General features: G+C 37.1%; 1 long non-coding RNA gene across 1 annotated transcript; it reads left to right on the top strand.

Annotated features, from left to right (window-relative positions):
- Nucleotides 1-28,418: 28,418 nt before the first annotated feature.
- Nucleotides 28,419-88,126, top strand: LOC121485122. Its single transcript, XR_005986208.1, has 3 exons — nucleotides 28,419-28,582; nucleotides 85,624-85,818; nucleotides 87,906-88,126. It is a non-coding gene; the product is annotated as an uncharacterized LOC121485122 (long non-coding RNA).
- The last annotated feature ends 56,053 nt before the right edge of the window (nucleotides 88,127-144,179 follow it).

The following is a 144,179-nucleotide window of genomic DNA, read 5'->3' as shown; positions in this document are numbered from 1 at the left end:
GGGGACAGTGCCTAAAAGTGGGTTTCAGAGGATAGTTCTTGAAAGGAAGAGGGAGCTCTTGAATGATAATCAAATCCAAATTTTGTGACAGAGAAAAGTAATTTGTAGTGAATCTATTAGACTTCAGAACCTGTATTTATTTGTGATTTCTTGTTATTGTCCTTTAAGCAGTAGTTCTTATCTAGCTAGCTGAAAGCTAACCTCAAATGGAAGATACTGAGAAAACTCTCTCCGTTTATTCTTGGCAATAAACAAATACACTCCACAGAATTACACCTTCAGGTAATCTCCAAGCCTTATATGACATAGGTAATCTTAACATCTAGCCAAGAAGCTAACAAAAAATGAAGTGGATGGAGCTGGCTTGACGTTTATGACTTCTTTTCTCCTACCATTAGACAGAAATTATACTGAGAATAAGATTTTTTTAAAGAATAAGAAGAAAAAGGTAGTATGCAGAGGAAGAAACAGTAAAAATAATAGACTTTTCAAAAATGGAATGCTTACTTATCCCCTGAGCATATGAATTGGGTTTGCACATTTAAAAGTAGAATTCTCAAGTAGAAATTTAAATGAGAGAAACTTAAGATGATTGCTATGACAATGTTCAGTGTTTCCAGTTGTACACTTACATTATAAACTCAGAACAAGTTCTTCTCTAATAAAATTTATATTAAAAAATCGAGTACAATTCACATTCAAAACATTCTTTGGTTGAATAATTAGTTATTTTTTCTCATGTAAGGTCATTCAGAGTGTGGTAAAAATGTCTTTGTATATTTCCTATCATTGACCTTGTACTGAGAAGCTCTTTTATCACCTTTTAAAGATACTCTCTTAATCATTTTTGTTTGTTTATCTTTGGTTTCTCAGCATTAATTTAGTGTTGACATGAAATATGTGGTTAAAATACATTATAGTAGGAATGGAATAGTTAAGCATTGGGCTCCTGTAGCTAGAGGATATGATAGGATTTCCAAGAATCTGTCCATGTGGAAAAGACTTTAAGCTTAGTACAATCTGAAGTTCTCATTAGACTAAGGATGAATTGTAGACAGCTGAAAGAGTAGTCAGAAGCAGACAGGATATGTGGGATGAGACAGGATGAATTCCTGTACTTTAATTGTGTCAGGGATTGTGCCAATATTACTACAGTAAATAATGCTTAGCATTCAGTGAATAGGTTTGCTCTCATTTAAAACCTGAACTGTAAACAATTAGTATTAAATGGTCTGGCATAGGGTCAGAATGTATGGATTACAAAGGAGAAATTCAGAAGGAAATGGATGGTGAAAGAATAGATAACTGGACCTAGAATAGAACAGAATAGATAATTGCCATTGTCACACCTATCAAGGCTTTCATGAGTTCTTAGTGAAAATTCAGAATTCACTGAATGCAATTTAGTTTGCTTTATATGGCTGTTGAAGAAAATGAAATATATTTTCATTCAATAGAAATTCTGTTGTTGTCTTCTTAAAGTTAAATGACAAGTCCAAAAGTGGTTTTATGGTCTAGACAATTTCAGTGAAGATTTTGTACCCATTGTGGACAAACAAGGTAAGCATCCTCTATTTCTTACAGAGTGGTATTCAAGCAAAGCTTATATCTGCCCAGCACCTCACAAGTTCCAAGTACTTAAGCCTTTTCTGTTTATTGTGATTACTGATGTAATCAGTGTTGACATTGACTTATATTCACTGGTCTTTACCTTCCTTCATGCTGACATTATTATAATGATAATTATGAGATGCTTTTGATATACTTTCCCTTTTCTGTTCTTAGCTTTTAAGAAAAAAATCTATTAGAGATTGCAAAGAAAATGTTTGTGAGGACATAGTCTTCACTGCCAGACTAACAATGACTACTCCATCCACTTTTGATTTCTTATGTCTCCCAACTTTTATTATAATTGAGAACTTTAAGCCCAGTCACTCTGAGCATATTATTATCCACTTCCCCTGGGGTTCTGCATCTCCTCATTAGCCACAGCTTTCTTTCCTTTAGTTAGTTCATTGATCAGCACACTTCCAAAAGCATTCTTTCATGCTGAAATATCTTATCTGCTGGGTAATCCTTTTTACCTTTCTCTTCATTGTTGCAGGAGGATTTCTATCTTCAAATTTTAGGTTGTGATTTCCATTCATATGTCAGGAGGAATAGTGTATTTGCCATTTTAAATCAGAATTTTCTCAATCATCATCTAAACTAATGACACCCAAAGCTCAATCTCAATTCTAAAGCTGTCTTGAGGGCTAGGGCTATGTATCAAAATTTTTCCTGCACATTTTTATTTGGACATCTTCCAGTCAATATACCACAAACTGAAGTTTTCTTTCTTTTGCCAAATCTCTCATGTTATTGTTTTTGTGTTTGTTGGGCAGACTGTGGCAGCACCTTCTCTCCAGTTGCTCACATCAGAAAACAGAATGTCATTTTTGCCACCTCCCTCCCATTTTTCACCCTCTTCTAATCACTCAACAAGTTCTTTCAAATACACCTCCTACATACTTCTTAAGTGTGTCCACTCCCAACTATCAGCTCTGACAGTTTATTTTTTTTTTTTAATTTTTATTTATTTATGATAGGCACACAGTGAGAGAGAGAGAGAGAGAGAGGCAGAGACACAGGCAGAGGGAGAAGCAGGCTCCACGCACTGGGAGCCCAACGTGGGACTGGATCCTGGGTCTCCAGGATCGCGCCCTGGGCCAAAGGCAGGCGCTAAAACGCTGCGCCACCCAAGGATCCCAGCTCTGACAGTATTAAAGGGATTCTGACTTATCTTTCTACCTTACCCCTCTCTGGATTATTTTTTACATTGCTATCAGAGAAATGATTCTAAAACTCAACTATGATACTGTCTCTTCCTTGTTCAATACTTCTCAATGGCTGCTTATTATTGTTCTTGAGAAAAAGTAAAGGAGTTCTTATTGTGGCATATAAGGCACTTTACAATCTAGACCACACCTTTCCTTCCAGTCTCTCTTGTCTTTCCTAAATCCCCCAAGAGTACTCTTTAGGATGGCAAATTACTTAAATGCTCTATGACCTTTGTACTCTCTGGTTTTTGCGCATACTGTTTCCTCTGCCTGCAGTCCTCTTTCCTCCCATCTATGGCTGACCAGCATTCAATTCAACCTATGGGTCTCCAAGGTGATCTTCTCTGAGATATCTTCATGAGTCTTCAAGTTTGCTCCTCCCAGGCATTTTCATGGGACCCCATGTTGGTTGCTCTTGAAGCACTTAACACAGTACACTATAGGACTTATAAATAGTGGTAGGACTTATAAATAGTGTTTAGCAACATGGGCTTTGGTACACTCTCATATTCTTTAAGTCAAATACTTCTTTGGATCCTGTGCCCAGATCTAATTTATACTTTAAGAGAAATATGAGGAATACATTTCATGAAAACTTTTAAAATGTAAGTTAATGATTGGGGTAATTTATAATGAAAATACTATCAAAGACTTGCTTTTGTTCTTTTTTTTTATTTTGAGCGTTTTAATAACTATTTCTCTACATACTACTAGTATTTAATGATATTTAATCGCAACAAATATCATATATCAACCTCAGAAAGCCACGATCCTATAAAATACTGAATTGCATTTTCAACCCAATCTGTTGCTGATAGTTGCTATATTCAATTCCTCTTTGGTTTCCCATCATTCACTAATACAGATGGCCTTCCAAAAGGAACATTCTTATGAAATGCCTTACTATGTGCACCAAGAGTATTGATTGTATTACGTTGCACGGTATTTTCGCAGTGAGTGATCTCATGGAAGAAATTTCCTTATAACCAAGGAATTAAGCACAGTTGTTATTTTCCTGAGCAATAAAAAACAATACTTTAGGCAACTGTGAAGGTTACTAATAATTATATTTTCCTTTTCTCAGTAACAATTGAGATCATGTAGTATAAGTTTTTGAACTATACTCCTTGACCTGCCTTGTATTTCTATCCATTTTTACCCCATTGCATCATTTTCTTATTTCAAATTTTATTTTCATTTTGCTACATTGTTTGATCCGTTATAAAATATCATACTTAATTCCTTTTGGAGAAAGAGAGGTACAAATAAATACACAAAATACTTGCCATGCAGTCTATAGATTCAAAGCAATTTCTCTCAAAATAGCAATAGTATTTTTCACAGAATTAGAACAAATAATCCTAAGATTTGTATGGAACCACCATAAAAGACTCCAAATAGCCAAAGCAATTTTAAGAAAGAAGAACAGAGCCAGAAGCATCGCAATCCCAATTATTAAGATATCTGCAAAGCTGTTGTAATGAAAATAGTGTGATATTAGCACAGAAAATAAGCAAATAGATCAATGAATAGTATAGAGACCCCCAAAACAAACCCATGTTTATATGGTCAATTAATCTATGACAAAGGAGGAAAGAATATACAAGGGGGAAAACAGCCTTTAACAATAAATGGTATTGGGAAAATTCGACAGCTATGTGCAAAGAATGAAATCAAACCTCTTCCTAGCACCATACAAAATAATAAACTCCAAATGGATTAAAGACCTAAATGTGAGACCTGAAGCCATAAAACTCCTAAAGGAAAGCATAGGCAGTAATTTCTTTGACATCCGCCATAGCAGCATTTTTCTAGATATCTCCTTGGGCAAGAGAAAAACAAAAATAAACTGTTGGGACTACAAAAAAAATAAAAAGCTTTTTCACAGCAAAGGAAACCACCAACAAAATGAAAAACCTACTGATTGAGACAAGATATTTGCAAATGATATATCTGATAAAGGGTTAATATCCCAAATATATAAAGAGCTCAATACCAAAAAATGGAACAATCCAATTTAAAAAGTGGGCAGATGACCTGAATAGACATTCTTTCAAAGAAGACATACAGATGGCCAAAAGACACATGAAAGGTTGTTTAACATCACAAATCATCAAGGAAATGCAAAGCAAAACTACAATGAGATACTGCTTCACACCAGTCAGAATGGCTAAACTCAAAATGACAAGAAATAACAAGTGTTGGCAAGGATGTGAAGAAAGGGGAACACTTGTGTACTCTTGGTAGGAATATAAATTGGTGCAGCCACTGTGGATAATAGTAAGGAGATTCTTCAAAAAACTAAAAGTAGAAAAAAAAAAACAAAAAAAAACTAAAAGTAGAAATACCATATGGTCCAGTAATGCCACCACTGGGTATTTACCCACAGAAACTAAAAACAATAATTCTGAAAGATATGCACCTTGTGGCTATTGTAGCATTATGTACCATAGCTAAGCTATTAAAGTGACCTAAGTGTCCATCCATAGATGTATGGATGAAGAAGATGTGGTATACATATATATAGAATGGAATATTACTCAACCACAAAAAAAGAATGAGATCTTGTCATTTATGAAAATATGGTTGGAACCCAGAGGGTATTATGTTAAGTGAAATAAGTGAAAGAAAGACACACACCGTATGATTTCACTTATATGTGGAATTTAAAAAAACAAAACAAATGAACAAACAAAAAAATGGAAACAGAATCATAAATAGAACAAAGTGATGGTTGCCAGAAGGGAGGGGAATCTCTGAAACTAATATTACACTGTATGTTAACTAACTGGAATTTAAATAAAAATGAAGAAGGAGGGATGGGCAATGGGTAAAATGGGTGAAGAGGATTAAGAGGTACAAACTTCTGGTCATACAATAAATAAGTCACGAGGATGGAAAGTATGAAAAGTACAACCTAAGCAATATAGTCAATAATATTGTGATAATTTTGTATGGTGACAGATGGTGACTACGTTCATTGTGGTGAGTGTTGCATGATGTAGAGAACTGTCAAATCACTATGTTGTGCACCTGAAACTAATATAACATTGTACATCAACTATATTTCAATATTAAAAATTAAAAAAATAAAAGAAACGAAAAAGGAATAACCAAGAGACAAACACTATTAACATTTTGTCATATTCAGTCCAACCCTTGTTTCTATCTGTAGGGGTGGATATATGTATATTTTACAATATCAAAATCATATTTTATATAAGAAATAGTGCCATATTGAAGCACCTGCACCACAGAGAGGCTTACATTATGAATACTATTGGTGCAAATGTAAAAAAAAACAGGTGAAATGTCATAAATTTTTCAGGGTAAAATTCTAACTTTTGGAAACAAAGATACTCTGAAAATAGTATTGTCCTTTATCCTTCACTTCATGGACACAAATATCAGAGCAGTGTCTCAAACTTATAGAATGTCTCCATACTTATGTGTTAATTTGATTGATAGATGCATTCTCATGACTGAGCAAGATGATGAGCTAGAATTTAGGTCATCATCATAAGTTTCCTGCACATCTAGAATTTTACAGATGAAGGAATGTATTTTCCAACTAATCCAAAAATTTGCCTAGTTTCTATAATTTCTTTTATAATCCAGGGAGTAAATAATCTGTTGTGACCACCTGTTCTTCCTTCATATATATTGTTGAGCATATAAACAGCTGTAGGCCTCAGAAAGTCATAAATAAAGCCCACAGCTAAAAGGTTAGGCAAACCTAGTGACCTATTACATTTTTGGTGTCTGAGTAGTGGAATGCTCTCTTCCAGAGAAAACTGCAGACTCTATAGTGAGTGTCATTACATCGTCGGTATTTTCTTTTAAAGTTAGCACCAAGTTTTGATTTTTTCCCTACTTATATTATTTCCTCCAAGGATAATAAAAAATTAACTCATTCCTTGAAAAGATTTATATTTCTGTACACAGAAAAAATTTAAGTCTTTTTGTTTATTTAGTTTCAAGTTATTTATTTATTTATTTTTCAAGTTTTTATTTAAATTCCAATTAATTAATATATAGTGTAATATTAGATTGAGGAGTAGAATTTAGTGATTCATCACTTACATATAATACCTAGTGAGTTTTTGTTTTTCAAGTAGGCTCCATGCCCAGTGAGGAGCCCAATGTGGGGCTTAAACTCATGACCCTGAGATCAAGACCTGAGCTGAGATCAAGAGTCAAACACACTCAACTGACTGAGCCACACAGGCACCCTGAGTATTTTCAATGTATGAAGCTGATGATGAGAAAATGGAAGTGACACTCTTTGGGAGATACTGGATCATTACATACACAAACCAGATTGATAAAGGAACCCTACCTACAGTCACTGGCAAGCAGGGGTAGGAGTTGTGTACAAAGAAAATTTATTTATTTTATTATTTATATATCTAAGTGGTCCTAGATATGCATAAGGAATAACAAATGATATAAAACATATTTCTTCTGCAAGATGATTTTGAAATGTCCTAAGCAAATGTCCTAGTTTAGTTTGAAGCATTTGCCAATTTTCTTTCGCCAAGCATTACTTTCACAAAAATAGCTGTGGTTTGTACAGAATATATCTTCTCTCTCAGTGGTCTCTTTTTCAGATCACAAAAAAGGACTTTTGACCTATGATATATAATTTTGATCATCATTTTTAGTGACAGAAATAAAGGACACATAAACTAAATCCACATTTTAGTCCAGAGTCAGTCTTCCCGTGGCTCATGGTAGAAATGTTATCAATAAAGTATTTTGCAAAAATACAGAAGGGAGAAACCTGGATTAGTGGTTGTTCAAGTGAAAACAATCTAGGTTATTTAAATGAGCCAGCTATTTTTTTTTATTTTTATTTTTTGCTGCTAAGAAGACTGACAAAATGACAGCTGATTTGTTACACACAAAAACATACAAACAAGGAGTGCTCAGGTCCTGACCACAAAAAATGCAAAACTCTTTCTCTGACTACTAATCAATTGAAGGATTATCTTCAGTTCTGTCAACTTTGAAGTAGGATATTGACATTTCCAGATTAGACAATTTTCCAAAAAGGACTTCTGATTTCTTCCAAAGTATAGATAGAGAAAACAAGACTCAGATCTTTTTGTACTATCACTTCCAAATTTTGAACAATCATGCAAATGCTTACTGTCTTCCAGGTGTTGGGTGGGACTTCACTCACTTAGCAATCATGGTGGCTTTGTTCAGTGGATGTACTTATCAAAATATATGGAAAGGAGCTTAGGAAGATTCACTTGGAGAAAAAGAGACTATAGAAAGAAATAATACCTTTAAATATTTGAGGGATTGGTATAAATAAGCACTTGCTGTTCCAGAGAGCAGAAGTAAGATCCATGGACAGGAGTTATAGGGTGGTAACTTTCCTCTTCCTTTGAGACAGGACTTTCTAAATAGAATTGGAAGATGGTAAAACAGATTGCTTTGTGAGATAATGAGCTTCCCATCACTAAATTAGTTTAAACCAGAAGTTGAAAAATTTCCCTCCAAAAATGTTTTAAAGAGGACTGATTACTAGATGGAAAATTTGATCATATGACTTCTGAGATCTTTTTCATAGATAAGAATCAATGCTTCAAATTTTTATTGATTTAGGTCAACTTTCAATTTCCTCTTTTTTCTTGAACAGTAAAAGCTACAAATTAACATTTACCAAGACAACTAAAGGACATGGAAGGAAAGCACAAAACTCCTTTGATGTTCAAAGAGAAAACTGAATACTCACTCAGCTCTTACGGCTTCCAAGTGATGTTAGAGAAGACAGGATAAAGAGAATGTGCAGCCTAAATAAGTGTGAACATTCTGTATCTTTGTAGAGGGTTTCACGTTATGTGTGTCGGGAATCCTTCAATAACTTGTCTGAGGCCAAATTGAGTGAGCTGAGGTTAGTTTATCCAATGAGAAGAACTTTTTTCTTTCTTTTAAAAAATATTTTTATTTATTTATTCATGAGAAACACACACAGAGGGAGGAAGAGACACACAGGCAGAGGGAGAAGCAGGCTCCCCATGGGGAGCCTGATGTGGGACTTGATCCCAGGACTCCAGGATCACGTCCTGAGGCCCAAGGCAGATGCTCAACTGCTGAGCCATGCAGGTGTCCCCAATGAGAAGAACTTTAAAAGACAAGCAGGATCATAACAAGTAGAGATGAAATGGCCATCTTTGCCACAGCAGTCAGCCTCTGAAATCATGTAGGGTTTAAGTAACTGGCTTGATTGAGTGTAAATTATCTTCTCCATGTACTTTCCATGTAAGATATTTATTCAGAATTCTTTATGTGACAAAAATGTGTGACAAAAATTCAATCTGTCAGTGAAACAAATTTGAATTTGATGACTCTTGAAACCAGTTCTAGCTTATTGGCTGACAATTCTTGGACTGTTGTTAGATGAGGTATATTGACCCTTGCCTCTCCATTTATTATTTTAACTTTGAGCAAAGTATGAAGTCAAATCAAATTAACTGACTCAGAGCACTACTCTAGGGAAGTATATCAGACATGCCAGGATTGTACTAGTTATCTAGCCTTCCTCCTAAATACCACTCCTGCCCTCCCCTTGGAAGACGTTGATTGCTTTTACTGTTTCCTAAAACAAGAACTGTTTACTGTGATGACATCTCGGCCAAGTACATTAAAGAGAAGGATACTTGTGAATATGATTGTATTTCTCAAATAAATAATCTCCTGAGTTATTTTCTCCTTATTTCCCCTGCTGTTTAATTTCTTCCCTTTGACATAATTTGCTGCCTGTTCAGTTAGAGCAATTAGATATTTGAGTTAATTAGATGCTTGTTGTTTATCCTGAAATGGAGGTACTTAGCTTGTGAGGCAAGCTGGCTCTTAGATGCTCATTCTGAGAGTAACTTGTTTTTCTGTTTTCTTGGTGGCACACTCGTATGTATTTCTTCAACTGTGTATGGCTTTCTCAAAATACATTAAACTTAAATGGGCCCTTGAAGAAGCACTTCTTCTGTACTGACTGTTGTTTAAAAATGTGTTGATTGTGCTTTTTTCTTCCTTTGTACCTCTGGAAAAGAGAGATGACCAACTAAGGAGTTAAATGAATATTTCCTCCCATTTGTCAAGATCTTAAACTGCTTCTGAGGGGGGAATACATGTGCAACGAATGCCAGGGGTTAACAAAGCAATTTTTCCTGTGAGTACAGAAAGTAGTCATTTTACAAAAGAAAATATTATGGAAGAGGCATTAATGAAATAGTTTAATTCTGATACTTTTTCTAGCTTTGGAAGGTGTGTATGTGTGTGTGTGTGTGCATGACTCACCTTGTGTGTACACAGAACTCTGAGTCCTGTGCGCTCTCTGCCCCCTGCATTCAGCAGGCACTCAGCCAAGTGTCCAACCACTGGTATTGACAGAGGTCAGGGAGGGGAGAGAAGCAGCAAAAGGTTACGAAAACAAGTGCTGACCTCACCAGAAAGCATGAGCTTTCAAGTACACATGTAATTGTCCTTTTACCTGCTCTCCTTCTTGGCTTAAATTACCCTGAATGTGGGACAACTTGCGATGGAGATCGTAATTGAAGGTTGAAGAGCAGTGCCATGTCTTTTCCCAGATTCTCTGTTCTGCTCTTCTCTCCATCAGAGCAGCTTTGTCATCCCATTTCAAGCTACAAACTCATGTCATTTTCACTTCCTCTGTCATCTTCATTCTGTTCACACACTTTATTGCTAAACTAAATATCATTTTGTCTCATGCTTCCCATCTTAGGTCACCTTTTTCTCATGCCTGTTGGCTAACACACCTGTCCCAGATACTTTTAAATTTTGTTATTTTGATCAGCTTCACTCTCCTCCTGGATTCCTGGCCTACACCTATTATGCGCAAATCACTGTCCTCCTTGCAGCCTGCATTGTTTTCTCCTCCCTTCTCTTAGCCTTTTAGCATTCTTCCCTAAGCACCCTTTCCCCTCTTCCCTCAAAGCCTTGTAGTATGTTGTCACTGGTTATATTGTCCAGAATTCTAAGATGTACATGCTGTACAGCACAGCCTGTGAGGACAAGCCTTGAATTTCATTTCCTTAGTATCTATTCTTTGGTTCATGGGTCTTTTCTCATGTTAGACAAATCTGTCCCAAACTCCCATGGTATAGTCATTCCAGTCCAAATGCCAAGCCTTCAAGGAAACAGCCCCATAAGCCAAGAGCATTTTCTTCTTTTAAGTCCACCCAGTTGGGATGCCTGGGTGGCTCAGCGGTTAAGCGTCTGCCTTCAGCTCAGGGTGTGATCCTGGAGTCCCCGGGGTCGAGTCCCACATCCGGCTCCCTGCATGGAGCCTGCTTCTCCCTCTGCCTCTGCCTCTCTCTCTCTCTCTCTCTGTATCTCTCATAAATACATAAATAAATAAATAAAAAATCCACCCAGTTGTGTCTCTCCTATTGTTAAACTGTCACAATCCTTGCTCTTCCATGAACCTTTCTAGATTAACCAGAGGAGACTTACACTTTGTCTTGTGGAATACAGGATTCTCTAGTAACTTTAATATCTCAGCAATCACTTTTCTTTTTCTGTTTTAACTTTTGTCTTGTTTCTGATGTCAGTATAGCACACCCATAGGTGATGTTCTTATTTGGGTATCACAGAGTTATATATAAGCTGCTCTTTTGCAAGCTGTGTGTACACATTTGCGTTTGCAAACTTTGAGAGGGCTCAATCAATGAATTTATGTACATAGCATCTAGCCAAACATGTACTATAAGTATACATCTGATTCTTTGAGATGATGATAAAAGCGATATCAAGATATCACTTTGGTGCTAGACACAATAGTACCAGTAATAGTTTAAAATGAATTGAATTTCATAACAATTCTTTGATGGAGGTACTATGATTACTCTCATTTGCTGATGAGGAGACTGAGATACAGAGAGGTTAATACTTTTTGTAAGGTCACACAGTTTGTAAGTGTTTGAGGCAGAATCAACATCCTGCTGTCTGATACCATAATCCCTACTCTCCAGTGTTATGCCATGTTGCCTTATAGCTGATTTATTTTTTAAATCTATATCGAAAGCAACCCAAATTATATCCATGGCTTTTAAAATAGAAAAATAGCATTTAAAATATTTAATAAAAAACTATGAAGCAAATATTTCTGTCTTGGCATTGATCAAATAGATTTTGGTTAATAATTTAGAAATGTTTTCCACATGAAATTGTAATACAATATATAAATATTTAAATGTGAAAAATTAATATAAAATGTAAATACATGCATTTAAAAACATACATTTTAAAATTTATACCAGAGTGTTGAGGTTATTTTTCTATAAACAAGATACAAGTGGGGAAAAAGAATGATGATGTCTAAGAAATTCAATAAATTACACAGTTGAAATATCCCAGATTAAATTATATACATGTGCTGCCTACAGACTTTCACGCAACGAATTAAAATAGCTGAATAGGGGATGCAAATACCATAAACAATTGATTTCTTTTCATGTGGAGTCAAAATTTTCTGAATTTATTTCTGGATTTGGTTTTCATTTTCTTAGTTTTCTTTTTGTTGGAAGTGAAACTGTATAAGAATCTAGATTGTTGGTAAAGAGATTATCAGTTGGCAGAAGCAAATTTCCATAGCTAATCACCAGGTTTGAGAAGTATCCTGTAATAGGATAAAAAGCTGTAAAATGAATAGATAGGATTACATATGGCTTCTTTATCAATAAATCCAAAGTGCAATGAGTTTCCGTTTTTTTTTTTTTTTCACAATTTATCCCTAACCCGGTTAAATGTGCCATTTTTTGATGTATCACTTTTTTTTAAAGTTTTTAAAATTTAATTTTATTTTTATTTTTAAGTAGGCTCCATACCCAGTGTAGAGCCCAAGGTGGGCCTTAAACTCATGACCCTGAGGTCAAGCTGAGATCAAGACTTGCTTTACTGACTGAGCCACCCAGGCAACCCTGATGTATCACTTTTTGTTATTTCTTCCTTTTGAAAGCAGATTTTTGTTTTGTTTTGTTTTGTTTTGTTTGTTTCTTTTTTTTTAAATTGAAGTATATTTGGTACATATCACACTAGTTTCAGGTGTACAACATAGTGATTTGACAGTGTTTCTTTTTGACTATAGATTTTAAAAATTTTAAGTTTTAGTCTTTTTAATTTTAATGGACTTAAATGTTAAAAGATGATATAGAAATTGGATGCCAAAAACCCCACCCCATTTATATCTGGAAAGTAGCATTATAAATAATGTGTCTTTTCTCTGCCTGAGAATATTCTGAGTGGCTTTTTTTGTTTTGTTTTGTTTTTTGTTTTTTTTAATGTGAGAAAGGGAGTGTGCCTGTGTGTGGGCAGGGAGGGAGGAGCAGAGGGGGAGGGGGAGAGAAAATCCTAAACATGCTTCACAACCAGCTTGGAGCCTGACTAGAGGGGCTCAATCTTGTGATCCTAAGATCATGACCTGAGCTGAAATATCAAGAGTCAGTTGCTTAACCAACTGAGCCACCAGGTGCCCCTGAATATAAGTTTTCTTGAATGACAGCAATGTTGGTCTTCCTCTGAGTCACATAAGTATTCCTTTTTGTTATTTGCAGTCAGCATAATCATACCCCTTCCTTTCTGTGTGGTTGAACTTCAAGATGAAGAATTCCTGTTTACCACTTTGTTTCAGAGAAGAGGAAAAGCTAGTGGAACAGTTTCTGAGGTATACACATCACGGTAGGACCAGGTACCAGTGTGAGTGATATCAAAGTGAGGGCTTGTGTTCAACCTGTTCAGAATATGTTTTTTTTTTTAATGTTTCTATAAAGGATAAGGAACAGAAAAAAAAAATCCTTTAAATACTCAATTGGAAACATGCTAAATCAAGGGGTATTTTACTTACCAAGTATAGCATGTAGTTTCAATTGTAATTGTTAAATAATTATTGTTGTTGTTGGAAATTCTGAGCAGTCTTTTTCTTAAAAAATAAGAGGCAGGTTGGCAGTTAAAGCCACTTTTTGGTTTTCAGGACCAATTTTTCTCTGAAAAGTCAACCATGAAACTTATAATCTGTCCTGGCAAAGTTGTGTATTTAACTTTTACTGTCTTCTTGCTGTCTCTTTAGGCATGTTACTTTTCTTAATTGCTTCCTTTCCTTCCCCTACCCCCTGTGGTGACAATAGGCCATAAGAATGTCAGAGTGCCTCACTCTGGTTCCTCTGCCTGTCCTCCTCAGTTATAGGCCTCTCCCCAAGGTATTGGATGTTCCTTCCTGCCTGGGACTTACTTTCAAGGTTGGGCTGTGACTGTAGTCTAAGTTCTAGATGCAACATGATTAAATAATAAGAGTTGAATATATTTAATGCTGTCCCCAAAATTAGACACCAAAATGAAACCTGCTTCCACTGCAGAAATCTCTGAAGAAGGAATCCTAAGTAGTGAAATATCTGACATTGTGATGGTCAAGGTGACCTCTGGAGGCCAGTGATCCTTACTAGAGTTTTTCAAACTTAGATCTTTTAGCACACCACCTACTACTTATATTTAAGACTCTCATGATTATTTGAAAGGAGAAGATGGAAGGAATTTTATTTTATTTTTAAAAGAAAGTAATATTGTTGATGTATTTTGTGGGAGAAAATGAGAAATAAAGCATCTATTCTCATTTACCTATTTTTCTCAAATTGTCTTCCTTTTCTGTTTCTTTGAAGGATCTTAGTGAACTATTTGATTTATGGAAATTATTCTCAGGCTCTGGAGCAAATGACACTAAATACTGTGCATTTTTTTTTTTTTTGTAAATTAGTGTTCTTTATATATTTTGAAGATTGTAATAAAACTAAATGGGGAAAATTTTCTTCATGGGAAAAAACATTTCATGTTGAATAGAGTATTTCCAGATTTTCTTCTGTGCCTGGGTTAGATTTTCTAACAGTAGCTTTTTGTAGAGTCAATATAAAATTTACATTTGTCAAGAGCAAGATGAGGGACGCCTGGGTGGTTCAGCAGTTGAGCATCTGCCTTTGTCTCAGGGAGTGACCCTGGGATCCAGAATCAAGTCCCACATCAGGCTCCTTACACGGAGCATGCTTCTCCCTCTGACTATGTCTCTGCCTCTCTCTCTGTGTCTCATATGAATAAATAAATAAAATCTTTTAAAAAAAAGAGCAAGGTGAAGCTAAAACTGAATTATTTAAATATACATATGTTTTTTTCTTTACAGAAATCAAGTTTGTTAAAAGAGAATTATCGTAAATGGTCCAATGTGCCCAAATGTCTAATATATTTTTCTTGAGTATGATAGTAAATTCCTAAAGGAAACTTTCAAATCTTTGTATACGGTAATATTACCCAGCACGCGTAATAACATTTCTCAAATTCCCAAGAAGTACAAACTATTTTATTTCCTAAAATGTTAAGTTTTTAAAAATGTATACACATTTTAGAGATTTTTCTGCAATGCCCCTAAAGACCATAAACTCTTTATGGTTATCCAATTTGGCTTTTGTGAATAAACATTTTATTGTTTATAATTCTGTTGGGTAAAAATCAATCAACAAATTTCCATCATATGTATTATAATGAAAATTCTCCCCACATCTTCAAATTTACCCTGAAGGCCTTTTCCCCTCCATTTAAATTACTTAAGATCCTGTTAGTGGTTTGGGATATGAAAATGTATTTTGTATTTAGAATCACATAGCTCGTAGCTTTTAAGCTAGAAGGGAACCTAGGAGATCATTTCTAGAATCATTTCTTCCATCTACAGGTTAAAAAAAAAAAAAAGGAAAAGAAGCTACATAATCCACCTGAGATACTTGGTAGATATACTAATTCTCTGTTCAGGGCACAAATCAGTTGAGTAAATGTTTATTACTTACCAGGGATTTCTAAATAACTGAGAAGTAATGTCAAACTTCTAGGAGCTTATAATCAAGTAGTGTGGGCAGACATGCTAATAGAGAATATCAATAGAATGTGTTAAATATGGTGATAATGGCAAGTATCGGATAAACAGATAAAACAGGAAGAATTGATTCATTTGATAAGCGCTTTATTTTTCTTGAATGAACATTTATTGGGCACTTACTAAATGTCAAGTGTTAAGCATTTATGAACTAAAATGGACATAATCCCTGATCTCAGTATTCTGTCTTTGGGAGGGAGAGATGCCAATGAATTAATCACATAAAAATGTATAATAAAAACTAAAATAGTGCCTTAACTGCAGTTCTAAGAGGGCACACAGCAAAAGAACCTGACTGGACTGGAGATTCGGGAAAGATTTCACTCCCATCCAGTCAATGGGGCAATACACGTTGAAGGGTCAGGCTCACTGACTTCAGCGGTCAGGTTTTAAAGAAAAAGTTTTGAAAAAAAATGGAAATAATAGTTTATTTTCTAGATAGTTTGTGCAGAAAAAGCATACACTATGGAGTATTTGTAGCTTCACAGGCTTGGGAAAGTCACAGCCAGAAAGGAGACCCCGTTGCACCAGTGGAGGTGGCTTCAGTGGCTATTTCCTCTGTGGTCACAGAGACCACAGAGAATCTTGACAACACAGGGCATGGATGCCGACATGAACGCTTCTGTTGCTGTGTCTTTGGACCCAGGATGTCTCAGTCATTTGGTTAACAATTTTTTTTTTATGTGTGTATGGTAAAATTTGGAAAAGTAAGCAATTTCAGTCTCATCAAGTTAAGACTTTTTTCTGCTCCTACTTCCCCTCCTCTTGTGTCAGATGATTTTGAAGCTGCTCCAGAAATTTATGAGACTCATCTAAGAGGAAATTGATTTAGGGTATTTAACTTGCATTTAATGGGATATGTTTGTGTCATTTACAGCCACTTCTCAGCAAAGTTAAACTATTGATAACCATCCTGATATAGAAATGGCTTCCTGAAATACTCCTCTTGCTCGCTGTGCTAACTTACCTGGCATTGTAATATGAAGATACAGGGCTAGAGGTCATATCATAATATGAATGTGGCTTCGAGGGGCCAACTCCACACATTTGTGAGAAATGGAGGAAAACAAGATGTGAAAAGTACAGAGTCAGAAGGTAGTCTGTGGAAAATCCTTCCGATGATCAGATCTGTAATACTGTAAGCAGATGACCTGGTTGTCATTGATGTCAAGCCAAAAGTAAAGTTGACCCTTGCTAGTGTAACTTGATAATGTTTCAAATATACTTATCAATGCACCAAATTAAATTAAACTAAATTACATTAAGTTAAATAAAAACAGGTAAATTCTGAGAGCTGTAGTCAGTATAGGTAAAGTGATATCAAGAAGGCTATACCACATCCTATATTAGAGTCCAATCAGGAGACTGAAATGTCACACAGTTATATAAACAAGGGAAGTTTAATATAAAGAAGTATTAACTATTACAGAAGATTACCTACTAAGGAGTAAAGAAAACATAAGAATGGAGGAATAAGAGCAGACATGGGCTGCTAAGACTGAGGTGGAGCATCCAAGGAAGAAACGAAATTGGAAGATCCTATCTTCCTCTCTCCTGCGACAACATGAGATTCAGACTTCCCTGGAGACACCGCAACCATGACCTGCTGGATGGTGAAGACCTTGCAGAAGTGCTGTCAGAACTCTGTCCTCTAGTATATGGGAAGCCATCCATGAGAAGGTGCCCTGCTGAAGAACTCACTGAGAAGCCATCTGCTGGGATATTGCCCTCTAGGGTGCCAGCGGAAGCTGCCCGTAGGGTGTCCTGTGCTGCAGGTTGCTATGGGAACAAAGTGAAAAGAGCATAACCGGGCATCAGAAAATCCCTTTTCTCCTTCAGTGTCCTTCCAGCACCCTCTACTGACCAAGCTTAACATCAAGCCAACTGACCAGGGAAAACTATTCAAGTATCACAAACAGGCAATGAAGGGTGGATTTGGAAAAGAGAAGCAATAAAAGAAATAAGTTGATGACCGAAATGCACCCTTTAAGAAACTTTCATTGCCAGTAACCTACAAATCAAATAGATATTGCAAAACCCAGGGGGAAATCTGAAAAATAAGGAAAACTTCTCTTCTTGTATGTCTCTTCTAATCTCCATACTCTGCTATAATACTGCTTTGCTTCTTATACCTCTGATCACCAAATGTGTGATTCCGCCCTCTCAATACAAAGCAATCTTGTGACACCTGCTGGGTGACCTACAATTTAACTCAACTCTGACACTATTTACTTGGAGATACCATGAGATCCCACAGTTTAAGGGCTCTTTCCCACAAGACTTCCCACCCCCCAAAAGCCAATCCCAAGTCCAGGCAGTCACCAGTGCTTCTGACAACCTGACTCTAAATTGAAAGTTCCCACAACCCCTCCTTGGGTTTAACTATCTTACTAGAGCAGGTCACAGAACTGAGAGCAACGTTTTACTTACTAGAATACTAGTTTATTGTAAAAAGACTTAACCCAGGGACGACTGAATAGAAGAGATGTAAAGGGCATAATATGTGGGAAAGACACAGAACTTCCATGCTGTCTGCAGGTATGCCCCTCTCCCAGTACCTCCATGTGTCCACCAATCTGAGAGCTCTCCAAGCTCTGTCCTTTAAGTTTTTATGGAGGCTTCGTTACATAGATGTAATTGATTAAATCATTGGCCCTTGGTGACTGATTCAACCTCCAGACCCTGTCCCCTCCCTAGAGGAGGAGGGGGTGCTGAAAGTTCCAACCTTTTAAGCCCAAGTTAGTTCCCTTTACAACCAGTCTTCATCCTGTGAGCTTTCCAAAAGTTGTTTCATTAACAAAGACTCAGAAGTTTTTGAAAGGAGCTTGTTATGAATAACAAGATAATTCAGTTTTACATCACTCAGGTGCTATTTTAGGAATAGGGAAGAAAACTAAATATAATAATAAAAGATGTCACTTTGGCCCTTATGTAGGAAATGGCAATGGTTCTAGGAGCTATGAGCCAGGAACCACAGATGAAGACCAAATATATATTTTTTGTACTATAAGTCACAGTGTAACAAGTGTATGTTGAGAGGGAAGTGCTCTAACAGTAAGGGTGGGATTGGGAGATTGGGGAATGGAGTAGGAGGTGGCCATAAAGAAGCCTGTTATCATTGCATGTAAGGAATACCAGTTTTCTGTTGTCAGAAATAACAGAAATAGGCAGAGATGATAGAGGGATTTTGTTAGAAACTTCAGTGGATTGAGATCTGGCCACATGACCTACCTTCTTGCTATCAATCTGTTCACTGTATGTAACTGTAGGTGTAACACTGTACTGTAACACTACAGGAACACTAGAGGTGTCTGCACACACCAGAGCTGCTGACCTTAAGGGGAAAACAGCTAATTATTTTATCAGCAAAATGGCTATATTTTGGAATAGAAAAGGAATTGCAGTATGGGACAAGCGAGCTACAGCCAAAGTCAAAGGTAGATTCAGAGAAAAAAGGAGAGGAATGCTCTTTTGCAGAGGAATGAGGGAGTGAGGGAAGGGCTGTTATAACAAAAAGTTCATTGGAATAAACTGGGAGTTTGAAGTGTAGTGGCTTTTCATTGGCTGAGCTCAGTCTGTCAGCGACTGGGCTCTGTTGCCAGGCAAGGAGAAAATCTTCCTTCTTCCTGCTAGAGTAGTAAAGTAAGCTTCTTCCAGGTGGGAATGAAAGGTCTGCCTTCTGTGAGTGGTACCCTGTGAAAGCTCTCCCTTCTGGCTTTGCAACTCTGCTTTATTTTATTTTATTTTATTTTATTTTATTTTATTTTATATGTTAGTTAAATTCAGTTTGCCCAACTACATTTTAAGTGAGATTTCCTTTATTCAGTTTCACAGAACTGAAGTGAATTTTGTTGATTACTGTTAAGTGAAAAACTCCAAGTAGAGCACAGCTTGCCTTATTCCTGAATAAGAGAATAAAACATATATCCTATAAAATGTACAAAACAAAACAAAAAAAAAATATACAAAACGAGAAAATTGTGTAGAAAATGATAAAAATCGAGTTTATCTCAAATCTACTTCATAAAACAATAAATATAGACAATGATTATTACAGCCAATGTAATGAGATAAAAATGGAAATAACAAGTGTAAGAAAGAAAATAAGGAAATAACGTTTTTCTCAGATGATGTGATGGCTAAAAATAGAATAGAATATACAAAAACTTAGAACAATTAAAAGTTTGGCAAGGTTGTCAATTGTAAAATCCACAAATGAAAGTTGATAGCACTTCGATATTTCAGGAATAATCAATTAGAAAATATAATTTAGATGGGAGGGCAAGGTGGCAGAGGAATAGGGTCCTCACCTCACTGGCCCCACCAACTTACCTAGATAACTTTCAAACCATCCTGAAAACCTATGAATTCGACCTAAGATTTAAAGAGAGAACAGCTGGAATGCTACAGAGAAGGGTTTTGGCTTCTAACAAGTTAGATAGGAAGGCAGAAAAAAATAAAAATAAAAAAGAATCAAGTTGGGGAGGGGCCGCAAGGAGCCAGGCTAAGGAGGGGGCAAGAGGCTCCAGGACAGGAGAGCCCAGCACCGGAGAAACAGGAACTTTAAAAATCGGCATATGGATTCTTCCCAGACGGAGAGGCGCTTAGCAGGAAACTCGGGGAGAACCACAGGAGGGGCAGTGGAGCCCCCAGATTCCCGGGGTCACTAACAGAGGAAGTGTGCCCTGGGGGAGAGCACGCCACACCCCGCAGGCCGAGCTCCCTAAAGGGCTGCAGCGCGCGGCAGGGCCTCGGGAGCAGCTCAGGCAGCGGCTCCGGGCGGAGGGGCCTGCGTGGCCAGGGAGCGCGATTCCAGCAGCACAGGCCTGGAGCCCAAGGCGCTGGGGGACACAGCTCAGGATCCTGTGCTCCCTCCAGGAGAGGCAAAGGTTGGGAGGGCACAGGACAGTGAGGACGCTCCTGCCGCCGGAGGTCTGCAGGACCCGAGCTGTGCAGGTCAGCGCCCCCGGGAGCATCCAGGCCAGTGTGGACTGGGAGACTGCAGTAGTTACTGTGGGAGATGACTCTAGGGCTGGGCACCTGGCTGCCGCCAGTGGGGTTATTCCTCCTGGTGTCACCCTGTGACTGGGAGGGGCAGGGCCCCAGGTAAAAGGGGCCTCACTGGGTCAACAGCTACCACTGAGCAGTGCACCTGGCAGGGGGCTGGGCGACTCCCCCAGGTGCACACACCTGAGAGTCAGCACAGCAGGCCCCTCCCCCAGAAGACCAGCTGGAAGGACAGGGGAAGAACAAGTTCTTGACTGAGCAGCGCTGGAAAGCTCCAGGGGAAGTTGAAGGATTTGTAGTATATAGAACCAGAGGGTACCCCTCTATTTTTTTTCTTTCTTTTGCCAGTACAACTCGTTTTTATATCAGACTATAAATTTCCAATTTTTTTCTCTTTTCCCACCTTAACTACAATATTTTACCACCTCTTCATTTTTAAGATTCTTCCCTTTAAAAAAAATTATTTATTCATGAGAAACACAGATAGAGGCAGAGACACAGGCAGAGGGAGAAGCAGGCTCCATGCAGGGAGCCCGACGTGGGACTTGATCCCAGGTCTCCAGGAACACGCCCTGGGCCGAAGGTGGCGCCAAACTGCTGAGCAACCCGGGCTGCCCAAGATTCTTCCCTTTTGACTTTCATATTTCTACAATTACAGGTCCTAGATATAGTTTCCACTTCTAGATTCCTTTCAACATACTCAACTTGATTTTGAGAGATATACAAGAGATGTTTTTTGTTTTGTTTTGTTTTGTGTTTTTTGTTTTCTCTGCCTCATTTTGTACTATAATGGCAGAAGGTAATACCTTCTAAAACGTGACCAGTGTGCACCCAGAACCCAGTGGAACACCGAGCTAGTTCATTCTGTGAGAATTCTCTCTTCATTCCCATTCTGCCCCCCTCTTTTATCTCATTTGTGTTTTGGTGGTCAATGTTGGGACCTTCTACAAGTATTTCTGGTTTATATAAATTTGGGACTAAGCATCTTCTAACATACAAAACTTAATAGACTCAGAACCAAGAGGATCACCCTCTACAACCCCTCAGGTAGACTACATTCTCCCTCCACTACAACTTTGTCACCACCACCACCTCCCAGTCCCTCCCCCCTTTTTTCCTTTTTTTCTTTTTTCCTCTTCTTCTTTAGGATTCTTGGCCATTTATGTTTTCCTACTTTGTTATCAAATGTGTTTTTCACTTTATGGTCCTTTTGTTTTATTTCGGTCTGATCTTTGTTTTCAATTTCTGGTCTCTGACCTCATCAGAATCATCTAGGATGAAATTTACTTAGGTTGTGGTTGATATTGTTGACTCAGCCTGCTCATACAGCCATTCTGCACTGAGCAAAATGACTACAAAGAACTCACCACAAAAGAAAGAATCAGAAACAGTACTCTCTGCCACAGATTTACAGAATTTGGACTACAAGTCAGTGTCAGAAAGCCTTTTCAAAAGCACAATTATAAGCTACTGGTGGCTCTGGAAAAAAAGCATAAAGAAATCAAGAGACTTCATGACTGCAGAATTTAGATCTAATCAGGCCGAAATAAAAAATCAGTTAAAGGAGATGCAATCCAAACTGGAAGTCCTAATGATGAGGGTTAATGAGGTAGAAGAAAGACTGAGCGACATAGAAGACAAGTTGATAGCAAGGAAGGAAGCTGAGGAAAAAAGAGAAAAACAATTAAAAGACCATGAGGAAAGGTTAAGGAAAATAAATGATAGGCTCAGAAGAAAGAATCTATGTATAATTGGGGTTCCAGAGAGTGCCAAGAAGGACAGAGGGCCTGGAAGCATATTTGAACAAATCATAGCTGAGAACTTCCATGATTTGGGGAGGGAAACAGGCATTCAGATCCAGGAGATAAAGAGTGCCCCCCACCCCAAAATCAGTAAAAACCGTTCAACACTTCGACATTTAATAGTGAAACTTGCAAATTCCAAAGATAAAGAGAAAAATCCTTAAAGCAGAAAGAGACAACTGATCCCTAACTTATATGGAGAGAAGTATTGGATTAACAACAGACCTCTCCACAGAGACCTGGCAGGCCAGAAAGGTCTGGCAGGATATATTCAGGGTCCTAAATGAGAAGAACCTGCAGCCAAGAATACTATATCCAGAAAGGCTCTCATTCAGAATAGAAGGAGAGATAAAGAGCTTCCAAGATAGGCAGAAACTGAAAGAATATGTGACAACCAAACCAGCTTTGTAAGGAATATTAAGGGGGACTCTGTAAAAGAAAGAGGAAGGCCAAAGAAATAATCCAAAAAACAAAAAAACAAAAAAACAAAAAAACAGGGACTGAATAAGTATTGCGATGATCCTAAATTCATATCTTTCAATAGTAACTCTGAATATGAATGGGCTAAATGATCTCATCAAAAGATGCAGGGTTTCAGACTGGATAAAAAAGCAAGACCCATTTGCTGTCTACAAGAGACTCATTTTAAACATAAGGACACCTCCAGCCTGAAAATGAAAGGTTGGAGAACTGTTTACCATTCAAATGGTCCTCAAAAGAAAGCTGGGGTAGTAATCATCATACCATATAAATTAAAGTTTATACCAAAGACTGTAGTAAGAGATGAAGAGGGATACTGTATCATACTTAAAGTGTCTATCCAACAAGAAGACCTAACAATCATGAATATTTATGCCCCGAATATGGGAGCTGCCAAGTATATCAATCAATTAATAACCAAAGTAAAGAGATATTAGACAATAATACGCTAATAGGAGGAGACTTCAACACAGCACTTTCTGCAAATGACAGACATTCTAAGCACAACATCACCAAAGAAACAAGAGCTTTAAATGGTACACTGGACCAGATGGATTTCACAGATCTAAACAGAACTTTGCATCCAAATGCAACTGAATACACATTCTTCTCAACTTCACATGGAACTTTCTCCAGAATAGACCACATACTGGGTGACAAATCAGGTCTCAACAGATACCAAAAGATTCAGATTGTCCCCTGCATATTTTCAGACCATAATGCTTTGAAACTAGAACTCAGTCACAAGAAGAAATGTGGGAGAAGCTCAAACACATGGAGTTTTAAGAGCATCCTGCTAAATGATGAATGGGTCAATCAGGAAATTAAAGAATTAAAAAGATTCATAGAAACTAATGAGAATGAAGATACAACCGTTCAAAATCTTTGGGATACAGCAAAAGCAGTCCTGAGGGGGAAATACATTGCAATACAAGCCATCCCTCAAAAAATTGGAAAAAACTCAAATACATAAGCTAACCTCACACCTAAAGGAACTGGAGAAAGAACAGCAAATAAAACCTACACCAAGTAGAAGAGTTAATAACGATTCAAGCAGAACTCAATGAAATAGAGACCAGAAGAACTGTAGAACAGATCAACAAAACCAGGTGTTGGTTCTTGGAAAGAATTAATAAGATAAACTATTAGCCAGCCTTATTGAAAAGAAAAAAAGACTCAAATTAATAAAATCATGAATGAAAAAGGAGAGATCACAACAAATACCAAGGAAATACAAATGATTTTAAAAATGTATTATGAGCAGCTATACGCCAATAAATTAGGCAATCTAGAAGAAATGAATGCATTTATGGAAAACCACAAACTGCTAAAACTGGAATAGGAAGAAATAGGAAACCTGAACAGGTCAATACCAGGGAGGAAATTGAAGCAGTCATCAAAAACCTTCCAAGACACCAAAGTCCAGGGCCAGATGACTTCCCTGGGGAATTCTATCAAACGTTTAAAGAAGAAACCATACCTATTCTACTAAAGCTGTTCAGAAAGATAGAAAGCGATGGAGTACTTCCAAACTTGTTCTATGAGGCCAACATCACCTTAATTCCAAAACCAGACAAAGACCCCATCAAAAGGAGAATTATAGACAAATATCCCTAATGAACACAGAGGCAAAAATTCTCAACAAGATACTAGCCAATAGGATCGAACAGTACATTAAGAAGATTATTCACCGTGACCAAGTGGGATTTATCCCTGGGATGCAAGGCTGGTTCAACACTTGTAAAGCAATCAATGTGATAGATCATATCAACAAGAGAAAAACCAAGAACCATATGATCCTCTCATTAGATGCAGAGAAAGCATTTGACAAAATACAGCATCCATTCCTGATCAAAACTCTTCAGAGTGTAGGGATAGAGGGAACATTCCTCAGCATCTTAAAAGTCATCTATGAAAAGCCCACAGAAAATATCATTCTCAATTGGGAAATACTGGGAGCCTTTCCCCTAAGATCAGGAACATGAAAGGGATGTCCACTCTCACCACTGCTATTCAACATAGTAGTAGAAATCCTAACCTCAGCAATCAGGCAACCAAAAGAAATAAAAGGCATTCAAATTGGCAAAGAAGAAGTCAAACTCTCCCTCTTCACAGATGACATGATACTGTACCTAGAAAACCCAAAAGACTCCACCCCAAGATTGTTAGAACCTATACAGCAATTCATCCATGTGGCAAGATACAAAATCAATGCCGAGAAATCAGTGGTATTTCTATACACTAACAATGAGTCTGAAGAAAGAGAAATTAAGGAATCAATATCTTTTACAATTGCACCCAAAAGCATAAGAGACCTAGGAATAAACCTAACCAAAGAGGTAAAGGATCTCTACCCTAAAAAGTACAGAGCAATTCTGAAAGAAATTAAGGAAGACACAAAGAGATGGAAAAATAATCCATGCTCATGGATTGGAAGAATTAATATTGTGAAAATGTCTATGCTACCCAGGGCAATTTACACATTCAATGCAATCCCTATCAAAATACCATGGACTTGGGATCCCTGGGTGGCGCAGCCATTTGGTGCCTGCCTTTGGCCCAGGGCGCGATCCTGGAGACCCGGGATCGAGTCCCACGTCAGGCTCCCGGTGCATGGAGCCTGCTTCTCCCTCTGCCTGTGTCTCTGCCTCTCTCTCTCTCTCTCTCTGTGACTATCATAAATAAATTAAAAAAAAAATACCATGGACTTTCTTCAAAGAGTTGGAACAAATCATCTTAAGATTTGTGTGGAATCAGAAAAGACCTCTATTAGCCAGGGGAATATTGAAAAAGAAAACTAGAGCCAGGGGCATCACAATGCCAGATTTCAAGTTGTGCTACAAAGCTGTGATCATCAAGACAGTATGGTACTGGCACAAAAACAGACATATAGATCAATGGAACAGAATAGAGAACCCAGAAATGGGCCCTCAACTCTATGGTCAACTAATATTTGACAAAGGAGGAAAGACTACCTACTGGAAAAAGGACAGTCTCTTCAGTAAATGGTGTTGGGAAATTGGACAGCCATGTGCAGAAGAATGAAGCTAGACCATTCTCTTACACCATACACAAAGATAAACTCAAAATGGATGAAAGATCTAAATGTGAGACAAGATTCCATCAAAATCCTAGAGGAGAACACAGGCAACCCCCTTTTTGAATTTAGCCACAGCAACTTCTTGCAAGACACATCTATGAAGGCAAGGGAAACAAAAGCAAAAATGAACTATTGGGCCTTCATCAAGATAAAAAGCTTCTGCACAGCAAAAGAAACAGTCAACAAAACTAAAAGACAACCTACAGAATGGGAGAAGATATTTGCAAATGACATACCAGATAAAGGGCTAGTATCCAAGATCTATAAAGAACTTATTAAACTCAACAGCAAAGAAACAATCCAATCATGAAATGGGCAAAAGACATGAACAGATTTTTCACCAAAGAAGACATACACCTGGCCAACAAGCACATGAGAAAATGCTCCTCATCACTTGCCATCAGGGGAAATACAAATCAAAAAACCACAATGAGATACTACCTCACACCAGTGAGAATGGTGAAAATTAACAAGACAGGAAACAACAGATGTTGGAGAGGATGTGGAGAAGGGGATACCTTCTGTACTGTTGGTGGGAATGTGAACTGGTACAGCCACTCTGGAAAACCGTGTGGAGGTTCCTCAAAGAGTTAAAAATACAACTGCCCTATGACGCAGTAATTGCACTGCTGGAGATTACCCCAAAGATACAGATGCAGTGTAAAACAGAGACACCTGCACCCCAATGTTTATGGAAGCAATGTCCACAAGAGCCAAACTGTGGAAGGAGCGTCGGTGTCCATGGACAGACGAAAGGATAAGGAAGCTGTGATATATGTATACAATGGAATACTACTCAGCCATTAGAAATGACAAATACCCACCATTTGCTTCAACGTGGATAGAACTGGAGGTTATTATGCTGAGTGAAGTAAGTCAATGGGAGAAGGACATACATTATATGGTTTCATTCATTTGGGGAACATAAAAAATAGTGAAAGGGATTATAGGGGAAAGGAGAGAAAATGAGTGGGAAACATCAGAGAGGGTGACAGAACATGAGAGACTCCTAACTCTCGGAAACGAACGAGGAGTGGTGGAGAGGGAGGTGAGAGGGAGGATGGGTTGACTGGGTGATGAGCACTGAGAGGGGCACTTGATGGAATGAACACTGGGTTTTATACTATATGTTGGCAAATCAAAATCCAATAAAAAATATACAAAAAAGAAAAAAACAGAAAATATAATTTATAAGGTAAAATATAACTTTTGTAACATAAAGAAAAAAAAACCATTATTTACTTTGATATTCTACTAAAAGAATATGTATGTAATTTATAAGGAAAATTATAATACTTTGTTGAAGAAAATAAAAGGAAATTTATATACATTGAGGGCTATACCATGTTTACAGATGACAGACACAGTTTGCTATAGACATTTAAGTGACTCATTAAAAAGAAAGTTACCACAGAATGGCCTAGAATGGAGTCTAGTTACAAAGAACTATGATCATACGTATAAGGCAGAGTCTAATGAGATTTTTAATGTTTCACTCTTAAATATGTGAGAAAAGCTAAGGATTACCACGTACATAGGAACTCTTCCCATATATGTAAGAAAGATATCAGAATATACACAAAAGGGTACAGATAATATAGAAAACTGGGACACCTCGATGGCTCAGTTGGTTAAGTGTCTTCCTTCAGCTCAGGTCATGATCCCAGGGTCCTGGGCTTGAGCCCCATGTTGGGCTCCCTGTTATGCAGGGATAAACTATGCTTGTCCCTTGCCCCTCTATTCTCCACCAGCTCCTGCTCTCTCTCAAATAAATAAATAAAGTTTTGTTTAAAACAAAATAAAGGAATAAAGGCCAGAAGAACAGTGTTTAAGTAGTAGAAATTTCAGAAAGGGAATATAGATAAAGCATTGGGGAAGAAATTGTCAAAGACATAGTAAAGAAAATCATCCAAAAGTGAGGGACATAAATTTTCAGATTGGAAAAGTTCACTGAATATTCAGCACAATAATATTCAGTAAACTTTATTCCTGAATGTTTAGAAGTAATTAGAAAAGTCATATCAAGACATTTAATCATGATATTTTAGAATATCAGAAGACCCTAAAAGCTACCTAAAATTAAAAGTAAAGAAGTCAGATACAAAGGATTTGAGTGGCTCAAAATAAATATTGGATGATAGAAAACAAAGAAGCAGTCTTCCCATTAGGAAAACAATTCTATGCCTAGCCAAATTATCAATCAATAGAAGCGCAGAGTAAGATATTTCCAGACATATAAAGTCTTTAAAAATTTATTTCCTGTTCAGCACTTCTTCAGAACCTAATGAAGAATGTTTTCCTGTCAAAACAAGTGAATAAAGCAAGATTGAGGAAGACCTAAGATCCAACGAACAGGATACAGCATAGAAGAAAGTAAAGAGGAATGACAATTCTGTTGAAGGCTTGGAGAGAATCCAATTCATGTGATAGTCAGAAGGTAAGAGAGTTCTTGGAAGAGTGGAAGTATCTTTAGTTAAAAAATGGAACCATTGGGGATCCCTGGGTGGCTCAGCGGCTCAGCGGTTTAGCACCTGCCTTTGGCCCAGGGCACGATCCTGGAGTCCAGGGATCAAGTCCCGCCTCAGGCTCCCCGCATGGAGCGTGCTTGTCCCTCTGCCTGTGTCTCTGCCTCTCTCTCTCTCTCTATGTCTATCATAAAAAAAAAAAATCTTAAAAAAAATGGAGCTATTACCTTGTCAGTATGACGGTGTAGAAAAGTATATTGAGTGATATTTTTATACGATTGTGGAAGGTATAGGAAGCCATCCATAGATTTAAAGAAACGAAAATAAATGAAATAAAAGAGAGATATTTTGTAATTCCAGGAAGAATTAGAAGAAGCACTAGAAGAGGAATTAATATAATCAAAAGTAGAGAAAATATCTACATAGTTATAATAAAAGTATTCAATATATATACTATAAAACCTGTGATATAACAATATTGAGAAAATGGGAAAAGAGGAACAGGAAACCTAAGAGATTTTAATCTAACAGGATAATTAGTAGGAAGTCTAACATAGTTAACAATATGCATCAGATGTATATTTTTTTAGAGATGTGGAGCAAATCCCAAAATAAATAGCAAAAGCTATAGAAAGTGATTGTTCCTGGGTAGTGGGAGTGGGGTTGGGGATGTAGGAGAATATTTTTGTCTATGCTATATACTGAACATGTTGTAATGTTTCCAAATAGGGTCATTATTGGGTTTTGGGCGTCAGTGCTTTTCTTCTGGGAAGCATCCTATGCATTGTAGGACATTTGGCACACCTAATCTTTGGATATACAATGCCAGTAGCCCCTCCTGGAACTTGTGACTAATCTAAATACTCCTACATTTTCCCTAAAGCCTTCTGAAGGAAAAATGGCACTACTTGCAGCTGAGAGCTATTATGTTTCTTCAATAAAGATAAAGACTAAGTATAGAAATTATGGAACCTGTGGGATGTAGAGAAGGGTGTACTCAGAAGAGAATCTGTAGTGCTAAAATAATTTCATTATAAGAAATATATAATAAGTGGAAACAAACATTCACTTAAAAAACTTAAAAAAATTAAAAAACAAAATAAAGGAAAGATAGTTAAGATTTAAACAGAAATGAATGAATTAGAAGAAAAAAAGTAGACTTGATATATAAGACCTAGCTCTTTGAAAAGGTCAAAAGACTTAAGAAGCCTCTGACAATATTAATCAACAAAAAACATCAGGAAAGTACAAATGTATTATATGGAAAATAAGTGGTACAACTACAGATTAAAAGAATATATTTTTAAAAGATTTTATTTATTTATTTATTCATGAGGTAGAGAGAGGGAATCAGAGTGAGAAAAGGCTCCTCATGGAGCAGGGAGCCCAATGCAGGATTTGATCTCAGGACCCTGGCTAGGATCATGACCTGAGCAGAAGGTAGATGCTTAACCTACTGAATCACTCAGGCATCCCCAGATCAAAAGGACATATTTTTTAAAATGGGAACACAATGCCATATTATACAAATATATTTAAAAATTTTAATGAAACATAATTTTCCCAGCAGAACTGAAATTATAAAAAATAATGAGGAAAAAGGAATCTTGAAAAGAAGAAATATGTTATTAAACTTATCTTCAGAAAACCAAACACTCACTTTTAGAAAAATACAAAGTTTATATTACACAGAAGTTCTAAGAATCTTCAAGGAATAAATATTTCTACATCACTGGAACTATTTTATGAAAAGAATGGAAAGCTTCCCATATAACAATAATATGAAAATGGAAGTTGTGAGCATACACATGCAAATCCTGAAGACTAATTTATTTATTTGACTATTTTTATTTGCAAATAGTCAATTTCTAAATGAAATATCAGCAAATTTTATTCAGCACTATAAAAAAGCACTAATAAATTACCAACCATGTAGGAATGTTTCACCAGGAAATCTATTAATATATTTTACCAAAGGATAAAAATTATTTGTTAATCTCAGTAAACATTAGTAAATACATTTGATGAATTACAACACACATTACTGATACGGTGTTTTAGAACACTAGCAGTATAAGGATACTTCCTTGAGTTTTAAGGAAGTTGTTGTTTGGAACAGTTAAGTTTCCTCTATTATTATTTTGGGCTAACATTTTATTATTAATGCCTGGTTTTATCACACTGTGTTCTGAGAGGCCAGATCCCACTGGCCAGCATGATTATTCATCAGTGGGCTTTTCCGTTAAAATCGAGATGCAGACAGGGGTGCAGATAATTGTTATCACGGCGCTATTCTGGACATGCTACTCAAGGAGCTAAAGATAAACAAAAAGGAAGAGAAGGGGGGTATAAAAACTTTTGCAAACAAAATAAAAAATCATTGTTATTTGCAATGATATAATCGCCTAACTAAAAACAATTATCTGGAAATGAATGTATTGAAATGTGGCTGGTTTCAAAATCCATATGCAAAAAAAAAATAGTTTTGTCCTCTACCTAGAATAAGTGACTGAAACCCCCCAATTTAAATATTTTTATTTTAAAAAGCAACAAAAATGTGAAATTAAAAACCTATGGTACACGTGTTACATCTTTGTATATTTGAACAAATGAAGAGACACAATCTGTCAAAAGAGTGTGTGCTTAAATGGGATCTCGATCTTGGGGTTGTGAGTTTGAGCCCCACATTGGGTGTGCAAATTACTAAAGCAAATAAACTTGAAAAAAGAAAAAAGAAAACTGGCTCATTTCTAATGATATTTTTTAAAAAAATAAAAGATCCATATGAAACATTTTTTTTCTGAGAACTTATTAAATAAATTTATACTTAATCTAAAAGAATGAAGTAATATTAAAGTTGTAATATGCAATTTCCATAACTGAAGCAAGATGGTTCTGATGTCAGAGAAGATAGGCATATCAAAGAATGAAATAAAATACAAAAAGACCCCCAAATTTATAACTGAATACAGTAAATTTAAAAACTAAAGTTGGTGAGGGACAGGGATTATTATTCCAGAATATACCATGAATTAAATATTTAGATTTTTAATTGTGTATGTATTAAAAATATAACTTCCAATGGCAAGATCGAAGCACCAAAAATGGAGCTAAAAGGCAAATGACAAACCAGGAAAAATCAGTTACAAAATATAAAAAATTCTAATACATCCTTAATATATAAATCACTATGAAAAAAAGTTGGAGAAAAACACAAATGGAAACCACACAAAGTCACCAGACATGGTATATCAATGGCTCTGATAGCTGTCTTAGATTCTTGTGGTGGAAATAAAGTCAACTCTTGTGTAGGTAATTTTAAGACATTTATTAAAATTCTTCAAATTGTACACACCCTCCAATCTAGCAATTCTATTTCTAGGAATTTATCCTAAGGAAATAATTGAAAAAGTACACAAAAATGTATGTACAAAGATGTTGACTCAACTTGATTATAGTGCATAATTTCTATATATTTTAGGATTTAGCTGGCTAATATTTTATTAAAAAATTTTCATGTATGTTCATGTATGTTCATGTTTCAAAGTATAGATGATCTATACTTTTCCTCTCGTGATATCCATCTGGTTTTGGTATTTGCAGTGATATAGGCATCATAGTTTGAGTTAGTGTTTCCTCTGTTTTTATTTGCTAGAAGGAATTATGGAGAATTAATATTAGTTCTTATCTAAAAATTTGATAGAATCCACCAGTGATGGGATGCTTGTGTAGCTCAGTTGGTTTAGCGTTGGCTTCAGCTCAAGTCATGATCCTAGTACATCCCAGGATTGAGCCCTGCATTGGATTCCCTGCTCAGCGGGGAGCCTACTTCTTCCTTTCCCGCTCCCTCTGCTTGTGCTCTCTCTCTCTCTCTCTCTCTGTCAAATAAGTAAATTAAAAAAGAAAAAAAAAAAAGAATCCACCAGTGAAACTATCTGGGTATTGTACTTTCCTTTTCTGAAGATTATTAATTATTGATTTAGTTCCTTTAATACATATATTAATAGTTACATACCAATAAATATATTCAGAATTATATTTCTCTTTGTGTGTGCTTTGGTAGTTCAGATCTTTTAAGAAATTGGTCCATTTCATCTAAGTTATCAAACTTGTAGATACAGAATTGTTTTTTAGGATTTCTTTCTTTCTTATCTTTTTAATATCCACAAGATCAGCAATAGGAACCCACCTTTTCTTTCTTACATTGGTAATTTATATCCTCCTGTCTTCTCTGCCCCTTCCTTTTTAATTTTATTGATCTTTTCAAAGAAATAGCTTTGGTTTTATTATCTGTTGTTTTTCTGTTTTCATTTCATTGATTCCTGCTCCAATTTTTATTATTTTCTTCTGATTGCTTTAGACTTAAATTGTTCTTCTGTCTCTATTTTCTAAGGAGGAAATTTAGGTTATTAATTTTACTATTAATTTATTAAATTTAGATGAGATTATATATTTAGATATTTTCCCTTTGTAATGTATACATTAAATGATGCTACAAATTTCCCTCTAAGCACTGCTTGTGCTGCTTCCACAAATTTTGATATGTTTAGGTTAAAATAGTTATTAGTCTTGAAACTGTCACTTTGACCCATGTGCTATTTAGAAGTGAGTTGTTTAATCTCCAAATTTTTGGATATTTCCAGCTTTCTTTCTGTTGTTAATTTCTAGTTTAATTCCATTGTAGTTTGAGAACATAGCTTGCATAATTTCTATTTTTTGGAAAATTTGATAATGTGCATTTTATGGTCTAGAATGTGGTCTAAGTTGGTGCATGTTCCATGGGATCTTGAAAAGAATGTGTACTCTGCTGTTGATGGGGGTTTTATAAATGCCAACTGGAACAAGTTGATGGATGGTGCTCTTCAGGTCAACGAAATCCTTACTGACTTTCTGCCTGCTTGATCAATTACTGAAAAAAGTACATTGAACTGGTTTGTCTATTTCTCTTTGCAGTTCCATCAGTTTTAGGCTATCATGTGTTGATGCTATGTTGTTAGGCACGAACAAATTAATGATTGCTATGCCTGTTTGAAGAATTAGACTCCTTTGTTACTATGTAATGTCCCTTTTCATTGATGATAATTTTCCTTGTTGTGAAGTCCACCATGTCTTAAATGAATATAGCTACTCTAGATTAGATTATTGCTAGCACGGCATGTCTTTCTCTAGCCTCTTGCTTTAATCTGCCTGAGTTTTGATATTTCAAATGAGTTATCTGTAGACAACTATAGCTCAGTCTTATTTTCATCCACTTTGACAATTCCTTTCTTTCAATTAGTATATTCAGACCTTTCGCATTTAAAGTGATTATCAAAATAAATGAATAAATAAAGTGATTATCAATGTGGCGGGATTAACGTCTGTTATGTTTGTTACTATTTGCTATTTGTTGTGCTTGTGCTTTGTTTTTCTTTTCACCACCTTTTTGTGCTTTCTCTGTTTTAATTAGGCTTTTTTTCATGGTCCATTTTATCTCCTCTCTTAGCATACCATTTAGGCTTCTTTTCAAAAACTTTTTTGTGGTTGCCATAGAGTTCAAAATATGCATTTTTTGTCTAATCTAAATCCATCTGCAAATCCACTCTGGTGGTACCACTCTGGGTGCAGTGCATGTACCTCCTAACAGTATTCCCAGTTCTTTCTTCCAGTCTCTTATGATGTTCATTTCACTTTTCCGTGTGCTATAATCATCTGATACATTGTTACTATTATTTCTTGAAACAATGAATTATTTTTTAAATCATTTTAAATAAAATATTTTATTTTACCTTAATGTGTTCCTGTTTTCTGTTCTTTAATAGATCTGAATTTCTGACCGATATTATTTTCCTTCACCCTGAAGAACTTCTTTTAATATTTCTTGCAGAGCAGTCTGCTGATGAATTTTGTTTCTATTTGTCTGAGACATTGTTTCTCTTTCACTTTTTAAGGATAATTTTGCTGCATGCAGAGTTCTAGAATGGTGCATTTTTCTTTCCGCACCTTGAATATTTCACTGCATTCTTTTTCTTTTTTCTTTTTTCTTTTTTTTTGACTTGCACGGTTTGTGATGACACATCTGCTATAATTCTTAATCTTCTTCCTCTACAGATAAATTATTCTTATTCCCTGCACTTCTTTTAGTAGTTGGTCTTTGATTTTTTACAGTTTGAAAATGATATGCCTCTGTATTTTGACATTTAACCTGTTAGATGTCTCTGACTTTCTTTAATACTTCCAATATTTATTACAGAATATTTCCATCCTACCTTTTTTTCTTAATGTTGTATTCCAAATATGTGCATTTTATGCCTTTTGAAATTTACTATAGTTCTTGGATATCCTTTTTTTCTTCATTTTTTTTCCTTCTTTGCATTTCAGTTTAGAAGTTTCTATCCAAACATCTTCTAGCTCACTGATTTCTATCCAAACATCTTCTAGTTCTTTCCTCAGTGTGTCCAGTCTACTAATGAGCCCATCAAAAACATTCTTTATTTCTGTTACAATATTTTTTATTTCCAGCATTTCTTTTTGATGTTTAGAGTTTCTATCTCTGTGCTACATTGCCTATTTGTTTTTGCATGTTTTCTGTTTTCTATTAGGTTCCTTAACATATTAATCATAGCGATTTTAAATACTTTGATCTTCAAAGAACTGTGTCATATCTGAGTCTAGTTTTGATGCTGGTTTGGAATCTTTAGACTGTATTCTTTATTTTCTTTTAGTATGCCTTGTATTATTATTATTATTATTATTATTATATTTTATTTTTTAAGCATGACATGATGTATTGGGTAGTAAGAACTGAGGTAAGTGGCCACTGGTTTGACCCTCCATATTATTAATCTGGCTAGGAGACAGGATGTGTTTAATGTTTGTTGTAGGTGCCAGTGGCTTTCAGTTTCTCTGATGTCCTTGTTTTGGTCTCTCCTTTGTCTTTACGGTTCTCTAAGGACTCCTCCTAAAGTAGTCTGTGCCTTATAGCTCTTTGGGCTGTCATCCACTATTCTTATATTGAAGTCCTGTTTTGACATGGTGTTTTGGTGTGAGTGAGAGGAAGTGTTTTATAATTTTAAGATTAAATCTTTGTCTTTTAGTGGGCCTGTGTCCTTGGGCTGTGCCTTTACTCATGTTGAGCTCTTTCCCTCTACCTAGGTGAAACAGAGGGGTGAGAGGAGGCTAGAAAAAGGGTCTTGCCCTTCCCCCAGGTGAATAAGGCTCTGATACAGTCTTTTCCCTTTCTTACGGAGAACATTCTGGCCATATTTCAATATGATTATTCTCGCTTCCTTCCATCAGGGACATACTGGGAATCTGTCTTGGCTTTTCAAGGTACAAACTTTGTGAGACCTACAGAAGTCTTAATTTTCTCAAAGACAGTAGCCCCCAGGAGTTTCTTATTAGCATTCTAATTCACACTGAGACTCCAATCGTCTGTCAAAATCATCAATTTTTTCTACCAACAGTGCATGGCTCCAGCAACTTCTGCTCTGGGTACTCAGATGTTGACTGTTGTTTCTGTATTCTCCTGTCTCTACAGATTTTAGCATTAGAGTTTGCCCTATGACTTTAATTCTCTGATGGAGGTAATTGATTTTCAGTTTTTTTAGTGTTTTCTCTTAAGGATGGCATTGACAATTTCCCAGCTCTTTATATGTCAGAACTGAAATTGGATGTTGGGATTATTTTTCCTAAATTTTATTTTGCTTCTGTCTCATTTATTTCTTTTTAAAATTTGAATGGTACAGTGACCATGCACTGCATGAACAATCTAGATCTTAGTAGACTTCCCATTAATTCAAGCTGATCCTCTTTTGGCCTAACATCAATCAGTACATGAAACTCAGACCCTTTGCTGGTTTTCACATGAAATCCAATTGCACTCACCATTCATCATCATTCTTCTCTTTTTCTTAGTTTTGTAGTCTCTACTTAAGATTAATGGAGGCACTGAAAAGGATGACAGTCACATGCTGCACATCATGCCCCAAAACAAAGCCCCATTAAACACATCTCTTACAAAGTCCCCCTGTCCTGTTGCTGCTGTAGGTATTCTGCTTTGCTGCCCTCTGGACACCTGCCTATTCTCCCTAGCAACGATACTCAGCTTCCACTTCTTAAGAAAAAAGTTAGATTCTGTAAATGAAGTACTTATTATTTTATGGAGGTCAGCACATATGTGAGAGTGAGATAGTGAAATGCTCTGTCCAGTTGTACCTTAGATTATACTTTCCTCACCAACAGCTGCTTCCAGGTAGCTCTAATTCAGACGCCCTCTCACAGTGGTAGCCGCTTTTGTAAACCACCTCCAGATTGCCTACATATTCCAGAAACTTGGGTTATTTCTTACAGTACAACACTGTATTCTGCATCCTGATGGTCCTGATACATCCATTTGTCACAATATATTGTTCCTGAGTCTTTATCTGAATGTTTCCCTCTGATACTAGAAGTGTAAGTTTATAGAGTACAAAACTTAAGTTGTACACTATATTTTAGTTATCTTTTAATATTTAACATCTTGCAGTATTTTTGGCATATGGTGAGTGCTCAAAAATATTTAGTGAATGAATGACTTATTGGTAATGATTTTTTTATCAACAAAGTGAGAATGTTTGTATACATTTATGATACCAAGGGAAAAACAACTTATAACAATGAATGCAAATTACTATGATTTTTACACATTAAAGTTTTTCTTAATACTTTGCCCAAATTTGAATCACTTTTGAATTAACTTTGGGATTACTAATGAAACTGGGATAAAGTTTCCTGAAGGGCATTTCTCAAAAATAACTCAATTATCCAAGGTAAGCATGTTCCACATGAGGAATTTTAATTCTGTTCTCTAAGGAATTAATTCATGAATTGTACGATTTGTCCATTCTTATTAAAAGGAGAATCAATAGGACTCTAGAGTAAAATTAATTTATTTCACTATAGCACTCATGGTTTTTATTAGTTTTTTTCTAATATGAAAGAATGTTAAACTGAGATTATATATTTTTTTCCCAGAAGATAAACATGTCAATACTATACTCACTGAGGTCTACAAATCCTGTATTTGGCAATGAAGACACATTATTAAGGCATTGTAATTGTCTATGTAATGCATTATGGTTTATTAGAGAAACTTATCCTGAGGTCTTTGGTGTTCATTGTCAGCAATTGATAAGCATTCCCTTAATACATTTTGAAGCAGAGTGAATGGCAGCTAAGTATGTAAGTGGTTTTCCAAACAAATTACTCTCTGATTTGTGCATACATAACTTATATTTAACTCAGAGGTTTTGTTTATGAGATTTCACCAACATTAAATTTTCATTTCCAAATCTCTTGATAATTTGAATTATAGAGAATAAGATGGATTTATTTAAGAAAATGGCATACTCTTTAAAGTTTTAGATATTTTGTTACGTTTTATACCTCATCAAGCATTCCTTTAACCCAAATTCTTGTGCGTGTGTGTTTTTTCCTCCTCTTGGGAATGATAAAAGACTTGGGTAAAGTGAGAATTATGCTCCATTATGACAATTAGAAGGTACTCTATGAATTAGGTACTCAATTTGTGTGATACATTGCAAGGAATTGCAAATCATGTTTTGTCCCTAGCTTCACCTGTTTGAAAAAAAAAATTAGTCCCTTCTTTCCCCAACTTGCTGTACCGAGAGAATTCTTATCTACAGAAGTCAAGGAACAGCTGTTTACTAATGGATCACAGCAGGAGAATAAACACAGCAGTCTGGGCAGAGGATATTTTTCACTCTTGTGCAACTTGTTTCTCAATATTTTGTCCTCTGTTGTGGATTATAAAGTGTGTATGTGAGAGTAAACATCAGGCAATCACTCTTCCTCTCCCTGCATGAAGAATAACACTTCGAGGCATATTAGTAATTCATATATTCTGAGCCATGTGCAATGCAGTTCTTTATTGAATAAAATGAGTACAAAGTAGAAACATGGATCGGGTTTACTTTTCTCATTAATCATAAGAACAGCATAGTAAGATGAGAATGTTTCTTTCAAATGGGGCATCCCTGATTTGGCTGTTTTTATATTCTGTTATATTAAGCTACTACCAATTACTGCATGCTTTCCATAATTACATGGCTATTGCCTGGATCTAGGTGAGACATTATGAGGATGAACTAGAGAAGTGATTAGAATGAGAACATTTCAAGAAGATAAGAGTTTTCAAGAGTTTTAAATACTTGAAAGAGGTCATGTATAAAAGGAAATTAAAAATCCAACCCAATGCCATTTGCTGGATTTGGCAATTAGGAGCTTTTGGTAGTGTTGCAGTCAGCTTGGAAGTGATACTAAAAAGGATAAAGATTATATTAGTTAATGATTACTCTTTCAGGCAGATTGGCATTAAGGACCATCAGAGTTCATTTGGAGTTTTGCTTTAGATGAAGCAGGAAGTATGCATTTCTTTGGGTTGGGGATATATCTGGAATTATTTCTATTATGTTAAATTCTAAAGTTTTTTTCTTTGAAGTTGGGTTTGGGTTGTGGAGGATGCTTAGAAATTACTATTAAATAAATAGGAATAGAGAGCTCTTTCTACTTCCTGAATGGGATGCTGCCCAATTTGTGGATCTTTGAAGAAAGCCAATTATCCTTTCAAATTAAACATAAATGATTGAATAGGAGAAATCATTTTGGAGGGGGGCACATGATTATCTCCACATTGTATAAAGATCGAAATAAAGGAATACATTTTTGAATGTATATCTTGTGTATACCTTACCATATTTCTTTATTTTCAGGTATAGTGGTATTCACTGTTGTCTTCATTCATATTAACACTGTTCAAATAATAGATGCCTGGGCTATAGACTCAATGACATGGAGTGGTCATATAATTTTCAAGGGGTAAAAAATTTGGATGGGATAGTTTGGTATTTGACAGTACCCTGCCATTACACCTGTGTATTGCTTGCCTCCCTCCTGAGTGCAAAGGTTTAGCTTGGAAAAATAGTAGAAAGAATAAGATCTCTATACTAATTTTTAAAAGACTTAATTAAAAAAAAAAAAAGGACTGCAAAGAATATGTAACAGGAGAAAGATTTAGTATCCCACAGTAAACAAGCAAAACACTAGACAAAATATATAAAACAATGACTTTTAAGACATTGCATCAAGCAATGAAGGACCTTGAATGATGAGAGACAAGTGACTTGAGCACAGTGACTGTCCCACTTACTGCCTAGCAATAATCTCCAGGCTGTGTCCAGGAAGGGGAGATCTAGGTGGTCCCCTGAGCAGGCTCCATGAGAGTTTGGGTTGATCAGAGCAGCTAGATTTTGCAGGACAGAGTCCTGGAGAGGTGAGAACTAGACAGAGAAAAGAAAAAAAAAAAAAAAGAATTGAAAGTTTACACAGACCTGGGAATTGTGCCTGTTCTTGCCAACCATTATGGAAAACCTAATTTATGGAAATTTTGTAAGTACATAAAAGTGCTTTACATCAGAATTGTGGCAAAATTAGCTTTAGGCTAAGTGTACTCTGGTCCTGCTTAATCTATTTTAAATACAAGACTTAACAGAATCAAACTGTTTCCAAGTAACTTAATTATATGCCAAAACAAAACTAAAAAATGATGATATATATTATAGCCATATAGCAGACTAACACTATGTGAAATGTTGAAGTTCTTTAGACAGACGATACCAAGTGGAAATATAGATCTAATCAGGAATAAAGAGAAATGAAAATTGGGGCACCTGGGTGGCTCAGTGGTTGAGCATCTGCCCTCGGCTCAGGTTGTGATTCTGGGGTCCCACATCGGGGATGTCCCATGCCTGTCTCTGCCCTTGTCTCTGTGTGTCTCTTATGAATAAATAAATACTTTTTTAAAAAAAAGAGAAATAAAAATGGTAACACACAGGAAAATTTATGAGACATTTTTATTATTAAAATATTTTTGAAAAGATGATTTAAAAATAATAACAATGAAGTCTCAGGTTTATAATGTACATAAAATTATAAATCTCAAAGACCAAGAGAAGAAAAATCGAAATATACTATTACAAGGTTATTACATATGAAATGATATAATATCACTTAAATATGGACTGTTATAAGTTAGAGATTACTATAAACCTAAAGTAATCACTGAAGTAACAGTACAGAGAGTTACAGCTAAAAAACCACAAAATGAAATAAATTGAAAATAAAATTCAATTAATCCAAAATACAGAAGAAAAGGAGAGACAAGGGAAAGATATGTGGCAAATAAAAACAGAAATAGTGATAGTAAATCTAGCCATATCAATAAGCACAATAAATATAAAGGGTCTAAATATTCCTTTAAAAGGCACAGATTGTCAGACCCAATTGTAAGAAGAAAGGTACTTTAAATGGAAAGACATTCCTAGGTAAAAAGTTAAAAAATAAACACATACCTTGCTAACACTATCAAAGAAAGCTATAGTGGTTTTATTTTATCAAAATAGATAATAGCCAAGAATGTTCTGAGGGGTAAACAAGATCATTTCATAATTATAAAAGGGTAGATGGGTCGAGAAGATGTTACAATACTTAATGTTAGAGGATCTAAAAATAAGGTTTAAAATACATTAGGAGAAAGCTAATAGAACTGTAAGAAGAAACAAACAAATCCATAATTGTAGCTGGAGATTTCAGTCTTTCTCTCGGAAATTGATGCAAGTAGTTGGAAAATCAACAAGGATGTAGAAAACAAACACCATCAACTTAAGCTAATTGACATTTGTAGATCATTCTACCCAATAATAGAATTCATATACTTTTCAAGTGCTCATTAATTATTTGCCAAGGCAGACCACATTCTGGCCCATAAAAAGAGTCTCAATAAGTAACTTGAGCTCAATAAAAAATCAAATTCAGCATACCAAAATTTGTGGAATGCTTCTGAAGTCATAGTTTACAGGAAGTGAATAATACTAAATGCCAGTATTAAAAAAAGAGGGTCTCAAATCAATGATGTCAGCTTTCACTCCAAGAAACTAAAAAAATGAGAGAAAATTAAACCTAAAGTACACATAAGAAAGAATATTATAGTGTAAATTGGTGAAATAGAAAGCAGAAATATACAAAAAAGGCAATTAAACCAAAATTGCTTATTGAGGTCAATGAAATTGATAAATCTCTAGCCAGAGTGATGAGGAAAAAAAGAAAAAGAAGGAACAAATGAGTCAGATTAGGAATGAGTGGTGACATAATTATAAATTCTATAGATATTAAAGGATAATAAGGAAATAATATGAACAACTTAAATTGACAAATCAGAAGGCTGAGTTTCTTAGAAGATACTGACTACCAAAGTTCATGCAAGAAAAAGATAATCTGAGTAGTCCTTCACCAATTAACAAAAGTTTGCAGATAGAAATTTTCCCACAATGCAACTACAGGGCCTGACGGCTTCACAGTTGTTTTCTACAAAAAATGTTTACTATAAACCCACAGTTATCAAGACAATGTATTTTTTTAAAGATTTTATTTATTTATTCATGAGAGACACAGAGAGAGAAAGAGGCAGAGACACAGGCAGAGGGAGAAGCAGGCTCCATGCAGGGAGCTGGACGTGGGACTCGATCAGGGTTCTCCAAGATCATGCCCTGGGCCAAAGGCGGCGCTAAACCACTGAGCCACCTGGGCTGCCCAAGACACACCTGGGCTGTGTATTATTGGCACAGAGAAGGACAGAAAAGTCAATGGACCAGAATGGTAGTCCAGAAATAGACTACCATATCTATGACAACTGGTCTTCAACAATGTACACAGGTGATTCAGGAGAGAAAGTATGGTCTTTGCCACAAATAGTACTAGAACAGTTGGGTGTCTAGGGGCAAAAACAACAACAACAACAACAACAACAACAACAAAACAAACCAGAATAACAACAAAAAAAAATCTTTGATTTCTATCTCACAGCAATAAGAAATTAACTAAAAAATATAATATACCAAAGAAATCCTAAACATGTAAAACTCACTAGAAGAAAACATTGGGAAAAATTATTGTGATGTTGGGCTAGACAAAGATTCCTTAGACATGGCATCAAATGCATGATCCATAAAAAAGAAAAGAGAAAATCGGACTTAATCAAAATTTAAAACTTCAGCATTTGAAAGACACTTTTAAGAGTATGAAGAGATAAGTCATAGAGTGGGAGAAAATATTTTCAAATGATATATATGATACAGGACTTCCACCTAGGATATATAAAGAACTCAACACATAATAAAAAAAAAAATAAGCCACTCAATAAAAAGATGTGCAAGTTTTGAACAGACATTTCCCCAAAGACCTTCCAAAGATAAGGGCGAATTAACACAGGAAAAGATGCACAGCATAATTTGCCATTAAGGAAATGCAGGTTAAAACTATAATAAAATACTGTTTTCTGTCTATTAGAATGGCTAAAACTAAAAAGATTGACCATACCAAATGTTGGAGAGGATGTGGAAGAAATAGAACTTTCATACAGTGTTGCTGGGAATATAAATGGTTCACATTACTTTAGAAAGCAATTTGGCACTGCCTTAAAATGTGAAACCCAGCACCCACCATATGATCCAGCTGTTCCACTCCCACATATTTACTCAGGAGAAAAAAAGCATATATTCATACTAAGGCATTCATAGCAGTTTTATTTGTAATACTCCAAACTGGGAATAACTCAAATAATCCTGTCGATCAACAGGTAAATGAAAGAATGAACTCCTGATACAGGCAATGACTCAAAATAATCATCATGCTCAGCACATGAAGCCAGACAAAAAAAAGTACGTAAGAAGTTATCGATTCCATGTATATCGAACTCTAGAAAAATGCAAATAAAAAATGAATGAATGGTTGCCTGAGGATTGGGATCAGAGTTGGAGAAATAGATCATGAAAGTAGTGAGGAAATTTGGAGGGACAATAGATACATTCACTATCTTGATTGTGGTGATAGCTTCGCAGAATTTACATGGATCAAAACTTACCAAATTGTACATTTTAAATATGTGCAGTTTATATCAATTAGACAAAGACTGTTTTTAAGAAAGAGTTGCTATTTATTCCTGGTCATTGGCTTTTAAACTGTCAGGTTTGTACTTTAGGATATTATATAAATTAGGACAAACTGCTGCTGTGTTGTCCTAATGACCATATTTCTTGACCCTTAAATCTGACCCCTAGACTCTTTCCTACAAATCAATCTCTCATTAATTGGACATGAAAAGGTGAAGAAAGTGCAGAACAGAAGAGGGTGGCTTTCCCCAGAAACCTGTAACATCAGGGACTAATTTTTTCCATTCCCCTTGTAGCATTGCTTCTGAGGTCTTGAACAGTATTTTTTTTTTTTTTGAGAGGGAGAAAGTGTGTGAGCGGGGGTGGTGGTGTGGGTGAAGTGGAGGTGTGTGGTAGGAGGAGGGGCAGAGAGAGGGGGAGAAAGAGAATCTTAAGCAGGCTCTATGCCCAGCATGGACGCAGGGTTCACCTCCCAACCCAGAAATCAAGTCTGAGCCAAAATCAAAAGTCCAGTGCTTAGTGGACTGGGCCACCTGGGCCCAGGAACAATATTTTTGAACAGCTTAGGGACAGTCTTCCAGGACAGGAATTTGAGGTGAGAGAGAATGGGAAGCCAGCATATATTAAGATCTTTGGAGGATGGGTTGATGTGTATAGTTTTGAAACAAAGCAGATCTATGTCCTATTTATGGTTTCTTTTTTGGTGATTTTTACTTTATTTTGATTTTTAAATAGTTTTAAAAAAGGACAGTGGATTTTTATGTTCATGAAAGAGGAGATTAATAAAGATTAAGAAACACTATTTTAGGATATTCTTATTACCTTTTATTTAGTGGCTCTTAACTTTTTGAGGAGTTTTGAGAGCTATAGGCCCTTTCCCTGGAAAAATTAATCCGCACATAATGTTTTGTAGAAGTGTAAGGGATTTCACAGAAGCAACCGCCAGGTGCCCATGGATTCCAGGTCTATAGCTTGTATCTACAGTCATCTTGTTTCAGATGCCCTCAGGGCGGTATTAGGAACAGTAGACCCAACATGTGCTTCTGGAAATATTTTTTAAAAATGCAGGGTGCCTGGGTGGCTCAGTTGGTTAAGTGTCTGCCTTTGGCTCGGGTTATGATCCTGGACCCTGGGATGGAACCCCCTGCCCCTCCAAGTCAGGCTCTGTGCTTAGCAGGAGGTCTGCTTCTTCCTCTCCCTCTGCCTTTCCACTCTGCTTGTGCTCTCTCTCATAAATAAATAAATAAATAAATAAATAAATAAATAAATAAATAAATAAATAAAATTTAAAAAAGATGAGTCTGACTGGTGAACATTGGGATGATGAGATTATATTGGCCTGCAGCCTTTGGAGAAGAAGTAGAAGGTAAGCCTTGGCTAAGAATATTAGCTTTATTTCCTGCTACCTCTGTGATTTTGGGGAAAGCACCTAACTTCTCTGAATCTCACGTTTCCTCATTTTAAAATGAAAGGAGAATCCTATCCTGTCCAATCTCTTTTACAAGCATTGTATAAGGCTCAAATAAGACATGATTAACATTGACTATGTTAGTGTAAAAACTATCAAATGTGGATAATTATTACTCTGCATAGAAAAGACAGGAACTACCTAAGTCAAAAGGGGGCTTTTAGATAATGCATTTGATTATATGCTTTGAGATGGGACATAGATTTTCATCTATGGTATTTGCATAGTACTCTTATTTCACATAGCTTCTTCTTCTTCTTTTTTAAAGATTTTATTTATTTATTCATGAGAGCCAGAGAGAGAGAGGCAGAAACATACAGAGAGAGAAGCAGGCTCCATGCAGGGAGCCCGATGTGGGACTCGATCCCAGGTCTCCAGGATCAGGCCCTGGGCTGAAAGCAGGTGCTCAACCACTGAGCCACCCAGGCGTCCCACAATTTCACATAGCTTCTTGATCATTCCAGAAGGCAATGAAAATCAATCAACTTGTTTCCTAGAATGCATTTGCCATTGCCACTAGGGTGCATGAATTTTCTGGTTTCATCAGGTGCTTTCCATAGTCTGAGGCTTGTTCTGCCACAGGGTCGCATGCTGGCAGAGGTAAGGCGGTGAGGGGGCATTTATGAGGTCCCTTGAATGTTCTTGCATGAATGGCTCTGTCTCTTCACATTATCAGGCCCAGATAGTATGCTGAAATGGTTCTAGTACCACTAAAGAGTAAAACATGTTTGTAAAATTCATGCTGCTTAACCAGGTGTTTTTTCTTTTTTCTTTTCTTTTCTTTTCTTTTCTTTTTTCTTTTCTTTTCTTTTCTTTTCTTTTCTTTTCTTTTTTCTTTTCTTTCTTTTCTTTTCTTTTTTCTTTTTTCTTTTCTTTTCCTTCTTTTCTCTTCTCTTCTCTCTTCTCTTCTTTTCTCTTTTCTTTTCTTTTCTTTCTTTTCTTTTCTTTTTTTTAATACCTGTCCAGGCTATTATTATAAAAGTAGATTAAAAGTAGATGTTGACTGCACCAGCCTTGAAGGAGTCAGGATAGAGTTGATGCTGAAGTACCATTTCACTTTTTCTTTTTCAAAGTATAAAGCTTTTAAAGAGGTATAAATTTTCTTGAACAGCATCTCAGCAACTTGTATATCAGTTGGTTTGGTTTTGAAAACTCCATGCCTGTGGTTGCCTCCTCCCCCTTTCATTCCATTGTATTGGCCACATTGATACCGCCAGTACAAACTCATTTATAGTCTGGGCGCCAGCAAACTGGCGCTGCTGGAACACCTCAAGGGGAAGTAATTATTCCATCAGAGGACTCTTATTGTCCTCATCATGCCACTAATTTCTGCATGATTTAAATGTGCATTTTCCACTGCCTATTATTTGCCTGCTGCTGACACCACAGGTGCTATTATCAGCAAGGGCCTGGCTGGCTATCTTTTTCTTCCCTGTGGTGTCACGTTGGTATTCTGACATTTGAAAAGAGAAAAAAGCATGGAGGAGATTGGAATCTAGTTCTTGGCATGCCCTTACAAAGCACTTTGCACTGCACTGGAAGTCACAGATCTGGGCTCCTATTCTGGCTTTGCATTTACAGGTCATGTAAACACGGATAAGTCACTCAGCCTCTCGGTGTTTCAGTTTCCAATTTGTAAGATGACAAAACATGGGTTTCAGCCTTTTGGAGTAGTCCATTTCCTGAGTATCATCTCATTCTTGGCCCCCTGGGAAAATCTGAAATGCAGAACAGGTATATTTATATAAAGCTATAATAACAAGTTTAATTAACATGATCTAAATGAATATAAAATGACATTAATTATGTGGCAGCCTTCTGTCATGCTGTCAAATTCTTGATCTTTAAGGCTGGAGATATGAAATGCTTCTTGTTGACGAGTGTGAGTGGCTGGAGAGCTTACTACTAGGCTCTCTAAACACCCAGCCTATCCTGAGGAAAAGTTACATATTCTGGGCAGCTCACAGAGAATGGTGGGCCAAGATGTCAGACTCTGGGGGAATGACCACCGGGGTACCTCTGCATGATCCCATAGAAGCACCAGCTGTTCCTTGGCATGATCTGGCTTTAGGATTCAATATCTGTATGATGGATCAAATCGTGGTTGGGGAAACAGAGTGTGGCAGGCACAGCATCCACTAAATTTCATATACTTTCTTACATTTCTCAGGCTCCCCTGCAGTTAGGTTGGGGTCCTGTGGCTAGTTCTGACCAATGAGATAGGAGTAGATGTATTGGTGCCTCTTACAGATATAAGCATAAGAACCAGTCTACTAACACCAATTTTTTTTATTCTGCCTTGGCAGCACGTTCTAGAGGATATAACTCCAAGATGGAGCTGGCTGGTCAATTTGGATTGGACTTTACCGAAGCAAGGAATAAAACCTTTGTTGTTTTAAGTCATCCAAACTGGGGGCTTGTCTGTTGCAGTAGCTCGTGTTAATTATCCCATTTAAGACTGGGTAAAAGGTATGGGAAATTGAGGACAAGTACTTGAAAGTTATTTAGAAACAATTTCAGTTCTCAAGGAAGAGTATTCTAAGAAAACTTTTCAAAAATAGATTGGTCAAGAAAAAAATATTGACTTATCCAATGAGCTAGTTAACTGTGTCCGGGTTCACCACAGTGTTTAAGAAGATATGCGTACACGGGATGCTGTTAAACAGCATCCAAGGTCTTCCTGCTGTACCTGTTCCCCTGATGGTCTAAGGGAACCTAATGAGGGAGACCCACTAAGATGACGCCTGTGAAGCGTTGCATGAGTGTAAGACAGCGTTAACAAACGGTGGGCTTACAGAGAGTGTACCAAGCACATGTTTTCCCTTTACCAAAGTCAACTTACTCTTTTGTGATTTCCAAGGAAGACTTCAGACTCTGTTTATTGGATTTTCAGTGTCCTTTTATTGTACTACTAAACCAGAATGACTTTGACATAGGCACCAGGCACTTTCCTTTCCTAATTTACTAGATTTCTTCAGGTCTTAGGCTACTTTTGTCTTTAGGATTGTTGCCAGGCAACAGCTGAAAGTCATTGGTCTAAAACACCTTAGAGAAACTCTTCTTTTAAGAAACTTTAACAGTTTCTTTTGACCCCAGTAAAAAACAAAAGATTGACTAGTATTTTGAAAGGTGGCTTTCAGTACCTTCTGAATGTTCTTTGTTTGCTGTTTTGGGTTTTGATAAAGGGTTTTTGCTTTCTCACTCTCAGGCCACATAAAAGCAGCTCCCCTTCAATAACTTTCACTGGTCAACACTTAAGAAAGGAGTGAACAGGAGTTCCTGGGTGGCTCAGTTGAGTGAGCATCAGACTTTTGATTTTGGCTCAGGTCATGATCTCAGAGTTGAGGGATTGAGCCCCCACATTGAGCTCTGCACTCAGTGGGGGTCTGCTTGAGATTCTCTCCCTTTCCCGCTGCCCCTCCCCCTACTCACATTCCTTCTCTCTCTCAAATAAATAAATAAATGAATCTTTAAAAAAGAAAAAAAAAAGAATGAACATTGTGGTCAAGGTGATCACCACTCAGCAGATGGTTATGACTACTCTTCTCACTTTGAACAAGGTGTTGGGGGCTTTATGCAGGCAAGAGATCAGGCTGGGGGCTGCAGAGTGAGTCAGAGGAAATTCAGGACAAGTCATGTGCAAATAGAATGTATGTGAATAAGAGAGCCAGCCACCAATAATCCAGGCACTGTCCAGCGAGATAGTTGCCATTTCTATTTTATGCCAAAACAATTCTTCAGAAATATTAGTGATAGAAGTTACCTTAATGATGTTAGTTGGTAAATATTAATGATAGAGGAAGCTTTGAGCTCTTCTGGTCCAAATTCTCTAAATTTCAGGAGTTTGAAAGGCAGCAGCAAAGATATGGTTTGCTTAGTGTCACAGAGTTAATGGCAGATCTAGGACTAGCATTCAAGTCTCTGAATTTCCAGTCATTGCCTTTTGTATTATACCACTGATATGTTCCTTGGAGATGAGTATGCAGACAATGCACACAATTTTTGGTAAAACTCATCTATCTAAGAACAAATAGCCTCAGGATATGAAGTTACTGTAACATTCATTCATTCATTCATTCATTCATTCATTTATTGCTTCTGACCTTAAGGAGCTTCTACTTGAAAATAGTATTAACTGACCCAGACATTGACTTAGAGAAAAGATTTGCATATTTCTTTCCTTCTTAAGCACATCATTGTTTTGTGGGACTCATAAAACACGTAAAAAAGCCGTAGTCATGCACAGGGTGCCCCATTCCTGATTTCGGTTTCCTGAGGTGTAATGGTTAATGCTTCTCTCTTTCCGTTATGAGTAGAGAGAATTCAGCTCACCTATTCTACTCTTCCAGAGCTTCTCAGGGCAAGGAAGATGGCCTCCCGTGACCATTCAGACAGGTTGACACCCATCCTTTCTCAGGACTGTGGATTTCAGAAGGCCACCATCCTTCCAAGAAAAGTAGTACTTTCACTCAGGTTTTCCTTCTGCCAAGGCTCAGAGAGCAAACACAATCTTATGCACAATCTGGAGCTAGACCCCAGCAGCCACCCTGTTTGGGAAGGGCGTTGGAGCTATGAGAGCAGGAGAGCTGGTATGTGTGTTAAGATGAGTTTTCCAGGTGCCCCAATTTGAACCTAGTTGAGTTCATGTTCCTTCCTTCTTGCCTAGGCACTTCTCCCCTACCGTTTCATAAATAGCAACTTGATCTGAGCCTTCAGAGGAGGTTACAGCTGCTCAAAGCCCTGCTGTTATCTTTCAGTTGCATCTGGTGCACCAATAAAACCAGGTTGCCACGAGCACTAGTTGTTAGTATTATGTGTTAGGATTGTGACATTTTTGGGGCAAAGAGCAGGTAAGTTAAAAACCATGGAATCATAATGTGGGCATTCCATCAGGAAGGGTGGCCAGTCTGAGGGTGCCAAGACGAGAGAGAGAGAGACAATCTGAGTCAGGTGTGCCGAGGGCCAACACTAGAAGGTGAGACTGAGGCCAATGGAAAGCTCGGGGACAACCAGAGAAATCAAAGTTCAGACTAGTCAGTAGGAAGGGCATGAGTCTCCTGTAAGCCACCCAGGTACGTGTTCTAATGCTGCCCCCATCAGGGAACCCTGTGTTAAGACAGAGATGGTGGGGTGCATGGGTGGCTCAGTTGGTTAAGTGTCTGACTTTGGAGTTCAGCTCAGGGTCATGGGATTGAGCCTGGTTAGGGCTCTGCACTCAGTGGGGAGTCCTCTTGGAATTCTCTTGCTCCCTCTCCCTCTTCCCCTCTACCTACTTGTGTGTATGAGCTCCCTCTCTAAAATAAATAAATAAATCCTAAACAAACAAAAAACACAAAACAGAGATGTTCACTGATGAGAGGATGCTAAAAGCTGCCTGAGGCTTATATGACAGTAGCAGTGGTGATTTAAGCCCTTCCTTTACACAAACACAGAAATAAGCTCCCGGCAAATTTAAAAGGCTACAGATTATCTGGGCCACCTTAAATGTGAATGTAACATTGGCTTTGATAGGTGGTTGTGTCAGGATCCACTACAAGACTTCCCACCAACACCTGCAAATACATATATACCCCACCCCCCTTGTGTATGTATTACATACTTCATAAATATGAGTAGTTACATTCATGACATTGCAGTTTATGTACTATATATTAGTGGTAATATATATATATGACATGAGTTACAACACAGTAACACACACACGCAAGTAAATTTTGCAGGACCCTGTGTCCTCTTCAGAGGCTGAATGATTTTTTCCCATTCCTTGTGCTGTGCCCACCTACCCTCCCTGCATTCATCATGATTCTTCTGTCATATGCTTGGGCAGTGCCATAGGTTCCAAACTTCAAATGCCCTATATTTTTTGAAGCTTACCTGTTCAGTGTCCCATTTCCTGAGAACCTTTTTAGTGAGGTTGATTCTAATCTAATAAACTAGTTCTCCTCGGTGGTTGCTAATGACTTACTGTGTTATACTATTCAGAGAATGTAATTGTGTGTTAACTGAGTCCTTCTGAGCTTTATCCCAAATGTGCTGCTGTCAGGGCCTGGAAGAGGTGAGGTAAGTGGGGTGCCTTAATTTAAGGAGGTACTTGCACTCCTCAGAGAGTAAGTGTTCCCTTAGATTTTGTGCCTTAGGAGCTTGTGTTACCCCACCCTCTTTCAGGCCCTGACTGCTAGTGCTGGATGGAAATGTAAAGCATTGTCGCCAGCAAGAAGAGAGATCATTCTTGTCACCTCCAAAATCACATTCCATAAGTATCTGCTTGCTTTGGAGCATTAACCTTGGGACAACTTAGGTCTTAAATTCACTTGCTGAAGTCAACATATAAAATACCACATAAGACATGTCAGTTTGTCAAGATATTCCTTGATGATTGAAACATAGCTTAAAAAAAAAAAAGATTCTGGGTAATAACAACAGAGGAAATCGGGCACAAGATGATACTAACTTGGCACTGACCTAGTTTTATTTTAGTAGAATAGAAATTCTGGATTAGTATGGTATTAAAGATGAATTTAAGGCCTAGAATGTGACACAATCAGTAAAAATGGAGTTTGTAAGGTCACAAACATAGCTGTATTTCTCAAATAGATTAATTATCTTTCAAGGCAAAATTCGCAGGATTCTCAGAGGAAACATACTAGCATGGGCATACCCCATCATCAAGGGGGCTTCTTCCCATTTCCATTTCCAGGTACAAATGGATGGGTGTAATGCTGATGTTTGTTGACTTCTGATTGCCTTGCTTAAGTCACAGTACAAAGGTAATATTGTGATAATAAGGAATATGTAGTGCAATCATTTTGAAGGTTCTAGAAATCATTCTAGTCACAAATGTTTTTTCCAAATGGGAAATTAAATGAACAGGAAAATATTACATTATTTTCTTATTAAAGGAATAGTGGTTTTGAACAATTGCTTTTGAAAACAAATGGGCGATTATTTCACATCTATCACCAAGGGCTAACTATATTAGCTAAAAATAAGTGATAGGGGTTTTGTTGCAGGCATTCCTATTAAGGAAGCAACGGTACATAATTTTCTCTAGTAGATGCATGCTAATGATCTTGAGCTTCAGAAACTTCCTCTAACTCCCAGCATTCTTCTCCAAGGGATACTTGATAGACTGGAGCTATGGCATGTAACCATGGAGGGGGAAGGAAAGACACTGATGGAGCTGGAGTGAAACTTACTGCACATGTTTTCAATAGCATTAAAGAAGGGATGGTCATGTGCTTATTACTTTTCTGTATCACCTATTTTTTTCCTTATTTTCTACATCCATGTTTAATGATTTATTCAGCACTGTGGTAAGGGGAGAGGTGGGTCGACAGATTTCTGCAGGGATTCAAACCCTGTCTTAAACCTTAGTCTCAACTTTTTGATGCAAAAACAGGTTAGATTTCTTTGGGTACACAATACCTAAGTGCAAAAGTTAGAAATGTTTTATTGATATTTTTGTTTTTCCTCTTGTACCACCATATCTGGATCTCAGGTTTTTCTCAGCTTACAGTAAAATTCTGACCATGCTTCTCCAAGCTGCCATCTTTTAATGACTTCCCATTGTTCTGGCCATCAAATCCAGATGCTTAGCCAGTAGTAAGCCCTGCATGACATGACCTCTTTTGGCCTCTCTACTCTGATCACACTCATTGTGTGCCAAACACATTGGCTTCTTTTTGTTCCTGAAATATTTATGACTTTGGATTTTTGCATATATTCCCTCTCTCTGGGATGCAGGAAGTGTATTAATACACTGGAGCAGCAGGAGAGAGAAGGGAAGGTCTTTGAGAGGTAACCAGAGAGAATGAAGAGGATCCTCTGCAATGGGACAGCAAGGAGAGAGCTATGAAGCTCACAAGGGAGTGTAGACTGGGCAGCAGTTCCCAGGCAACATCCAAGGGTCAGAGGCAGACAGATGGGTGGTGCCCGAGGCGCCAGAACTCAGCCTCCCCCAAAACTATCAGGCCCTGAGTGGACCATCAATGTGTCAGGGTCCTTGATCCTGAAGAAATCACACACTCTGGACAATGATGTTTCAAATAATTCATGTGGACAGGTGACCAGTGGCCTCCTCAGATCTGGATGCTCTATCAACTCAGGGAAATGAGCCCTTACCATTGATTCAAGTTGCATTTCTTTTCAATCTGGGCCGGAAATAGGTTGATCTAGAAAAGAAAGATGTTTCTTGCACACCTGAATTTGTGAACTTTATTTTATACCTGCTACTATAGTGATTTATTTAACTTATTAAATTAGCATCATATTCATCCTTCTTTTGTATTTGTGTTATATCTCTCCAGCTCTATCAAAAGCTCCTGGAGAACTGTGTGATTTCAGACTCTACTAGAATTTTCTGCATACAAATAACAACCAGGTTTTTGTGTACAGAAAAACTGGGGACACTGTCTGGCATAGAGACTTTAATTAGTCACTTGATAACCATTGTCCTCATAAGTGGTCCAAGTGCTGGGAAGTAGTTCACATGCATTCAGTAACCCAACCATTATTATAGAAATAAGAGAAGATATGTGAGTCAGGGAGTGGGAGAAAAAACAGATAGGTCAGCTGTTAGGGCTTGCCTGACTCAGGGCTATCATTTATAATAGTAACTGCCATTTGTGTGTCCTTACTAGAGCAGGGCCGTGCTGCCCCCACCCCCCTTGTTTTGTTCCAGTGCTTGTGTTAGTAAGGTGAGAAATGCCACTTCAAAATCAAAACTAAAGAGGTGCCCATTAATCAGTAGGACAAAACTGTATATAGGAATTACTCTAATTTTGTTGTTTACATATCTGCATATGTATGTATTTGGAGAATACACACCCACAAATATTTTTATGGATATGAATGAAAATATATCTCTCTATGCCTATATCTATATCTATAAACTCTAATCCCGGTGATCTCTGAATGGTGAGATCCCTGATGACTTTTATTTATTGTTTATAATCCTCTAAGATTTCTACAACAAACACATTTTTTAATATTCAGGAAAAATAGTAAATGATTCAATTTTTAAAAAGACAAGTGGATAGAGGCAAGATGCATTATTTTTGATCCATACTTTATTTTATAGCAGAGTTAGCACAGTATTTATTCGCTTGACATGTATCTGGGAAAAGAACCATGGATCTACATGTTCAATTATTGTCATCCTCTGACCTGTGTTTTCCAGAATATTTTTAGTGAAACATTTTCTGAATTGTATTACTAAAATCAATTTTACAAATCAATAACCTTAACGTACAGGATATATAGCAATTTGGTTATAGCTCTGTAACTAATATATGAAGACAAATTCAAAGTGATTATTTCAAAATGAAACCAATGGTCAACTAAAAATATTTGACAAAGCTAACTGTTTATTAGATATATGGTTTTAAACAGAGGAAGCATTAATAGTTGAGTCAGTGGTAGAGCTACTCCATGCCTTTTTTTCCCCAAATCTGACCAAAACTTCTGTCTGTCCATGCCCTTGAAGAGAAGGGAGCTAACTAACTCTTAGTATCTCTGAGTGGGCGGTAGCCTTATGAGTACCTGAGTCCACATAATTATGTATGAGTATCAGGTGAGCAAGAACCAGCAGATGTATCTGATTTAATTTGCCAAGTAGTTTCTTTTTCTTTTCTCTTTTCTTTTGACACTGTTTAAATAGGAAATGCAATGAGAAAATTTTACATAAAAGAACTAGATTTCCAGTTTCTCCTGAATTCCAAGGTTTGGTAAAACCAGTCTCATTTGCCTACATGGCATGACATGAGCCAGATATCAGGGTCCCCACCTGCCATGTTTCATACAATTCATTTATCTGCCTGGATCCTGCAAGCACTTCAACTTACAACCCATGAAAGCCCTCTAAACCCAAGACACCAAGGTTTGGGACTTTGCTTTAGCATAAACATCAAGCTATTTCCTAATGCTAAGTCATCTAACTAGACCACAGTCCCTCGTCATTAATTGTGAAATGCAACTGCCTGGAAGAGCAAAAGTTTTGGCAGCTACACTTGACCTTAGCTGAGGTTAACCTTCTATAGCAATCATCAAACATTTTAATCTCTAGACTCCTTTCACTCTTGAAAATTACTGTGGACCCCAATGGTCTTTTGCTTATATTAGTTGTATTTATTCATAGTTACCACATTAGAAATTAAAATGAAAAGTTAAAAAAATATTTATTCATGTTTGTCCTCAAATAACAAGTCCATTACATGCTAACAGAAATAATATTTAATGAAAATAACTACATTTTTCCAAACCAAAATTTTATTAAGAAGAGGGATTATTATATTTTCTTGCAGATCTCTTTATAGGCTCACTTAACAGGAGATAGCCAGAGTCTCTTATCTGTTTCAACATTCAATCTGCCCTTAATATCACACATCAAGGAGCACCTTGAAAACTTCACTATACATTCAGAAAAGAGGGAAAGTAAGAAAGTTAAATGTCTCAGTATTTTTATAAAAATAATTTTGGCTTCATAGATCCCTTGGAAAGTTTTGGAGATTTCCAGGTATCTCTAACTTATACTTTGAGAACAGTTGGACTCTTATAATTTTTATTTATCCCACTTGATAGGAATGTTCATGTGTTTCACTGGAGAAAACTACTGTGTTTGATTACATGGTGTGCCCCAGACTTTGAGGGGAATGGGGACATATAATATAGTATGTACCCTATATAAATTTTGTAAAATATGAAAAACTCAAAATTTCCCCCAAAATCTGTCCTTAAAGTTTGTGGATAAACAATTATGTACCTTGTACACTTTCTCAAATAAATTTGTTTCATTGTAACAATCCAAACTGAAAACACAAATTAACAACACAATGGTAATAATGAAAACCTCAGCATAGCACAGAGGCAGATATACTTCTGAGAATTTAAAAATTTGCAGCATCTGGAGATATAGCATGATTGAAGAGCTATATCCCTATATTTTGATACATCCCTTTATTCATCCAACAGATAGTTTTTAATCATATACTTGAACATCTATGATAGTCTTAGTTCTAAATTACTGAAATTACTTAAAGCTGGTGAAAAAATCACACGGTTTGATGAAATCTCCAACCCATGAGAATATACATGAGTATTTAATTTTGTGGGATGATTTAGATGTTGATAGGGAGTTTGCAAGTGTTGATAAACTATGGCTGGTGGCCCAGACCCTGCTCTCTGCCTGTTTTTTTTTTAATTTTTATTTATTTATTTATGATAGTCACAGAGAGAGAAAGAGAGGCAGAGACACAGACAGAGGGAGAAGCAGGCTCCATGCACCGGGAGCCTGACGTGGGATTCGATCCCAGGTCTCCAGGATCGCGCCCTGGGCCAAAGGCAGGCGCTAAACCACTGCGCCACCCAGGAATCCCTCTCTGCCTGTTTTTAGAAGCACACAGCTATGTCCTTTCATTTATATATTATCCAAGGCTGCTTTTGTAAGACCTGAGTCTGTATGATAGCAAATATTTAAAAGCCTGAAATATTTGCTGTCTAGCTCTTTACAGAAATGTTTGCTCACCCCAATCTTGAATGTTGATTTGAATGTCCCCTGAACAACTGGAAAAATAAGATGCAGGGTTTTTTTAAAAATTTTTTAAATTTATTATTTATGATGGTCACACAGAGAGAGAGAGAGAGAGAGGCAGAGACATAGGCAGAGGGAGAAGCAGTCTCCATGCACCGGGAGCCTGATGTGGGATTCGATCCCGGGCCTCCAGGATCGCGCCCTGGGCCAAAGGCAAGCGCCAAACCGCTGCGCCACCCAGGGATCCCGAGATCTAGGTTTTTATATGATGAGTACTTTATGACTTTTATGTTGTGAGACATCTCTGATGATTTTAATTCCAGAAAAGTGTGGATTGCATCAAGAGATTCTAAGTTGGTGGAATACATACTGAACAGAACTGATTTACTAAGAGAAGAGTTACAATGGAGGCTAATTGGTCTTTCTAGATAAATTTCACTGCTGACTTCACTGTTGCCTCCTGGGCTGATGTCCAAGGCCAGGGTCTATCCATAGCACCAGTTTGTTCAAGTACTTGATGTGGGTAAGAAGCTTCCAGATGGACATTGGTGCTCCGATGTGGCCTTCCTACCCTCTGTTCAGTGTCAGGGTCTTATACCATTCAGTGCTGGAGCCTTTTAACATTTCTTTGAGACAGTTAGATCAAACTACTTCTGGTTCTTCTTTTTCATACAACTACTTGGATCGCAAAATGAATCCTAGCTTTGTGAATTGTACATCTGAAGAGTTTGAGTTAGGACCACAGAGAGCAGAGTGGATAATGTTGTCTTAATGTAATTATTGTGTCAATCAGCCTCAGATTAACTGTGGTGAAGAGATTTGCTTTTTATGAAGTCAGGATCAATTAATTTACTGTATTGATTTGGTGTTTACTTTAAGGAGAATGTGTGGTTGGAAATAGGGACCATCCACAGACAAAGTATGAAGGAGTAAATTTGTCTCTCTTCTACCATCCTATTAAAAACTTCCTCTTTCCTGAGATGATTATTTTTTTAATTGATACTAATGGTATTGGATAACTGTAGTAATAATTATAAATAATGTAAAATTCATACAATTTAATCTCTATCCATTATTTATTAGTTGCATATAAGCTTATACTTTATTTGTCACAACTTTATTATGTTGATCATAAAAACTGAGACACAGAAAACAAAGAGATTTGGCCCAAATCACATACTTGAGAAGTAGGAAATTGAGATCAACCCTTGGCTTTATTCATTTTTCCAAATCCTTTGCCTCTATTGTCTGTAGGATTCCCAGGACCATCCACTCAATTCTAATTTTGGTCCTTTTGGATAATTCCCTAGGCTCTAGGCATTGCCTGTTCTCTTTTATTTGTCATCACAACCACCTCCCAGATAGATTGCTGATTGTCAGAAATGTGAAAAATTAACTCACATTGGGACTAATTGGGATTGATTCATTTATATATTATTGGGGGGGGGGAAAACCCGGGGGGTTTGGGGGCCCCCCCCTTTTGGGGGGTTTTAAAATTGGGGTTTTTAAAAATTTTTTGGCCAAAAAAAAATTTGGTTTTTTTTTTTTTTCCCCCCCCAAAAAACCCAAAAAAAAACCCCAAAGGGGGGCCCCCCGGGGGGGGGGGGAAAAAAAAAATTTTTTTTTTTTTTCCCCCGGTAAATTTTGGGGAAAAAATTTTTTTTTAAAAAAAAAAAATTTTTTTGGGGGTTTTTTTTAAGGGGTTTTTTGGGGGAAAAACCCCCCCCCAAAAAAAGGGAAAAAAAAAATTTTTTCCCCCACCAAAACCAAAAAAAACCCCCCTTTAAAAAAAAAAAATTAAATTTTGGTTTTAAAAAATTTTAAAAAAAAAAAAAAAATTTTTTAAAAAAAAATTTAAAAAATTTTAAAAAAAACTTTTCCCTTTTTTTTTTAAAAATTTTATCCCAAAAAAGTGGGATTCGATCCCGGGCTTCCAGGATCGCGCCCTGGGCAAAAGGCAAGCGCCAAACCGCTGCGCCACCCAGGGATCCCGAGATCTAGGTTTTTTATATGATGAGTACTTTATGACTTTTATGTTGTGAGACATCTCTGATGATTTTAATTCCAGAAAAGTGTGGATTGCATCAAGAGATTCTAAGTTGGTGGAATACATACTGAACAGAACTGATTTACTAAGAGAAGAGTTACAATGGAGGCTAATTGGTCTTTCTAGATAAATTTCACTGCTGACTTCACTGTTGCCTCCTGGGCTGATGTCCAAGGCCAGGGTCTATCCATAGCACCAGTTTGTTCAAGTACTTGATGTGGGTAAGAAGCTTCCAGATGGACATTGGTGCTCCGATGTGGCCTTCCTACCCTCTGTTCAGTGTCAGGGTCTTATACCATTCAGTGCTGGAGCCTTTTAACATTTCTTTGAGACAGTTAGATCAAACTACTTCTGGTTCTTCTTTTTCATACAACTACTTGGATCGCAAAATGAATCCTAGCTTTGTGAATTGTACATCTGAAGAGTTTGAGTTAGGACCACAGAGAGCAGAGTGGATAATGTTGTCTTAATGTAATTATTGTGTCAATCAGCCTCAGATTAACTGTGGTGAAGAGATTTGCTTTTTATGAAGTCAGGATCAATTAATTTACTGTATTGATTTGGTGTTTACTTTAAGGAGAATGTGTGGTTGGAAATAGGGACCATCCACAGACAAAGTATGAAGGAGTAAATTTGTCTCTCTTCTACCATCCTATTAAAAACTTCCTCTTTCCTGAGATGATTATTTTTTTAATTGATACTAATGGTATTGGATAACTGTAGTAATAATTATAAATAATGTAAAATTCATACAATTTAATCTCTATCCATTATTTATTAGTTGCATATAAGCTTATACTTTATTTGTCACAACTTTATTATGTTGATCATAAAAACTGAGACACAGAAAACAAAGAGATTTGGCCCAAATAACATACTTGAGTAGTAGGAAATTGAGATCAACCCTTGGCTTTATTCATTTTTCCAAATCCTTTGCCTCTATTGTCTGTAGGATTCCCAGGACCATCCACTCAATTCTAATTTTGGTCCTTTTGGATAATTCCCTAGGCTCTAGGCATTGCCTGTTCTCTTTTATTTGTCATCACAACCACCTCCCAGATAGATTGCTGATTGTCAGAAATGTGAAAAATTAACTCACATTGGGACTAATTGGGATTGATTCATTTATATATTATACATCGAAATGTTGATGGCCTCTTTTTACCACATATTTTGCTTATTTCTAGATTCTAAAAATGAAGGCAATATGCCTGCCCTCAGGAAGCTCCTGGCTCACAGACATATATACTGGACAAATAATGACCATATATTGCCCTTACTCCATGGTATATATATCCATTTTAAGAAGGATAGTGTTGTAATGATGAAACTTTAGGCACCAACCCACCAACCTTATACAAGTATAATGGAAGAGTGGGGGTGAGGGGTCCAGGGACACTAGGATCTGTAGCAGCTTTGCATAAGGCTCATTTTGTTAGAAAACAGTCCAGTTTAGGCTGCTACCATGCCTATAATATTAGTAATTGGGAAATTTATCAAGATTTATCTCTTTTTTAAATCCAAATTTTAAAATGTAACCCAGTAGGTTGGTTTTCCTCAATGACATTTTTGGCAAATCACAATTTTGGCAAAGTGGAAGGTAAAGTGACCCAGAAATCCCGACAAACCGACCTCATTAAGCTAATCCTTATCACCCTAGTTACTTCTCCACCAGTTACTACCCCTAGTCCAAACTGCTTTGTCCTAATTATTCACTAATGTATTATTTGTTTGTCTAAAAGGTATATAAGCTCTCTACTCTGGTGACTTTTTGAGGTTTTCATTTTCTTGTGAAGGCCCCCATGTACATGTAGAAATTCAGTAAAATTTGTATGCTTTTCTTCCGTTAACCTGTCTTTGTCAAGTTTAATTTTCAGACCCTGCACAGACCCTAAGAGGGTTGAGGAAAACCTTTTCCTTCCCTTCAGCCCTATTATCGCCTGCCAAAAAAATGGAAGATTCCTGATGGAAGATTACTCTTGAAATACATCATTTCTGAATTTAAAGATATAATGAAACACTGCCATAATGATACCATGCTTGCATAGAGACATCTTGGTTTTAAGTTTTATTTATTTATTTTTTAAAAAAAGATGGGGGGAAGAGAGAGAGAGAGCAGGGAGAAGGTCAAAGGGAGAGGGAGAGAAGCAGATTCCCCTTTGAGCGTGGAGCCCCATGTGGGGCTCAATTCCAAGGCCATGAGATCGTACCTAAGCTAAAATCAAGAGTCAGACGCTCAACTGATGGTGCCATCCAGGTGCTCCAAGGACATCTCTTTCCTGTGTGTCCAGTGAAACACACACAGATGATCTGTTAAAATTGCTCTACTTTTATTTTCTATTTTTACATGGATGTATTATCACACTGGAGATAGAAGAGACCTCAGGCATGCCATGGTTTGCTATGAGCAAAAGGTCTCTCTTGCTTTTTAACATGACTGTACAATATTTGCAGATATACACACCACTAGAGTTTCCTTGATTGCTATGAACAAATATAACTACAAACACAAAAAAAGTCTCAATGAAAATCATCATAAATACTTCAGATGTGTTCAAGGAAAGAACAGAAATCAGAGACATAAGCAGTTATGTGATTTGAGTGCACATATTCTTAAGGAGAGGAAAGTCAGCTCTCTTCAGCAAACAGGTGTCAGTCACTCCAAGGAGAATACTGCTGGAGGATAAGGTGAAGCACTTCAAGTTGCTCTGCTTAGAGTTTTCCAGCCAGCATTCAGAGATCCTGATGCCAAAGGCTGCTCTCTAGAAAATGGGCGGACTCTTAACTTCTTGTATTAACAATATTACCTTATAATTATAAGTGCCTTTCCTTCTCCACTTGTTACCTCATTTCCCAGAGCTCTAAATACCTTCTGCCTTCTAAATATTCCCTTATTAACCTCAAAGCTGTGGTGAAGCCAGCAGGGAATTTAGAAGTACTGTTCATCTTCTGAGCTCAGAAAATTCTATCACATCAGGGTCAAGCCACTTGCAAGATCTCTGCTCATCAGAAATGCATTTGAACCTTCTGGCTTTGCATTAAGAAGTGAGGAAAAAATAAAATTATGTCAGTGGTAGTCACCCAGAGGAATGGAAGAGCATGGTCACCAAGGTGTTGGTTGAAGGCATCTCCAGAAGTACACAGCTTGAGGCCTGGGCAGTCTTGGAGTGCTTTTAGATGTTCTGTTTACAAAAGGATTGTTTGTTAAAAATATAGTCCTGGGACAAAAACTTTAAAAATATATATATTTTATTTATTTACTCATGAGAAACAGAGTGGGAGAGAGAGAGGCAGAGACACAGGCAGAGGGAGAAGCAGGCTCCATGCATAAAGCCTGACGTGGGACTCGATCCCAGGTCTCCGGGATCAGGCCCTAGGCTGAAGGCACTAAACCGCTGAGCCACGGGGCTGCCCCAAAAACTTAATATGTAAAAATGTAAGGTTTTTTTTCATTTAATTGAGTGGCTTTGGTTGTGGAACACAAAATGCAAGCAGATACAAAAGTAATGGAATCTGGAAATAGATTCTGTATGCATAAAATGCTATGACTGCAAACAAAGGTTAATGTGTAGTTTAATTAATGTTCTCCATTACAGAGTCTTGTCTTTGCTAGGCTGCATCTACTTGAGGAAGCACGAACTTCAGTTGTTTACATCAGAAAGGTCAGGGAACTACTTAGGGGAACACAAAAGAATAAATCCAAAAGGTGAGAGGGGAAGAAAAAAAAAGTTAAGATTGTTAGGCAAGGCAAGGTTAGAGAACCTTTGGGATACTGAGACAGCTGTGTGCCTGTGTGTGTGTGTGTGTGTGTGTGTGTGTGTGTGTTTTAAGATTGAGAAAAAGAAAAGGAATTTTAGAGATTTCATCTGTGGATTAAAAATTTAACATCCTTATTTATTTTTGTTTGTTCCTGGATGTTGTTGAGGGGTTTCTTTTGAAAGAACACTGATAGTGCCACAAAGCAGCTTGGTTTTAGTAAGCAAAACCTATGAAATGGCTGATTTTTGTACATCAAACGTAGTCAAATATTGCTGATTTTTCCTGGGCCGCCTTACATTTGGACTGAGGTAGTTCATGCACAAGGACTGGTATAAGTATTCTAGGCAGAGGAAGTCACAGGCACAAAGGGAGGCAGAGGAGGACAGGCAGGCACTGGGGCTCGTATGCCACTACCTGCAGAGGAGCAGCCATGACCTAACGCTGATACTAGACTAACCGAGTGCTATCTGTATGCCCTTTTTTTCATGTGCTAAGCACTGATAGAACAGCGTCCAGTACAGCCTCACAAGGATCCTATGAGGCAGGTGTTATTAGTTTGCATTATTCTCGTTATTATTTTACTAATGAAAAAATGAGCCTGAGATAGTTAATTTTATGTGTCAACTTGACTAGGCTGTAGTGGTGAGGTGATATGGTTAACATATAACTATTAGACATTGAGTGAAGCATATTACCATAGCCTGGGTGGTCCTCATTCAATCATTTGAAGGTCTTAAGACAAAAGACTGAACCCCCTATTTTGAGAAAGGGATTCTGGCTCCAGATGACCTCTGGACTTGAGACTACATCAACCCCTGTCAGAATTTCAGTTTGGGCTTGCCAGCCCCCACAATCGTGTGAGCCAATTCTTTAGGCTCAACCTCTCCCTCTTTCTCTTTTCTCCATCTGTCTTCCTTGCCCTGCCCCCTGTAAACTATGCCATGGTATACCTTGTTCTATGGTGCTTCACTTGATTGCACTCTGCAGATCTTGTTTTTTACAAATCGAAGGCTTGTAGCAACCCTGCATTGAGGAAATCTATTAGCACCACTGGGTCACATCTTGATAATTCTCTTAATATTTCAAAATTTTTCATTCAGATGATGATTAGCATTTTTTTAGCAATAAGGTATTTTTAAATTAAGGTATATTCATTATTGTTTTTAATGCTATTGCACACTTAATAGACTGCAGTGTAGTGTAAGCATAATCTTTTAATACACTGGGAAAACAAAAACAAATCATTCACTTTGCTGTATTGTGAATTTACGTTATTGCAAGGGTCTGAACTGACCCTGTAATATCCCCAAGTATGCCTGTATGTATATATACTTATTTATAGAAATATATATATTACATGTTAAATATACTTAAAATATATAATATGTCATATATATAAGAACATGTATAAAAAAAAGAACATGTATAATATACATATATACATATACATAAATATATAATGTACATATACATATCCTATTAGTTCTGTTTCTGTGGAGAACCCTAATATAGAGTCTTATTCAGGGAGCTGGAAAATTATGGAGCAGGGGCAGGAAATCAAGGTTTTTCTGGTTCCAAAGTCCATACTTTTAATAACTTCATCATACTGCCTCCCCCTTATTTTTCATTATGAAAGTGTCATCCTATGTTCCTATCATTTGTTTATGTGTTCGTTTCCTCTACTAAGCTACAAACTCAAGAGGGCAAGAAGTTTTATATCCCTGACATCTAGCACAATGCCTGTCACATGGCATTGCTCAATACATATTTTTTTTAGGGTCTGAGACAAAAAATTTATAGTAATGTGCTTTGAAAACTACAAAGCACTATCAAAATATGGGTTTTATTGTGACATGGCAAATACATAATTCTTGTACAGTTATTTCCTTATTTATTTATTTAAAAATTTATATATTTATTTGAGAGAGAGAGAGAGGGAGCATGAGCAGGGTGAGGGGCAGAGGGAGAAGCAGACTCTCCACTGAGCTGGGAGCCCAATGTTGGGAGTCAATCCTGGGACATCCCAGGATCATGACCTGAGCTGAAGGCAGTAGCTTAACTGACTGAGCCACCCAGGCACCACATTTTCTTGTTCAGTTATTTATAAGCAAATACAGAATGTGGGTACCTAAAAATCAGACTGTGTATGCCTAAGCCATTGTGATTACTTGTTATAATTTTTACCCTTTGCCAGCAACCAGAAGTGAAAGAATATTTCCAGGAAAGAAAATAAAATTATATTTCTCTCCAAAACAACTAAAGAAGGAAATAGCAATCATAGATTGTTTTCCATATAGAATAAAGCCAGCAGCCTTTAAGTTGGAAAAGGCCAAGTAGGTTCAATATCAAATTCTAACTTTGATTGATTGGAAGGGCAGTCTACAGCCCTTGAGAAGATTGTGATAGCAATTGGCCCCTCAGTAAAGAGTGTCATAATTAACTAGCAAGGACTGCCTTGGGCAGAGGATTGGGGGGTGGACAGCACGAGTGCCATTTTGTCTCCTGCTCTGATTTAAGCAATACAAGACTAGTTCTTTTATTGTTTTTGTGAATTAGTGAGGCTCACTGCTGGAAAGAGGACAGGAATAAAGGTTCAATTTTAAAGGGAGCCAGAATGAATTTCTTGAATCAGGTAAAGCATTCTGAGTTCCTAGATGAAGATTAATCTCCTTGATGCTGTCTTTAACAAAGAGTATATTCCACAATTTTTTTCCCTGTAATCACCAAAATCAGATAAAATCAAATTAATCAACATTTTTGGGGACATGTTTACTGGACTAGAAGAATAAATTGCCAGGGCCCTGTCCAAAGGGTAGGATAACTGGGTAGAAATATATACTATTGGCTCAGTTGGTTAAGTGTCTGACTATTGATTTCAGCTCAGATCATGATCTGAGGGTCATGAGATCAAGCTCTGAGTTGGGCTGGGTGTGAGCCTGCTTAAGATTCTCTCTCTCCTTCTCACTTTGCCTCTCCTCTCTCTCTCTCTTTCTCTCTCTGAAAAATAAAAAAAGAAATATATACTATTGTTAGAGGGTATTTTAGTTTTCACCTACATTTCACCATAAATTAGACATTAATTTCATAGTTTTATACACTCACTGGTTGGTCAATGTCTTTGCACACTATTCCTTTTTGCCAAATATTCCATCTGGGATCACTTCACTTCTATTTGAAATTTATATATTGTTTAGAATCCATGGTAGTAAGGATCTTTTGGTGGTAAACTCACTTAACTTTTTCTTTTGTCTGCAAATGTCTTTGTTTTCTCTTTGTTCTTGAAAGATACTTTTGCTTGATATGGAAATTTAAGTTGGCGGTGATTTTCTGTCATTTTGCTTTTCTGCATTCTTCTGGTTTCCATATTTTATTATGTGAAGTCAGCAATCACTCCATTTATCTTTCTTTTGCATGTAATCTTCTCTTACTCCTTTGAGTGTTTTAAATATATTTGCTTTTGTCACTTTGCAGTGTCACTATTGTGTGTCTAAAATTGAATTTGTTTTATTTCTTTTTGAGATGTATTGAAGTATTGTATCTAAAGATCTTTCAATACTTCTTAAAAGTTCTCAGCTTTTTTATCTTCAAATATTATCTATTTCCAATTCTTCATCTTTTTCTGAGTCTCTAGGCATTTTATAGCCATTGTCACTCTATCCTCCATGTCTTTCAATCTGTTTTTTTGTATTTTACATCTAATTTCTTCATGGCTTTGTTTCAGTTCTCTGATTCTCAGTGAACAGGCATTTCATCTGTTGTTTAATCTGTCTCAAATTTCTAATTTAATTATTAAAGTTTTATTTATTTGGTTTTTTTTTTATTTGGTTTTTATATAAATATATATTTTGGGGGTTTATTTTGGATATATTATCCAAATGTAGTTTTATTTGATTCTTCATCAAATCTGATCATTCATTCTCTATCATGTCTTATTCTTTGCACATGCTTTCAAGTGTATTTAATTTTTAAAAATAATGTAAACATATTTTTTTATTTTATTTTTTTATTTTTATTTTTTATTTTTATTTTTTTTTAAAATAATGTAAACAGGGATCCCTGGGTGGCGCAGAGGTTTGGCGCCTGCCTTTGGCCCAGGGCGCGATCCTGGAGACCCGGGATGGAATCCCACGTCGGGCTCGCGATGCATGGAGCCTGCTTCTCCCTCTGCCTATGTCTCTGCCTCTCTCTCTCTCTCTGTGTTACTATCATAAATAATAAATAAAAGAAAAAAATTAAAAAAAAATAAATAATGTAAACATATTAAACAGTTATTTTGCATCCTTTATTTGATAATTCTAATGTCTGACATTATTTTTAGTCTGTTTCTATGGTTTATTCTTTATGGTACCTTTTTCTTGTGAATTCTTGGTTTTTGTACTGGGAACTATTTGTTGTCTTGGTCTGTATCTGCATCACATCTTTGGTTGGGATTGAATTTGACATCGTAAAAAATGACTTATATTTATTTATGCCTTTCTGTTTTGTGTGATACATCCAACTCAAAAGCATTTTATAATTTAATTCTTAATGTTTGGACTACAAAGTGTGTATTTGGGCCAAGCCCATTTGAAGACTAAGTTGAGCTCTCAAGTTCTTGGGGTAGGCTTTTTTTTTTTTTTTTTTTCATCTAGGGTCATAATCAAGACAGGCAAATTTCCTTACTTTCTCCTTTAGTGCCATTAGGGTCTCTGTTTTATACATGGTCTCCTATCGGGCTCCCCATCTTCAGTGGGCACTAGGCTTTTCTACCTCCCCTCATGTACAAAGAAGCTAACAAATCAGAAGCTTAGCTTTCTGTCATTCAGCAAAAATCCTTGGAGCAAAAGCCAGTCTTGGTATTTACTTAACTCCCAGTTACTATTACACCTAATTTTTAGGATCTTTGGAGTCCTTATTTTTTTTTGCGTGTGCTATTTCAGCAGTGCACCTAAAATGATTTCTAAGAAAATAACCCATTTGGAAAAGTCATTTGAGTTGTATAACCTGTTATATTGCTGAAAAGTCAAAATCAAGTTTTATCCCACCATGCTTTAATCATACTTCTGCTGGGGGCATTTGGCTTGAAGACATGGAATCTCTTCACTCACAGAGAACCACAATCATTGAAGGTATTTAGGGTTTCTCTGATTTGGGGGCTGAAAGCTATAAATGCATTTACCAATTTATGTACTTCTTATTGTACTGGACTCTACAATGTATGAATAAATGGGAATTCACATTAATTCTGGTTAGAAGACTCCTGGAGTCATTTCAACTCCCATCAGCTTTTACCTGTATATTAATAAATCATGTCAGGGCAGGTGATGGAGAATATTGAAGTATACTGTACATGAGGTAGCAGCAGAGAAACAGGGCCATATGGCTTTGCAAAATGTCTTATGGCTATTATGCCACACATAATCTCACTCTGGGATGAAGGATCCTGTGACCATAAGTTTGTGCTAGGAAGGGCAGGCTGCTCATCATAAGGCACCATCTGGTAGAGCTTATCCAGATGCAATTTCCCTTAGCTATTTTCCTATGCTCAGCTCCATTACCATAATGGATAGATTTCTATCATCTGTTCCTTGGGAATATTTTGTAATATCAGTGTTTACAGTGTTAAGATTTTTTAAAAAAGATTTTATTTATTTATTCGTGAGAGACACAGAGAGAGAGGCAGAGACATAGACAGAGGGAGAAGCAGGCTCCCTACAGGGCGCCCGATGCAGGGCTTGATACAGAACCCTGGGATCACGACCCGTTTCAAAGCAGACACTCAAACACTGAGCCATCTTGGTGCCCCTACAGTGTTAGGATTTAAAAAAAAAAGGTTTTTGGCAAGGAACTAAAGAATGTGACAATTTATTGTCAATGAATTTGAAGAGTAAAATATTCCTTTGCTCTGAGCTCTTTTGCTCAGTTTTGCCTCATGAATACCCTGTTCCAATTACTTGAGTCTTGAGCCAATGGGGAATCACACTGGGTTTTGGGTAGTTTTGCTACCATGTGAATCTTCTTTCCCATATTACCATGACATATTTGGTATGTAAGTAAGATTCTGACATGGAATTACATCACTGCAGATAAAATACCTTTTTAATTCTAATTCTTCAAAACAGCATCATATTGCTTTATACTGTTTTGTGATGACAAGCAGGCTTATAAATTTTAAACCAAAAATAAGGATGGCATTTGAAATAAAATTTCCTTTATCATCTTTAAATGTAACAGATAATAACATCTAAAGAATTGAGCAAGGTGGTAAACAATCTTAGTGTCTATGAATCATAGCACATGTGTTTTCATCATTTCTTGGGATCATGACCTTTTGCTGTGTAATTCTGCCCACACATCACTGGTATTTTTGAAGAATTTTCATGTACAATAGCAAGAGATAACTAAAAGTAATACTCACGGAGGTGCCTGTCAAATAGAGTGTCTCTAGTCCTCAGTGTAGTTTACACAGTAAAAATTATTATTATTATTATTATTATTATTATTATTATTATTTTTAGAGAGATTGTTGGGGAGGGATAGAGGGTGAGGGAGAGAGAGAATCTTAAGCAGGCACCATGAGCAGCATGACCTCGATGCAGGGCTCTACCTCATGGTCCTGAGATCATGACCTGAACTGAAATTAAGAGTTGGATACTTAACCGACTGAGCCACCCAGGTTTCCCAGAATAAAAATTCTTAATATAAGTTTACAGGGTATATTTTTCAACCCACTACACAGAAGTTTGGCTATGAAAGAGTCTATCCATTATTTGAATATGAGAAGATTTCTGAAGGACATGGCATTTAAATTGATTTTCAAAGGATGCCTCTTAGTGTGGAGAAACCATATTTTTTAACAGTAGAATTTTCCTCTAGGAAGAGCCTTGTTTTATTTGATGAATACTCTGAAAATACTATTTGAGGTGGGGTTCTGACGCCACTTAAGTACGGGCTATGTACCAGACTTTTGATTTCCTGAGTAGAATAAGCAAAGTGAGTGTGAGCTGAATTCAGCTTTTAGGAAAATAAAAAGAATTTTTAAAGGCAGAAGAATGCAACAGATGGAAGACAAATGAGGTGTCTTCAGGGAAGAGGCTTTTAGGGGAGAAGAGAGAGATCAATGGGGAATCACATTGGGTTTTGGGTAGTATTGCTACCATGTGAATCTTCTTTCCCAATTACCATGACATATTTGGTAAAATACCCACTTTAATTTTAATGTATCCTGGAATTAAACCTACCAATGTCCTGCTTCAAGGCTGTTGCCAGAGGTCTAGTCCCTGATAATTAATGGATAGGGTTGTGATGATAGTGAACTGTAGTATTTTTCTTATTTGGGCTCTTAATAAAATTTACAGAGAAGGCACTTAAGGGTATATTTTCTGGCAAGTGTTTGAAGTCCAAATAAACTCAACTCTTCATTGAGAGCTTATTAAAATATTATAGAGGGCACAGGACAGAGAGTGAAGTTGGTGGGCCTTGATGGAAATTGAGGGCTCTTGCCAAAGAGTCAGAGGGATAGATGACCATTTCAGTTCCACATGGAGAAAGAAATGAAGAGCATTATTTAATCACAATATGGGGGAGTATGAGGGAAAGTGGTAAGAGACAAGGCTGGGAAAATAATCTAGAGCCAAAGTATAAAGGACCTTGAATGACAAGATTAAGTATTTGATTCTTATTTAGAAAAAAAGAGAGTCATAGAATATTTGTTTTAGGCGGTAATTTGGATTTATAAAATGTTTTTTATTACTTCTAAAAACAATACATTCTTATGAAACCACATAATACAGAAAAAAAAGAAAAAAGAAAATAGATATCCTGGTATCTTACCACCTATATTTTTTATATTCTTTCTAGAATTTGTTAATACAGGTTTTAAGAAGTAAAAATGTCATTATGATGCTCATACTGCTTTGGCAGCTGCAATATTTTATTAATCATTGAAGACTTTGATGGAGATTCATTCTATGTGAATGAATGTGGTTGCAGTGAAGTCCTGGGTTGTAGTGAGCAGAGCCTGGAGTACTGGCACAGCCCAGGAGAGGTCTCAGGCAGGGAAAGGTCAGGGTCAGTAAGAAGATGGAAGAGGCCAAGGAGAGCTGGTTGGCATGCTGCTTCCTGGGGGAAATTGAGGCACAGGAGGGCTTTGTGGGCAATGATTCCAGTTTTGAACCTGAAACTGTTGAAAGGTTAGGCAAAACAAGGAGTCAGGATGGAACAGTTTGTCAGTTTTGATAGGAAATTGCTAGGTTTGACTTGAGAGTTATGTGTAGCTGCCAGCAAATCTGGGTTGGAAATGTCCGGTGTAAATCGGAACATTGGGGCATGGCAACTAGGCTAGAGGATGGGAAGAGAGGAGGGAACAGTAGTTGAGTGTTTATTCATGCTCATCTCATTTAAATCCCTCAACCTTGCAAAGTAGGAATTCTCATCTCCATTTTATAGGTAAGAAAGGCTCAGCCAAATTATTATTATTATTTTAAAGATTTTATCTTTAAAAAGATAATAAAAGAGGCAGAGACATAGGCAGAAGCTTCCTGCGGGGAGCCCAATGTGGGACTCCAACCACAGTGGCAGACATTCAACCACTGAGCCACCCAGGTGCCCCTCAGCCAGATAATTAAATCATTAACCCACAGGACTACTAAATGGCAGAGCAAGAGATTTCAATGCATGGCTCCAAATGCTAAGCTCTTCTGTCTTTGCTATGCAAAGAAATGTTGAAGGGGTAGAATGAGTGGGGAAGATCATTAAAGAAAAACTTTTTGTGTGGGAATATATATGTGTGTGTGTATGCAAACGTGTGTATGTGTATTTTGAGTGTTCATCATGACCGAGCCCTGAAGCTAAGAAAATAACACTCCCCCCCACACACACACTCAATACTGTTTCTACAACAATGAAGCTTACATTTTAGCAAGGGAGACAGTCGTTACACTACCAAGGATCAATTAATTTCAACTAAGTGTCCCGGAGGCGAGTTAGAAGGAATTAGTATTTAATAGGAGGACTGGACCCAGTATTGTGGTCAGGGAAAATTTCTCAGAAGTGACATCCTTTTAGATATAGGTTTCAATGAAAGAAAAGGGAGAGAAAGTATTCCAGTCATGGAGAGGGACTACCTTGAGCAAATTCTAAGGTGGGAGAGGCTGGCAGGCCAGAGGTTCAGTATGTCTAGAGTGTAGAATGGAGGAGGAAGATGGCAAGAGATTTAGACTGGAGCTGCAAGCAGGGTGCTTCCCTGCAGGGTTTTGTAGGGCACTTTTCTTTCTTTCTTTTTTGAGGGGGGGCATTTTTTTTCAATGGTAATACAGCCATTCAAGAGTACGGGAAGGGGAGTAACATGTTTATTTAAATTTGTTTACTCTCTCTGGCTTGATGTGGGGAATAGGCAATAGGTAGTGTGGTATGCTGCATTATCTTTTCCAATTCTGCATTCCCTCCACAGTTGGAATAACGGATCCTTGCTTTTAACCTTGTGACTTCGTACCTATTTCCACTAGATTCAGGCAGTATATGTACATACCTGCTAGATGGTAGGCTTGGCAATGTGACATGCATTGCCCAGTGGAATGTTAGTGAAGGCTCTGGATGTGTTTCCAAGGTTTGTCTTGGCCTCTTGCCTCTGCATCAGTCATGAGACAGCACGCCCATGTGCCACAGGTCCCAGGATGAGACTCAGACAGACCTGAGCTAAGCCAGCTTCCAGGCCTTGAGTGAGAAAAACAAATAACTGTGCTGTAAGCCACTGAGATTTCATGGCAGGCTTTTCTAGCACATACAGGAGGGTATCAGATTGAAAGCAAGGAGACGGTCTGGGTGAGAGTTAATGGTGGATCAGACTAGGATAATGGCTGTGCAGAGATGATGGAAAGAACTAAATAGATTCCAGAGATGCTTAGGCTTTTGGGTTGGTAATATGGATGACTGATTGGATGCAGAGGTAATGAGAAAGAAAATGCCAAAGATGATATTTCAACCAAAGACTTTTATAATATTGTCTAACCTTATGGTCCTAAAGATAATTGAATATGCCCAGAGCTTTCAAATGCTGTATGTCATTTTATTTGTGACCACAGAGATCATTATTTTGTGAAAAAATTCGATAGTCAAGCCTCCTTCTCTTAGGAGTCCCTGGGGGAGGTTGCAGGCTGCTGCTACTATTTCCCTCAAGCCTTCCAAGGACCTGTGGCCATGGGCTAGTCAGAGCACAAGCCCTGACTTTTGACGTGATTGATCATCTAATATCCTGTTAAGGCTCTGGGGCTGTCATAGGCATGCCAACTTTTACTCTTAAGCACTAAACCTATCACTTTTACAAGGCAGCAAACCACCACCCCCCAACTCCCATTTATTACATTTTAGTGTAGGATGCTTGTCAGACTTTCTGCCTGAGGCACACTTTATGCCTGAACTTGGATCCATGGCTTTATAGCCTGCCTTTTCCCCACAGTTTCCCGATTAGTTCTGGGTAATTGTAATGGCTGGGTATTTATTTATTTTTTTTTCACAGAGAAGCAATAGACTATTTTCTGTCCGTTAGTGAGCTGCAAGCAGCATGGGTTTCATTAACATAGTGAGAAAATAAATGTTGGCAGTTCAGTTGTTGGGAAAATGAGGTTGCAAACTGCACAAAGTCAAGAATCCAGGCAGAATGTGACTCACTCTGTCATTGAGCAGGTGGTCTTGTGGTCCACAAGGGTGTGTAGGCAGCATGCTTGCTGTGGCCTCCTCCTGATCAGGGGGTTAGGGAGTAAGAACCATTTGCGAGTCATTCTTCAGGCAGTTTAGCCTGTTCGGTCTGATTTTCCCTGTTCTGCCTGCTGCATTCGCCTGTGTTAGACTGAACTCCAGCTTAGCAGTTGGTCTCCCTTCTCCTTTCATTTGGATTCAGCCATTACAGAATAACTAAAAAAAAAAAAAAAAAAAAAAAAAAAAAAATTGACATCAGAATTAGGAAGATTAATTACAGTTAATTCTTAAGTGTTTCAGTAAGTTGGTAAAGTTGAGATGCATGAATCCCATTTGGTCTTGTACATCCAACATTCCTTTAAGATTTACATCAGAGCAGCTAATAAGGTCTTTATAAAATATACTGATGTGTGTTTCTATCTTTTTTCATTTTGTAGCCCTTGAAGTTTAGGGAAAATATGGCGCAATAAAGGGGGAGAACATGACAAAGATGTAGAAAGTGGTCTAGAAAATCTCCAAGCCATGTCCTGAAAAAAGCTCCTCCTTTTATGTAAAGCCAAATACAAAACAAATGCTTTTTTCCTTTTTTTTTTCCTACTTCATTTATCAGAGATACTGTTTCAATGGAAATGGCAGGAGATTTGGAACCAGTAAATTTTGTTTTTCTAGTTCTGACTCTGCCAAAATTTATCGTATGGCCTTAGGCTGGTCATTTAGTACTTCTGAGCTGTAGAAGTCTCCTGTGGAAACTGAGATTTTTCTTGGATGATCTCCATGAGGACCTTTTTTAGACAAAAGTCTATGTTCTTTATTCTGTGAATTGGCAGTTGATGCTGGCCTGGATCTATTATTTTATAATGATATTGTTGCTGGTGTAGACACCTTTCGGAATTCACAAATCATTCTTTGACCTGACAGTAATTTATTTTGACTATATTGATTATCCTAAGTGCCATTCATTTTTCATGATTAAAAAAAAGAGCATCTTTTGTCTCCATTCTGTTTATATTTTTTCAAGGCTATAATTCTCATCCCTTTAATCTCATAAGTCTAAATCTAGCAATGGAAGGTGCTAAGAAGTGCAAACACAGTGAGCAAAATGAAATACAAAGACAAAATCAAGCACACAATTAAACCAACAAAACTAAAATCAAAATATTAGAGGCTAAAAAATCCAAAGCAATATTTAAACTATCCAAAGGGGTCTAGCTAGGAGCTCTGGCTTAAATTACCTACAAAATGACATCAGGTGAAGAGGATCTGATTGGCTTTGAAAAAAGTGTTTTATTTCCTGGTTATTTTGACCTTTCAGTAAGAGCTCTTTGCTTTAGCAATTGACTTCATTATTTCTGCATCTTCTTCACATACTGCTTTCATTTATGCAAGTTGATTAATTTTTTAAAAGATTTATTTATTTATTTATTTATTTATTTATTTATTTATTTGAGAGAGAGAGCATACATGTTGAATGGGGGAAGAGGCAGAGGGAGAGTGAGACCAAGAGTTAGAAAGAGAGAGAGAGAGAGTCTCAAGCGGGCTCCCCAAAGGAGTGAGGAGCCCAATGTTAGGCTCAATCCTAGGATTCCGAGATCATGATCTGATCTGAAACCAAGAGTTGGACATTCAACTGACTGAGCCACCCAGTTGCCCCTTTGTAAGTTTCTTAAGATACCCTTCCATGGGTACCTCAAAGGATATTTCAGGCAGAACTGAAGATGACTTTGAGCAGTCCCTACCCAGAATATGGGAGTATTTACCCATTCCTGTGAAGGGGTCCAGAATATGCCACCCCAATCATGCCACTTTGGCGTATTTGATTATTTTGAGCTAAGGGCAATTGTGAAATAACAGACCCAAAAGAGCTTCCTGCCCTCCTCATCTGTCTGAAAAAAAGGGTGTAAATCCCCGCCCACCCACACCTCAGACCAGGACGAAAAAAGAGACACTTATCACTGGAGATGGAGAGCTGGCACTGAGATTGGACCATGTTACAAACCTTAGTAAGAGGACTCTTTTCTTCCATGATTAGCTCTTCCCTGTATTTCCAATTCACTTCCCATAGTTTGTGAGCCCTGGCAGCCCACATGCCTTTCTTTTCTAGTCATGTTTCGGCAGTTCACTGCCCTTTGTGAAAATGTTACATGAGCCCCTGAGTCTGACTGCTCCTTTGGGTTTTCACGTCTCTCTGATGTCCCCATGCACACAAAATTTTAAATATTGAGAAAATTTGTATGCCTTTTCTGTCAGACTGTTAGTCTGTCTTTTTAGTTTAGCTCACAGGCCCCAGTCACTGAACTTGAGGGAAGAGGAAGAGGGTTTTTCCCCTCCTATATACCTGAATTCCATTTATCTGCCAGGAGAAGGTCAGGAGTCACTCTGCCATCAAAACCTAACCGTGGTCTTTGATAAAGGAACAAGAGTGAATCTAAACAGTTGTAATGGCAAAGGGGATCAGGAAGGTAGGATGCACTTATCCCAAGTAAGATTTGGCCAGCAGGGAATCATTAATGGTTCTTCATGGTTGGAAAGTGGTCAGAACCTTTGGAACCACATCTTTATTAAGATGTAGACTTGACTTTTTGTTTTCCTTCCAGTCAGGTGTTTTATAGTTTCGTAGTCTGATAATATTTTCCATGAATTTGTCCTACATTCCTTTGAAGTAACTCTCTGTTTTATCTAAGAAGACTTAGCCTTGTTTACTGTTAGCTTCTCATACAGACAGCTGAGTTTTTATTTTTATTTTATTTTTTTAAATTTTATTTTATTTATTTATGATAGGCACACAGTGAGAGAGAGAGGCAGAGACATAGGCAGAGGGAGAAGCAGGCTCCATGCACCGGGAGCCTGACGTGGGATTCGATCCCGAGTCTCCAGGATCGCGCCCTGGGCCGAAGGCAGGCGCCAAACCGCTGCGCCACCCAGGGATCCCGACAGCTGAGTTTTTAAAGAAAAATAAATGTATTTAAAGACAGAAAAGTCTAAAACATGGTACATGTGACTTGGAAATGTTCGATATTTTTGCCATATGCCCTATGACTTTCAAGGCACAGAAACCAGAATTCTATGTGGCTTAGGTGGATTTTTGTGCACAGTATTCTTCTCTAATATATCACACTTAGAGAAATTGACATTAATTTGTCTAGTACAGACCTCTGGAGCATCTTTGGCATTTAATGGCTATCATTACAGTGATATTCTTAGTTCTGCTTCATTCATTTATTAAAAACACCTGTTTAGAACCTATGAGATGACAGATACTGTGCCAGTGCTGAGGGCACAAAAATGAACATCCTAGAGTTCTCGACTCACTTTGACTCCTTCAATTGGCATATATGGAGGCATCTATTGAAAATTAGGTCAAATACTTATGAAATCTTTAATTTTAACTACTTAAATTATGTAGATTGTTTGCATGCATGATGGTCCCAGAAAATTTTGGCTTACTGAGTAAGAATAATTCAAAGTATTTTAATTTACTAGAATGGCTTACCATTAAAGATTCTAATAAAGAACAATACCAAATAAATATATTTTTTCCTAACTACAGTTAATAATTATTTTTAGTTATTCACAAAACTGTTTTCATGCATGCTTAATTTCTTAATTACAAGGAATCTGCTCACACCTTTAAAAATTAAAAAAAATAAGGAGTACCTGGGTGGCTCAGTGGTTGAGCGTCTGCCTTTTGCTCAGGTCATGATTCTGCAGTCCTGGGATTGAGTTGGCATCAGGTTCCCTGCAGGGAGCCTGTTTATCCCTCTGCCTATGTCTTTGCCTCTTTCTCTGTCTTTCATGAATAAATAAATAAATTTTAAAAATTAAATAAATAAAAATTTAAAAAACAGAGTGTGTGTGTGTGTGTTGAGCGTTACATCCTCACAAACAGTCCAAAGTGGCTGCCAGTTCTGTCTTTTACAAGCCAAAATTTATATCTGACTTTGAATTGCTTATTCTTATTTTGTAATGGAATAGAAATAAGAACAGATTCTGCATAATTATAGTTACTCTAAATTTTAATACAGTCTTTTAAATAAAAATTAAAAATAATTTCTGTCATATACACTTGTCTTCTGGGTTATCAATATTTCAAAGTAATGTTAGGGCTCTGGATTAACCATACACATAATTTTAAATCTCAGTGTTTACACTTTTTTTAAAAGCTTCAGAATGTGCTTAATGGGAATTTCTAACAACCTAAACAACATTAGATGTCAAGAGACCTTCTGAAAGGATAATTTTTTTCACACTTTTTCATATTTCTTTGCTTCCTCTCATGCATCATATTTATTTTATTAAGTGTGTCAAAAAGAGAAATTTCCCTAAAGAGAAAAATGTTTTATTCCCTAAAGAGAAAAATGTTTTATTCTTTACCTACCACTTGGTTCAGCTCAAACTTGACCAGGACATGGGTTTGGAGATTCTTGCTTTTGTTCAGAGCTGAAAATACATACTTTCAGACCCCTTCCTATTATATGATTCTCTCATATATATATGAGAATCCCTGGTGTCATGAAAGAAAATCATTAAGGGTTGATTTGTTGGATTGCTAAATCATACCACGTAAGAGGAGAAGGGAGGTGTGTAATGCTGGGGGTGAAGTAAAGATATATCCAGGAGGGAGGCCTTCCTGCCCCTCAGAGATTAAGGTAATTTTGGCTCAGCCCCAGCTCAATGTCTGAGAATTCTGAGCTCTTCTCACCATGTAGTATCTTCTGACATAATTCTTATTTGTGGTTTCCTGTGGACTTTTCCACTGGTGTTTCAAAACACCAGAAAAGTTTAAAGTATTAATAGAAAAGTTGAGGTACAGTAAGGTTAACAGATTAGGAGATGATTGCCTTTGAAAAACTAGTTATTCACAGTTCCCAAGAGGGGGAATCATGCCAAGACTGTGGGGCTACACAGGGAAGCACGCGTGGGAGTCAGCCTGAGGCAGGGCAGCAGGGAAAATTCGAGCAAGAACCTTTAATGTGATTTCTGTAGGAAGGAACAGGCAAGGCAGGGTAAGCAGCCTTGGGATTGGCAAGTCAAACAATTTCATCAGGCTCTGGGGCATAGAAGCTGTCCCTAATTGTTTGAGACGATTAGAGGATGTGAATGGTGGCCCAGAGTAGGAGGCTAGTAAAGGAGGTGGTTGGAAGCATGGGCTCTGCATTACTTGGTTGGCATTTGAAGCTTGCTTCCAGAGCTCTTGGAGTGTGGTTTACTATCTCTAGGAATTGGCCAGCTCTGGGAGAGTTAGCAATAACCCAGATGTCAAAGCATCAGAATATGTGGTTAAAAAGACAAGGTTAATAGAACTAGGTCTAGCTCACTATCTTGGTTCTTCCTCTTATAGACCTAGACTGAAAATACAGCCCCTTCATCAGTGTCCACAAAAGTTCTAATCACAATAAGAATTGTATTAGTTTAGGCTTGAAGTGTTCTAGGGAAGTTACAAGGAGTTATAAACAACTGTGGGCATTATCTCTTTTCCTGTCTTTGTCTAGGTCCTTCCCTCTCCAGTGCAAACAATTTCCCCTCCTTGCCTCTGGCAGGCAAATTCTTATATTCAGTCCCTCTAAGGTCTTAGCTTCTACTCAACCAGGAGTTTCAAATCATTTTCTGAGCATTGGTGGATCTCTTCTCCTTATGATAAATGCTTCTGTCAACTGCTAAGAAAATAAAAATGCCCTATCTCATACTGATAACATCATAAACATATATAAACATCAAACTGATAAGATGGCTGGAGGAGAACTGAAAATAACAAAAAAGCAAGAAGTGATTTTATATTAACCACAAAGTTGAAGCGAATGTGGAGAATGTGTCACCTTTGAATCCTAAGTGACAGTTTTGGCAGCAGCATTGATAAATGTACCAAGACTTTGCTCCCTGAAGCAAGATGTGATCTGTGAGATTGTGTAGAGGAATTTATCATGTATGCTTTCATTATTACAATGCAATTTGTATTATCATTTGGGAGGAACCAAGGATGGTTTGCTATGTAGCAGGAGAAAGAGCTCCTGGGTGCATAAAACACTGGCCTCTGAGGAATGAAGCTGTCTCTATGACATGTGCCCTGAGTTATTCTGTGAAAATGACCTAGGAGCATCTTTGAATATCTGCTGTCACAGGACGTGTGTGATGGTTAATCTTATGTGTTAACCTGAATGGGCTGCAGGATATCCAGAATGCTGGTAAAACATTTCTGGGTGTGTCTGTGGGGGTGTTTCTAGAAGAGATCACATTTGAATTAATGAACTGGGTAAAGATCACTCTCACTTTGTGAGTTGGCATTGTGCACTCCACTGAGGGCCTGAAGGAGATAAAAAGGGAGAGGAAGGGCAGATTTGTTCTGTTTGAGCTGGGACATTCATCCTCTCCTGCCTTGGACATTGATGCTCCTGGTTCTTGGGCCTTTGGACTCAGACTGAATTACGGGTCTGGCTTTCCTGGTTCCTTATTGGTTATGTTTATCTAGAAAACTAATACAGCATGAGCAACTGGGAGCAAGGATTCCTGGCATCTAAAATAAGAGCTGTACAATTGGTTTGCTGGGTTCCCTTGGGTCTTTCTGGGGTTCACAATCTTCTCATCTACAACATGGGAATAATGTCTGTATCACGTGATTGTGCAAATTACTCCAAAGAATGTATTTAAGTGTTCATCCCTGAATTTAGTTGGTGGTTACCATTCTCTGGTTAAATTGATCTCAAATACAGTGATAATCTAAATCTTAGCATAATAAACACTCTTATTTGCCTGGAATTAATTGGCACAATACTTATTACAACATTCAAATGTTCTTTAAAAAAAGAAATTTGATAGAAATTTACTTTTTAAATATATAGTGGCCTATGTGTTCTTGTCAGCTACAAATTTCTTGAGCTGAATTTCAGGGGTAATCAAGTCATATGGTGTGAGGTACTCCTCTTGATTGGACCAGAGCTGCTGATTGTTGCTCGGGCCTCATCATCAACAAGGAAGTGGCACTTTCAAAAGCCAGAGAGAGAGAGAGAGAATATGGAGTGGGATCATGAAGAGCTCTTGATGAAGAGCTTCCAGAGAACTCTCTGAAAAGCATCCAGAGAAATCAGGAATATGCTGCTCAGGTACCTTGGTTTTGCCATAGCTACTTCCTTCTTCTTTCCAAGTAATTATTACCTAGTTATATATATATACACACATATATTTAACATATATATAAATATGTTACATTTAGTGAATAAAATTATCAGTGTATTTGTGGCTAATCACTGCAGTCAGGATATGGGACAGACTGGAAAGCAGAGGATTAAAAACCCACCATAACCCATGTTCTTTCTATTGGTTCTGAGAGATTGAATATATAAAGGGACAGTGGCCAGACCATATATAAAGACATAACTTTGACTCACAACCTACAACAACCTGTCCAGGAAACCAACCCCTTATCTACAATAAACAATCCAGGAAGACAGCCTGCTTGCTATAACTCAGACTTGAAGGAAGCCAGATTTCTACCTCTAGTGACAATTCAAGAAGCTAAATAATGAGTTCTGTAACAGTTGGCCCCAAATAGCCAGAACCTGATTAATAAATGACACCTTCTTGGGGCACCTGGGTGGCTCAGCTGATTAAGTGTCCATCTTTGACTCAGGTCATGATCTCAGGGTCATGGGACCAAGACCCATATCAGGCTCCCTGCTCAGTGGGGAGTCTGCTTGTCCTTCTTTCTCTTCTCCTGGTTGTGATCTCTCTCTCAAATAAATAAATAAAACCTTTAAAAATAATTTAAAAAATAACTGACATTTTCCCCATTTTTTTGCCCCCATGTCCAGTTTATAACCAATAAGAGAAAGCTAAATACATATTCTTAACCAATCACAGAGCACTTCTAGCTAGCCCACCTGCAGCTTCCTTATGCTAACAGCTTCCTCTCAGGGCACACTTGAAGCCTTACCATTTTCACCTTAAAATTTCTAGCTCCTCTGCCTGTCTTTGAGTCTATACCAAAACACAAGTGATAATGGTGGACTCCATTGTTATAGCAAGTTCAGAATGAATAGTCTTCGCTTTCCTCATTGGTTGGTGCTCATTTCTTTCCAGAGTTTGGAGAAGAACAAGAGGGCTGAGTGTAGATGGCTCCATACAAATGCAGGAAAACTCAGTGACTGCCAAGGCTGGGCAGTGGCATCTCTCCCTAAGTAGACAGCCCAGTAGGTTTGTGTGTGAGTGGGTGATCATAAAGATCCAATGTGTGTGGGCAATGAAACTTCACATCTTAGCAATGAACGTGAGGGATGGGGTAAAGGCATGGCAAAAACAAAGCAGCACAGCCTCTCCAGAAGGAGTCCAAGAGAATTAGGTAGAAAGCCAATAGCTTGCAAAGACCCACGAGATACAGCTGTACTTTTAACTGTCCAATGTGCTGCTGTTAAATTTTAGAAACTTACTGACTTTAGCAATTTTAGGACAATATTTTTCTAACTTTTAAACTGCTTTGACATAGCCTTGAAATTCATTTAAGAGGATTCCCCCCCCCCCCCACCTTAAACACATCAAAGCAGGGCTTCAGGCAAAAAAATAACTCAGGGAGTTTTACTCCTATGAAAGTCAATTTGGGAAAGATAAATTTGCAAAGTCAAAGTGAAGTTACCAAAAGCATCATCAGAAGAAACAAAACCCAATTGAAGCTACTAACAACAGAGCATTTTTACTCAGTTTCACTTACCAAAAATAGCTGTACACACGACACAATTGTGATTAAGAACTTCTAACTGTAGAATGGATCTTCCTCACCTCGTTGGTTTTCAGTGCTAATTGAGCTGTGTTTCTTCATTTATTTTATTGTTCTTATTTATGTACTCTCAGTTACAAAGGTCATCACTGCAATGCTGGGAGTCCTCCCTGAGTCTTTAAGAATCTAGAGGCTTTCACTTACCCATTTAAGGTGGTGTTTTTTTTTACCGTCGCAGGTCATTAGAACCATCCTACCTCAGACCAATTAAATCATAACCTCTCAGAGCATTTTAAAAATAGCTACCCAGGTGATTCTAACATGCACAGAGTGTTGAAAAAAATCCTCCTAAAAGAGGCAAGATTTCCTTCCCAGTGTCACCTTGAGTTGTGTTCATTTTGTTTGAGGATTGTCAAAATTTAACAAAGCAACTTTTACATTGTCCTTTTTAAAGTGATGGTAATGCCAATGTTGTAAACTGACTCGTTGGAGCCTTGCTGGACTTGTTCACTGCTGCTCTCCTAGGGTCCAAGGTGATGGTGGTGGTGGTGGTGGTGTGCTCACTAGACTTGGGGTAATGGGACAGCAGAGGCAGATTCATCTATTTCTTCTCTGTTGCTTTGGTGTTTAGTGTGAAAATGACCAGCTAGCTGATACAGGAGGCAAAGAGATGAAGCACACACATAAGTCAGGTAGGTTATATGAACAGTCGGTAATGACACAGGGTCACATGCTGGCTCCATTAGGGAGTACAGTGTCTTTTCACCACTGCAGGTGACCACCCAGAGGACACAGGGCCTACACATATGGTGGCACCTTTGCATTGATGATCAGAGAAAGCCTTGAGAAGCTGGTTTGGAGGCATGGAATCTGGGTCTCAGATTTCAATGCAGAAATAACACCAAGTGACTCCATATGAGGAATTTTGTTTTCTAGAATTCATGAGACCACAAATGAAGTACCATCTCTTTTAGAATAGAGCAAATAGGAACTGTGTGACTATACTTTAAAGTTCTCAGTACCTGGGCAATCAGAGGAGGGAAGCAGGACTGTCAGCCCCTTCACCAGTCTGCTCCTGTGGTAGTGGAGGGTCCAGCCTCCCAGTTTCTGCTGACTGGACCTTTCCTTGAACAGATATGTCTAGGGACAGCATTTAGGGCTTCCTGACCCCTTAGAAGGGGCTCTGCATACCTGATTTACTTTGAAGGTGTTCTAATAGAAATGACTGCTTTGGATTGTTTCTTAATTTCTCCTGCCCCACTTAATCGTTAGAGACAGAAATATTCTCATTGTTTTTGAACTTCTCATTGATCTAGGAGAAAAGAGGTTCAGAATAATATGCACTCCCACTCAAGTTAAAGGAGTGCCTTGAAAGTACCATTTTATGCATAGTCCTTTCAGAGCTGGGGGAGGGGCCCTGGCAGGCTGAGTTGTATCCTTATTGCTTATCTTCTGATGACTACTCTTCCAAAAGCACAAAGTTCACCTGTGAGTAAAACCCCTCCAACATTACCACTGCTTTCACCATTCAGCAGATTATCAATGACATTTGCTAGTGGAACAGGAGGCAAGTGAAGCCATAAAGAATATTAGAGTTAAAAATTTTTTAATTTACAAATTTTTAGTAGAGTAGTTTTAGGTTCACAGCAAAACTGAGTGAAACTACAAAGATTTCCCATATACATCCCACCCCCAAGATGCATAGCTGCCCCATGACCAGCATCCCCTACCAGGGTAGTACATTTATTGCAATTATAAACATAGATTGACACATTATTATCACCCCAAGTCCATGGTTTAGATTAGGGTTTACTCTTGGTAAACTCTTGTGTATTTTATGGGTTTGGAGAAATTTCTAATGATAGCAATTATAATGACCATAGTGTCATACAGAGTCATTTTACTGCACTAAATCCTTTGTGCCCTGCCTATTTATCTTTCCCCTTCCTTTACAGTTTAATTTTAATTACTAAATTTGACGATTCCACTTACCAAACACTTCCAGAACTATGTTCATTTATTCAACAAATATTGTGTGAATATATTCACTGATCTAGGCTGCACACTGATGTAGGCACTGGAGATACAGGAATAAATAAGCAGATTGAGATCTGTTCTCTCCTGAGTCTTATATTTTAGAGGGACAGCAATAAACAACAAACAAGTACAAATTTAAAAAAAAGTAGTAATGTGAAGAAAACAAATGAGTGACATAACAGAAAGTGATCGGTGTGAGAGGAAGGACAGGGCTCCTCTATAATGGATGGTTAGGAGTCATCTTTCTGAGGTGGGGGTATTTAAACTGACATCTGAAATATGGGAAAGCCTGGGCCGTTCAGAGATTGGGGAAGTGTTGCATAGAGCAAAGAACAAATTCAGTTTTTTTGCCCAAACAAGAATAAGTTGGTCCATTTGAGAAATGGAAAGAAGCCCCTTGTGCCTGGGGCATAGTGAGTGAGCTAGAGAGGGGCAAGAGCAGGGGGGCAGAGAGGTAGGTGGGGCTGGACAGCACAAGGCTTCCCAGGTCATGTCAAGGCACTGAGGGTTTTCTCCAAGTGAAATGGGGAGGCACTGTAGTGTTTAAAAAGGGGAATGCAAATTTTATGAAAATCATGATAGTTACTTCGTGGAGACTAGTGGAACGTTGTGGACAGAGCAGTGAACCTGAATTGGCAGCTATAAGGTAGGTTAGGAGGCTATGCAGGGTCTAGTGAGGGATGGTGGGGGCTTGGGTGGTGGTGGCAGCAGTAAGATGGAAGGAAAGGAACAAAGAGGTAGAGTCCGGGGACTTGATGGATGAGAAACAGGGTGAAGGAACAAGGGCATTGAACATGACTGTGGTATAAACATTGACAAGACAGGGAAGAATAAATCAGGAGCAAGTTTTTTGTTTTGTTTTGTTTTGTTTTGTTTTGTTTTGTGGGGAAGCTTGGGAGAATTAGTAGTTGTATTAGACCTGGTAAGTTTGGGAAGCCTACCATCATGTTCATGTTGAATCAACAGTTGAATGTCCAAGTTTGATGCTCAAGAGGGAGGATGGGGCTGAATGAAGATGTAAATTTCAGAGTCACCAGGGAATAAATTGTATTTAAAGCCAAGGGACTAGATGAGATCATCTAAGAGAAATAAGCAGTAGTCTGGAGGGAGTGGTGTGAGGTCAAGAGAAGATTGATTTATTTACTTTTACAGCAGGGCTACTAGAGCATGTTTGTTGGCTGATGATAATGGAGGTGAACTGGTCAATGTTAGTGTCAAACAGCAAAATCTGGAGGCCTGGTTGTAAAGTCTCCCCTACCACCTCATCCAGCAGGATTAATTATATCCTTGTCTCTACTCTCATAGGGTTTGCTCAATAGTATTTATAACGTTTTATTATGGTAAGTTATGTAATTTTCTGACTCCCAGGTGGATAGTAAGCTCCTTTTTACTATCACAGGTGTCATTTATTAACTGTCAACTATGTCAAGCCTTTATTAGGCACATGATGTGTGTGATCTTAGTTACTCTTCACAATAGCCTTTTATGGAAGACATAATCTTCTCCAGTCTATAGATGAAAAATTCAAGCTCAAGGAGGCTAACTGACACACAATAATTTTGGGTTGGAAACAGAGTTGAGATTCAAGTACAGATCTGCTTGCCTCTTAGTCATATGCTTTTCCTTGCCACACTTCTTTTTCAGTGTGTTCTACTGTGTATTCTGGTATCTGTTTACCACAGTAACCATCAGGTATGTGCTAACCTGAAATTCAGTAATGGTGAGTGAAGTAAAACAAAGCTACAGTAATAAGCCTTAAAAATCTGCAATTTGCTAATTCTCTCATTTCTTGTTGAAATTCCATTTGTTGATCTAGGAGGAATATCCCAGATTTTTTGAACCTACACTTGTCCTTCCACTGGAATCCTGCTGTACTTCTTGATCAGGAGAAAGACAGAAACAGGTGAGCTGGTGCTGGAGGTCAGTTGAGCAGATGTTGGCAGTTGTTGAAGCTCTACTTGAGAACTTGCTGGGAAGAAGGAGCAGTGGAAAGAGCAGAACCTTTGGCCAAGTAAGTGAATATGATTTGCTGCAATTCGGCAACTACACAAGTCAGAGAATGTACTTCTTTGCTTAACATCAAAATGATTATTTCCTTTTGTTTGGTCATTTTCCTTCGTAGGAGTCTTTTGCCAAATTTGTCAGATTATGATGATAACCTCATGCAATTTATTTGCAAAAAAGATTATTTCTTTTGGGGGATCTTTTGTATTTATTGCAATCATCAGATACACTCATTTATAAGTTTCACATAAATTTGATGTAGTAAAAACAATTTTGTCCAGTAGCCAGAATGGTAGCTACTGAGTCTAGAGGCAAATATTTGCTATAACTGAATGAAAACAATTTACTATACTTTATCTGTGCTGTATTAGCACTCACTTGTGTTCTATTCTAGTATACCTGGGATCAACTGGCCTGAGTGGGGATTTTGCAGATCCTGACCCTACTATATCACCAAGGGTAAAACTGCAGGACTCACAGAGTTCATTGTTTACCAAGTGCCTGTTCTGTGTTGCCAACTCTTTTCTATACTTTGGGAACTACAAGAGAATTATTATCCTTAGGAATTTTCATGCAACTGGGATTTCAGGATTTCAACAGATATTTAAATCATCATAATGGTTGGACTCAATTAAGAGCTAATCATTCATTCAGAAAGCTCATACTGCCTTTTATGTACACAGACGTAGTGTTAAGAACTACAGAAAGTTGAACAAAACAAAACAAAACAAAACACACCAATATTCTGTCCTCAATGAGCTCAGATTCAGAAGAGAAACAGACAAATTAAAAATGAGTAATTTACTATATGGAAAATGTCTTGATGTAGATAGGAACAGGATGCTTTGGGGACACATAGATGGAAACTGTAAACTCACTAAGAACCCCTGAGAAGGCTTTTTGGAAGAGGGCAAGATTGAGTTAACTGTAAAGAATGAGCAATAATTAGCTAGTTGAAGAAGGTGGTGGAATAGGGAAAAGCATACCTGGAAATAGAAATGCATTTGTAAAGATAAAAGAGTTGAGGAATTGGCTGTAATTCCATGTGGCTGGAGCACTAGGTGAACATGATGTGCTGGAAAGCAGTGAAATGTGAGGTTTGAGGCAAGCAGGCACGAGATAAGCAGCTGCCTAGTTTTTCTAAGGAGTATGGATTTTATCCGAAGGCAATATAAAGCCTCCACTGAGACACTTTAAGCAGGTTTTTAGGAAATAATACTCCAGAAGGAATGTGGATAATGGCTTTGAAAATGGACAAAACCATAGCAAAGAGTCTGGGAAACTGCTTTAGTAATCTAGTTTTGAAATTTTGTGGGTATAAATTTCTACCTGTGGGGGTGGGACTGGAGAAGGAAGACAGTTTAAAAGGTAGACTTAGGTAATGAAACCAACAGATTGTAAATTATTTTAATGTTGCTGGTTAGGGAAGGAGGTCTAGGAAGTCTTGATTTCTGCCTTACATGGAATGGATGAATGACACGTTCTCTGGGTCTGCTGGTGGAGGGGGCAGGGAAAGGGTAAAATAGTGAGTTAACCCCAGAGCATGTTATATTTGAGGTACTTGTTCTGCATCCAAATGGAGACAGCCAACAGGTAGAGAGTATATCTGTTGGATGCATAGACAGGAAATCATCTCAAAACATGCACTATTTAGAGCTAGGGTAGTTAATGCAGAAAGGATGTAGAGATGTGGATCTTCAGCATTTGCAGGTCTTAAATTCTTTGACAACCGATCACTCTCATATATATTGTCATTATCAATACATCTAATTCCTCCAGAATCTTAATTTCATCCATTCCACTCTCCGACCACTGCTTCCTAAATTTATAACTCACTCCCTCAGTGTACTAACTCCAATGATGTGTCTACACCCACTGGGACCAGCAACAATCCTGTGTTTAAATCTTTTTCATCTAATAGTATTTCACCATTTTTTTTCACTGTCCCTTACTCCTTCAAGGTTCAGAATCCCTGCTTATGCACATTAAATTTATGGTCAATCATTCTAATCATTTTCTTGCTCTCTCTTGCTTCAGTGTACTTACTTGACAAACAGTAACCTTGACTAAGTCCAATCTTTTGTCTACTTTTAGTGCCTATAACTGTGCAGCTGATTGTGATTGGAAAAACAACACACACAACCACACTGCCTGGTCTCATTTCTACATCCTTGACCTTGGATTTCAGGTGGTTCTTTCAAGTGCTACCTGACAATAAGGTAAGATGTCCTTATCTCTTATTGTACTAGATGGCTATTTTATACCTTCTTTCATTTCTTCATTCCTTCTTCCCCCAAACAGCCCCTAATCCCTTCTTTACTCTCAAGAGATGAATTTGCTGTTGGATAATTTACCTGAAAACATCGACAGAATCCCTCCATCACCTCTATCCCCCAACAGAATCTAGTGCCCATACTCTGCTTTCTTGTCCATTGCCATAAATAAAGTCTCCATATTCATATTGAAAGCCAGACATTCCAAACATGTATGCACTAGATCCTGTGTTCTCTTGCCTCCTCAAGGACATCACTTCAGCAATCTCCTCTCTTTATCTCATCAATTTTCCACTCTCTGCTCAACCATTCTCAATAAAACACAAACTAAAATAGTTCCTCATTAAAAAATAACCGTTTCTCTCACCATCATTTTTGGTCCTCTTTGGTGCAGAATTCCAATTTCCCTTCTGTTCATTCTTAGTTCTCCTCCACTCAGGTCTTCATCTCCACCAAAATTGCCCTTATTGGAGTAACCAGGAACCTCCATGGAACCCACTTCAGCTCTCATTGTCCCTTTTAATAGCACCTGACATAGCTGATGTCACCTGACTCCCCCTTCTATGTTACTTCCTTTGGCTCCAGTATCTCAGCTTTCTTTCTTTCTTTCTCCTCCATTGCTGGTTGCTTCTTCTCAATTTTCTTTGCTGGCACCTTACCTCAATATTTGAGTGCTGTAGGTCTCAGTTTTTGATCCTTTCTTTTTTCCCATCAAAACTCATTTTCTTAGTCATATCTTTCTGTTATATAACTTTAAATACTGGGTATATGCTAATGACTCCTAAATTTATAACTTCTGTCTAGACTGTTCTTCTGAATTCCAGATTTATATATTCGACTGCTTGCTTAATATTTCCACTTAGTTGTGCATTAGGCGCTTCAGGCTTTCCAGGTCCCAAACTGATCTTCCCACTATCTGTCCCCCTTCAATATTGTCTACCCACAGTTTTCCTCATCTCAGATGATGGTGACTCCATTCTTCCACATGCCAAGGCCAGCAATATCGAGTTGTCCTTAACTATTTTGTCTCTCATATCTTCTATCTAATATATTGGGAAATACTGTTGGATATAACTTCCAGCATCTCTTGTGCAGGTAACTGCAATAGACTTCTGATTGGACTCTTACTTCTACTCCTGCCTCTTTACATCCATACTGAATACCCCAGCCAGAGTTGATTCTTCTACTTAAGCCACATAGCATAACTTCTAAGCTCAAAGCCCTACAATGGTTGCTTATTTCACTCAGAATAGAAGTACTTATAGTAACCTAAAAATTCCTGCATGACCTTGGTCACCATCATCTTTCTGAACTCATCTCCTTACTATGCTCCCCTAGTTCCTCTGTTGTTCTTTGAGCAAGTTTTTATTTAAATTACAGACAGTTAACATACAGTGTGATATTAGTTTCAGGTATAGAATTTAGTGATACATTACTTACATTTAACACATAGTGCTCATCACAATAAATGCCCTCCTTAATACTCATCACCCAGGTGACCCATCCCCTGCTCACCTCCTCTCCAGTAAGCCTCAGCTTCTTCTCTATAGTTCAGAGTCTGTTTTCCGGTTTGCCCTTCTTTCTTTTATATCCTCTATGTTCATCTGTTTTGTTTCTTAAATTCTACATATGAGTGAAATCATATGATATTTATCCTTCTCTGGCTGACTGATTTTACTTAACCTAATACTGTCTAGCTCCATCCACACCATCACAAATGGCAAGATTTCATTCATTTTTTTGGCTGAGTAATACTCCATTGCACACACACACACACACACACACACACACACCCCAGTACATCTTCTTTATCCATTCATCAGTCAATGGACATTCACACTTTCCATACTTTGGCTATTATTGATAATGCTGCTATAAACTTCAGGGTGCATGTATCCCTTTAAATCAGTATTATTGCATCCTTTTGGTAAATACCTAGTAGTGCAATTGCTGTATCATAAGGTAGTTCTATTTTTAACTTTTCAGGAATCTCCACACTCTCTTCCAGAGTGGCTGCACCAGTTTGCATTCCCACGAACAGTGTAGGAGGATTCCCCTTTCTCCACATCCTTGCCAACACCTGTTGTTTCTGTGTTGTTAATTTTTAGCCATTCTGACTGGTATACCTCATTGAAATTTTGATTTTTATTTCCCTGAGGTAGGCCTGTGTTGCTATATACTTCCCTCTGATGACTGCTTTTGCTGCATCCAAAAGATTTTGAACCATTATGTTTTCATTTTCATTTGTTTCCATGTATTTTTTTTTATTTTGTCTTTAGTTTTCTGGCTGACCCATTCATTCTTTAGCAGCATGTTCTTTAACCTCCATGTGTTTGTTGTCTTTCCATTTTTTTTTTGTTGTTGTTGTTGACTTCAAGTTTCATAGCATTGTGAACAGAAGAGATGCATGGTACAGTCTCAGTCTTTTTGTAGCTTTTGAGGTCTCATTTGTGATCTAGTATGTGATCGACTCTGGAAAATGTCCCATATGCACTTGAAAAGAATGTGTATTCTACTGCTTTAGGATGAAATGTTCTGAAAATATCTGTTAAGTCCATCTGGTCCAGTGTGTCATTCAAAGCTATTGTTTCCTTGTTGATTTTCTGTTTGGATGGCAATGATGTAAGTGGAGTATTAAAGTCCCCTACTATTATTGTATTATTATCAATGAATTTCTTTGTGTTTGTTATTAATTGTTTTATATATTTGGGTGCTCCCAAGTTGGGGGCCTAAGTATTTATAACTGTTAGATTTTCTTATTGGATAGTCCCCTTTTTATGATATAGTGTCCTTCTTCATCTCTTGTTACAGTCTTTTGTTTAAAACCTATTTTGTCTGGGGGCTCCTGGGTGGTGCAGTCAAATGCCTGACTCTTAGTTTCAGCTCAAGTCTGATCTTAGGGTTTTGAGATCAAGCCCTGTAATAGGCTCTGTGCTCAGAGGAGAGTCTGCTTGGGTTTCTTTTTCCCCTCTCCCTCTGTCCCCTTCCTCCCCACCCCTAAAATAAATAAATTTTTAAAAATCTAATTTGTCTGGGGTGCCTGGGTGGGTCAGTCGGTTGGGTGTCCCACTCTTGATCTCAGCTCAGTTCTTGATCTTTGGATCATGAGTTCAAGCCCCATGTTGGGCTCCATGCTGGGGGTGGAACCTACTTAATAAAAAAATCTATTTTGTCTGATGTAAGTGTCACTACTCTGGCTTTTTTTTGATGTCCATTTGCATGATAAATGGTTTTCTATCACCTCACTTTCAATATGCAACTGTCTTTAGGTCTGAAATGAGTTTCTCATAGGTAACATATAGATGGGTCTTGTTTTTTTTTTTTTTTCATTCTGACACCCTTTGTCTTTTGTTTAGAGTATTTAGTCCGATTACTTCAGAGTAAATATTGGTAGATATGTATATATTGTCATTTTATCACTTGTTTTGTTGTTTCTAGACATCTCTATTCCTTTCTAATATTTGACACTGGGTCTTTCTTTTTCTGTGTGTGTGTGTGTGTGTGTGTGTTTTAAATCACCTAGACCCTAGAATCTAGAAGAGTGTGTAACAGAATATAGATCCTCCACAAATATTTGTGGAAATAAGTAATATTGAATGAAAGAATACTTTGCTTCGAAAAATGTACATATAGAAAATAATTTGTATTAACTTCAGAGGCTCGCTTATCACCATACAGGGTTTATCCACTGACTCTGAGCTAATTACCCATGGAGAAATTAAGAACGACAGAAATCAATTGGCACATAAGCTTTTTAGGAATGGCTGAAAAAAGAGGAATATAGGAAGGAGATAGATGGAGGGTCATAGATGCAAGTGTGAAGCCAAATCTAAGATGCCACAAAGTTGGATGTGGGGTTTTGTGAACAGTGTCACATGCTACAGAGGAAATTATTTAGGAGGTGAAGGCTGATGGCAACTGTTGAGTGTTGGGATTAGGAGACCATCACCTAGTGAGGTGGAGTTATTAGGTAGAAAAATGAATAGAAAAGAGAGCAGAAATTATAGGCAGTATCTCAAGACAATTGATTAGGAGCAAAAGGAATTAGGTAAATAATTGAAGAAGCTGCCTTGTTATAAATATGGGCAAAATCTTATTATGTTAATATGCTGAAGGGAAAGAACTTTAAATAGTCAATGAGGGATGTGGAATTCCCTCAATGTAGTTTGGGGAAGGAAAAGGAATCTTAAGAGATGGGTAGGATTTGACTGTGTGAGGATTCAGTCTCAAAATATGAGACAAAAAGTTTGTCTTATACTGGTTGAGATTGTGCCCTCAGTAATTAGAGTTAGTATTGTAATCCTGCTCTGCAATTTACTAGGTATATGACTTTGGGGAAGATTCTGAGTCTGAATTTCCTCATCTGCAGAATGCAGCTAACAACAGAATCCTCCTTGTACAGATATTATGAGGGTTGAATGAGATGGTTTCACGACCTAGGTGTCAACCTGAGACCTACCTGCCCCTCAAGTTCTAGGGAAAATTGGTTTAAACCTTTCCTGGTTTCATAATATTCAAAAGTCTAAAGACTTTCTCCAAATCTTTTTGACCCCCTTGGATTTTACATTCCTAGGTCACTTCGTTCCCTTCTTCTGTGTGCTCCTTAGCAGCTTCTATGTACACTGTACTCACTCTAAGAGGGCCTGTCTTCTTTCTGTGGCATCCTTTAAAAAACCTAAACAATTTCAAATACAATTAAAAAGCCACCATCAAAACAAAACAAAACAAAACAAAAACCCATTCAATGAGTATTATGGAAAATTGGTAGGGAGAAGAGTGCAGCGGAGGGAAGATTATGTCAGCAATTTCAACAATCCTGGAGGCAAATGTCAGCGTCACCCTTCCTGTACTGTTTCTCCGTTGTATTTCACCTTCTCTGAGTCTTGAGTCTCTCTCCATGTTGCTACTCCTCCCTCCCTCTCATTTCTTCTCTCCCCTATTCACTTGCAGGAGTCAAATCCCCATGGTGGATTATATAGGGAAGCTTTCTCTCTCCTCTGAAGTCTGGAAGACTCTCAAAAACACAGCCTAATAAATAGGGGTTTTCCCTCCTAATCACTTAATAAGATTCCTCCAGAGGAAAACAATTCTTTTAAGAGGAATTCAGGAGCTGACTAAATAATAACATTTTCTTTATCCTGCAACATTTGTAAAGTACTTGAGTAAGCAAATCTAGCTACTGTTGTTATAAAGAAAATGAACATTTAATTCAATCCAAGGTTGGACTCTGGCAACAGAGTATGGAAGATCTGGAACTCTTCTTATTTCCATTTTTGCTGTGTTTGGACACTCCATCCTTAACATGCTCCATGTTAAGCTCCAGCCCTGCCTTTCCAGCTACCAACTCGGTCTCTACTTCTGAATGTCTGGTTGGTATCTCACCTGTTACACACAATTTATGTTTCAATAGAATGGGCCATTCTCTATGCTCTCTGTGTCAGAGTTCTCGATTACTACTCTGAGGTCATAGTATAGGCTACCGTAGTGGTTGATGGGGCAAAATGAGAAGAGAAATTATTAATTTCTCCAACTCAGGATAAATATGTGGTATTCTTAGTTTCTTCTACTCAAGGATAACTGTTAGTCAATTCTAGTCACAGAAAGCGATTAGTAGACTTACTATGTCATAACCTTTATTTTTGTGAGTTTCACACAATCTGGAGCTGATCCCTGGGTAAATGCCATTCTGATTCCATTAAGGTTAAATTTCAAACAGACAGTAAAGGGCAAAGCAAGAGCTGAAAGTAATTACAGAGAAGAGTGCACATCTGCTCTTCCAGAGTGTCCATCTTGCTGCTGATGCTGAAATGGATTAGTCCTTTCTCAGAATTGGCTGAGCAGCTTGAACGGTAGGATGTTATTAAATGACAAGATGAGTCCATTTTGGAATGAAGTCTAAAAATCAGGGTGCCGAAAATAAATCACACCAATAACAAAGTACATTTCTCCACTTCTCTGGAATCAACTAAAGTTATCTTGCTGAGAACGCAAAACATTGACCTTTATCCTAACCAAAAACTTCTAATGTAAGTAACTGGGATATTTGAAAAATGATATATGGTTCATTACATGTAGAACAGTAACCACATTCACCTTCATGTAAGGTCCTTCTCTAGTAGTAAGTTGTGATTTTAAGACAATTTCCAGAGTCCTTCAAGCCTTTGGAGAAACATTGAGTTCCTGTTATGGTTTATGGGCTTTGTATCTACATGATAATAGAAGGCAAATCTTTTAAGTGGCTTATCAGTTGGAGTGGCCTCAGGAGCTTCCCCACAGGCTGCTAAAATGGCTTTTTCTATAAATTGAGTGTTCTAAGTTTTATTTTTGTGTCTCATAGATGACGTAGAAATCTAATCATGGTAGTGTAGCACATGATAGTATTGGAGACACCACCTAATGAGTTTATGATAATCCACCATAATCCTAGAAGACCCATATTTCTGTCCAAATAGGACATGGAATTTTTTAATGTGCATCTTTAAGTGCTTGCCTGACTCTTGAGGATAATACACTATCCACTTAGTGCCTCATTGTCTCCCTTCCACAGATGCCGCTAAAGTGAGCATATTAAAGATATTGCCTACCAATCATATAAATTAGGTAGTTTTTTTACAATGACAGAAATAATTTTTATCTATTGCCATTTAAGTAGTTCTTACATTATGCCTTTTGAAGCTCTTCTGCTTGTGATAATGGGTTATATGAAAATAATAAAGTCTTTGGGAATGTCACTTCTGAGAAGCTCTGTTTATTATAACACAAGATATTCCTTGGGGAGCCCCCAAACAGAATTCCTTTAGACAGGTATATATTGCTACTTGCCCAAGGCAACTTTTTTATGCCCTTACCTGGGAGACAAGGCTATCTGAAGCTCAGATCCTTGGAACCAAAGGCCATTGCTTATTTTTTCTTTTCTTTTCTTTTCTTTTCTTTTCTTTTCTTTTCTTTTCTTTTCTTTTCTTTTTTTCTTTTTTTCTTTTCTTTCTTTTCTTTCTTTTCTTTCTTTTCTTTCTTTTCTTTCTTTTCTTTTCTTTTCTTTTCTTCTTTTCTTTTCTTTTCTTTTCTTTCTTTTCTTTTCTTTTTTCTTTCTTTTCTTTTCTTTTCCCTTTCCTTTCCTTTCCTTTTTTTTTTTTTTAATATTTATATATTTATTTGAGAGAGAGAGTGAGCATGTGCACAAACAGACTTGAGCAGGTAGGAGTGGGGGTTGTGGGGGGAGGAAGGCCCAGAGAGGGAATGAGATAGAAACTTTAGCAGACTCCCCACTGAATGCGGAGCCTGCTGTGACAGGGCTGATTTCATGACCCTGAGATCATGGCCTGAGCCTACCCAAGAGTCAGCTGCTTAACCAACTGTGCCCCCATTGCCTAATTTTATTTTATCTGGCCACATCCTTCCCTATTACAACCCTACAGAGGCTCTATACATACATGTTTATTTTTTGCAGGTGAGAGAATCTCTGGGCCCACATGAGACACACTTAAGCTAGCCCCACGGTCTCACAGTCCTACCATGGTGGCGCAAATTTAAAGTGGCATTAATCTCTTTGATGCTTCCTGATGTCCTGTCCTCACTAAGATCTTAGGGATCACTATTGTTTTCTGACCATCTCTACCCCTCCTTAATTTTATCAGTAGGCAGGGACTAGGCTCTTAGCTGCTCTAAGCTTGTAGGTCCTCAGAAAGGCAAGGACAGTTTCTTGTCAGGTCTTTGAAATGTTCTACTTGGTTACAGGTTCAGTTCCTCTCCTGGAAATTCTTTCATCTTTTCCAGGACTTTGCCTAGAGGACAGTAGCTACAATTCCAGTTACCACCTGATTGGATTTATACTTCACCTTCAATATCAAAAACTCATTCATACATTCAGTTAGGTGAGTTAAAGGCACTATGTTAGGAATCACCATCCCTGCAACTTGCAAGTCTTTGATGATGGCAATAATCACAGCAGTTGTCCCAAGAATATGGGAACATTTGGTTGGCTATCCTGTTAGGGAAGAGAGTTATAATTGGGCTCTGTGAACCTCCACTCTTGACTAGCTTCTAGTAACATTGGATCATTAAGTGTATGAGTTCAAGGTCAATGTTCAATAATCCTCAAAAATATTGGTATGTCCCCTTTCCCCTATACATAGTCACTGTGGTAAATGGATGCAGGTTCTTTTGGGAAGCCTACAAGGAAGATCTCCTGTATAAACATGTGGCAGTGTCTTTGGTTCCTTCCTCATGGGAACCAGACTCTAATATGAGAATTTAGTGAAAGGCTGGAAAAACTGGGGCCTCAATCTCTGTTTACAGTACCTCAAATTTTTGGTGTCTACAAACTGAGTAATATTTTTGTAGGCTGCCCATCAATTTCAGTCCTAGACACCATAATCAGTTGTAGTCATTACCAAATCCCTGATTATTACCCCAGTCCTGCTGCCCTATCAGTATCCATGCCCTCTCTGTCTCTGGCTATCAAGTGGCATCTGCACTACAAGATCCCGTCATCCACACTGATATTAGGGAGACTTTCTTAGGGCATTCTGTCCCTTTGTCATTGCCTATTGTCAGAAGACAGCCAGGGTAGAGCTTTACCAGATATCCAGTGCTTCCAGCAATATACTCATTAATGCCTTGAAGAAGGGAGTGTCCTTTGGGTCATCCTAAGTGGCATGGTTAGAAGTAGATAAATGTTCTCCATGATAAATCCACTCAAATCTGCTCATTGCGTCCAGATTTCATCAAGCTTCCAAATTTCTCTATAATCAGGATTTCTCAACCTTGGCATGACATATTTTGGATCAAATAATCATTTGTTGTGAGGGGTTGCCATGTGCATTGTAGAACGTTTATCAACATTCCTGGCCTCTACCCACTAGATGCCATCAGCATCTCCCTTCCATTTATGACAATCAGCATCATCTCCAGACATTGACAAATGTCTCATGGATAGGATCCAGGGGAGCAAAATTTTTCCTGGTTAAGAAATACTGCTCTATACTATTGTGGAAAATTACGGTTGAATTCAGGTATCAGACAAAGAAAACCATTACAGCAAATTGTTAAAAAATATTTGGCTATTGCAGTTAACACACTGAATCTACATTTTTAAGTAAATGTATATATATCAATAAATTTGACTTAGTACAACATTATGTTTATTCTTGCCTGATCTACTACCCTTAGAGTTCATTCCTGTTATACTCCTTATATTTTTCCTGATATAGTTTGGCGGAATCTTCCAATTATTTCCACATATGACCTGTTTCTCCTTGGTTGAGACTTGTGATTAAGGCTTTGGGGTTTGCTGGTATCTGATCTAATTATGGAATCCGGAGACAATCTGGAAGGTTACAGGTAGCCCTGAGAAATACCATCACCCACTTGCAAGAAAACTGCTTTTGGTGATGTGGAAGAGAAATTTTCTTCTCATCAAATAACTCCATGTTCCACTCTACTTTTTAGTCTCCTTGCAATGATGGAGTTCCTTATTCTGGTAAATGTATTGGAGGAGTTCACTGAGAGGACATGACCTCTGGTTGGCCTATGAGCTGAACCTGGGCAATCAGATGCTGCTCACCCCCTTCCCTGTCCTTGGAATTTACCCTCTGCCTCTTGTTCTGCAGTGGGAGCTGCCCAATGACCCCTTGAGATAGTAGGATGTTGTTGGAACCATCTGGATATTATAGGTAACTAAACCCAGTCAAGCCCTCTATATAAACTCTTAAGATTCTGGCAGGTGAATGTGGAGACCTACCCCTCTTGTGGCTACCCAAGACAAGCTTCATGTATAAGTTCCCTTGCTTAGTAAACCTGCCACCTAACAATCTGGAATGGTCTGTCTCCTTTGGCCTCTCCCTGCCCTCCTTGTAAGGAGCTGGTTTTAGATTTTGATTTCCTGAGGTTGTGGACTAACAAAGAGGAATAGGTGATACTTTTATGCTGAGGTGTTTGAGAGCTAGTTTGGGAGTCTCCCTTTGCCTCTTCCCTACCAACAGCTACCATGTGCTCTACCAGTCCAGCTGCAAGTTGACTGAACTTCAACCAATCTGGAGCCATAAGCATCCATGTGGAATAAAGTCCCTGCCTGTCTGCACCAGATAGGTCACATAAAAGAGAAACACACTCTTGTTATGTTAAGTCACTGAGGTTTTAGAGTTGTTGTTACTACATCATAGCCCATCCTGTCCTTATTAATCAAGGGAGGCCATTACAGAGTTTTCAATTATGGGGATGGCAGCCCCATAAAATAGGGGAGAGCGCCAACTTCTGCTGGCAAAGGAGGTTTAGTAGGTATTTTTTCCTGAAAACTACAGTTGATAATTTAACTAAGTACTTTGCCACTTGCATGCCACGAACGATCAATATTCATATTTCTGCTGACAGTGAAGTCATCATTGCCTTCAGATCTAACTAGGTTAGAAGAACTGTCCTCAGTGCCTAAACCTGATGGTCTGCTTCCTGGAATCCCTTATAATATCAAATTCTTTTGGTCAGAAGAAACAATCTTCATTTGAGGAATCTCGCTGGCAAAAAAATTCTGGGGAAAAAAATGGCTTCCAGATTTGTAAAATGTTCTAGATCAGAGATGGTATTGACTTGCCAAAAGATTTCCAGCCTTTGCCAAGTATTTCTCTTTAAATTCTGTTCTCAGCTTATTGTGAATACCCATTATTTGTTTTTCTGCATCTATTAATGTGAGAATCACTGTTAAAATGTTATTGGCTAGCAGAACGTTTGAGATATTAAATGCTTGTGGTACATGATAAAAATGATCAATATGGAGGATGTCTTATGCTTAGGATTGTTGCCATCTTACGCTGGGTTCTTCTCAAGGATAATGGACTTGCCTATTCGATTCCAAGTTTATAGTATATTGAACAGTGCCTAGAATATAATGTGTTCGCTAAAAGTTATTGAATGACTGACTAAATAAATGTGCATTTCAGCATCTTAAAAACATGTATTGAAAGACCAGTATAGGCCAGCTCTGGGCTACAATTCAAAGAATAAAGATGACCTTAAGGAATTACAGAAAGAAAGTTGAGGGAAAAATTATAAATACAAACTTTGAATTTATTGTTTACAGGGAGCTATCAGAACACAGAAGAAACCCAAACAATATCTGATCAGAGTCTTGAAATACTGGCAGGAATTTATTGGGTAAAGTGGAGGTGAGAAAAGAGGGTATTTCTGTAGGAAGAGGAAATAGCATAATGCCCTAGAGAAACTATACACAGTTCACAAATTTTGGAGAATAATGTTGGAAGGTGGAAAGGGCAAAGAGCCAGGCTGAAGATGCAAGCAGAAGCTATTCTCATATTGGAGCTCAGTGCACTGGTCCATGCTTCCCAACTGTTTTTAACGCTATGACCCTTCTTCCCCATCTAACCTAGAATGCCAATTATGTAAACCAAATAAAAATAAAATGTTATTAGTATATTTTTAATGCTCAACATTTATATAATACAAAGGACAGTGAGAATAATGTGTATTTTTATGAAATAGAGACTTTGATCTGAGAAATTGTATATATTTGTGCATTTTTAGTACAGTTTAAAATATTTTAAATTTATGTATGTATGCATGTGCATACATGCAGATCAAGTGAAAAATTCAGATCAAGTGAAAAATTACTTCTACAAAATAATAGGGGTTTGAAAAATTCTACTCTAGGTGATACACAACTATTAAGTTTTTTTGTAATCAAGAAAAGACCAAAACAGTTAGCTTGCATTTTAGAGAGAAGAAGCCTAGAGGCAGTGTGGAGGGAATATGTAAAGAGAGAGGAGACTGTGGCTGGGGGACCTGATGCTTACTGGATGTCTGTAAGTGCACCTTCCTTCCTGGCCTCCTTTTCATTTAGGTTAGAACCATATGACCATGACCAGTTTGGATCAACTTTGTCACTTCCAGGCTGAATCAGAAAAAAAATGAGTGCAGTTCCTCTATCCTGTCTCTTCCTTTTTTGCAAGGCAGTCTTGGGTACTACTGTTGAGACAATGTTCTCACAAGTTGGAAACAGCCTGAACTGTTGTCATGACACAGAGGACAGTGACCATAGAGAATCAACTCTCTCCCACTGGCCCTTGAGTGAGAGAGAAATAAACCTGTACTCTGTTATGCCATGGAGATTTCAGACTTAGTTTCTTATCAGCATAACCTACAGCCAATGGACTCATAAGATAATGAGGGATGCAAAGCAGAGATTGAAAAGAGAGGGGAAAATTGGAAAAAAATTATTATCAAATTGGCAACAATTTGTAATTGATTTAATTGAGGGATTAAGGAATGGAAGGCATATAAATGACTGTAGATGTTAGGCTTGAGCAACTATGCATGAACATATAATCAAAATACAGAAATAGAATATGGTATTAAATGAGTTTATATTTATATTTCATTTGTAAAAGTACTTTTCTCAGTTCCAGCTGCATAGTAACTCAATAGATAATTTTTTCTTCTATTCTTAAAATTCACATCATTTTATGTAAAAAGACATTTAGCAAAGGGCTAATTTTCTTAAATCTTTTATAAATTATTATTATAAAACTAATAATTGTTCTGCCTTGAAAATTGGAACTTAATGAAAACAGGGAAAAAGTCATTTGCAGTACCAACCCTGTCTATCAAGTTTCTGTATCTACAAACAAGCTCAACAATTTCACCCACCAGGCACTTATGGCGCTCTTTGCGGTGTTTGCAGCAAGCCTTCTGAACCCTACTTGCTTGTTTCTGATTTACTTCCTTTCATTCTGTTTCACAAAACCAGAAACTGGAGAGTGGGCCAGTTTGAATGGAGATCAGAAATGGGCCAGGTAGTGAGGCCCCTTGGGCTAATTCCTGCTCATTGCCAGTGGAGGGTTTGTACAAGCCAGGTGCCACCCCTGTTAACAGGTTGACTTCTTTTGCCATGCCTTTTTTTGTTTGTTTTCATATGCTTGAAGTCATATTATATATTCAATTTAGAAACTTATTTTTACTAAATTTCTCAACCTACATTTTTCCATCGCTACTGCATTTTTACTTAATACACTTTATTTATGGCTGTAATCCCATTTTATCTTGTGAATATATAATAATTTGCCCTGCCTTTCCTGTACTTTTAAACTTTTAGGTTTTTTTCACCTTTGCTGTTTTTATTTTAGTTTTTTATTACTGTTAGTCATGATGTAGTGAACAACTTGATGTCTAAGGCTTTGTGTAATTAAGCCTATTTTGTGGGGAGGGGTGCCTGGATGTTCAGTTGGTTAAGTGCTTGACTTGGTTTGGGCTCAGGTCATGACCTCAGGGCTGTGAGAATCAGCCTCATGGTGGGATTCTGTGCTGTTCTGGTTTGAGATTATCTCTCTCCCTCCCCCTCTCCCCACTCATGCATGCTCTCTCTCTCTCTTTTTCTCAGACAAACAAATAAATAAAATTGTTAAGAAAAAAAAAAAAGACTATTTTGGGGCGAGGGATGCTGGGAGTGAAATTCCTGCATCAAGGATAAGGCTGCTGCATAAATATTGCAAGTTCTTTCTGAAACTGATCTGATAATTTATATGCCAAAATTAATGATTAGATTCCCCTCTTCATACCATAAGGATTTCATTAAAAAGTAAAAATAAACATACGCATATATGTACAAATTATTGTTTTTCTGAACCATGTAAGGTAAGTTGCAACCATGATGTCCCTTTACCTCTTAAATAACCACTATAATTACTAAAATCAGGATATTAACAATATTAATCAATTATTATTATCAAATCTTCAGACCTTCTTTATATTTTACCAGCTGTCCCCATTACTACCTGAAAAGCAGAAAAAAATAAACGATATATATGTATACATATATATACCTGTATATACTGGGAGAGATGAAACACATATGGTAAAAGGTTAACAGCAGGGAATCTGGGTGCAGGATATACAGGAATTTTTGGATTATTCTTGCAAATTTTCTGAAATTATTTCAAAATAAAAATTACTGAAATTGTTTCAAAATAAAAATGACAAAAGAAAATAATCAATGATCAGAAATAAAAACCTCTCCCACACTAAAGTTTTTCTCTACTTACTGTTGATACAATTTTAATACCAGCATTTAATTAATAATTTTAGTAGTAATAATATATGATAGTCCACAATAAGGATTATTATTTATAAGTTATGCGGTATCATGATTATGGGAGCATCACTAGAAACGTTTAAATGGGATACGACAAGGCTAAAGCTTAAATTAATTGTCCTTTCATTTAGAATCACTGCTCTGCAAAATAATCATGCATTCAAAATCCTTTTAATGCATGTTTGTAATGAGTATTACCACAAATCTGCATTAAAATCGTTGTTCAATTCAATGTAATGCTTATTCAGTGAAAACCTGAAGATCTCAAGATGTTAATTTTCTTATTGATTTGCACATTCAGTGTGTGTCAGACATATATATTAAGAGTCAGGGTTTATGTTGGGTTCATTGACTTTTATTAAGCACTTCCAATTTGCTAAGTGCTACATACATGATAGGAGACAGTCACTGTTTATTTTCAAGGTGCTTTCCTAAGATTGAATAATAAAGACAGCTTGAGCAAGGCTGGCCCTGTGCCAGGCTTTAATAAGGCTACCACCCGTCTCCTCCTTCTTCCAGATGGGGAGGAGAGGGTGGGTAACACGTGCTGCTTGGGGATGTGGGAAGAGACCGCAGGTGAGTGCGGGTGCACCTCCTCCCTGTAAGCAGCTTCCTCAGCTGTCATCTCTTCTTCAGGAAAGTCATTTATTTGGTGTTGTGCAGTCATTTAGAGGACAGTTCTCTGTGGCTCACCTCAGGATGACTTTGCAAAAGCAAGGAACTCTGGAAATGATGCAGGCAGAGTTTGGCCTCTGCCGGAGCTGTGTGGCAGATGGCAGCTTTGGGAGGCAAGAGGCTTGGCTGGGTTTGGTCTGGCCAGCAACCCTGGACAGCAAGGAGATGCTCAGAGAGCAGAGGAATTCCCATCTCTCTCTCCTGGCCATCTTGATCTAGCCCGACACTTACCTAGTTTGCCAAAGTTTTCCCTGAATAATCTGAATTCACAGCGGCTCTCCTTTCATTGACTCTCAAGGGTTTAGCTGTGGGCTTTATTCTACTTTCAAAGTCTTGCCTTGACCTGGATTCATGCCTTTGTTGCCTTGCTTGAAGGGTGTGTGCCTCGGTATTCAATTAGGTATAAAATCTCCCTCTTTCTTCAGACCAGGGGCAAGAGTTCAGTGGTGCAGGGTTCAACTCCAGGTTCTTTCTTCTACTCCAACTCTAAGACTTTGGACAAATATTTAAGCTCTTTTAGCCTGAGCTTCTGTGTCTGTTAACATAATAATAAGAAGCTTTTATTACAATGGTTACTTCTACCTACACCTCTCTTCTTCAGGACCTTGCCCTTGGGATTCTGGATTAGATGGAAGTAAACTGAATAGACTAAATAAACAATTGGGAGATTTCACTAAACTTATTATACGTCTCGGAACGTAGGTGATACGTAGTGATGGTTACAGGCTCACACAGAAGAGAAAACTTTAATTAGCATTGTGTAGAGGTGTTCCTACCTAACAGAACAAAGTCTCTCACTATGCCTTCTTCCTCCACTCTTTTCCACTCTGTAATAATAGGCACCCTCTAAATAATTGTAGCCAAATGGGAAGCTACCCTTCCAGAGTTTCTGGACTAAAGTTCAACTTTGTGCTTTAGGACAGATGGGTCTACAGTAACCTCAATTTTATATATTGGTACGACTGGAGGCAATGGCTCTGAGTTCCAGCAGATGGCCGCAATATTTTACAGAGAGGAAAGACTCAGGAAGTAAAATAATTAGGACAACAAAAAGGACAAGAGTAAAGGAACCATGTGGCTATTCCAGGCGATTCTATCTCGAAATCCAGGGCCACACAGGTTGAGTATCACACAACCGTCTTTGATGCCCCTGGGAATATTGCCAGATACGTATTTGGACACAAAGGAAAGTTACAGAATTTTTTTTTCCTGTTGATTAGTTTTGTCCCAAATTCATTTGATATTAAAAATTTTGTGATTGTTATTATAACTCAGTAATAACAGGAGCCTGAATCTTTATATTGTGAAACTCTTCAACATCCACATATAAAAGTGACAAATACTACAGTTCCTGTGTTGAGAAAATGTTAGCTGTTATTATTATTACAAATGTCATATGCATTACTGAATCCTGCCACATGTGAAATATGGCTCCTCCCAAAGCTTGATGAACCAGTCAAATTACTCTAGCACCCTTACTTATACAATTACCAATAAACTGAATCTGCATATTTAAACTACTTGCATTTCCTACAAACCAAACCTCTGCCATTCCCAATCATCAAGGGTTAGCTTACCAAGCTCCGGCTACATCAAAACTAGTAGAATCATGTGACAATTCTACACATTTCTTTCTTTCATGAAAGCCAGCATACTCTAATTTTTCCTTTCTGTTTACCTTCTTTGATTTTTACGAAGAAGTGAAGTGTGGGTATGGGTGCTTTCTCAGTTTTTCAGCCTAATCAGAGTTGAGGATCTTTGCTAGAAGCGAGAAGGCAAGTCAAGGCAAACTGTGTGAACACGTAATTTATGATTACAAATTTCCACATCTACTACACTTGACTCCATTGTAGTTTAAAGTCATTTTCTCCCATGTCAGATTAAAATGTATAAATTCTGTTTATCCTGTTTATCCAGGCATCTGAGCCTGTCGGGGCCAGGAGAGGTTCTTCAGAAATATCTATCACATAAGGTCTGGGGATCTCAGGAGCCAGGTGTTGATTTGAGCAAATTTGAAGTAACATCCACAGGAACTGCTGACAAAACCGCTTAACTCTTCTCATCTGCCTCTTGTCTACTGACTAGTCTTGTAAATACCACTGCACCACGTGGGGGTTGACCCCTAAATAGCAGGTGTTGGTCAGTAGCCCTCTGTGCCCTTGGTGGTGAGTGACTCTCTTCCACAGGCCTGCGTACTGTTACCTGATATTCAGGTAGGTATCAGTCAACCTCATTGCTTAGATTGTGTAGCTAGAGGCATAACTTGGAAGCATTCTTCTCTTGGCAGTTTCCTCAACCTTACTGGGGCTTTAACATCAAAATGCAAGTCATAGAAAATCAAACAGAGTGGGATTTACATGTTCTGGAACAAGACGGTTGCTCCTGTTTTATTTGCTTCACTCAAAGGGCTTTGATGAAGGATGTTTTGATGAGACTGTTTCTCTGAACAGTTGGAACATCCATATAAATGATTGTTCTACAGCTTTAAAGGAAATTCTCTCATACCAACTCACAAGTTCTTTTTACCCAGCTCTAATTACATAAATTGTTATATAAACAGATGTCTGTTACACTAAAGTCTACTTCACTTGGGAACTCAAATCTTTCTGAGTTCATATGCCAGTGGGCTAAAAGAAGCATCTTTTGATGTTACCAAGGAACATTTTATGCCGTCAGGATGTGAGCAGAAAGGCAGTCATCAATCAGGCTCCTTTGCCTTCATGCTCCAAGGAACAGAGAGAAAAGACCCGGAAGAGAGAGCACACTACAAGTCTCGGCTTGATCCCTAACGGAACTCTTTATCTTGGTTAAATTAATTCCTTTTCCCAAAGTACACACTTTTGTCAGTGTCTCCTCTATAACTGTGATAAAGACAATAATATATAAAAGACTTTCCTCTGCAGAGTTTTATTGATCTTTTCTAAGAAAGTCACGAAATAGGTAAAGGAGAAACTGTGGTCTTCCATTAGACAAAGACTCGTATTTCAAAGCCACAGTGCTAACACCAATTCATTCATTCACTCACTTATTCATTCATGCATGCATGCATGCATGCATGAAACAAGTATTTTTTTTTATTGTTTACTATGCACCAGGCACTGTTTTTGCTTCTACAGAATGAATGACTACAAACAGACCTGAGCATTGCCCTCAAAAAACTTACAGTTGAGGAAGCAGACATTAATCAATTAATAAGAAGAAGTTCACAGGATGCTTTAGTGGCTTAGTTGGTCAAGTGTCTCCCTCTTGATGACGGCTCAGGTCATGATCTCAGGGTCACGAGATTGAGACCTGAATCAGGCTCTGTCCTAAGCATGGAACCTGCTTAAGATTCTCTCTCTCCAGGGAGACAACCACAAGAGACCTAATCATAGGGAGCAAACTGAGGATTGCTGGAGGGGAGGGGGTAAGAAGATGGGGTAACTGGGTGATGGACATTAAGGAGAGCACGTGATGTAATGAGCACTGGGTGTTACATAAGAAACAATAATACATTACATGTTAATTATTGAATTTAAATGAAAAACTATAAGGGAGGAAAAAAAGATTCTCTGTCTTTCCTTCCCTCTGTCTCTCCCCTCCACTCTCTCTCTAAAATAATAATAATAATAATAATTGATAATTATAAGCCATGGTAAGCTTATGATTTGAAAGTATAGGAATTATAAGGGTATATAGGAAAGATACTGAAAAGGATCTGTCCAAGAAATGAATTTTGGGTTGAGTCTGAATAATGTGTAGGGTTTGCTTAGGGTGGAGCAGGTCAAGGGAACACAAGAGGTAGGGCAAAATACATTATGCTTTGTGATCCTGAAAAAGACCAACTTGACAGGAACTTTACCAGGGAGAAGGCAGGGGGTAAGACAGAAGAGGGGTCAGAGGCAAGGGATCAGATTGAGAATAGCTTTATGTGTCATGTTCAGACTTTTTCCTCATTCTAAGAGCAATATGACAATACTATAGATATATATTTTTTGAAAAGACACATAACCAGACATGTATTTTTAGAAGTAAGTCTGAGTATAGTGTAACTAATCAGCAGGAGGGATCAAAAGTGAATGGGAATTACTAGCAAGTTGGCATTCTGTAGTCGGTTGTCTGTGAAGGAAAGACTGGAGTTCTAACTAGATCTGGATAGAGAGGCATGAACAGATTTTTATGGATATTAGGTAAAGTTTAGAGGCGAGTATCCTTAGCATCTCCTACCTCGAGAACCTGGATAGAGTCCTCTTTTAGGATGCTCTGCAACACGACCTGCTGGAGCTGATGGTCTTCAGCTTTATATCTGGGGCAACCTCTCAGTTATGCTCTCTTTGGAGCTCCAAGCACTGGCCGCAGCTGCTGCCTTGGTCCACGTATTAGTAGACACTTAAAGACTCTGAGCCTACCTGAGACTCGGAAGCATGGCATTTCTTGGCTTCTATCTCCAAATCCGTTAATTTTTCTGTACCTGATCCCACACTTGCCTGTGATCTTAGGAGCAGAAACATCCCTTTATTTGCTGAAGGTTGACCTGGGCTTCTGTGGGCTGGATCTCTTCCCCTGTCTTCTGCCCCAGGACCAACACTTCGCGTCTTGCCTTCCACCAACGTCTGAACGCATTTTTGCCTCTGCCCATTTCTTTCTCGATGGTCTGTGATTCACTCATTTCTCTTTCTGCAATGTCCCCTGGCTGCCACCCTGTGCCACCAGTCAAGGCAACGGGACCACAATTTGTGTCCACTCTCTTCCCACACAAGTCATTCCTGCTCAGTTTTCCACTATTTCACTAACAATCTCCTGGATCTCAAATCTGCTCTGTAATCATCAGAGCATGTTTTTGAATAATTCCCCAGCATTTGATGTTATTAACTACTTCCTCCTTTCAAAACTCCTCTTTGGGCTTCCACGACACTACTCTTTGCTGGTTGCCTCTTTTCCCTCTGATGATTCCTTGCTACAAGGTTTCTCCCATTTTCCTATTGTGACTTCATTATTGGCCCAACGTTACATTCCAGGGTACCTCCCTTTTCCCTGCTGCGACATGTGATGCTCCATTGGTTTTAACTATCACACACATGTTGTACTCACAAAAGGAAATTTCTAGCCTATACTTCAGTCCTTGATGCCAGTATTTTCTTTGTAATGTGACGTGCACACCTATACTTAAACACCAAAAAACTGAAATTAAACAAAAACAAAAACAAACCCCCCAAACTCTTATGCTGTATATTTAAGATATTAGTGATAAGAAGTGAACTGTCTTAGTCCTTTTCACTGGACATATTCAAGCTGAGTATAGACAACCATGTCTTGGAGATATTATAGAGTAAAGCCAAACATTGAAAAGGGGGATAAAGTTAAATGAAACCTTTTTTAAGGACTCATGCAACCTGGAATTTAATGATTCAAATGCCTTATATGGACATGGTGACGGTGATACATTTGGCATTCACATATTTAGTTTTATTAATTCTCTGTATATCCTTGTTATTTAAGTATTATGTCTGTATTTCTTGTGTGAACAGAAAGAGGACAATTTATCTATAATCACATGGCAGAATATAGGTGGCAGAGCTGAGATTTGGAGATTTTATTTATCTCCTGACTCCAAACCCCATAACTTTCATATGACAACAGATGCTTCTTTGATGCCTAAGTATTGTTTCTTCAACAGGATTGTTATCTTTTGAAGAACGATGAAAATAGACATTTATTATTTTAATCCCTTAGAACGCCTTGTCACTGTTCTGAGTGCAGGTGTAGATTTAGATTTCATGAGGGTTGAAGCTTGTAAAAAATTCGAGGTGCCGCTCTTAGGAAAAATGTATAAATTTATGAAGATACCTTCTGTGGCTTTGGCAGGGGCCCATACATTTGGGGGGCTCTGAAACTTAAACCTCATTAGTCTAATTACATGAATTGCAGAACTTAACACTTGTTACCTAAACAGAATGATGTGTATCCTAAACCATTAGAGAAAAGAGTAGAAAAGCCCATAGAGCCACAATTACTCTAACCATTTTAGCTGTTTCTAATCAGTGATGTGATACTTTGGATGGTTTCCAAAGGAATTAGCCTATTTGTCTAAAAGCTGGAGCTCTTCAGGAGTATGTGAAACTGGCGTTCAACACAGATTTATTTGTTAATATTTGCATGCCATTGGAAGTCATATTCTTCTCATTAGAAAGATATATTTGTAAGTGTAACTTCTGAATGCTTCTTAGCCATCTGAGACAGACTTAGAAACCCAAGCAGAACTGTTGTCCTGTTCAGATAGTTTCTATGAGACAAGCCTCCAATGTGCAGATGTGAGAGATACTTTGACAACAAATGAAAGGTGAGGGGTTTGATCACAGTGATGGCCGGAAGCATGAAAGATAAATTAGGTACAAAGCAAGGAAGTTATTAAGAAGTGAGTGTTTTCAAGACCATGAAATATGTGCTCAGGCACCCTTGTTTACCATTACAGCTTGTTCTTGTCTAATATAGAATTGCTTGCTTTTCTCTGGAGTTCTAATCCAAAGTCACCCTGAAACGTAGCAACAAAGTTTATGCCTGAATGATTCACTTCCTTAACAGTGTGTCTTTTTAGTCATTACTGTAGGTAAGAGGATGAATGAAATAATATCGCCAGTTGTATTTCAGTCTTCAGGGAAATGGTGGATGGATGATTCTCTTGCTCCTTAAATTCCAACTTCAAAAATAGGCGGCTGAAAAAACCCTTACTTAAGCTTCCATCCTTGTTTTAAGAGGAAAGGAAAGAAATTAGCTGTCTTTGTTCAAGAAAGGTGTAGAAACATTCTTCCAGTGATAGCCAGCTGAAGACTGAGTGAGCTACCAGTGTTTGTTGAGAGTCAGCTACACTGAGGAGTTTGAACTTGGGACTAGCTAGACATATTGCTTATGTGCTACAGAAAGGGTTCAAACACTAGTGTGCATTGGTGGTTTAGTAGTGAACATAGCTGCCTTCCAAACACCAGTGAGTAGGTTTAACTTGATTATCTTCAAAGCAACTTTTAACTCTGTGAGATAGGTTTATTTTTTTATTTTTATTTTTTATATATTTTTTATTGGATTTCAATTTGCCAACATATAGCATAACACCCAGTGCTTATCCCGTCAAGTGCCTCCCTGCGAGATAGGTTTAAATAATGACTATTCCATGCTAAACAACAAAGTTTTGATTTAAAAAGGAATAAGAGAAAGAAACTTTGATGAGCTTTTGTTTTTCCATTTGCTCTTCTAATTGACATTTACCATTGTGCCAGTAACTGCACCAACATATAGCAAATAAACTGGTGAAGATTATGTCTTACGATAGATCCTAAGACATGTGCCAAGACATCACACGGTTTTGTTTCATGTGGAGCTGTCCATGCATTGCCAAGTAACGTATTATTCAGGCATTGCATTTTACACTTGCCCTTGAAGCGATTCTTTAAACCACGGGAAAAAGAAGAAAGAATAGCTATAATTTAGGACATAAATAATCAATGCAATGAAACAAAGACTATGGATAGTGACAAATGAAGACAAGAATGCTGACTATAGATATTAATGCTGATCTTAAACAAAAAGATTCATAAAACAAAATGGGTACTTATATTTTCTGTCATCAGGCTTCAGTGAATTTCTGCTTTCAATAGCTGCACAAAGCCTTTTCTCCAAGTGCATATGAGGTTTTCATGTACTATGCTTACTAATGACCCAGAGTTCCTTATTTTGTCCAAGTAAAGATTATATAGAGCTTTTTCCATTTTACACTAGCAGCAGTTACTTCATTTTACACTATCAACAATTTGTTTAAGTAAATAAAAACAAAATAAGTAGAGACTATCTTCTTTGATACCGTGGACCAGGATTAAACATATTACTTTGTAATAATAGTCTTTATTGCCACCTGCCTGCTTTAATGAAAAGTAGATCAAGCAAAGTATGTGAGTTCTATTTCAAAAATTGTTATATGTTCCAAGAATTAACAATAATCATTATATTCAACTTGTATAAGACATTTTAAGTCTCATTGGAAACGATTATATTCCTCCAACATGATTTCTTTTAAGCCTGAAAATTAAAGCTGGGAAAAATTGCTGAATGATATTCTGTTAACTAATGATATTATTTATTACTATTACTTAGCTAATAGTGCTACTTGAAATCACAGTGAATGTGAAGTCATCATTTGCAAATCCTGTAGTGCTCTGTTATCCAAGAGAAAATGCAAAGGTGCACACATAAGACCCAGGAACTCTGTCAGTGGGATGTTCATAGTTCCCCAAAGAGAGAGATGAGGAACATGTTTACAAGTTCTTATAGTACCTCTCCTCACAGGGAGTATAGATTTTTCTCTTGAAAAATGGCATGATAAAAATGGCATGATAAAAATGGCATGAAAAATGGCATGATATTTGTTACCAGGTATTTGTTTGGTGGCCTCAGTGAATGCTTATAGTTTGGTCTGTATGTATTTATTCATCCAAATATGTTGCTTATGATCTGATTACATTACCTATGAAGAAACTAAAGCATCAGACTGATTTCAATTTAGGGGCTCTATACATATACCATCTGTTAGAAAAATAATAGATCTTAATTTTTAACAATGACACTGTGTGTATTATCATCTCTGTATCATAAACAATCCCCAGACTTAGCAGTTTAGGACAATGGCAGGTTGTTATCTCATGGTTTCTGTGTGTCATGAATTCAGGAGTAGCATGGTTGGGCGGTTCTGCCTCAGTGTCTCTCGTGAGCTGACAAGTGAAAAGTAACTTCTGTCTGGATAAAATAGACCTTTTAATTCATTTCTGGTCTCAAAGTAAGAAGTGAAAGAAATCTTTTGGGGCATTCTTCACCACTACTCAAAGGCCATAAAGGATCAGTGAACAAGAAGCAATCACAGATAACCAAAGTTGCTCTGAGGGCAGATGATTGTGCTAGCTCTATCATCTATTGGAGACTAAATCTCTGATAGTTAAAGACAGAAAAGCTGACACTGGGAATTCTTCATTAGCCCATACAATTTTAAGGGGCTAGATTGGTCCCTGAACACAAATTCTTTTAACTTCTAGGAGAAGTGAAAGTAAATTTACTCTGGCCCATGCTCAGTATTTGGAACAAAAAAGGACATATAATTACAAATATAGATATTTAAAACACACTAAGTGAATATTATGAGTGATTGAAGGCTGACAATTTTGAGAATTTATGAAATGGAAAAATTCCATAAATAATAGAATCTGTCCAGAACTAATTCAAGAAGAATGCCTAAATTGTCCTATAATGACTAAGTGAACTGAGTCAGTAGATACAAAGTTTCCAGCAAAGAAAATACTAGGACTCAACAGTTTTGCAGGTGAGTATTACCTTAAATCTTACATTATAATTGGTCTATGAGGTCAGTATAACTTTATATCAAACTCGGCTCTTATGCTTCTGTTTCTGCCACAAAAGAACCTTCACTAGTTAGCCTGCTAGTTCAGGGAGGATGACAGATACATGGGACAGACCAGACTCCTCCCCCCCAAGTTTGGCACCAAAGTACACCTTGATCCTGCTTAGGTCAGTTTAACTATAGTCTACCCACAGATACATGAATGAGTATAAATAATTATCGTTTTAAGCTACTGAGTTTTGGGGTGGTTTGTTATACAGCATTATTTTTTTTAAGTAGCTACCTTATTCACTGTAGAAAATGCTTTTAATAAAATTTGACAACTATTCATGCAGGACTATTAATAAACTAGCAATTGAAGATAATTTTATTTTCTGTGTAGAGTATATCTCCCATAAAACTATACTAGGTATTATGAAAATTTGGACATTCGTAATACCCATGCACTACAAGTTTCATTTCTAAGAAATGCCCTAGAGAAACTCTTTTTCATATGCACCAAAAGGAATATGCGGTCATACTTGTAGCATTTTTATTAATATTACAGAAAACCAGAAACAACCCTAAATATCTATAAAATGAAAATAAATTGTTGCATATTTATACAATAGAATAGCAAACATCAGTACATATGAATAAACTATAATAATATGCAACAACACAGATAAATCTTACCCACATAATACTGAGAATGGCAAAATGTTTGGGACTGCATACATTGTGAATTAATTTGTATAAATCTCAAAAAATGGAAGCTCTTAAGTTCAATATGGCTTCATAATAGTTATTTTGCTATTATGATTATAATTTGTGTGTCTGTTGCATATACCTATCTGTATTTATCAATATGATATAAAATATGATAGTATGAAAAATTAAATAGAGGTTTCTGTCAGAATGACATTATTATAATAATTTTAGTTGGTCAGTCAATAAACATTTATTTTAGCCTCAGTGGCTTTTATGAAGAATAGACAATGTGCAAAGATGAAAGTGATTTGAAGTATTGCTGATTATGCACAGTATTATATTTTGTGGTTATTTTTGCAGCTATAGAAATGCAAATGTCCCCTGAATAAAACAGGTGACAGGAAATTTGAAGCTTTGGAATATTATGTCTTATTTATTTGTGAATGGCCATTATGCGGTCAGGATGAATATGATGGTATCTATTCTCAACACTACTATTCAAAATTTTATAAAGACTGAATATAAACGGGACACACATGCTTATATGTATGCATTAGTTAGGGAAGGATAAAAATGTCATTTGTACACAATATAATCATCTACCTAGAAAATTCAAGAAAATCAATCGAAAAAACTATTAAAATTAAGAAGGCACTTGTATGCAAAATTCAGTACATAATAACTTCTCTATACAGGGCAATAGACAATTAGAATATATCATGGAAAAACATCCCAAATCACAATAGCAACAGAAACCAAAAAAACAAAAAACAAAAAACAAAAAAAACAGTAAGAATTAAACCTAGTAAGAGTTCTAAAAGACCATTATAAAAAACAATGTAACACTTTCTGAAGAATACATAAACCATCCTCAATAGAAGCAGAGACATAACAAGTTCCTGGAAGAGAATACATAACATTTAAAAGATGTTAGTTTTTCCCAAATTAATCTGTAAATTTAATGTAATCCCATATAAAACCCTAAAAGAACTATTTATGGAGCTTGACAGATTTAGTTTAAAGTTCAATTGAAGAAGAAAATAGCCAAGAATATTTTGAAAAAGACCAAAGGGTGATATTTGCCCATCCATGTTAAAAATATCTAGTGTAAAGCTATTGTAGCTAAACCTATGTAATAGTTCAGGAGTAGACAGCTTGATTATATAGAAAAGAGTAGTGCAAAATCAACTACAGCTACCTAGGGAAATTTCATATGTGACAAAGGCAATGTCATATGTTACCTTGGGAATTAGTGGGGAAGGAATAGATTGTTTAATAAAAAAGTCATGGGACAATTTGGAAAAAAAATATTAAGTTTTGCCTCATCTCACACCCTCACAAAATTGTTTGGAAATGTATCAAGTAATTACACATAAATAACAAATATGAAATTATGTTTAGAAAATAAAGAGACTATTCACTTGTAACTTAGGGTCTGGAAGAGTCTCCTGATAAAGGGTCTAAATTCAGAAATCATCAAGAAGAAAGTTTTCATATTTGCCTACACAAAGTTACAAAATTTAAAATGGCAAAAGTCACAATAATTACAAGTAACAAATGTCTTTATGAGAGAAATATCTCCCATTTGCCCAAAGGTGGAAATATAAGATGATTTGATAGGAAAGAAAGACTGGAATCAAACTATGCATCCATCAATCCTAGATTAGTTGATGCCTGAGATCTCTGCACTGCAACGTAATCACATAGTACTATGCATAACAACATGGAAAGATCTCCAGTACATGTTGGAAATGGGAAAAGTAAATTGCTGATATTAAGTATAAAATTATGCCATTTAGGCAGAGATTGCTTCAAGTAAAATTATGTGTAGATATATAAGCATATAAAAATGCATACATGTATATATGTATATCTTATATTGCATAGAATGTCTGGAGGAATTTACAACCCACAGTTAACCCTGGTGACCCATGGAGAGGGGACCTGAGATCCAGGTACGTGGACAGAAAGTGACGGTTGACTATCTGTTCTTCCAGTGTAGTACTTCTGTGCTTGAACACTTTTTACAAAATATATTTTCTTTTTTCTTTTTTTTTTTAAGATTTTATTTATTTATTCATGACAGACACACACAGAGAGAGGCAGAGACACGGGCAGAGGAAGAAGCAGGCTCCATGCAGGGAGCCTGATGCGGGACTCAATCCTGGGTCACCAGGATCACACCCCGGGCTGAAGGCGGTGCTAAACCGCTGGGCTACTGGGGCTGCCCTATATTTTCTTATATAATTAAAAAAATATGAAGAAAGAGAGCTTAAAATATAAGCAAAAGAATATTTTTTCATATCTGTATAAAAATGTTGGTATTAAATCATCTACAGCTTGGTTAATCATACTAATTACATTTGCCTACTTGATTTGTATTTGAAGCAAAAGTAAGACTCTTTCTTACTACAGTTAAAAAAAAGTGTTCAACAAGTCATTGATGGTGGTAAATTCATGCGCTTCGCAGTTTCTTGTGCTGAATTTTAGGGACATGGGTTGACATGTGTACATGTTTATGGGGGAGTGAGTGAAGAATGGCCTTTGACACACAAACTTACTGAGTTCTGGCTGAATTGATGTCATTCCCACCTCAATAAAAATTCCAACAGACATCTGTGGGGTTATAGCTGAGTTGAATACCAAGCTATATTTTAAGTTATGAGTAACATTCATTGCTTTGAATTGGTTGCTAAAGGTAGGTGTGTGATAAAATATTCTATATAAAAATGCTTTTGGATGAGTAAGCTAGTAATACCTAATCTTTTGAGAGTTGATGAAAGTTAGGATCTTCAGAAAAAAATACTCAAGTGTAAAATTTTGTATACAGTGTCTCTTCAGTAAATTTCCCACTTGACTTTACACAAAGAGGGTATGACATATTTGCTGCACAGGGTTCAATACCCACTTTCCCCCGACCCAACCACCTGCAATCCTACAAATATCCTTGGGTAATTTCAAGTACCAGGCAATGTGGCACACTCTCCCTTATTCAATGTTCCTGGAAATATCAAAATATAAGACAAGAACTCTTGCACCATAGCAGTGTATATTTTTAAGATTTATTTATTTATTTGAGAGAGAGCGAGAGAGAGAGAGAGAGCACACTGGAACAGGAGGCTGGGCAGTGGCAGAGGGAGAGCGAGAGAGAGGGGAGAGTCTTTTTTTTTTTTTTTTTTTTTGAGAGGGGAGAGTCTTAAGCAGACTCCCTGCTAAGTGTGGAACCTAGTGAAGGGCTTGATCTCACAACTCTGAGATCATGACCTAAGCCAAAACCAAGAGTTGGTTGCTTAACCAACTGAGCCACTCAGGTGGCTCAATATATGAGCCACTCATATATTTTGTTAAATAAAATAAATATGTATGAAATAATAAAACAACATAAATTTGTTGGTGGGTATTTTAATACTATATATTAGGTACATAACTAATGCCAAGCACTCTTCTAAGGGAAAATGGGAAGTTCAGGAACTTGCCCATGATCTCACAGTGGGTGGCAGAGCTGGGATTTGAACCCAGGCAGTCTGGCTCCCAAGCCTATGCTTTTGAGTTCTATGATATATAGACTGTCAGGTCCCATCTTCTTTATATACCCATATGCTGGCTTTAAGGTGATGGGAGGTCTTCATATGTAGTTTTGCTATGGCTGGGCTTCCAATTGTCCTTGAAGATTCTCTTTCTTCAAGGATCCCTCTGAAGTGTTTGCCCCAGAGCCTCAAGGCTAGAGCTCATGATCACCCAAACCCAAATATTTTGCTGGGAATAAGAGGAACTAATTTACTTTTGCTTGCACTGTGTTCTCTGTTTTAGAGACTTTATTCATCTCTCTTTTTCTCTCCTCCAGAAAGTTACTTCCAGTCTCCTCAGGAGACCTTTTCTCTTCAGACAATTAACAGACTCTTTCCTGTGACACCTCACACAACATATGGCATTCATTTGGGGTTGTCTTTATTGCTCTGTCATTATTGTAAATGTACATATGAATGGAGCCTAATCCAGTGCAGAGGGAGAACAGGTTGTGTCTCTTCTTTCATCTGGTCATCTTTATTTCACTTGCTGCTTTTCTCCTAGGCTGCCAGCACTTTGTTATACATAAGTGTGGCATTGCCTTTGAAAATTGCTCCCTGAATGTGAAAACCTCCCAGCTGCCTCCTATTCATATGCCTTCTCCAATCCCTACTGTATTGACTGCAGTGAATTCAAAGCAAAGCAAAGCCAAACCCATCACCCCTTCAATTAAGCCCAGATGACTAAACCTTTTACACAAAATGGACTCATTGCATATGATTTTTTTCCTCAACTTCTCAGATTAGGCAGGAGTATTTCTTTGGGATAGAAATATTTTTCCAGTCTTCTAAGTAGGCTTAGATCCCACCTTAAAAGAAAGAGCATAGCTGATAAGGGTTGGGAACAGAAATGGGATTTAAAATGAACACTCAGGCTTGTGAATGAATGAGGGGATTGTTGAGACAGTGGGGCATATGGCAGTCAAAGTGTTTGATCCTTTAGAAAAAGGCCACTGAAGGCAGAATAAAAACTGCTAACTACCAGTTTTATATTACTATTTCATGTTCATATACTCATGTAGGACATTTGATACACCAAATCTACACAAAATTTAGAGGTATTCTTGAGAGAACATGTCTGGATTTGACTCTTAAAAGTTAAAGCTGGAACTGATTACACTGGTGGCTTATTAAAGAGAATATTGCTTCTGTTAGATGGATAGATATTTTTAAAAACTTATTTTGTACAGTTTTCCCCTAGGACACAAATGTTATATGCTAAAATCCCAACCACATAAGGAGTGGATAATCCATCACAGTCTGCTCCCAAATGTTCACCATCCACTCTCCTCACACCCTGACACCCCCCCCCCCCCATTCTGGAGTCCTCCGTCCTCCCCTTCCAACTCACACTGGATATGGAAGGAAGGAAGGAAGGAAGGAAGGAAGGAAGGAAGGAAGGAAGGAGGGAAGGAGGGAAGACAAAAAGGGAAGGAAAGAAGGCAAGAAGGAAGGAAAAAAAAAAAAGAAGGAAGGAAGCCAGAAAGTGGGTTAACTTTATTTTGAGGATTTACTGTGAGCCAGCCCAATGTGAACTGCTTTCTTTATATATGCTAATTAATCCACTCACCCAGTTTAATGCACAAAATAAACCAGCATCTCCAATGTAAGGTACTGATCTGTCATCTTATTTTATGGATTAGGAGACTGTGGGAATGGGGTAGAAACTGCCCAAGATCATAACGTTGTTTAGTGACAATGTCAGGAAAAAGGTACAAATCTCTCAGCTCCTGGTTTAAGGTTTTCCTAACATTCCTATTAATCTTTGAATAGGACTCACAAACTTCCCATATTCAGTAGAAGTTTCAGATCTTACAAGGTTCTAGGTACTCTTCAATCCAGCCAATATCATATCAACTCCTTAGCTAAAGACAGTGGCAACCAGTTCTTACCCATCTCTTCTGAGAGGAGCAGGAGAACTGGTTGGTATTTCCCGGTATGGTCGAACCAGGCCTTTAAAAATTCAAAATTATGACTATTTTAATACAAGGAAAGATATTAAACTTAAGATATGGAAATGTATATTCATTTATAGCTTTCTACTAGTTGCCTAAATTTAATGGAATCACAAACTAATCTGGACCTCAATTTCCTGAATTGTTAAATGAGGGGTTTGGAAGGGATCACCGTTAGACTTTTCCCCCTGTAGCAGGACTTAATGAATTAGGGAAACCATTTCCAAACCCAGTACATTACAATGGATGAGATAGATCTTTTTCCGAGGTCCTTTTCCTAAATGAGTGATCATGTAATAATTTGGTAAGGGTACAGATGCAGATAGGAAGGGAAGGGAGAGGTACAAGAAATGGAGTGGGAAGGTAATCATCATTTGTAAAATAATAGCCAAGGGCATGGATATTTGGGGGAAGATTCCAGGTTATTACTGTCAATTGTTGAAATATTGTGGTTTGCATACTTCCCAATTCCAGTATCTTTTCATATTTAAAAAAAAGTCACAAATTAACTTTTTGAAAATGAGTTGTTTAGAAAGTTACCACTTGAGGAAAGTTGGATGAATAAATATTGAAAAGTAATAAACGAAAGATCTCTCTCTCAAAAAAAAAAAAATATAAAGAAGATCTCTCTCTACATTTTAAGAGTTTATTTATTTATTTATTTATTTATTTTCATTTTAAGAGTTTTTAAAGTGTGGTTCTCAAAGCCTGAGTGTAACTGGTTAGTGGGGTTTGTTCTGAGCATTGCCCTGAGCTATTGACAAGACTTCTCCTATGACCAAATTTTAGTCTTCTAAAATTTAGCTTCTCTGAACCCTCGTCTTGATTATACTTTTTGACCTTGCCTTGTCTTTAGCAAGAATCCTATTCAGCCACTTTAGCAAGAATCCACCACATCAATGACCTCACTCTGTGCATTGGTTGTAAATCACCTACTCATCCCTATTGTATTCAGAGTTGAGCTCTCTCCTGTTACAGTGGTGTGACCTCTATTGCAGTAGTATTGAATGCAGATTTCTGTACCATTTTAACAAGTGGTGAATCATATTTCTTTGTCATGTTCTATGTGGAACACTGGAAAGAAAGTATCCCTCCTGACCCAAGGGCCTGCCTGCACGGTGGATGGAGCACATGTAAGGTTTACCTATAAGACACATAGGAGGCCACCTCGAAGACTATGAAGAATGTTTGGGGACACTGAACTTCAATGGTTTGTGATAGAAAATCTAGTAGCCCTTTGATTTCTTTCCAAAAAAATTTATCTTTGGTGTAGTTAGTGTACTTAAAGCAGGGGAATATATGGCACTAACAAACTCTCAGTAAATGAATTGACAGCTAGAGCAAGACTGTCTGGAGAGAATGTCTATAGAACTTTCTGCCCCATGCATTTAAACGGGTGCTCTAACTGGGCAGGACTGGCTGATAAATTTGTCCTGTGAAATTGGAGGAATGCCGCTTTCTGTCTTCCCTGCACCTCACCCACTTCCCTGCAGTGTGTCTTTCCCACACTGATAAACTAGGGATTCAGCTCTGGGGAGATTTTTCTAACTACTGTTGGGATTGGTATGAGGCAAGATTGAATCTAAGAAGGAATGTTCTAATGCCTAGAGGAAAATAATTCATCCCAAGAGAAGAAGCAGTCTTGCTTGGCAAATCCAGTATGGGGACTAACCAGTATATTTGTGCCTGTGAGCACCTGGGGAGAAGAATGGCTCCGGATGAAAATAGATCCTCCAGTTTGTTTTCAAGTTTGGCAATACTGAGGGGCAAAATAATTTTGGCCTTTCCCTAATGAGCACCACACAGAAGGAAAGGTCGTTTCCTCCCAACTCCTCTGGAGCATTTATTATTGCCTGGGGAGAATTGGCATGGACTGGCTTTGAACAACGGTGGTGGATTACCAGTAGCAAGTGACTGATGAGAGACCAAGAAGAGAATGATGGGAATTCCCAGAGAGACTTTAAGAACGGAGCTCCAAAAAGATTTGGACTTCCCACATGGGCTAGTGAAGCACTGGAACTCTCTGGATTTGAGTATTAGTATTAATGAAGTTGCAATTGCTTTTGTAGGCTTGAAATATTATAGACAAGGCGTCACTGATTCAGGTTACAGATTTTGTAAGTATTGCATAACACGTTTTTTGTTTTATTTATTCTACTCACTGTTATGTTTGTATTGAATAGACTTCAATAATTTTTTCCATTCAGAAAATCTGTTTTGCCAAATATCACAAATAAGCAGGTCTCATTGTGTGAATCATGTACCTCTAGCTGCTCAGAAGAAAAGTGAGCCCAGATTTGAGAGTCAGCAAAGGGGAGTTCGGGGTCCTGCTTCAGACCCATCTGACTGTACCTCTGTAAGTCACCTCATTTCTCTGGCCCCAGGTTCTGACTGGCCTATTAGGATGTTTATCATTGTTCTATATTTATAATAAAAAGTTAGGTCAATGTACAGTTGATATAAATGGAAAAGAGAGGCACAAGTGGCAGTTTTTTTGGCACATGCAGTAGAGACAGAATTGCTTCACTTAAATTCTGCTACTTATAGTAGTAGAACTTTGGGCAAATTAATTTTTTGCCTCTATTATCTGTAAAATAGGAACAAAAATTATACTTAACTCATCTTGTTGTGAGCATTAAATGAGCTCACAACAGGCTCTAATAAACCTCAGTGCATAACAAACAAATAAGTTTGACCTTTGAAACTTTTGTTTTCTTATAGAATCTATTTGAATATTTCAATTTTATAATGTCTTCTACTGCTTTGATATCATCTATAGAGTGATTCAAAATTAGAAATGTCTAAATATACATTAAAAATATGCATTAAAAATGTCAAGATGATCTACATTTGGAGAGATAAGTGAATAAACATAATTTAGAATGCTACTTGACAGAAGAGTGTAACTTAATAGGCAAATAAGAATCGGATATATTTACTCTTATTTCCTTTTCTTTTGTTGATATAATTCTGTACCACATTTTTATAAATAAAATTAAGTCTTCAATCTTCATCCCCATTTTCTCTATCTCTATCTTAATCTTTTTTGGCACCAAAGTGTCCCAGCAGTGAAAATATTTTAATTGGATATTTTAAAATGAATTTTCCGGGCAGCCCAGGTGGCTCAGTGGTTTAGCGCCGCCTTCAGCCCAGGGTGTGATCCTGGAGACCGGGAATCGAGTCCCACGTCGGGCTCCCTGCATGGAGGCTGCTTCTCCCTCTGCCTGTATCTCTGCCTTTTTCTCTCTGTGTCTCTCATGAATAAGTGAATAAAATCTGTAAAAGAAAAAAATTTTCCAAATCATATAAATATTTCATTTCACCTTTACATTTGAAAGTGTCATTTATTTGTAATTACATACACACACATATACTTATTTAGTATAAAAATTTGATATGTATTGACTTGGAGGAGAATACATCTAAATGATACTTCTGTATCTTCCCAATTTCATTGGTTACCACTATATCGTTTAAACAATCCCATAGGCCCACATATTTAGGTGCAGCATCCCCATATGTTACCATATTTTCCTCAACTACTGTTATAAGTAAGTGTATATGTGTATGTATATATATATCCACATGTACACAAATATTTTTATATGCACATATATAAACATATACCCATACACACATATACATGCACAGACATGCATGATACTTTTGTACAAAGTTATAAACAATAATCATTTTCTCCAATTATTCTTTGTTATTTGCAACTTAATTTCATTGAGATCAAAGGAGGTGAATTATATATAGATTCCTTAGAATTTGATGAGGTTAAATTTTCAGGTATAGCATGGAGTCAGTTTTCATCAATATGCCCTATATTTTTGGAAAAAAATTGTATTCTACCATTAATGGATATAAAGTTTTATATATCTTCATTAGATCAATATTGGTAATTATGCTTTTTAAATCTTCTACAGCCTTCTCTTAATTAACTCTATGCTAATGAGAGAAATCTGGTGAAATTTTGTACCATGATACTATTCTCCATGTAGATTTCTTGAAAATTTTATATAGTTTAAAGAAATTTCATTAAATGTATATTTTATGTACATAGTTTGATGCTATTATATCTTACAGGTGAATTGAACCTTTTATCATGACATAATAACCAACATTTCTAAAAAGGTTTTGATTGGTTTCTTTACTTGTTTCAATCTTAAAGCCCTTTGCCTTATATCAACTTTTCTTTGGTAGTATTTGCTTGTTTTATGTTTTTCATCATTTGCTTTTAGTATTTTGGTGTCCTTACATTTTACATATTTTCCCCTGTAGACAATATATAACTGGAGTTTTTCTTAATCTAGTTTGAAATCTTTCAAGTTCTTTATAATGATTACTTTTGTCTTTGGATTTACTTATTTCTACCTGTAGTTATTATTGTTTCTAAAGATTATATTTATTTGACACAGAGAACACAAGCAGGGAGAGTAGCAGAGAGAGAGTGAGAAGCAGACTCCCCACTGAGAAGGGAGTCTGATGTGGGACTTGATCTCAGGACCCAAAGATCATGACCTAAGCAGAAGGAAGATGCTTAACAGACTGAGCCACCCAGGTATCCCTATTATTATTATTTTTACTTTTCTTTCTTCTTCCTCTTTTCTAACTTTTTTTTTCATATTCTCCTTCAATTATTTTTTTTGTAAATAATTTGATAGTAATATACTCTGTGTCTTGTTATTCTAGTTAATTAAAAAATTTAGGTTATTCATTTTTTTAATCCTCCCACATATTAAAAGCAATTTAGAATTTTTTGTTCTAGACATCCACCACCAACTTATAAGCTGCTTTTGCCCAGTAATTTAGTTCCACATATTGGCCCCACGAATGAGACATGATCATTAGAATTTGTTGGCTTTACCCACTTATTTACCCAGTGTCACTGCACACTATTCCTCTCATACGTGCCATCTAGCCACTCTTTTGTGGCTTTCTTTCTCTTTCTCTCTGCTACCTAAAATACATCCTTACTTATTCCTCTTGTGAAGGTATTCCATTGTTAACTCTCTGAAATGTCTTTACATTACTCTCATTCTTTGTAACATAGTTCCTCTAGGTTTACAATTGTAGATTCACAATTATTTTCTCCCCACGCATTGAATATGTATTTCACTTCATTTCTGGTTCCATTATTATTTTTGAGAAGTCAACTGTTTCACTGTCATTCTATTAGCAACGTGTCTTTCTTTCCACCTGCTTTTAAGATCTTTCTTTACTGTCCTGCAGTTTGTTTTGGTGAGGCTAGAAATTGATTTGTATTTATTTATATTCTTGGGTTTTTTCTTTTTTAAATTTATGTACATGATGATTATTTCTTTTAATATTTTATATGTCCTATTATCCACATCACTCCCTCTGGGATACTGATTACATGTATGTTAATACTTATTGAATTTTGTATGTCTTTTAATCTTTTTATCTCCTTGTCTTTCTAGATATATTCTAGATATTTTATTCATATCTGTTTTTAAACTCACATATTCTTTCCTCAAGCATATTTAATTGGCTGTTTAATTTTGTTTAATGTTTTATTTAATATTTACTATTTTATTTCTTGAAGTCTTATTTAGCCTCTTTACATATTTGCTTATTCCCTGATCATATCTATAAATTTCTCTCTCTTTTTTTTTCTCGCTTGAAAATTTTATTGGTCAGGGAGAAAGGAAGTCAGGCAGCCCGCCAGCTTCCCGCCCAGGGTGCCACAAGCTCTCACTGCTTCCCATTGCTGTTGATGGGGCAGTTCACGAGCTCGGGGGACACCAGGAATGCCTTGAGCTTGAGTCTGGTGCTGAGGCGTGCTACATAGGCCGAGAGCAGGGGGAAGGAGTCCAGGCAGCTGGGGGCCAGGACCTGATGAATCAGCAGCAAGTCCAGCAGGTTGTAGCTCGCAAAGGAGATCTGGTTGCCCACGATGAGGGCCTGGCCCGCCTCATTCTGGGACAGCAGCATTTCAAAAGGCTTCAGGTAACCTGGTAGTGCCTTCACATAATTTCTCAATAATTCTCTTCAATAATTTCTCTCTTATTAAACATTGCTATTAGATACTACGTCTGATATTTTCAATAACCTGACTTAATATTGATATTTTTCCCCTCTGTTGTCTGTTGTGTCTGCTAGTTCCCAACTGTATTTCTTTATTTCTTTCCTGTTTCGTGAAATTGGATAGTGAGCTTCTCATTTTTCTTTGCGACCCCAGGTTGAAGTTGAAATTCTACAGAGATTTGCATTTATTTTGCTAGTTACTTGGTACCATTTTAAATTAAATTCTAGGAGGAGTTTTTGAGTCAGCCCAGTAGTGTAAATTCAGATCTTAGATGCACTACAAGGGCCAGTCTGGGATTACAAAAATTCAAAGAAGGCTTTTTTTCCCCCTACACTTGGCCCTGGACCTGAGACAGGGAAATTTTCAGAATCCCTTTATGTGGCAAGATTTATTTTGTGTCTGATTCTACTTCTCACTTTTACTGTGAGTGTAGCCCTTTCAGGATCCATTCTTTTATCAGATTCTTTACCTTGGAAACATCCTAAGTTTTATCTGTTCTCTTCCACATCTTGTATTACCATGGAAGCTCAGAAACAGATGGGAGTCATTCTCTTCAAATTGAATGATGGAACAAAATACCCAGTAACACATGATAATGTACTTGATTCATCATTATTTTACTTTGTGTTCGCTAATGACCATGGAACCATATGCCAAGGGAAAAGTATTCATGAATTAAATACTTTTTGACCTGCTATCCCAAGATTGCCAGACTCTCAAATTGATGAGGAAAACACTAACAATGATAAAGTGAAAAAGAAAATTATTTCCTCAGGAAATCCTACCCATCTTAATCCAATCTTTGTACAGCTGCAATATATTTAAGGAGCACCAGGGAGAAATTATAGCAAGAGGGCTTAAAAAATTTTTTTAAACCACATAACATTGTATCTATTAGAGAAAAAAAGTAGAAAATTGTCTCTTTCAAAAACTTATAAGAATTTTTATTTTCTGAAAAACAGGGAAGGGGATATTTATCTGGATGGAAGACTCCAAATGGTGACAATTTTCTTCTCTCCCACCTTCCTTCCTCAACCCACACCAAGGATTGATTATAGGTAATATTTTTTTCTAAATGATCTGATACAAGTAACTTCAGAAAAATAACATTATGCTTCTCTGGGTAATAAATTGGATGTTGGGATAAATTGCAGGAAAATTTCATGAACAATTTTAGAGATACCACTTCAAAAGTAAGGGGTTTTGGAAAACTATTTAAAAAATAAATACAAGATTATGGTCCTTCAGCTATTTGTTACAATATACAAAATGCTTGGGAGTCCTGAGTACCTGTTACCTGAAGCCAAAGAGTTCAATAAAAGCTCTGTATCATTTTGCAAATGAACAGGCAAAGAGGAATTTCACATATGCAGAGAAGACAGGTGTTTGGCTTGCAGAGCATCAGGAAATTTCCCATATCCCCAGATGGCTTCCTGTCCCCAGTATATATACACACTCAGTGCTATTGGAAGGTATATTTTACTACTAAAGATCCACTTAAGATGTGTAATGCTTCTATAGAAATACTTTTAAATCCAAACACTCCTTGGAAGTATAAAATTATTTTTTTCAAGTTTTTCTTTAAATTCTAGTTAGTGAATATATAGTGTAATGTTGGATTCAGGAGTAGAATTTAGTGATTCATTACTTCCATATAACACCCAGTGCTCATCACAACTGCCCTCCTTTATACCCATCACCCATTCAGCCCATCCCCTACTCTCCTCCCTCTGTTAACCCTCAGTTTGTTTTAGAGTTGAGTCTCTTATGGTTTGCTTCCCTCTCTTTCTTTCCCCTTCTCCTATGTTCATCTGGTTTGTTTCTTAAATTCCTCATATGAGTAAAATCATATGGTATCTGTTTTTCTCTGGCTGACTTGCTTCGCTTAGGATAATACATTCTAGCTCCATCCATGTTGGCACAAATGGCAAGATTTCATTCTTTTTGATGGCTGAGTAATATTTTGTTTATAAATATACCACATCTTTGTTCATCAGTTGGTGGACATTTGGACTCTTTCCATAATTACCTATTGTTGATAATACTGCTATAAACACTGGAGTACACGTATCCTTTTGAATCAGTATTTTGTGACCTTTAGGTAAATACTTAGTAGTATAATTGCTGGATCGTAAGGTAGTTTTATTTTTTACTTTTAAAATAAATTTGATTTATTTATTTGAGAGAAATGGAGAGTGGTGGGAGGGGCAGAGGGAGAGAGAGAGAGATTCTCAAGTAGCCTCTGCACTGAGCAGGTAGCCTTACTCAGGACGCAGTCTCACAACCTCTAGATCATGACCTGAGCCAAAACCCAGAGTCTGATGCTTAACTGCCTGCTGCCCAGGTGCTCCTATTCTTAACTTTTTGAGGAACCTCCATGCTGTTTTCCAGGGTGGCTGCACCAGTTTGCATTCCCACCCATACTGTAAGAGGGTTCCCCTTTCTCCACATCTTTACCAACACCTGTTATTTCTGTGTTAATTTTAGCCATTCAGACTGGTGTGAGGTGCTGTCTCATTGTAGCTTTGATCTGTATTTTCCTGATGATGAGTATTGTTGAACATCTTTTTGTGTGTCTGTTAGCTCTCTGTATGTCTTCTTTTGGAAAATATCTATTCATGTCTTCTGCCCTTTTTTAAATTGGTTCATTTGTTTTTTTTGGATGTTGAGTTTTATAAGTTCTTTATATATTTTAGACACTAACCCTTTATCAGATATGTCATTTGTAAATATCTTCTCTCATTCTGAAAGTTGCTTTTCAGTTTTGTTAATTGTTTTTCTCATTATGTAGAAGCTTTTTATCTTGATGAAGTCTCAATAGTTCATTTTTGCTTTTGTTTCCCTTGCCTCTGGAGACAAGTCTAGGAAGAAGTTGCTATGGCCAATGTCAAAGATGTTGCTGTCTGTGTTCTCCTGTAGGATTTTGATGGTTTCTTGTCTCACATTTATGTCTTTCATCCATCTTGAATTTATTTTTGTGTAAGGTGTAAGAAAGTGGTCCAGTTTTATTCTTCTGCATGTTGCTGTCCAGTTTTCCCAACACCATTTGTGGAAGAGACTGTCTTGTTTCTGCCGGATATTCTTTCCTGCTTTGTCGAAGATTAGTTGAACACAGAGTTGAGGGTCCATTTCTAGTTTTTTTATTCTGTTCCATTGATCTATGTTTCTGTTTTTATGTCATTACCATACTGTCTTGATGACTATAGTACTATAGAGTACTATAATGTAGAGTTTGGAATTGTGATGCCTCCAACTTTGCTTTTCTTTTTCAAGATTGTTTTGGCTATTTGGGGTCTTTTTTGATTCCATACAAATATTAGGATAGTTTGTTCCAGCTCTGTGAAGAATACTGGTGGTATTTTGATATGAATTGCATTAAATGTATAGATTGCTTTGGGTACTATGAACTTTTAAACAATATTTGTTCCTGCAGTCCATAAGCATGGAATGTTTTTTTCCATTTCTTTGTGTCATCTTTAATTTCTTTTGTCAGCATTTTATAGTTTTCAGAGTACAGATCTTTTACCTTTTCAGTTAGTTTATTGGTAGGTATCTTATGGTTGTGGTCCAATTGTAAATGAGATCAATTCCTTGAGTTTTCTTTCTGCTGCTTCATTATTGGTGTATAGAAATGCAACAGATTTCTGTACATTGAGTTTATATCCTACAACTTTGCTGAATTCGTCTATCAGTTCTAGCAATTTTTTGGTGGGGTCTTTCAGATTTTCTACATAGAATATCATGTTATCTGTGAATAGTAAAAATTTGAGTTCTTTGACAATTTGGATGCCTTTTATTTCTTCTTGTTGTCTGATTGCTAAGGCTAGACTTCCAGTATTATGTTAAATTCAATGCTGAGAGTAGACGTCCTGTCTTGTTGCTGACCATGGAGAAAAAACTCAATTTTTTTTCCATTGAGGATAATATTAGCCGTGGGTCCTTCATATATGACCTTTATGATGTTGAGATATGTTCCGTCTATTTCTACTTTGTTGAGGGCTTTTATCAAGAATGGGTGGTACATTTTGTCAGATGCATTTTCTGCATCTATTGAGAAGATCATTCTCATAAATTTTTTTTTATGAATGTGATGTATCATGTTGATTGATTTGCAAATATTGAACCACCCTTGCAGCCTAGGAATAAATTCCACTTGATTGAGGTGAAAAATTCTTTTAATATACTGTTGGATTTGATGTGTTGGCATTTTGTTGAGAATTTTTGCATCCATGTTCATCAGGGATATTGGCCTGTAATGCTGCTTTTTAGTGGGGTCTTTGTCTGGAATCAAGTAATGCTGGCCTCATAGAATGGGTTTGGAAGTTTCCCTTCCATGTCTATTTTTTGGAATGATTTGAGAAGAATAGATATTAACTTCTCTTTAAATGTTTATTAGAATTCCCCTGGAAAGCCATCTGGCCCTGGACTTCTCTTTGTTGGGAAATTTTTGATTACTGATTCAATTGCTTTGCTGGCTATGGTTTGTTCAACTTTTTACTTCTTTCTGTTTCATTTTTGGTAGGTTATACATTTCTAGGAATTTATCCATTTCTTCTAGATTACCCAGTTTGTAGGCATATAATTTTTCAAAATATTCTCTTATAATTGTTTGTATTTCTGTGGTGTTCATTGTTATTTCTTCTCTCTCACTTGTGATTTTATTTATTTAAGTCTTTTCTCTTTTTGGTAAGTCTGGCTAGGGCTTTACCAATTTTATTAATTTTTTCAAACTAGCTCCTAGTTTCATTGATTTGTTCTACTGTTTTTTTTTTTGGCTTTATATCATTTATTTTTCTCTAATCTTTATTATTTCCCTTCTGATGGCTTTGGGCTTCATTTATTGTTCTTTTTCTATTGCTCGCTTCAGCAGCACATATACTAAAATTGTTCCTTTTCTAGATCCTTTAGGTATAAGGCTAGGTTGTATATTTGAGACTTTTTCTGCTTCTTGTGGTAAGCTTGTATTGTTGCATATTTTTCTCTTATGACTGATTTCCTGTATCCCAATGGTTTTGGATGGCCATATTTTCATTTGTTTCCATGTTTTTTTTTTTAATTTCTTTTTTAAATTCCTGGCTAACCCATTCATTCTTTGGTAGGATGAGTAGTTTTTTGCCTCCATGTATTTGTGGTCTTTCCAAATGTTTTCTTGTGGTCGACCTCAAATTTCATAGTATTGTGGTGTGAAAATATGCATGGTATGATCTCAATCTTTAGTGCTGGTTGAGCCCTGATTTTTGACCCAATATGTGATCTAATTCTGGAGAATATTCCATGTACACTCAAAAAGAATGTGTATTGTGCTGCTTTAGGGTGAAATGTTCTGAATATATCTGTTAAGTCCAGTGTCATTCAAAACAATTGATTCTGATGGTTAATGATTTTCTGCTTAGATGATCTATGCACTGATGTAAGTTGGGTGTTAAAATCTCCTACTGTTATTGTATTGTTATCAATAAGTTTCTTTATGTTTGTTATTAATTGATTTATATATTTGGTTGCTCCTAAGTTGCGGGCATAAGTATTTGCAATTGTTAGGTCTTCTTGTGTGATACACCCCTCTATTATGACATAGTGCCCTTCATCTCTTGTTACAATCTTTATTTTAAAATCTAGTTTGTCTGTTATAAGTATAGCTACTCTGGTTTTCTTTTGACATCCATTAAGCATGATAAATGGTTCTCCATCCTCTTACTCTCAATCTGCAGGTGTCTTTATGTCTAAAATGAGTCTCTTGTAGGCAGCATATAGATGGCTCTCTCTCTCTCTCTCTCTCTCTCTCTCTCTCTTTAATCCATTCTGATATCCTGTTTCTTTTGACTGGAGCACTTAGTCCATTTACATTCATAGTGTAATATGGTAGATATTACATATTGATAGATATGAATTTGGTGCTATTGTATTATCTGTAAAGTGGTGTTTCTGGAGATTTTCCCTGTTCATTTCTAGGCTTTGTGCTTTTGGTCTTTTTTTTTCCCACTCAAAGAGTTCTCTTTAATATTTCTTCCTCTTGGTTTAGTGGTCACAAACTCTCTTAGTTTTTGTTTCTCTGGGAGACTCTTCTCTCCTTCTCTTCTGAATGACATCCTTGCTGGATATTCTTTTTTTTTTTTTTAAGGTTTTATTAATTTATTTAAGAGAGAGAGAGAGTGAGTGGAAGGGAGAGGGAGAGACAATCTGAAGCACACTCTGTACTGAGTGCAGAGCCCATGCAGGGCTCAATCCCACAACTGTGAGATCCTGACCTGAGCTAAAACCAAGAGTTAGGCGCTTAACTGACTGAGCCACCCAGGCACTCAGGCACTTTGATAAAGTATTCTTAGCTGTGTATTTTTCCCATTCGGCAGACTGAATGTATTGTGCCACTCTTTTCTGGCCTGCCAAGTTTCTGTCAAAAGATCTACTGCTAACCTTATTTGTCTTCCTTTGTAGGTTAAGGATTTCTTTTCCCTTGCTGCTTTCAAGATTGTTTCATTCTCTGTATTTTGCAAATTTTACTGTGATATGTGCTTGGTGTTAGTCTGTTTTTGTTGATTTTGATGGGAGTTCTCTGTACCTCCTGGATTGGATGTCTGTTTCCTTCCCCAAATTAGGGAAGTTTTTAGCTATTATTTGCTCAAATAAACCTTCTGCCCCTTCACCCTTTTCTTTTCCTTCTGGGGTTCCTATGATACAGATGTTAGTATGCTTTATGGAGTTGCTGAATTCTCTAAGTCTACATTCCTGATCCAATATTTTTCTTTCCTTCTTCGTTTCAGCATTACTATTTTCCATAATGTCGTCTTCTACATCATTTATTCATTCCTCTACTTCTTTCATCCTCTGGTCATTATACCAGTCTGTTTTGCATCTCAGTTGTAACAGTTTTTATTTTGGCCTGACTAGTGTTTAGGTCTTTTATCTCTGTGGTAAGAGACTCCCTGATTGTTGTTTTAAATTCTAGTTCAGGCATATTACTTATATCTGTTTTGATTAGATACCTGGTTGTAACCTTTTGTTCTTTCTTTTGAGATGAATTCCTCCATCTTGGCATTTTGTCTTGGTCTCTGCCTGCTTTGTGTTAGGAAAGCCTGTCATGTTTCCTGCTCCTGAGAGTAATGGCTATATTAAGAAGAGATCATATATTGTCCAGGGCCTGACACTTCAGGAAGTGTCTCTGGTTATGCTGTGTGCACTCTGCTGTTCTGTTTTGGCTGCTCTTTCCCTTAGTTCAGTCCTCTGCAGTGTTTCTCTTTGAGGACAGTGGGGAGTGTTTGGACCTTGTCCACTGTGTGGAGTCTTAACTAGGTGTGTTTTGGTCTGCTTGTTAGAAGAGGATAAATCCTATTTCCCCTAGAGCTGAAGCTTTGTAATATTCTATGGTCAATAGGCTTGGTGGGTGTGGGGGTTTATGCTGGTCTTCTGGGGGAGGGGCACACTGCTATTTTGACTCTCAGGTACACTTGCCCTAGTGAAGAAGCATGTGCATAGTGAATGGGGGCAGAGCTTGGTGTAAGCAGCTCATGCCTCCACTGCGCTGCTTGCTGAAGTCAGTCTGTGCTGATGAGTGGGAGTAAAAATGGCCTCAGCTGGCACTCTCCTCCCCGGAGAGGGGAGTTCACACTGGTGCTGCTCAGAAAGCTCTCACAGAAGAATGAACAATCTCTCCCCATTTGTCCTAGGTATTCCTCAGATCCCTGTGTCTTAGCTGTCTGCCCATCTGGTGGCACAGTGCTCCTATGTCTTATCAGCATGTTGACTGGGTTTTAAAATTCCAAATCTTAGGGACCTATCATGGCACAGACTCCATTTGATCCTCTGGGGGTGGGTCTTGCTGCACTGTGGCTGGTTCTGGTTTGTCCCAGAAGAGAGGTTGCACAAACACACAAAGGCTTGGAGTTTATAGTAAAGTACAGCAAAAAGCTGGCATCCAGGTTTGCTGCCCTTAGCAGCTGCCTCTGCTTCTATGCTAATGAATGGGGTGGCTCAATGATGCCCATTGGCTCTTTTGTCCCTGAAGAGGCAGTGCTGCCATTCCCTAACATAGTCCTAGAAGGGGTACTGTGTCTCCCAGTGTGATTCAGGGAGTCCTCAGACCATGCTGTCTGCTCCTGGGCCTCTGCCCCCCTCCGGCCCCGCCCCCCTGCTTCTCCACAGAAGCCCACCAAGCTCTACCTAGCGATGGTGTGGACTTCTAAAACTGCAGACTTTGAGCTCCACTGCTTGTAAAAACTTATAATTATCAGCCCCTCTTGTTTTCCCCATCAATGGTTTTGGGGAAGTGTTTTTCTTATGCAATTCCCTGTGCCCTGCTGTCTCTCTCTGTCTTCTCTCACTCTCATCAGGGCTCCCTCTCCCTGCAGCACCAGAGATTCTTTTCTCTTCCAAATCATAGCTCCACTCCTCTTACCTTCCATGATGTGGCCTCTTTTCTCCTAATTGTGCAGTTTGTTCTCTCAATCTTTAGATCGATTTCCTAGGTTTCAGAACAATTCGATATATATCTAGCTGTATTCGATGAGGCAAGCATAAGGTCCTCCTACTTAATTCCTTTTTACAATTATTTTTACCAAAATATGGAGTTAGTCTCTTTTGGAAAATAGGGATGAGCATCTGAAATTTAGAAAGAAGCAGACAGATTTACAGCAGGCAGTGAGAAAACAGAACTGAAAAGGCCCCAGAAGATGCTCTGGTTAATACAAAGCACAGAGCAAGTAAAGAAAAGCACAGTGCTATGGAGTCTAAATGTACCTGTTAGGGGCCAATGAGCAGAGTTCAGGTGGGCCATGGTTGCATAAAGTAGTTCTGGTATCAGCAGTTGATGCCTGGATTTAAAGAGTGGGATTTAGAGAAATTCTCAATCCTGAGGGCATCAGGGCAGGACTCTGTTAATGAGCTGGGGTGTTAATGAAAGGAGAAGACTAGAGAAGAACCAAGGATGAGCCTGACACAAGAAGCAGATTAAGAAGAAAATTTCAAATGAGAAAATAATAAATGGAGTTCTAAAGAAGTCTTTTGGCTTGTGGTTTTCTATGCTGACTTTTGGTCTCAGAAACCCTTTAATGCCTAAGAAATTACTGGCAGTCTCAAAAGCAGCATATTGTTTGTAGCAGTATATTTTCAGTTGGGTACATAGAGCTCTATTTTTCAAAATGGGGGGAATATTATAGAAGCATTTTTAAATTACTATGCATATTCATATTTAATACAATACCGGAACTCAAGAAATGGTAATTCTTTAAAACTTTGTTATAGTGCAGAATCTGAAACTGTATTAACAATGTTACCTTAAAATCCATTGGCCTATCTTGTACTTAAAATAGATGTTGTACCTATGCAGGATTTTGTGATATGGATTGGTCATTTCAAAATTATTAGTGCCCAAATAATGCAGCTTTTTCTATGTTGATTAGTTTCATTACACAGTGTTAAAAAGATCACATATGATAGGATTGCTATTAATTTCATTAAAGAAGTTATATATTTTAGATGCTAACAAAGCTACTGATGGCAGATACACATTTTCTATATTTCTAAATTCTGCTCAAAAGCTTGAATTTTATCATTGATAACAAATGCTATTGCATATTTTTTGTGAAGTGACAGGCTTACATGGTTGATTGCAGACAAAATATCTGCCAAACACCCAATCCTGAAGAAGCAAAGACTGACCCTCTGAAATTCTTTCCAGTAAATATGGAATTCCAAATAATGTTAGCTCCTTGATAAGATGGAGTAATAGGAACTGGATTTACCTAACTGCCTAAATTTTTAAGAAAAGGGCAAAGTATAGAAACAACGATTTTGAAGGTATTTGGAAATGATCCCTGAGAAATGGAAAACAAATAATATATCTCTTTTTTTGCTCCAGGTTATAACACTTGAGAGTTTCTAGGTCATGGCGCAGAAAGGGGAAACCAGGACAGAGCCTATCAGATTACCCAAGTGCAGAAGGTGGAACTGAGACTCCAGACAGAACAGGGCAGCTAGAGTTAATGGGACAAAGTACAGGAAAGGAAAGAACTGACAGAGAAACCTAGATATCTGCATCAAGTTCACCAAAGAATATTCATCTGCTGACTAATCAGCATATGCTTATAACAAAGTATTCCCAAAGTCAGGGAAAGAATCACCCAAATGATTAGAGGCTAACAGTGCTATGATCCTTTTTGTGTGTGTCTTTTGGTGAATATACATACACATTTCTGCTGGAAATTTCTGCCTAGGAGTGAAACTGGACTAATAGGGTATGTGTTTGTTCACCTTTAGTAGATGTACCAACTTAACACTTCCACCACTGCTGCCAGTTTTTCTACATCCTTTTTAATGCTTGTGTTGTCTATTGTTTTTATTTTTGTCACTCTGGTGGGTGTAAACTTATTATATTATCTTATTCAATTTTAATTTGCATTTTCCTGGTTACAATGGAATCAGGTTCCCTTTTATATGTCCATTGACTTCGTTCATATAACCATTATGGTATAACTAATCATTAAAATAACTTTGTAATAAAAACCAATTTCTTGTTTTATTGAGTTAATATAATTTTTTTTCCCACCTCTCTAGAAACAATACACTCAGACATCAAAGTTTAGAGGAAATTCTTTGTCGGAATTGTTTGACCATCTTGCAAACAGTCCACTGAAAATCTGAAATTTAGGAAAAACACTATTTAGTAAGTAGTTTTGGAAAAGCTTCATTGATTGCACTGGCCAGAAATATTTTACCAAACTGAATAAGTCTGCTCAAGTTTTAATTAGATAGTGGGTGATGATAAGATCTCAAAATGAGCTGAATAGCAAAGCCTTTCCTCATGGGCTTGTGGGGGAGGCTTGCTATTTCCAGTCTTCGTGTTAGAGCAACTTACCTCTCACAAAGTAAGAGGCTTGGGTACATGGGGCAGAAGATGTTATCATGTGATACTGGTAAATTTTCTCTCAACAAAATTAGAACAAATTGACAGATCTCTGTCAACTTTAGAAATAACTTTGCTATGTAAATAAAAATAAGACTACATTGAAGGGGGCATCTGGTGGTATAAAAATAGACTGCACATGGCCCAGTGAAAATTAGCTATCATGAAAGGGTTTGCTAATTATTTTTTCTTTGGTGCTGTCATTCCTGAAATACCTCTACCACCTGAAGCCTTATGCTTAGCTTTTCTCAAATCACTTGACTTAAATGTTTAAAAAAATTGTAATGGGTTTCTAAATATGCCAGAAGCATACTCCCAATTAACATAAAGAATCTGTAAGTCACAGTAGTCCAAAGGTGCTAATGGATATCAGTAGACATTCTATATCACCCCTTAGGTAAGAGCAAAGTCTTTGAAACCTCCCACATAAAACAAAATATCACAAAGTAAATAGATATGAAATAGCTCCCTGATCCTAATGCTTCTGCTTCTTAAATTTTGTACTATTCATTTTGATGAGACCCAGTTTTTCATTACAGTTCTCATGCTATACTCATGATTTCAACAACTAAGGGAATGTTTAAAAAAAATGTGAAGGACTCTTTATCTGAATTATGTCTCCTTAGTGAAAATACATTTTTTAAGTTGCAAATTTTTAGCCTGTGTATTGTCTCTGTGTTTTAATTTTTCTGTTTAAGTAAGTAAGGTAAGCAGTGATTCAAAGAGCATGTATCTTGGGCACTATTGGTGATAAGGAATTTGGCTTATAGTCTAACTATAGAGTTTGGTTGAGCAGAAATTGTAGTTTTAGGTGAAACAAAAATAGCAATCTCTAGGAGAATTTATTAAACATCAGGCATCAGGCTAATAGGTCTGCTTTCATCGATCTTCTCTTCTTCCTATTGATTGTACAAGTTAAATATATTGTTTCTATTCTGCCGATAAGGAAACTGAGGCTTCAAATATTTACATCCTTTTCCTTTCTCCTTTTTAGTATTCTGACTCCTTAGAAGTTTCTTTTGCTAGTCTCTTTCTTCTCCCCTGCCTTTCAGAGCAGTTTCCCATGTTCTGTTTTCTTTTTTCCTCTGTAGGAAAGTTTGACTTACATTATGGTTTCCTGTAAGTTTGGGTAATGATATAGAAAGTGTTAAATACACCCCCAATTAAGTGTGGAAGCCAATGACAGGTGAAGGAATACTTCATTATGGAACCTTAAACATTCTGCATATTTCAAATAAATAACTTTTTAAATTAAAACTGTAATAGAAAATAATCACAACACAGTATTTACTTCAGTTAACCAATTAGGTGAAATCGTTACTGTATGCCCTTTGAGAGAGAAAAACTATATCTTATACATATTTATGTTGTGAAGAATTAGACAGCCATTGACACAGAGCCGGCACTCAGTATTCAAGAAAGAAGACGATACTGATATGATTTTAACTCTTTAATTCCTATAGTCCATGAAGTATAATAAGTCCTATCAGTTTAATGTAATGTAAGTCTTTTCAGAAGTATTAAAAAGTAGATATGAATGCTACTGCTTGCCAACCAACCATAGCATACATTTATATAGAATATTTACATCCCACTTTCTTTTTTTTTGGTCTAATCCTTAATATATTCAGTCTAATCCTCATTCCTCTGAGTCATATTGAGCCATCAAGAGTTATGCATAAAATCATGGTGATATGCTTATGATCTTGGAGTTTCAGACCCTTTAGTATGAACATTCTGGTGATTTCAAGGTTTATTAAAAAGTCCTTGTTTTGTCATTGCAATACATTTTGAAGTTCCTTTTATTTTATGAAAATAAAAGTTTGGTTTTTATCCTTGTAGACATTGTCGAGCCATTGATATTTTTAAACATTTTCTTAAAGATTTTTAAAAAATTTATTCATGAGAGAGACACAGAGAGGGAGGCAGAGACAAAGGCAAGAGGGAGAAGCAGGCTCCCTGCAGGGAATCTGATGAGGGGACTCATCCCAGGACCCTGGGATTATGACCTGAGCCAAAGGCAGATGCTCAACCACTGAGCCACCCAAGTGCCCCATTTTTAAACATTTTTAAAGCCTTGAAATACAATAAGATTTGTATTTGAGAAAATACTGAAAACAGTATGCAAGAGAAAGTTATAAGGGCAGGAAAACTAGAGGTAAGGCATTAAAGAACAGACTTAGGTAGTAACCAGCTAAGAGATAATGACACTCCCAAACTCATATAGTCAGGGTGAAGAGGGAAGGGCATATTTGAAAGGTATTAAAAATATGGAATTAACATAATTGGTAGCTAATTGGACATGCAGAGTGGGGGAGTAGGAAAAGTTTAAAATATATTGATCAAAGAGGATAAACAGAAGTCCTTAAACCAAGTTTCTCAGGTGTGTACCTGGGTGAAAGAATCAAACGTGTTGATTTCTTTCCTTCCTTCAAACATATTTACTGAATACCTTCTTTATACCATGTTTTTGTAGGCTTTGGGACTTCACAGTGAATGAAACTCATTTCTGCTCTCAAGACACTACATTAAGGAGACATAGAATGAATAAACTAGTAAATGTTGTGGATGTAACATATTATGGAGAAAAAATACAACAGAATAAACTTCTACTTTTTTAAAAAAATTATTTATTTATTTGACAGAAAGAGCACAGCAGGGGGGGCAGCAGAGGGAGAGGGAGAAGCAGGCTTTCTGCTGAACAGGGAGCCCTACGTGGGGCTTGATCCCAGGGTCCTGGGATCATAACCTGAGCTAAAGGCTGATGCTTAACTGACTGAGCCACCCAGGTGCCCCTAAACTTCTACTTTGAATTGTGTTAGAGTAACTGGTATCAAACCAATTGTCCAACTAAAAACAACTGTAAGAGCTAGGATAGATAATAAATAAATGAAAAGGACAAGTATTTGAAAACATCAGAGAATATCCAACATAACCAGGACTTCAGGAACAAGATTCTAGAGGAAAAGGATAACACAGAGATGTGAACCTGATATATTGTACTCAATTTTCTCTTTGAGGAAGCCTTTTGGGGCATTTGCTGACTCCAAAGTTATGCATGTATGGAACCGTTTTCTAAGAAACCAAGATGAAGCAGTGACAAGAGGCTAAAAAACTAAAAGAAACTTTTTGTAGTATCAAGAAAAAAATGAACCTGCCAAAGAAGGGAGATTCTGGTCACCAGGACTAGGCCATAAGAATAAGAGTAAGCAAGGAATAAACTACCATCAGCTGGATCAAGGAGATCAATCAGTACATTATAGGCCTTCCAAAATAGCATTAAATACTCTTTGGAAGAAGATAGCACCACCTGGTGCTATCCGTAACTTCTCATATATGTCTGCCTTTCTTTCTTTTTTTAACTTAAAAAATGTTTTTAATTCCAATATAGTTAACATATAATTAGTTTCAGGTGTAAAACAGAGCAATTCACAATTCCATACATCACTCAGTGCTTATTACAATGTAGTACACTCCTTAATCCCTTTTGCCTATTTTACCCATCCTCCCACTCACCATCCCTCTGATAAACATTAGTTTGTTCACAATAGTTAAGAGTCTGTTTCTTGGTTTGTCTCTCTCTCTCTCTCTTTTTTTCCCTTTAATCGGTTGTTTTGTTTCTTAAATTCCACATATAACTGAAATCATGGAATTTTTATTTCTCAGACTCACTTATTTCACTTATTATATTCTCAAGCTCTATTCGTGGCATTGTAAATGGCAAGATTTTGTTCTTTTTTTATGGTGGAATAATATTCCAGTCTGTGTGCACACATGTGAGTGTGCATGTGTGTATAGTATATATAGTATATATACCACCTCTTTTTTTCATCTGTCACCGAATACTTGGGCTGCTTTCATAATTTGGCTGTTGTAAATAATGCTGCGATAAACATAAGGATGCATGTATCCCTTTGAATTAGTGTTTTTGTATTCTTTGAGTAAATACCCGGTATGATGATTAATTGATCTTAGGTTTGTTCTACTTTTAATTTTCTGAGGAAACTATACTTTTTCCACAGTAGCTGTACCAATTTGTTTTCTTACCAACAGTGCATCAGTGTTCCTTTTTCTCCACATCCTTGCCAACACTTATTTGTGTTGTTGATGTTAGCCATTCTGACTGGTGTGAGGTGATGTCTCGTTGTAGTTTTGACTTGAATTTCTCTGATGATAAGTGATGTTGAGCATCTTTTCATGTTGGCCGTTTGTATGTCTTCTCTGGAGAAATGTCTGTTCGTGTCTTCTGCCAATTTTCAAATTATTTGCTTTTTGGGTGTTGAATTGTATCAGTTCATTATTTATTTTGGATACTAACCCTTTATCACATACTATTTGCAAATATCTTCTCCCATTCCATAGGTTTTCTTTTAGTTTTGTTGATTGTTTCTCACACTGTGCACAAGTTTTTTTTTTAAATTTTAATGTAGTCCCAATAGTTTATTTTTGCTTTTATTTCCCTTGTCTCAAGAGACATATCTATAAAAATGTTGGTATGGCTGATGTCAAAACCTTACTGCCCATGCTCTGTCCTACAATCTTTATTGGTTTCAGGCCTCACACTTAGGTCTTTAATCCATTTTGAATTTATTTTTGTATATGGTGTAAGAAAGTGGTCCAGTTTCATTCTTTTGCATGTAGCTGACCAGTTTTCCCAACAGCATTTTTTGAAGCATTTTTGTCTTTTCTCCATTAGATATTCTTTCTGTTCTGTCAAAGATTAATTGACTAATAATTGTGAGCTTATTCGTAGGTGTTCTATTCTGTTTCATTGATCTATGTGTCTATTTTTTGTGCCAGTACTATACTGTTTTGATTACTACAGCTTTGTAACATAGCTTTAAGTCTGGAATTGTGATGCCTCCAATCTTTTTCTTTTTCAAAATTGCTTTGGCAATTTAGGGTCTTTTGTGGTTTCATATAAATTTTAGTATTTTTTATTCTAGTTCTGTGAAAACTGCTCTTGGTATTTTGATAGGGATTGTACTAAACCTGTAGATTTCTTTGGGTAGTATATAAATTTTAACAATATTTGTTCTTCCAATCTATGAGCATGGAATGTCTTCCCATTTCATTGTGTCATCTTCAATTTCTTTCATAAGTGTTTTACACTTTGCAGAATATAGGACTTTCACCTCTTTGGTTAGGTTTATTCCTTAGATATTTTATTATTTTTGGTGCAATTATAAATGGGATTTAAAAAAAATTCTGTTTCTACTGCTTTATTATTAGTGTATAGAGATGCAAGAGATATCTGCACATTGATTTTGTTTCCTGCGACTTTAGTGAATTCATTAATCAATTATAGTAATTTTTTGATGGAGTCTTCAGCATTTTCTATATGGAATATCATGTCATCTGCAAATAGTGAAAGTTTTACTTCTTCTTTACCAATTTGGATGTCTTTATTTCTTTTTGTTGTCTAAATGCTGTGGCCAGGAATTCCAGGACCATGTTGAATAAAAGTGGTGAGAGTGATAATCTTGTCTTGTTCCTGACTTTGGGGGAAAGCTGTCAGGTTTTTCTCATTGAGTATAATGTTTGCTATGGGTTTTTCACATGTGACCTTCATTATGTTGTGGTATGTTCCCTCTAAACCCACTTTGTTGAGGGTTTTTATCATGAATGGATGTTGTACTTTATCAAATGCTTTTTTTTGCATCTATGAAATGATCATATGGTTCTTATCCTTTCTCTTGCTAATGTATAATGTTGGTTGATATGCAAATATTGAACCACCTTACAACCCAATAAATCCCACTTGATTGTGGCAAATGATTTTTAAATGTATTGTTGGATTCTGTTTGCTAGTATTTTGTTGGGGATTTTTGCATCTACATTAATCAGAGATATTGGACTGGAGTTCTTTTTCTGAGGTGTCTTTTTCAGTTTTATATTAGGGTGATGCTGGCCTCGTAGAATGAATTTGGAAGTTTTCCTTTCTCTTCCAGTTTTTGGAATAGTTTGAGAAGAATAAGTATTAATTCTTCCTTAAATGTTTGGTAGAATTTGCCTGTAAAGCCATCTGATCCAGGACTTTTGCTCCTTGGGAGTGTTTTGATGACTTATTCAATCGCCTTGCTGTTCGAATTTTTTATTTCTTCCTGATTTGGTTTTGGTAGATTATATGTTTCCAGGAATTTATCCATTTCTTCAAGGTTGTCCAATTTGTTGGAGTATAGTTTTTCATATTCTCTTAGAATTGCTTGAATATTTGTGGTTTTGGTTGTTATTCCTCCTCTTTCATTTGTAATTTTATTTATTTGAGTTCTTTCTCTTTGTTTTTTGATGAGTCTAGCTAGAGGTTTATGAATTTTTTTTAATCTTTTCTAAGAACCAGCTCCTAGTTTCATTTATCTGTTCTAATGTTTTTCTAAGTTTCTATTTCATTTATTTTTGCTCTCATTATTATTTCCTTCCTTCTACTGATTTTGGGTTTCATTTGTTGTGTTTTCCCCTCTAGTTCCTTTAGTTGTAATATTAAGTGGTTTATTTCATATTTTTCTTGCTTCTTGTGGTAGGCCTGTATTGATATAAACTGTCCTCTTAGAGCTACTTTTGTTGCATCCCAAAGGTGTTTTTTTTTTTAAGATTTTATTTATTTATTCATGAGAGACACAGAGAGAGGCAGATATATAGGCAGAGGGAAAAGCAGGGTCCATGCAGGAAGCCCAATGTGAGACTTGATCCCAGGATTCCAGGATCACTACCTGAGCCCAAGGCAGATGCTCAATCACTGAGCCACCCTGGCTCAGGTCCTAAAGGTTTTGAACCATTTCATTTTCATTTGTTTTCATGTACTTTTGGATTTCTTCTTTTATTTCTTGTTTTCAACCAACTCACTTTTTAGTAGCATATTATTTAACCTCTATGTATTTGTGGTTTTCCAGAGTTTTTTGGTGGTTAATTTCTAGTTTCATAACATTGTGGTCAAAAAAGATGCACAGTATGACTTCATTTATTTTGCATTTGTTGAGACTTTTTTGGTAGCCTAGTATGTGATCTATTCTGGAGAGTGTTCTGTGTGTACCCAAAAAGAATGTGTATTCTGTTATTTTAGGGTAGAGTGTTCTAAGTATATCTGTTAAATTCAGTGATCCAATGTGTCATTTCAAGCCGTTGTTACTTTGTTGATTTTCTGTTTGGATTATTTGTCCATTGATGTAAGTGAGGTATGAAAGTTCCCTTATTATTATTGTATTACTATTAATTAGTTCCTTTATATTATTAATCATTATATGTATTTGGGTGCTCCCATTTTGGGTGCATAAATATTTATAATTGTTATATCTTCTTGTTGCATTATCTCCTTTACTATTATATAGTGCCTTTTTTTTTGTCTGCTGTTACAGTCTTTCTTTTAAAACATATTTTGTCTGGTACAGATATTGCTACTCTGACTCTTTTTTGACATCTATTTGTAAGATTAATGTTTCTCCAGTCCCTCTCTTTCAATCTAGAGGTGTCTTTAGGTCTTGAATGAGTCTCCTGTAGGCAACAAATATATGGGTCTTGTTTTTATCCATTTTTCCACCCTGTGGCTTTTGGAGCATTTAGTCCATTTACATTCAGAATAATTATTGATATATATGTATTTATTGCCTTTTTTTAAACTTGTTTTGTGGTTGTTTCTGAAGATTTTCTCGATCCTTTCTTCTTTTTCATGATTTGCTGGTTTTCTTTAGTAATATTCTTGGATTTATTTCTCTTCATTCTTTGCATATCTATTGGTGGTTTTTGATTCGTGGTTACCATTAGGTTAGTATATAACATCTTTTGTATATAACAGTCTATATTAAATTGATGGTTGTTTAAGTTTGAACCCATTCTTTATTCCTCTGCTCCCATGTTTTAGGTATATGGTGTCATATTTTACATTCTTTTATTTTGTAATTTCATGAGATCCTTGACTTATTTTTTACAGAAATGTTCTTTTTTTTCTCCTTTGTGTTTTCTGCTTTCATACTATCACTTCTGGTTTTTCCTGTTAACTCAAAGAGTCCCCTTTAATATTTCTTTCAGCACTAGTTTAGTGGTCATGAACCCTCTTAGTTTTTGTTTGTCTGGAAACTCATTATCTTTCCTTTTATTTTAAATGATAACCTTGCTGGATAGGGTATTCTTGGCTATATAGATTTTTTCCCTCCATTCAGCACTTTGAATACATGTCATTCTCTTCGTGTTTGCCAAGTTTCTGCTGAAAAATCCAATGATAGCGATACGGGCTTTCCCTTGTATGTAACTGTCTTCTTTTATCTTGTTGCTTTTAAGATTTTTTTTCTTTATCACTATATTTTGCCATTTTAATTACAATATGTCTTGGTGTGGATCTAGTTTCATTGATTTTCTTGTGGGTTCTCTGTACATCCTGGATCTGGACATCTGTTATGTCCTGGTTGCTTTATCCTTCAAGCCAGTCAACTGCAGAGGCTCTTTTTGTCTTTTGCAGGCAGTGTTTGGTCCCTGGCCTGAATGTGGCATATTTTAACTAAGTATGCTCTGGTCTGCTTGTGAAATGAGACCTATCAGCATTGCCACTGGAACTGAAGCCCTGCGAAGCTTGCTGGTCATGAGACAAAGTGTGGGCAGGGGTTTGGGCCAGACTTCTGGGGCAGGGAACTGCTGTGCTGGGACTGAGACAAGTAAGATGGGAAAGGCAGTTCTACTGGAGTGTGGGGGCAGGACTTAGTATAAGTAAGGTAGGTAGTGAGTGTCGGTACTGTGCTGATTCCTGCAGGTGGTCCTTATGCTGAGGGACAGGGGAAGCAAATGGTGTCTGCCAGTTCCTT

The sequence above is a fragment of the Vulpes lagopus genome, chromosome 2 (assembly GCF_018345385.1).
Source record: "Vulpes lagopus strain Blue_001 chromosome 2, ASM1834538v1, whole genome shotgun sequence".
NCBI lineage: Eukaryota > Metazoa > Chordata > Mammalia > Carnivora > Canidae > Vulpes > Vulpes lagopus.
This window is presented reverse-complemented; position numbering and strand designations above follow the sequence as displayed.